The sequence below is a fragment of the Schistocerca serialis genome, chromosome 4 (assembly GCF_023864345.2).
Source record: "Schistocerca serialis cubense isolate TAMUIC-IGC-003099 chromosome 4, iqSchSeri2.2, whole genome shotgun sequence".
Taxonomy (NCBI): Eukaryota; Metazoa; Arthropoda; class Insecta; order Orthoptera; family Acrididae; genus Schistocerca; species Schistocerca serialis.
Window position 1 is genome coordinate 388,178,793 of NC_064641.1, and position 144,179 is coordinate 388,322,971.

The 144,179-nt window shown below is 41.0% G+C and overlaps 1 protein-coding gene and 1 pseudogene across 2 annotated transcripts; one reads left to right on the forward strand and one right to left on the reverse strand.

Annotated features, from left to right (window-relative positions):
- Positions 1-5,105: 5,105 nt before the first annotated feature.
- LOC126474884 (nuclear hormone receptor HR96) lies at positions 5,106-118,492 on the reverse strand. 2 transcript variants are annotated; one of them, XM_050102376.1, is made up of 8 exons: positions 118,406-118,492; positions 51,193-51,373; positions 50,816-50,994; positions 49,690-50,546; positions 49,342-49,579; positions 44,159-44,365; positions 32,233-32,442; positions 5,106-7,974 (listed from the first exon to the last, which is right to left on the reverse strand). In XM_050102376.1, the coding sequence occupies exons 3-8, from the start codon at positions 50,975-50,977 to the stop codon at positions 7,774-7,776; spliced, it is 1,875 nt and encodes a 624-aa protein (XP_049958333.1). In that variant the 5' UTR covers positions 50,978-50,994; positions 51,193-51,373; positions 118,406-118,492; the 3' UTR covers positions 5,106-7,773. The 2 variants fall into 2 exon arrangements, with proteins under 2 accessions (XP_049958333.1, XP_049958334.1); XM_050102377.1 differs by lacking the exon at positions 118,406-118,492 and having other exon boundaries at positions 51,193-51,431.
- On the forward strand, positions 100,443-100,560 carry LOC126476095 (5S ribosomal RNA; annotated as a pseudogene).
- Positions 118,493-144,179: the final 25,687 nt, after the last annotated feature.

Below are 144,179 nucleotides of genomic sequence, written 5' to 3' on the forward strand. Positions count from 1 at the left end.
AAGTTCCACCGGGAAGCCTTTACACAACCCCCGCAGAGTCCCTATCTCTTACCATGCAGTTTCCGTATTTTTTTAGCCCTCATAAATGAAATTTGTGGCCATCAATTTGCTTTGGACGAAGAGGCACACGAGTAGGTACAATCACGGTTACGCAGGAAACCACAAATATTTTTCCCTGAAGCTAATGACCATCTCATCTCACAATGGGATAAATGTATAAACAGTTATGGTGATTACTTCTGAAAGAATAAACAATTTACTTAAACAATGGAAAATTGAGGACAGAATGTAGAAATGTTGTTTTGCACTGCAAGGATTACCTTGCGGAACTCCACCAGCTATCGTCAATTAATTCATATACATGCCCTGCCACAGTGGCCCCATTCCAGAAAGCCAGCAGAATCTCCAGTCTTTACTCAAATCCTTAGGCCTATCCCAAAACCTCTCCCTTGAGTCCATCTCTCTCCTAACTGCTATCACTCCCAGCACTCCTACCTTCTACATGCTTCCTAAGATCCATAAACCCAACCACCCAGGGCACCCCATTGTGGCCAGTTTCTGTGCCCTCACTGAGAGAATCTCTGTTTTCGTAGACCAACATCTTCATCCTATTACCCCAACCTACCCTCCTACATAAAAGATACAACCATTTCATCCATTGACTCTCCACAGCTCCTGTTCCTTTATGACACGGTGCCTTGCTCATCCCTATAGATGCCACCTCCCTTTACACTAACATCCCTAATGCTCATGGTCTTACCGCTATTGAACACTACCTTTCTCAGTGGCCAATGGATTCCAAACCTACAACCTCCTTTCTAGTCACCATGACAACTATATCCTCAATCACAATTACTTCTCCTTTGAAGGCATTGGCTACAAATAGATCCAAGGTACAGCTAATGGGCACCCACATGGCACCATCCTATGCCAACCTATTCATGGGCCATCTAGAGGAATCCTTCCTAAACACCCAGGATTCCAAACCCCCGCATCTGGTTCAGATTCACTGATGATATCTTCATGATCTGGATAGGGGGTTAGGACACACTACCCACATTCCTGGAGAACCTCAACACCTTCTCCCCATTTGCTTCACATGGTCCTGCTCAGCCCAGCAAGCCACCCTCTTTGAAGTTGACATCCACTTCAAAGATGGTTACATCAGTACCTCCAACCATAGCAAACCTACCAGTCGTCAGCAATACCCACACTTTGACAGCTACCATTCATTCCACACCAATAAGTTCCTTCCACACAGCCAAGCCATACATGTCCTTCACATCTGTAGTGACGAGCAGTTCCTCTCGAAATATACCAAGTGTCTCACTGAGGCCTTCACAGACTGTAATTACCTTCCCAATCTTGTACAAAAATAGATCTCCCATGCCTTATCATTCCAGTCACCTACCACCTCCCGAAGTCCCGCCATCTGGCCACAGAGGAGCATTCCCCTAATGATCCAATACCACCCAGAACTGGAGCAACTGATCACATTCTCCACCAGGGCTTTGGCTAGCTCTAATCATGCCCTGAAATGAGGAATGTCCAACCCACTATCCTTCCTAATCCCACGCACTCTGTGGTATTACACTATCCACTGGAACCTACACAATATCCTCCTCCATCCCTACACAACCCCTACTCCCAACCCCTTCTGTCATGGCTCATATCCCCATAATATGACTTAGATGCAAGACCTGTCCCTTACGCCTCTCACCACCACCTACTCTAGTCCGGTCACAAGCGTCACCTACCCTTTCAAAGGCAGAGCTACCTGTTAAACCAATCATATGCTCAAGCTAAGCTGCTACCACTGAGCTTCATTTTACAGGGGCATGGCAACCAACAAGCTGTTTGTCCGCATGAATGGACACCAACAAACTGTAGCCAAAAAACAGATGAACCAAACCATTACTGATCACACCACACTACATGGTGTTCTCCATTTCAATGGCTGCTTCAAAGCCTGTGCCATCCGGATCCTTTCCCCTAACACCAGCTTTTCTGAATTGCACAGGTGGGAACTCTCCCTTCAATATATCCTACGTTTCTATATCGCTCCTGGCCTCAACCTTTGTTACTTCTTATCCTTATCTATCTAGCCCCTTCCCTTTTCCCATTCCAACACTACACAGCCCTCAATCCCACCAACTCTTTTATACTTCTTTTCCACTAACCCCACTCCTCTGCTCTCCGTATAACCTACCAACTGCACCTAGCTGCCCTTCCCTCTATCCACCTCACACACTCCCACAAGCAGCACTTCACCATCGCCCACCCCTATCCTGCTATCCCTAACTCCTCCCCACCCCAGCCTCCTCCTTATCCCCCCTCCTCCTCCTTACCCCCCCCCCCCCCCCCAATCACCCAGTTGCTTCTCCCATCATGCACAGCTGCTCACAGGCTGGCTTCAGCAGAGAGAGACTGTGGTCATGTGTGTACGAGTTGCATTTGCGCGCGCGCGCCGGTGTGTGTGTGTGTGTGTGTGTGTGTGTGTGTGTGTGTGTGTCATCTATATTTCCGATGAAGGACTAGTTGACTGAAAGCTCACTTTCTACATAAACTTTTCTGTGAATTACCTAGTTTGTTATTACCAAATAGAAAGTCACTTCTCCAGTGTACAGCTTGTCAGTTTATAAATCATTTCACATATTCTTTGTGGGCAATATATCATGGTCACAAGAATGTGTGTAGTATAGCAGCGTACAAAGGAAAAACATAGTCTCTACCATAACTATACTATGAATGTATGTATGATTACCAGCAGAAGTAGAATGAAACTATGGATATTCATTTCCGAACTACTGGCAACTGAGTAATTTTAATACAACCTAAACTTAGTGAGAAGTTCTTTCAGTTATTATTTACATTGTGTGACCCAGTAAGCAGCCACACCAACTGCACCAGGAGGTGGCTTGCCGAGTAGTAGAATTGCAGGTGCCTTCATTTATTCTCCTTCCTTAAATAAAATTGTGAATTTAGGACCTCAAATGATTGCAGTGTGAATGTACTGATTTGAAAGTTGTCATCAAGCTAGGTGCAGTTGGGAGGTTAGATGGAGAGCAGAGGAGTGGGGGTAGTGGAAAAGATGTAAAAAAGACTGGGTGAGTTGGTACGATAGAGGGCTGTGTAGTGTTGGAATGGGAAAAGGGAAGGGGCTAGATAGATAAGGATAATAAGTAATAACAGGATGATCTGCAGTATGCTGTTGTATACAGTATGCTGTCCGAGATGTTACTGTGCATCTGTTGAAAACGATCTTAAATTTATCATCTAGAGCTGTCACTAATACACAGGAGGTGACAAAAATTATGAGATAGCAATATGCACATGTGAAGATGGCAATAGTATTGCGCACACAAGGTATAACAAAGGGCAGTGCATTGGCAGAGCTGTCATTTGTATTCAGGGGACTTGTGTCAAAAGGTTTCCAATATGATTATGGTCACATGATGGGAATTAACAGGCTTGGAACTAGACGCATGAGACATTCCATTTTGGAAACCGTTAGGTAATTCATTATTCCCAGATCCACAGTGTCAAGAGTGTGACGCGAGTACCAAATATATGGCATTACCTCTCACCATCAACAACGCAGTGGCCGATAGCCTTCACTTAATTACCGAGAGCAGCAATGTTCGTATAGAATTGTCAGTGCTGACAGACAAGCAACACTGCCTGAAATAAGTGCAGGAATTAACATGGGATATACAACAAACGTTAATCGGAGAAGGAACTTACTCACCAGCAACATCAGTCTGAAAATAAGGAAACGTATCATGAAAGGTTTTGTTTGGTGTGTGGCCATATATGGATGTGAAACTTGGAATGCTAGAGGCCCTGGAGATGTGGTTCTATAGAAGGATGATGAAGATCAGCTGGAGAGACAAAGTAAAAAATGAAGAGGTGCTTAGAAGAGTACAGGATACCTGATCTCTGTGGAGACACATCCAAACAAGAAGAGAGAAGCATGTAGGGCACATCCTATAACACAACATCATTGGAACAATAGCAGAAGGAGATACTAAGGGAAGGAATCGGCGGGGGAGACCAAGGATATCATACACGCAACAAATCATGAATGACGCTGGATGTAACACATACGTGGAAATGAAGAGGAAGGCATACAGGAGAGAGGAATGGCACTCTGCTGCAAACCAACCTCAGGGTTGAACACTAAAAGAAGAAAAGAATACAATAAATGTATCCGTTAGGACAGTGCGGTGAAATTTGGAGTTAAGGTGCTACGGCATCAGACGACTGACACAGGTGCCTTTGCTAACAGAATTACATTAACTTCAGCACCTCTCCTGGGCTCGTGACCACATCAGTTGGATACTGTATGACTGGAAAATTGTGGCCTGATCAGATGAGTCCAAATTTCAGTTGGTAAGAGCTCACAGTAGGTTTCGAGTGTGGTTCAGACCCCACGAAGCCATGGAGCCAAGTTGTCAACAAAGCACTGTGCAAGCTGGTGGTGTCTCCCTAATGGTGTGGACTGTGCTTATATGGAATGAACTGGATCTTCTGGTCCAACTGAACCAGTCACTGACTGGTAACGGTTCAGCTACCTGGAGACCATTTGCTGACAGTCATGAACTTCATGTTCCCAAACACGTCATCGGACCACAACTGTTCGTAATCAGTTTGAAGAACATCTGGACAATTCAAGCGAATGATTTGGCCATCCAGATCTTGTCACATGAATCCCACTGAATACTTATGGGATGAAATCGAGAGGTCAGTTCACACACAAAATCTTGTACCTCTAACACTTACACAATTATGAATGGCTACAGAGGCAGCATGGTTCAGTATTTCTCCAGGGGACTTCCAACGACTTGTAGAGTCCATTCCACAGAGTTGCTGCACTACGTCAGGCAAAAAGAGGTCCGCACAATATTAGGAAGTATCCTGTGGTTTTTGCCACCTCAGTGTACTTTCACTAAAATTCTCTTTCTGAAGACAACAGCACATGAACAAGAAATGTATATTTGTATTTCCATTACTACATGAGCCAGTTTTAACTTCACTAGCATACTTGCAAAATATTTAAAGGCAATATCCATAGTTACACTGATGAATATGATTCAAGCCACAAATATGTAACTGAGACATGTTTAATTAACTCATAAACACAATCTGTGATGATAATGTGGACACACATGCCAGTCATAAAACTGTGAGGATAATCTTCATTTAACATGATCACTTAAACACACAAACTTCAACAATCACACAATATACACTTCATTTATACCTCTTAGATTGTCGTCACCTATAAATCTCATGAATTTTTCTGTAGATATTGTACATGAAACTGTGATACATTAGAGCACCATCAGCACTGTAATGTGATACATTCCCATAGCGAAAAATTGAGAAAATACGAAAGAAAGAACTCATAATGCTATCACTTTCTTTAGTTTTGTGAAATTGCACATTGTAGGTGCTACAAAACTTAACTAGGTAGTCAAAGAAATAATTAAGTGTGTTAACTATGAAAAATTATTTCTCAATTTGCTTCTCAAGGTCTGTGGGACGGTCTGACACATATAAAATGCACTACTTCAAGGTACGTTTCACTATTTTTTCTTTTTAATACAAAGCACAATATGATTCAATAAGAAATAATTGTACTTGCACTGTTGCAGGTTAAGAAGATTGTGGTGGAGGCACAATTGAAACTGAACCACCATAAATTGATGGGAGTCCATAATGTAGTTTAACAGATTAAAAACTGTAGCACTTGTACCTGACAGTAAAAATTTAAATCTTAAAAGGCTATAAAGGCACGGTACACAATGAACAAAATAATCTTTCAAATTATTTATCATTATCAAAATTGTGCCATTGTGAAGTTCTATGCAGTTTTCTAATACCTACGATAGAGATTATTTTCATAAAGAAACAGTAAGCGAGCAGCTAGGAAAGCAACTTCCATGATAATGGAAAAGCTAGAAAGTTTCAACTTATCAAGGAATTCCAAACAAAGAAGCTATAATTCACAATTAGAACAATGTGCTAGGGTTCACACTCTCACCTGTGGAAATCTTTCCACAATTCTGTTCACAAACTAGGTAAATCTATATATACATAGTAAATAACTTTTATAAAAATACCAGGTACAATGAATCAAGAACATTAGAAACATATTACTATTTCTATGTAGATATGTACACAGTCACATGATTGATACATTAGAAAAAACTAGATGGCACATACTGATCACTGATATCTTTCAAAAAGATAACTATCAAAAAGATAACTATCTATTAAATAACAAATATTCATAGCTACCTTTCTAGTAACTGTAAGATGATATACAAACATTGGCATTCTAAGAAAATATTTAGCAAAGCATTCTAAATATTGCTCTTCATATACAAGATCAATTTTTATTCCATAAAAATAGTGCACTCTATAATGTCAGATTTCATGTTTGGCATATGTATAGGCTCCAGGAGAAAAATGCTTTCTTCAAGCCTAAAACCCTTTCAATTACAAAAATGTGTACATTCTTAATGTTTTATCAAAATATGTTACACATCATTTTTAAAACAAGTTCATAAAGTATGTTCTAATGTCAACAGCACAAAAAGCACACACATTCAGTTAAAAAGTGTCAAACTTTCATTTGCAGGTATGTGGAACACCACATACACTGAACAGTTTGTAAAATACCTTTCTACAAAATTGCCAAACTTTATAAAAGAAAAGTATTCTTATACAGCTACAGAGTGAGTATGAATCTGTCCCCTTTAGCCAGAGTCCACAGAAACAGACACTGCAAACCCACAATTGACTCACAGTAATGTTCATGCTGCTCCACATCATGCTAAGATGCTAACACCACTGCCTGCAATGGCTTAACATCCGCAGACAAGGAGTGTCGTCACTTTTACTCACAAAAGCTGTGTGCAATGTCCAATGCAGTAGGGTGATGTGGTTATCGAGTTTCATATGAGAAAGATAGAAAGAGAGAGAGAGAGAGAGAGAGAGAGAGAGAGAAAATCCACTGAAATTGTGGGGGATTGCAACTGACATGAAAATATGAAGGACAGGAGAGATCAATACCAATGACATCAGATGGATGAGGCAGGAATGTGTCACGGAACCATCATCAGGCTGTGGTCCTCACAAGAGTTTCATACATACAATGGATGGTGTAAATCGAACTTTGTTCTGAATTTAGCAATCCTTCAACAGAGTTTGGAGTCCAACAACATCGTCATGTGAGTTGGGCATAAACTTGTCAGGAAAAATCAATACTTTCGAAATGAAGTGATATAATTATTTATATAATTCACACTCTGTTTAGGATCTCTTGTGTTCAGTAATTAAAGCTCGAGTCTTGCCACTTAATCCAGAGTTCGCTAGGAGCTTGGAATGTGGCAAAATGTTCAAGACAGATTATAAATAAAATTTTCATACATACATAACAAAAACAAATACAAACAATATATAACAATTCCACAAAATTCTCTGTACACACATTTTCAAATGTTCAGCTCATACATTTCATTTCATGTGCTAAATCTTTTAATCTATCTTAAGTGAAAGCTAATCACTGAGTAACAATACATGTTTTGACTTCAATATATTAAAAATTGTACTGTATCCACAAAGGCAACATCTATTTATAATATAGGAACTACATAATATTATCATGTGATATTATGTCAATGACATTAGCCTGCAAAATAAAAAAGTGTACCATCTGAGTAGACTATTAGCAGTAACAAGAGGAATCTTCCCAGAAATTTGTATTCAGTGTGGTTTCAGATCAAATATCTCTATCAGCAGTGGCTCAACATCACGTGGATTTACATCCAAGTACACTCTAACTAATTCATCATTTAGTCTATGCAACTCAGCAATCTTTTGTATGAGCTTCAGAAATGTAGATCGGGCTTCACATCCTGGATACTGGCTCTCTAGATACCGCCGCAACAAGTAATAGTATGAATTCTGTAAATAAGAGCAAACAACAGAAATTTTCAACAAACAATATTTTCACATGAAATAAACAAATACAAAGGAGTTAGTTTATAACCACATGTTCCATATAAGATTAATGCCACCTGAAAATTGGAATTATTAGAAGAAGGGCAATAGAACCATCTGTATTCAAAAATCTGATTCAGAATGATTAAAATAGGATTTCAGCCACAATTCTCTCACAATGGAATGGTCCAATTCAACATGTTGAAACCTGCCCTGACATTTTTCACACAGGAAGAATACACCGACAGAAATGCACTGTCAAAATTTTAGTTGCTAAGGTGCACTGCAAGTATTTAAACAATATTTTAATCACTGCAGTTGTGACAATCTGTGAAGTGTGTAGAAAAATTAATGCATTCAGGCACTTCACAGTAATTAACAGTTTTATTTAGACAGAAACAGGATGGATAAGAACTGGTCACAACCATTATTCTGCATTCTGTGCTGCATACCAGGAATACTTGCTCAAATCCACATCACATGATGATGCAAACTGACAATGCACAAATGACTGAAGTTTAACAACACTGTTACGCTGATAAACGTGAAATCACAAAGAGCTATCGGACATTACACCATCCATCAATTTTCTGAAAACTGCTTTATACTGTCAATTGTTTTTTTTTTATTTATTTTTTTTTTTTTTTATTGAGAGGCTGAATCACATTATTAGTCCCACGTGGAACCAATTTTTTTTTATTTTATTTTATTTTATTTTATTTTTTTTTTATTGAGAGGCTGAATCACATTATTAGTCCCACGTGGAACCAAAATTATATTGACTGTCCTTTCATCCTCCTAAAGACAGACAGGTGGTGTTACGTTGAGGACAAGAGTCCAACAAAAGCAATAAATTACTTTCTGCAACTGGTAAGAAGATATTCTGGATGTGGTATTTGGTAATGAAGGTTATTCCATTCCATTTTTTCCAGATTTTGCTACATCAACTGCAAGAATTTTGTAATTAAACAGTGCTTTTTGTAATGTTTTGCCCTAATTTGCCTTGAGGTTTCTGAAGACAGATATAACACTGTGGAAACAGTAATCCACTGATACTTCTCACTAGCACTGTTGTATATGAATGTTTCCTAGCATTCATTGATTGCACAAGCAACTTGTCTTTTCTTCCTCGAAATGATAAAGTGCAATTTGCATGCAATTATTGCATGAAATCTGACTGACTGTCTCTATTCACAGCATTTTAGGGAGGCTTTGAATTTGTCTTTAGTGCTACCTATCAGTGACATCTCCTGTACACATTTACTTGAAGTATACTTCACAGTTTTGCAATTTCCTTTTCCATATAGTTATCTGACTGCTTAATTAGGTCAAGGTAAGCTGGGAATCAGTAATTTTCATCTCACAATTCAGAGGGCCCAATCTCATAGATTTCTCTCAGTAATGGTGCATTGACTCACACAGTTTTCCTACAGTTTTTCCTTCACACTTTTGAGTGTTTAATTTTGGCACATATTTCATACTCCATGTAAATCTTTCTTGCATTTATACAATTCACATTCAGATTTTACAAATAGAAACTAGCATCACAGACACTTTAAATTTAAGAATTTTCTCCCTCCTTTGTTTAGCCAAACATTCACAGCCTTTCTTTGTCACTGAAAGCTATTACCCACCATGTCTTCTTTTGGCTTGGAAGGAACTGTATTTTAGGTCTGGACTTTAATTAGCACAGTAATCATTGTATCATCAGAGTTACTTCCTCTTTTTTCTAACGTTTCCACAATTTCTAACGAAATATTGACACCATTTGAATGAATGTCCAAGAAATTAACTAATAAATTACACTTATGCAGGACTTCAGGAGAAGTAGGTGATTTTGATTGTATACCACATTTTTCGTATTTGATCTTCCCCTGGTTAAAAACATCAACTGGATGTCATATTACTATGAAACTCTGGAACCTGCACCTAGACAGATGCTATTAGCATGAATTTATGAAGAAAACAAAGATAATTAATTTAGTTTCATCTCCACCGTTAACACTTAGCAATATTGCCAGGCAAATGCTAATTATTACAGATATTACATGACTTGCAAATAATACCTGTGAATAATTATGTCAAAGAAACAATCAACAAACACTAAAATTCACTTTACTAATTATGACTGCATTGTGCTGAGTGATCTATTTACAATTTCAGGGTGGATTTAGATGATTCCCTAATCAGTCACGAGATTGCTGTTTGATACAACTGGGAGACTGGAATTCTTTAGCAGAGGAGGAAAGCTACAAAGAATTACTGAAGAATTTCAAAGTGAAAGAAATAAGAATTCTGCAATAGGTTTTAAATGGTTGCAGTGAACACGGTTCTTCAAACTCAAGAAAATGTAAAATAAGACAGCATGTTCTTGCAGTGACATAAATTTATAAAATCTTCCTGGACCTCCATCCACATCGTTGTTAAATTTCCACTTTATTCTGGCAAAACTATCAATAACAACAACAAAATTGGGAAACCCATTAAAGGTGGAAACAGCTAACATGACAGGGCATTTAAGGGTGACTGGGCCATAATGCTGCAATCACAAGTAATAGTGATCATTTACAATGCCAGTCACATAAGGCAAGGGTTACAGATATTCCTGACTTGAGTGTGTTGATTAATTTATCCATTATGTAGTAGTGCTGAAAAATATTTATCAGGCAGTTCAGTATGAAACTAACCAACCAACCAACAGAGAAAGTACTAAATGTAGCTCAGGAATTGAACTTAGAAAATACATTAGTCAGTCATCTGCAACAAAAAATCAAAATTGCAGCAGTGAACTCAGTGAGAACACAATAAGATTTGCTACCATCAGAATCCAGTGAAACTCTGTTAAGATATCTTGCAGCCTCAAAACTATCAATATCAGTGGCCACCACCTTGCCACCAGGGACATATTATGGAAATTGTAAGCCCTCTCGACAGCAATCAACAGACACATTCCACAACTTTAACCATCAAGCAAACATCTGATATCATTCAGCAAGCAAAGCATTGAAATAAAATGCAAGTTTGTTTCCAAAGCAACATACAGATGTATCACACACAATCTCAATCTCAGTAGTGGCACAACTAGCACACAGGACATTTTATCAATCTTCAGATTTAAAATCCAAAATACAATATTTCTGATTTCAACAGCAACACCTTTCAAAACCTTTAGGCAGCTCATGCAGTGAATTTTCCAGACTTTTCACATGGGCCCTGAGATGTACTAACAAGACTGGCACCTGCATGTTTTTAAACCAACAGCAGTACCTAAATTTCACAAAGCCAAACAGATAACACATCTGCATCTATGAATACATCTACCTATATATTCTGAAAGCCAAAGCTACATCATATTCCACAACCATGTAATTGTGTGTGACAGAGGCAGTGCTTTCTGGTACGAACATTCCTCCCGTCCAGTTTCGCTTGTTAATGGTGTGTGGAAAGAATAATTGTCAGTAAGCCTATGTATTGACTCCAATTTCTTGAATTTTCTTGTTGGGGTCATTACGCGATATGTGGGAGGAAGTAATATGTTGTCCATCTCTTCCCAGAAAGTGCTTCCTCGAAATTTCAATAGCAAATCACTCCATGAAGCACACCATCTCTACTGTAAGATTTGTCAATGGAGTTCGCTGGGGATTTCAGTAATGCTCTTGTGCCATCTAGATGATCCCCCGATGAAACAAGTCTCTCTCTCTCTCTCTCTCTCTCTCTCTCTCTCTCCCTCCGACAACAGTCCTACCTTGTAAAGATCCCATTTTGATGTTCACCACTTGCGAATCTATCGAAAAGGCACATTATAAACCACTTCCTTTGTGGATGAATTACATTTCGTTAAGAGTCTTCCAATTAATTGCAGTCTGACCTCTGTTTTTCATACTATTTGTTATATGTGGTCCTTCCACTTAAGGCTGCTCTGGATAGTTTCTCCTACATATTTGACAGTAAATACTGGTTCTAGAAGTTCCTCATCAATAATTTAAATTTGTACAGTGGTGACTTTCTTTTCCTAAGTATGCACAATATTTTATATATATTTACTTTCAGGGTCAACTGGAAGAGCCTGCAACATCAATCCTCTGCAAGTCATTCTGTAAATCAATACTGTCTTCTGGTGTTGCTATTTTGTTAAGACAACCGCATCATCTACAAACAGTCTTAAGAAGCATCCAACTATTTCTAGTAGATCATTCATATACACAGTAACCAATGAAGATTCTACACTCTTCTTTGGGGTACTCCAGAAATTACCTTCACATCTGTCAATTTTGAACTGTTAAGAGAGAAGTGTTGAGCTCTATCTGCAGTAACGTCTATAATTCAGTCGCAAATCTGGTCTCATACACAATACGCTCATATTTTTTCACTAAACGGCAGTGCAAGATGGTGTCAAATGCCTTCCTGAGGTCAAGTAACACGGTATCAATCTGATCACTGTTGTCTACAGCACTAAGGACCCCATGAAGGAAAAGAGCAAGCCAAGTTTCACAAAATCTTTGTTTGCAGAATCCATGTTTGCTTTTATAGAGGAGACTTTTGTTCTTGTACATCATAATTCTTGAGCATAAAACATGTTCCTTGATTCTACAACAGACTGATGAGGCCTGTACTTGGGTTAACCTGTCCTGCGGCCCTTCTAGAAACAAGGGATGACTTGCACTTTTTCCACTTGCTGGATACTCTTTGTTGCTCCAGTGATCTACAATAAACTGCTGTAGAAGGGGACCAAGTTCTTTTGTACAATCTTTGTAAAATCTTATAGCTATTTCATCTAGTCCTGATGCCTTTCCACTACTATGGAAATGTAGTTGTTTTTCAGTTTCATGACGGTTATCTCAATACCTGCCATTTTAACACTTGTGGGATGGTTGAAAGGTGGGACTGAGTTACAATCTTCCGCAGTGAAACAATTCTGGATGACCGAATACAGTATTTCAGCCTTCTCTCTGTTCTCTTCCATTTTGGTGTCAGAATGGTCTCCAAGTGAATGAAAAGATGATTTCGAATCACTTTTTGCTTTACAGTTTTTGCTCAAATCAGTTGGCAATATTTTACTTTCAAAGTCGCTTAATGCTTCTCTCATTGCTCTCTTACTGTTCACTTTCATTTCATTCAGCTTTTGCTTGTCAGCTAAGTTTTGACTTCTCCTGAATCTGACATGAAGCTCTCGCTGTTTATGGAGCAGTTTTCTAACATCCCTACCAAATCACAGTAGGTCTTTCTCACCCTTTAAGACTTTGTTCAGAATATACTTATCTACAGGACGAGGAATTCTGCCTTATGCAAGACACCTTTCCAATTTCATTTTACCCATTGAAAAGGTGTCTTGCATAAGGCGGAATTACTAGTCCTATTTTCATAGGCAGCATGGACAATAGGATCATACTTATCTAATACATACTGAATGATGCTTTTGACCTTTTTTTCATTTGTGCTCATCATCATCATCATTGAATATTTGATGCTGACAACTCAGTCTGCAATTTGTATCCTGTCACTCTTGCAAAGCAAAAAATATCTTCCTACCTTTTTTAACATCCCTTGCAAAACCTGTAGTTTTAGTTGCTATCACAGCCTTATGATCACCGATACCTTCCTCTACATTAACTGATTCAATAAATTCAGCTCTGTTTGCTGCTAGGTAGTCCAAGATATTATCTTTACGAGTTGGCTCTGTATCTGCCCAAAGTTAATTTTCAAACGAGACATTCAGAATAATGTCACACGAATCCCCATCTCTGGCACCAGTTTTGAACGCATGACTCTCCCAATCTATTACTGACAAGTTGAAATCATACTCATGATAACAGCATGAACAGGAAAATTATAACAATGTTCTGTAGGTTCTCCATGAGCCGCTCTACCACTACAGCTCCTGACCCAAGCGATCTAATTACCATTTTTGACCAATTTGATGCTTAACTTCTCCCTGATTAATTCAAATTCAGGATCTGTGATAATATTGCTAAATATTATCAAGTTCTTTATTGCAGCAAATTTGCCATCACCAATGGCAACTAGCCTATCCTTATGACAAATATTCCAAACTGAAAATTCGCTTTTCATTTCAACAGACTTTCTTTCCCTGCTATCATCTCAGCATTATAACCTTCAAAAAGCAATATTAATTCTTGGACCTTCCCTCAGATATTCCTGCTATTTATTAATATCATACTAACCATTTCTACTGCCTATATGCAAAGACAAGTATCACCTTAGAACACTGCGGCTGATGCAACTTTGATTTTGGCAGGTAATTCATCTCTCATTGTAAGTGGGGGGGGGGGGGGGGGGGCGTTCTCTAACCCTAAAATTTTCCACCCGATAGCAGAGGTCAAGAAATTCCTATGTAATGCCATTGCAGAATCGCCTGAGCCTCTGGTTTAGACCATCCACTCTGGTCCAAACCAGATCACAATAAACCCGGAGTTTGATGCTACAAATAGACAGCTTAGCCTGCACCCAATGCTTGTTGCCTTCTCCAAATCAGTCATTCACTAAAATTAGCTGACAATGACATCAGAAGACAAGTGGCAGGCATCATTCATGCTGACATGTGCCATTATTTGCAGCAGTTGCACCCAGCTCTCTCAATAGCTGCAGGCAGAACAGCCTCCAGGTCATGGAGATGACCCCCAGAAATTACCGAGTGCACACTGGCATTCTCTCTTGCCCTGCATGCTATTTCCCTGGGATTCCATCACCCACCTAACAATGTAACTCCCAACGGCTAACATACCCACCCTCTACATTTGTCCAGATTAGATAGGAGAATCAGCCACTGGCCCAACAGGAGAGGGCAACCTATTCTCCCTGTGTCCACTCATTACAAGCACACTCCCTATCCATATCGTACTGTCTAAAAAAATTATATACAATCTCAAAATATACAAACAAAGCAGTAAAGAGTAACTTTGAAATTACTGTCTGACCCTGCAAAAGAGTAAACTACCTGACTGGTGCTACCGAGGTTGAAATGTACAAAAAATCTAATGAGGAGAATAAGCACTAAACTCTGTTCTTCAGGGTTCTCACTATAGCCTGGAACCACAAGATCCGCAAACTCTTAAAACATATAAAAATTTGTCTACTGAAAATGGATGTATCAACAGTTAATTTTTACTAGACACACTGCTTACCTGAAAACTACTGCAGGAACTAAATATATAAACTCCAGTGCACCAATCTAAACTATATGCTTTGTGCTAACATGAGATTTAAACATAGAGACATGACGTAGTGCTTCTGGCAGCACAAAACTGCACAAAGAATCAACTCACACAAAGATATACACCAATACAGGGCTTAACACCTCACTGATTGTGAGCTTAAGCACTCAAGCCCGCTCACATTCTTGCTCGCGAGCAAAGCAGTTGCGGCATGATGGGGAGCGAGGAAAACATGCACAAATCACATGGTCATGACAACACAGCAGCAGCACCAGCTATCGAATAGACGAGGGTCAGTTTTCACAGTGAAGCCATCTAATAAGCAATGGCGAGTTGGCATTGTGTAGCACCGACAATGTCTTCGCACGTCAGTCCACTGTGTGAGGAGTCTTTATGATTTCCCACAAAAAGATGGGTTTGCAAAATTTTTAATGGATCATAAGATGCTGTATACTTTCAGGACGTTCAATTTACAAAGGTGATACATACCTTGGCATGTCACAGAGTACGGAAACAGAAAATGTGAGGGAGCTGAACATGTGTAAGAGATATTGAAACTTAAAAGAAGGCCCTCTGAACAGAGAGAAGAAGAGGAAGAAACTTCAAGTCAGTGTGATGCTCCAATGAGCTACAAAACTGCACTACTTTTAGCAAAGTCCATGCACCCTTTCACAAATGATAATTTAATAAAAGAATACTTTGCTACTGCAGCTGAAGATTTATGTCCATTTCACGCAGAACAATTTCATGTGATGCCATTATTAAACATGACACTCATGCATCCCACACAGATTATGGCAGAAGTTGTTCAGCGCCAGCTTCAAAAATATTTGTAAACGATTTTTTTCTATTATCTTTAGCACTCTATGAAAGTGTAGTTAACACAGACACATAGTTAACATGACACTCTTAGCTGTATTCAAGAAAGCATAGAACATGCAGCTTTGTTATGGAACTTATTAGTTTGATTTGTGTGTGTGTGTGTGTGTGTGTGTGTGTGTGTGTGCACGCACGCGCGCGTGCAGACACATTGCTAGTCTTGTTGTGGGGGTAAAAAAAAAAAAAAAAAAAAAAAAAAAAAAAAAAAAAAAAAAAAAGACACGATCCCCAATGCAGCAGAATGGGAAAATGCAAAGGCTTCCAACACACCATTTCCACTGGTCTGCAGCTTGAAGTAGTTGATCTGTAATATGACAAGGAATATAAATACAATCTATATTTCTTCAGCATTTCCTTCACAGGTCTTCACTTGGCTCCCCACCCCATTCGTTGTGACAATGCAGAGGGCACAGCGCTCAATGCTCACAGGCCTGTGTGCACCATCTGCTCACAGAGCACTGTTTTTCTGAGGTCCTGCACTAAGATTTACGTAAAAACAAAAACCTAAGAGTGATTTGCTAAATGTTATCTAAACACTAAAATACACAGATATAGTTCACTTCTTACCAGAAGCATGTGCAAAAAAAAAAATCACAAACTAAACTAAACTGCTACTGTTGCTGCTACCACCACTCCAGGCACATCCACTTGTCTCAACGTCTCTACTGGACTTACTGTCAGTGCCCTGTAGTCAATGGTCACTCTGCAGTGCATGGTTGAAGATGCTTGATACCTGTATTACATATTTCATGTCCTATTTTATTGGTGCAATGAGTGAGGAAAACCTGACAGTCTATTTGCCTCTGCACGCACCCTTGTCTACTTATTTTCTTCTCATTATCCCTACCTGCTATATACAATGGTGGCAGCATAAGTGCTGCACAGTCTATTTCAAACACAGGTTTAATAATTGCTTCTAACATTAATTAATTTCAAAGAAACTGGACACATTTCCTTCCACAATTCACAAATTCACTCTTGAGCCCAGACTAGGACTTAGATCAATACAGCACAAGAGGTATCATTGCAGAAGAGGGGCAAATCGAAAAATTTTAACTCTGCATTGGTGCCACACAGGAAAAATAATAAGTAATCTGTAAAATAATAAGTGGTGTTCCTAAGATCACCCAGTCATGATATAATGGTCACATTTTATATAGTCTCTGTATTTTCATGTGTTCCCATCAAAGATTAGTCCTTTGACAGAGCAATTCCAGACAGTTAAGCACATACTGACATCACTGTATTTATTATATGACACACAGTATTTTGACAAGATGGACAGTGATATGATGGGAACCTATTTAGTATGTCCATAGGAAACCTTTATAAGAAGAAGATTAAACATGAAACCAGTATAGACTAATTATTTTTATCGTTATATCAATAACATCTTTGTTATCTCGCTCCATGTTTAAAAAAGTGGTTGAGACTTTGTACACCTGAACCACATTCATGAATACTTGTCGAATTCACAACAGAGGGCTAGAGAGAACACATTCTTGTTCCTTGATGTCGTCAGCCACTTGAACATAACTGGTTGTCTCAGACACAGCATTTATAAGTAACTCCCTTCCCAATCACACAAAATATAATCTGCATGTTTTCTGCCATCAGTAACTGGTACAGAAAAGCACTGTTCTGAAGACACTAATGCACCACGAAAAAGCTGTCTCAAATATTAAAAATCTGTGACAAGAAATGAGGCTCCTTTCTGGTTTTCTGTTAGTGGTAGGCCTAAGCTTGACAATTCAAACCACTGATACAGTTTTGGCATGAATAATCCATTTACTTCACACAGCTAGAAGCCCAAGAAGATTTTATAAAGAGAACAGTGTTTGACAAAGAGCCAAACAGTTTCAGTAGACTTCCAAAAAGCCTTGAATAGTGTATAAAGGGGATCAACATGCATAATATCCTGAACTAAAACATGCACATGACCTTCAATAGCTACAAATACAACATTTTAGAAATAAAAATGAAATATCAAGCTATCTTGGTTACAGTGAAGGGAAGTGTAGTAGGCAGTTGCACTATGTTGTCACTGTACTGCAACTTTTATGACATGAAGCAATAACTCAAGTGAAATTGTTGTAGAAAGTAAGGCATGATTACACACAATAAATTTAGCAAAGAAAACAACAGGAGACTAGTCCAAGCAAAATAGAATTTTCTTCAACAAAACAACTCGCACAAAAATGAATAATTTTTCTTAAGCACTTAGTGTGGAACACAATAACGCATAGGAAGTGTAACAAGCAGCATTGGAAGGACCATACGTGTGCTCAACAGTGAGGTTATCAGTGCTGCAGCACGGGATCTCCAGAGAAGCTTACTAGAAGGTGTTCCAGAAGTATAATGAGAATTAAGTTGACAGACAAAGTAGTAAATGTTGGGTTACTGGAAGGAGGAGGCAAAGAACGAAATCTTTGGAAGATCATAACAAGCCGGTTAAATTAACACGACATCTGATAAGTCACCCATGAATATTTATTTTGGCACTGGGAAGAGGAGCAGAATGGTACAGTTGTAGCAGCACAAAAATTAGAGTATGCTAAACAGTTAATTGATGACTCTGGTCATACGATGAATGCCAAGTAAAAATATTACCAGAAGACAACATGACATTATGCTGAAGCAAGCTGAGATCCCTTTTACTTCCCCTCTTCTTTAGCCATCTGCATCCTTAAATTTGTTTTCTTTTTTTTCATTTTTAGCTAATTACCATTAACATATGTGAGTATAATCTGCATTTTCATAAAAGAGAAAGGTTGGCCCTCAGTTTTAAAGAATATAATACCAGATCTAATTTTGTGCTTAGTTTTACGTATGTAATTGATTTACTAATTTATTTTGGCTATTCCTAGTTAGTATCTTTCATTCTAGGATGAAATCAGTAATTGTTTTGTAACTTAAATTCTACTGTTGAATTATAAACAAAATATAAATTCTGTACTAATTATAAACATTTGGAGGAAAAACTAATACCATTCTTTAAGTATTTATTTGGCTCTATTCAAAAACATGTTAGTGAAGCCAGCTCTTAATTAATTCCAAGTAATTACTAGTTTTGTCCAAAGTATTGTTTGCGTATCTATATCTGTTTATTTCACCATTTAAACAAATAATTCAGCCTAATTCTTGAAGCAGAAGAAACTGTTAAAAAGGCGGAATTTTTCGATGTATTCAATTAATTTAATGAGTTAAGTTTTAATTGTGATTTCTGTAAATTATACATCAAACAATGTGTAGTTTCAGTGCCTATTATTGTGATGATATATAAGGGCTCAATTTTTGGTGCTGAGACAAGTCAGTCCACAGCTGAGTTTCAGACGAGGACCCCGTCTTGGTTAGAACAACTACAATGCATCAACTTAACTGTCAAATAAGTGTAAGACAAATAGGCTGTGTGTTAAAACAATGATAGTGTCTGTTCAATATGTATCGTATTATTCTGCAAGAACTGTGAACTGTGTGGTTAGGCTTTTTCTGCTCATGGATATTCCAACAGTAAACTATTGTAGCAGTATGTTGACGTTTGCTTGCAAAGGATGGGGAGGGGGGGTTGTGAACATTGAAAGTAAAGAACTGTGAGACACAAATGTGTACCTGTCGGCTACATCATTTAAAGTAGTCAGTGCTGAACTTCCAAACCCAACCCCCCCCCCCATTTTTCAGCCAGTATAGCAATGCAATACGTCGACACCAAGGACAATCAATGAGGAAATAAAGCAGGCAAATGTCAAAACATGGAGGAGACCATCGAGCTGTAAAAAAAGTAAACCAACAGACTATACGCTATGTTTTGGCTTTCCAAATAACATTGTCCTTCAAAACCAGAGTGGAAAAGAGTTTATCACAAAAAAGTTAGGGAATGTAGTAAGGGAAGCTCTGGCAGAATGTAAATACTTTAACAGTCCTGGAACCCATTCATACATGGCTAGCAAAGTGTTTATTCTTTTCTGTATGCCTGCTGGCAATTCTGTGCTTCAACTATTCAGTGAGTAAATGGTAAAACAGAATAATTTGTCCAAAATAATGTACCAAAATGTACAAAGCATCCATAGAATAAAACAGGGGTCTCCTAATTATTAGACCACGAGGGTCACATATCAAGTTCTGAAACTCAGTGTGACCGGGTAAAACATTTTCTCAGAAGTTCAAGAAGATAATTATAATGAAATTTACCGTAATTAATGCAAACTCACTATTCAGTGAAAATCTCAAGTACACTTTATTACTCTTTAGTAAACTTAATGAGATATATGCAGTTTATCTTTTCAATCCAAAATTTTCTCAGACTGTAGCTCTAACTCACTCTGTTTTGTAAATAAAATAGTCTGTAAATATTCAACGGTATTTAGATTCTGTAAAGTTCAGCAATGAAAATGTTTGTTCACATTTTTAGGTCATGGAAAACCCAGGTAACAAACTTTGTGCAAAGTCTTTGATCTAGGTGTAGTTGTCTTCTAAATTTGTACTTCATTGTGTCATAAGCTTGCACAGCAATGAGTTCCATTTGCTGTACTGCCTGAACATCTACCAGTCCACAAGAAAAGAGGTCCTGGAAAATTTGTAGTTTCTTGGAATTAGTATCTAAATCTGAGAACCATGACAACAACTCTTTCTTCAGATAACCAAGATGTTCCATTGCAAATAAAAGTGGAAAACTTGAACCACACCCACCATTCAGTGACAGACAAATGGTGATGTGTAAGGAAATTTTCTATCTGACATTGTGTCTAAAATGTATCTGTTTCTGTTTGAAAGCTTTAACATATGTGTAAAGATAACAAGTAATACTGTCCTCCCCTTGGAGTTTTTTATTCATTTCAATCAAATGGAAAGCAACATTAGCCAAGAATGCTAATTTCCATAGCCATTCTTTGTCTGACAGGACTTCCATAGGGTTGTTCTTCTCACTTATAAGTATTTCAAACTCTGTTCTCAAAGAAGAGAAGCTTGACAAAGTTTTACCACAGTTAACCACCTTACAGCTGTGTGGTATGAGAGATCAATTGACAAAGATTCTACATCTTCTAGCAAAGACTTGAATTGGATTCCATGACATCGAATGAAATTGACAGCATACATTATGGACTTCATCACCCAGGACATATCCACTGACTTTGCACAGTGTTTCCTGATGAACTACACAGTACATTCTGAAGTGTTTGGTAACATCATTGGCTTCATATTCTGAGTTTAGTCTTCCAGTGAAACCTGAATATTTGCCACACATGTGGCAAATACAAACACAAAAAGAAAACAACACAATGCCATGCCTAATACAATGAAGGAAAACTGTTAGCATTCAAAACAGTTTCCAGTCATCTCAGAATGGATAAATACAGGTCCTGTACAGTTGTCAAGGTTATATTATCCCATTCATCTTACAAAATACTGCCAGTTTCAGGTAAGAGTGATGGAGGTGAATAGCGACCACGCATCTTCTCTCCATAACAGACCACAAAGGCTCAATAATATTGAGATCTTGTGACTGTGGTAAACCACGGAGATGTTCACAAAACCAGTCCTGTACAATGTGAGCTGTCTGAAAAGGGGCCGTGTCATCTTGGAACACAACATCCCCACTGTTGAACAAACACTGTAGCATGCGATGGATCTGAGCAGCCAAAATGCTCACACGATTGTCGGCTGTAATATGACCTTGCAGAGCAATAATGGAGGTCATGAAACACCACAATATGACTGCTCAAATCATCAGCAAACCAAACCCCCACACCCTCACCATGTTTCATTCTTGGTACATAAAATCACCCAGAAATTGGGAACCATGTGAAAGAAGTCACATGCAATCAAATGACTTTGTTCCATTGCACCGCAGTCTAGGGCTTATGGCTTCATTCTCCTGTTACGGGCATTTGCATCATTGATGAGTGATTTTGGAATTCCAGCTTGTCCTACAAGTCTCTGCTTCGGGAGCTCCCTTCATATATATTGGTGTTTTTTTTTTGTTTTTTTTTTTTTTTTTGTGCTGACAGAATGTGCGAGTGCGACATTCAGTTTTCCAGTGACTTGCAGCTGTTGTCTTCTTATTTTTTCGTCACAGTCATCTTCAGTGATCATCTACCATCCTCACTTAACACACACTTCCATCCACATTGTGACTCAGCCTCTTTAATCACCAAACTGTTTGGCTACTTTGATTACATAAGCATCCATCATACGAGCATCAACAATTTTCCCATGTTTGAAATCACGTATCTCTGACATGAGGTGCTCACAACTATGCAAAACAGTTATGATCACAACTGACATAACATACTGAGGACATTGCAAATGTGCCGTTCGTGGTCAAAGAACAGCACAACCTGCACGCTTGGCTAGCAGAAACAATTCTACAGCTGTAATTGAAAGGCAGCTTTTAATCAAACTGTGTAACTTGTGTTTCTTTGTAGTGGTGTTAAGTATTGTATTCCTTCAAAACATCAATAACTTTGTTGTATATAACACATACTGGTTTGTCGTCTTCCTCTATAATGAAATATTAAATGGCCCATGTTGTGTTTAAGATAAGGCCACCACCTATTCATTGTTCTATTTTGAGTTTACACATACTTAAAAGAAAGACAACTAGAAATAAGAAGAGATACAAACGAGCTGGAGGAATTGCATGTTATTTTTTAAAAAAATTTCTGAAGTGTTAATTGGATTAAATTCCTTTGTGAGCCAAATGTGGCCTGCAGGTCATGTTTTGGAGACCCCTGGAAGGAACTACGGATACTATTAACAAGGCAAAATTTTTGTCTCATCTAAATATTCACACTTGAAATGATTGCCCTCTGATAAATTTCAACGTTTCAATTCAATGAACAACAATCACTCATCTGTTAATCAAAATCCCATACTTAAAACAGGAAAAAGGTTATTGACAACCAAAAAAATTGCTTCAAAAGATGTAACTGGGAAATGTATAATGTTAACACTGTTGAAAGTTTTGAAGATCCTATATTATTGTATGCAAAAGAAAAGAATCAATTAAACAGCAAATAGTAGTCAAAGAAAAAACAGTATGTACACACGGTACGGAGGACAAAAAATTATATGATTAAAGTAAATGCATACTGAACAGGGCCAAAAATATACAAAAACAAAAACCTTCACATTTTTCAGTAGCAAAAATGTACTGTTAAAAATGTTGTTTTCAGAACATTTGTCAACTTTGTTAATTTTGACTGAAACATTATAACGTTACTTTTTTCTAGGCATACAGTACAATACTCTGAAATGGTTTCGCACACAGTTTCATTATGAATATTCTACAATGAACCTTGGTTTTAAGAACTTCAGACAAAATCTTGAATTCATCCGATAAACCTGATTGATGATAAACAGAAATAAATGTCACACAGTTGTAGACTCACAGTGTGAGTGACGTAAGACGTAATGCCAGTTTTACTTCGCAAGTGGTTCCAGATATCGAAACAAGGTTTTTGGCACATGATTGTATACTAAGAGGAACAGACTTTTCTTATGCAATAAATAGTTCATTATTGTATCAATCAAATTAGTGAAGCTAGCATGATTTTTTAAAGAGAACAATATACTTTTTAACAGCATCTGAAAGTGCTCAAATAGACAGGTTTACCAATATAATCTTGTTGATTTTGAGGCTGAACTCTTCACAAAAGAATCTGAAAAATATTCTAAAACTGAAAGGCAGGTCAGCCAGAATCACCTATTGTGTTTTAAACATGCTCATGCCATGCTGTGTTGTTGCATCAATCCTTTCGATTGTTTACATGCCTGAACTGCAGAACTAGCAGAAATGGTGTTGTCTAATCAGCAGGTCATTTCTGCTTCAACATTACTTGCATGTCAAAATATACACCAATGACAAGAAGTTAGACATGCTATTTTTATATGATGAATGTCAAAGAAATGCTGTACAAATGGTACAGTGGTAAAGAGACATCTATCCTGAACACTGCTGTCCGTCGCACCAGGCACTTGCATGAATTATTAGGTCACTAGTGCAAACAAGCAGCTTCAATGTCTGACAGAGCAAATGAAGATGCTTTTCTGGCTACATTGCTTACCAATCTGCATGACAGTGAGAGATGTAGTGCCAAGGAATGTGTGATCAGCCAGAGAAGTGTCATTCGCATATTGTGTCGACATAAATTCCATCCTTATAATCTGTCACTACATCAGGCACTCAGAGGATGTGAATTTTGAATGTCCATCTGCTCTGCATCAACTGGGAGATGACACTACATTATTCCAACATGTGCTCTTTACTGGCACAGCTATGTTTACAAATCATGATAACGTAAATTTTCAACAATAGCTTTGTTGAACATCAATGACTATAGAGCAAAAAAATATGGTGCAGCATTATACAAAATTCCATTGTGGGACCTTACTTTAACCCAGAGATTTTAAATGCAAATAAGACTGCACAGTTGCTCATGAGCATTATACTAGTGCTCCTACAAAAGGTACCACTGGAAAAGCAACAGTGTATGTGGTTCCAACACAATGGCTGTCCAGTGCAGTCTTCCTGTGCTACAATGCAAATACTGAATGAAGAGTTTCCTGAATGTTGCTTAGAACAGAAAACAGCAGTACAATAGCCGAGCAGGTGCCCTGATTTGACTCCTCTCTATTTGTTTTTACAGTGAGCGTTGAAAGCTGCAGTCTATCATGAAGCTCCATCTACATTACACAGCATACAGCATGCGCTGTCGAACTGCCACAATATGCAATGGTTTAAGATAAAGAGAGAGATCCACCTGTGAAATCACACATGCCATATACCAGCTGTTAGGTAATCACTGTTCAACCTTTTATATCACGATGAGTACCACCAAGTTATCAGTTAGGATGAATGGATATCCTTTGAGTCAATGTTAAACTGCTTCAGCACAGGTTTAAGTGACTTGTAAAACTATATTTCATAAACAAAAACATTTATTTTGCGGGTAAAACGTCAGTCATTCCGAATAAAATGTATAGTTAAAAAAGTGTATTCCATCTAATTACAATGCAGAGTAGCATCTACAGATATCTGTCTGAAAGCAGGTGTTTTACATTTGAGAAGCACTCAGGCATCTCCACGTAAAGACAGGTGTATTATTATTATTATTATTATTATCATCATCAAATCTAAGGAATTAAAACAGTAATTTCTTTCTATCTGTCTTTCAGTGAATAGCGCCATTTACCATTATGAAGTATGAATAACCGACACGTGTTCCAGCTTTGACAAGTTAGCAGCAAAAGCTGAGGGTTTAAATGGGAAACTACCTGACTAATTGCTTCCACAAAAACCTGAAAACAAACAAACATTTGAAATTGTTTTCCTAAGCCCCATCTGATGCTCCAGAAGCTAGCATATGCTATAGATCATGTAGTTGGATAGGTAATCTACTCACCAAGTGGCAGCAAGGGAACACACATGTAAGAGGTATTAAAGTTTGCAAACTTTCAAAGCCAGTGGCTCTTTCTGCTGACAGAAGGGTTCAAGCATAAGGAAGAAGAGTGAAGGAAAAGAACTGGTGAGGTTTAGGACAAGGATCAGAATTTGGGAAAGTTGCACAGAAACTCAGTTTGGGAAGACTTACCAGACAGGACGAGAAAGAAAGGCTGATTGTTGGGGACTGCACTGGACGAGATTTAAAAACCTTAGAGCTTAAAGGTGGGAGATAGGATAAGATGCAAGATAGAGATTACTGTGTGAACATCATGTGTAAGTTAATAAGAGCCAAAAGCTAAGAGCATTTTATGTACAGAGGTGGGAGATGATGGCGAAAAATAGACAGTCAGAAAATAAAAGATGTAGAAAACTAAAAGGAAGTGAACAAAGGAATCGTTACTGTGAAGAAATGCTAGATGGTAGAAATTAATGTAAATTAAGGCCAGATGGATGGCAAGAACCGAGGAGTTGTAGCACCAGTCCCTACCTGCGGAGTTCTGAGAAACTGGTGTCTGGGGAAAGTATCCAGATGCCAAGTGTGATGAAACAGGTGCCGAGGTCACAACTGTCGCGTGAGAGCACACACTGCAATGGGATATTGTGTGTTGCTTACACCCAATCATCCTTACTGATAACTTGGTGGTAGTCATGCCATTATAAAAGGCTGAACAGTGTTTACCTAACATCTGGTACACAACGCATGTCATTTTACAAGTGAATCTCCCTTTGGTACTATTATGTTTTGGTACTTACAGGGTTGGTATAGGTGGTGGTAGGAGGATGTATAGTGTAAGTCTTACAGCGGGGTTATCATGGGGGTAGGAGCCATAGGATAGGGAGATGGGTGAAGAGGGGCATATGGTCTGACGATGATACTGCAGAGATTGGAAGTGCAATGAGAAGGGAGCTGCAGAGGAGCAGGAAGGGAAACGTCACTGTTGAGTTAGGTTTAGGACAAGGTGGGATAGATTTCAAGGTGAAGCAGTAGTTTAGGAGAAGGTGGGATAGCTAGGTCGTTTATGACAGTGGTGTTTCCCTTCCTGTCCCTCTACAGTTTCCTAAACAGTTTCACCATCAGCCACAACTCCTCTCCTACAACAGAGCTTGGCCAAGCTCCGTAACATCCACCAGCCTTCACCATTGCCTCCCAGACCAATAATAACTCATGATCACAAGAACCAGCCACAACTGTACAGTGTTCTCAACCTCTCATCTAAAGCACTCACCCCTCCTGAATTATCTGTATTATCTGAGGGTCTCACTTTCAGCCCTAAACTTTAATTTAATCATGCTGCTTTGGTGAAGGATCTACTTTCCTTCACACACAATGTCAACAGTAAATATCACTTCACAACTCACTCTCAAAATCATTCCAATGGCAAACCTGACGTTGAACCCTGCCTTTAAACAGTCCCAACCATGATCCGAACTTGATCCATCACCACTACCTCAAAATCGTCCCTTACAAGCCTTCCAATAATTCCTCACATCCATAATTGCTTCACAACCCTTCCTCAGGTTCTTACAAAATGACCCTAACCTGTCCTCTGCAGAACTCCAGGCTCTTTAGTCACTAAAAGCTGATGACTCCATCATTATGCTCCCAGCACCCAAAGTATCTAACACTATAGTGATACTTGACTAATGGGAGTATGTATGTGAAAGCCTACACCAGCTGTCAGACAACTATATGTACAGTATCTGCTATCAAGATCCCATCCCTATGATTCAAACCGACCTGCAGCCACTCATTAAAATCTCAGTCCTTTTGAGGGACCTAACACCTCAGTCCACAGAACTTCTTATCCCACACAAACCATACTCTTCCACCTTTCACCTTCTTCCTAAGATCCAAAAACCCAATCGTCCTAACTATCCCACAGTTGCTGGCTTCAAAGCACTACCAAATGTATATCTGCCTTAGTTGATTAGCACCTGCAACCCTCCTATAATTAAAGACATCAACCATTTCCTAGATCGTCTGAAATCTCTGTCCGTCCCACTCTCGTCACACACTTGCTTGTCACCATTGATGCCACACCACTTACATCTCCGTGTACATGTTCTGTCTCCTGTTGAAAATTTCCTCAATCGGCACGCACCTGATTTGAGTCCTATGACACCCTTCCTGCTCATCTTAATCAACTTTGATGGCTCCTTCCTATGTTAACATTTCCATGGGCTGCAGTGGGGGCTCTACTGGGATCCATAAGCCTTTGGCCTCTGGTTTGGTTTAGATACACTGATGACACCTTTGCTGAAGGGACTCAAGGTGAGGCTGATCTATTAAAATTCTTGGAATCTCTAAATACATTCTCCTAATTAAATTTCACATGGTCGTATTCCAAATCCCATGCCACTTTCCTTGACATTGATCTCATCCTTAATGGAGGTCAAATACACACTTCTGTTCACATTGAACCTACAAAAATATGACAAAACTTACATTTTGACAGTTGCCATCCTTTCCATGTCAAACGTGCCCTCCCATACAGTCTTGGCATTCGAGGCAAATTATCTGTTCAGATGCAGACTCTTTACAGCAATGCAACACCATTCTCACCTCAGCCTTCACTGGACGTAATTGCCCCAGAAGCCTAGTTCAAAAGCAGATTTCCCAGCCCATCACATCCAATCTTGGTACTGCTGAGCCCTTAGGCATACATTTCCTGTCACTCAGTATTATCCTGGCCTTGCAAGTATTAAACAGCTGCTTTGATAAGGCTATGACTTCCTAAAATCATATCTTGAAATGAGGTCCATTCTGTCCCGACATTTTGCCCACTACACCTAGAATACTTTTTTGCCCCCTTCCAATCTTCGCAACATCCTTGTCAAACACTATGCCCCTTCTTCACCCAACTCCATACCTTACCTCTATGATCATCCTACTGTAAGACTTGCCCTATGCCCCCTCTCATCACCAGCTATACCAGCCCTGTAACTGGCAAAACACATGCTATCAAAAGGCGAGCCACCTTGAAATGAAACGTGTCGTATACAGCTGTTGGGTAAACACTGTTCGGCCTTTTACATTCGCAAGACTACCACCAAGTTATCAGTTAGGATGAATGGGTACAGGCAGAGAGTGTATACTGGCAACACACAACATCCTCTTGCAGAGTATGTTCTGCAACATGACCTCATGGCCCATTTCACCACACATGCCATCTGGTTTCTTCCCCCTGGCACTAGTTTCACAGAACTCTGTGGGTGGGAACTAGCAATACAACATATACTTGGTTCTTGCCACCCACCTGGCCTTAATTTATGTTGATTTCTTCAGTCTCAGTATTTTCTCCACACTAACTATTCCTTTCTTCACTCCCATTTAGTTTTCTACAACTTTCATTTTCTTACCTGTCTATTTTTTGCCACTCTCTCCAACCTCTTTTCACATACAATGCACTTAGCTTTTTGCTTTTATTAACTTGTGAACAATATTTTGGCAGTAATCCCTGTCTTGCTTATTAGTGTATCTTCCACCTTTAAGCTTTCAGATTTTCAAATCTCATCCAGAGCAGTTCCCAACAATCAGTCTTTCCTTCTCACTCCATCCGGTTAAGTCTCCCCTGATGCGGGGTTCTGGACGAGTTTTCCAAACTCTAATCCTTTTCCTAAATCTCACCAACCCTTTTCTTTCACCCCTCTTCCTTCCCCATGGACCCTTCTGTCAGACAAAGGAGCCACTGGCTTGAAAAGCTTGCAAACTTTAATACCTTTTATATGTGTGCTTAATGAGTACATTTTCAATCTATCAAATTACATTACATTGTCAAAAACTGATTATTTTCATTGATATATGCCATAGAGCCCTCCACACACATCATCATAGCTAACCCTGTATCCATGTCATACAGGAACTGAGGTTTTATCTATGTAGTGTAGGCCTGGCTTGCTGCCTATAACAATATAGCTTTGCAAAAGAGCTCTGCTTGGAGTGTTTACACTGCAGTGGCTGACTCTGGCCACATCACTTTCCAATTATAGTACATTTCTTGGAGTCTTTCCAAGAGCTATTGAATTGTTCCAATACCTCAGTTGATACAAGAGTTCCAGTCAAAACATTACATGCTCCACAGCAAACTATCAACTGCAGAAAACCTGGAACTATTCTATTCACAAAATGAAAGGGGTGTTATGTCTTACATGATTCACCTGGTATTGTTGCTTTACAGGAAATTATCTTTATTGTGATCTAATAACAAAGCATTGTCTTATTCAAAGCATAATTTTTGCGGCCATTCCAAGTCTCATTGAGGAGCAGAGCTCTTTGGGCAGTATTATCTACAGAGATGAAATGAAATGGAATAATAGTGCCCCCCCCCCAACCCAAAATCCTCCTTTACACACACACACACACACACACACACACACACACACACAGAGTCTCTCCCCAAAACTTGTGAATTAATTAACTCAATGATTTGTTTGTAATCATACAGAAAGAAAGAACAATATTGTTACGTGATAAAGATTATAGGGCTGATGAATGATAGACAAATATTTGAAGTGAGATGTGAATAGAGAAAATTGTCTGTACAGCTGCAAACCATACCACCGCTGTGGATTCCACTCATTCATTCAGGAGAATCAAACCACCCATTAACTAGTAAACAAATAACTTCTAACAATCCTTTCCCTGTGTGTCAACTCTTGTATTCTAATACAACAACTCAGAGTTAATCATGAAACATTAATTTTTCATTTGAATAATAAATAAATAAAGGTAATTTTATGCCTTCTATTCACTGATTAATGTTTTCATCTCAGATCACCCAATATAGACCTACTGATATTCCTTACAATGCTTTCTCTTCAGTGTTCATGACTAATTCTGGAATGTGCTTTTCAAAGAAACTGACCAGAGTCCACTCGTGGGTTTGCTACTAACTGGATTATATCGGGCATTAAGATTTCCTGTATGAATATAAAAAGGTTTAGTTCTCAAATGAGAAGACTTGTAAGAAAATATATCAACATCTAACTGCAAAGGCAAAACTGCCTGAAAATGATAGCATAATAGATTAAAATTGGTACGGGAAATCACAAAAAGTGAATCTGGTAAAGACTTGATGAGAAGGAAATCACATTTACAAATATTGATAACATCAATATTAGCAAAAAAGGCCTACCAAAGTCATAAATGATTATTTTATAAATGCTTCCAAAACACTTATCTCAAATTTTACGAAGTATGATAAACTTAAGCATGAGGTTAGTTTCACCATGAGGTAGTTTTAGTTTCAACATGAGGTAGTAAATGCGATTAAAAGCCACAAATGCAAAATGTTAGAAGGTGTAGATGACATACCAATGACAGCCCTTGGCTCACATTGCAAATTTTTCATTCACTGAGGGTGTTTTCCATCAAAGATCTAAAATTTTGGAAGTGGTGCCTTTATTCAAAAGTGGTAATACGCATAAATTTGAAAATTATTTATCACTTGTTTGACATCCACTTTGGAAGTTAGTGTGATGACTGTGTGACTGTGGATGGCCTGAGGATGCTTAATGTGTACCAAAACTGGCAGCCATTACATAAAATAAATATAATGTGACTAAAGAGTAAAACAAATACTTTTTATCTCACATTCCTAAATTGTTGTGTTGAGTGGCCAAAGAAAAAATTAAGAAATACAAGGGAATGAAAACTTACACCAAATAAAAATACAAGAACATACTATACATGAAGCCTCGTACAATGCTTTACCACAAATATATTACTTCTCCAATTCATGAAAGATGAACTATTAATTTATACAGGCCGACTTTATAATTTGACTCATTATAGAAATATTGCCATAAATTTCTGGAAAATTGTGTTAATTTTAAACTACTACTCTATCTACAAGCTGCAATTTTGTACAAGTGAATTACAGTACTCATTTTCAACATGTCTGTACCTTAAACATGTGATTGAGTGTTGTGTTACGAGCTGAATAAGACACAATTAACTATTCACTCCTTCTATGCCCATCACAGTTTTTTTGTCTTCAAGTCTACCATCTATTGTCGATTATATTAATTTTGTAATTTCCTGCAGGGATCTTGAAGGTGAAAAATGCTGCAGTACATGCAGGATGCTAACATTTTCATGTTTTCTTTGCTGTGTGTATCCTTACAGAGGTGCTAACAACAAAAGTATATGCACTTCAACGAACAGCAATAATCAGCTTTACTCCATCACTCAAAAACTGGTATGATAATACAGAAAAACACATGGTTGCAGCCAGTGGAGACATTAAAAAAAGAAAGTTTGGACAACAGCACACATGTCACAATATCCACTTTACATTTTCACTAGTCTGTTAATAAAAACCATTGAGGATGCCTCAAAAATAAAAGAAACAAAACATGTACAGCAGAAAAAGAGCTTTATATACTTTGAAGATAGTAAAAAAATAGTTTATGAAACTCTATTAGAACCCTTACACCAAAAATTTCAACTTTCAGGAGAATCTGATGGGACATAAGGTAGATTAGGGCTTAATGTCATATAAATGATGAAGTGATTTGTGGTGTACAGAAATATGGATGGAAGTTTGCGACGTCTCTTTCAAAACAATTATCCCAGCATTCACCTTAACTTTTAATTTCCAGAAACCTTGGAAAACTGGGATCTGGTTGAGTTGATATGGATTTGAATCCCTGGTATCCAAAATGCAATACCAGTGTCTTAACCCCTGCATCACCTCATCTGGTCTAAGAAAACAAGTCTTACTATACCTGTTCCAGTCGGATAACATCATCATGAACAACCCTTGGCCGGTCAGGTGTGAACAGTGTAATTGCACTCAAAATAAGCATTATATTTTCATCTGTGCGCCATTCTGGGTCAAATGTTCGAAGAAATCTCTGATGCTCCTCATATATGTTTCCATTTGCTTCTTTCAGCACATCAACTTTAACATTAAAAGCCTCTTTTGAGTGTGGTATCTGCAAACCAAATTAAAATATATCTGTTAAATTAAATTAACTATTTAAATCACATAACTTGTGAAATCCTTTTTACAAATACCTGTCTCACAATATTTCTATTTTCATAACTGCATACAGAGAACATACACAATGGTTCATGAGACATTGAAGATACCGGGTGATCAAAAAGTCAGTATAAATTTGAAAACTTAATAAACCACGGAATAATGTAGACAGAGAGGTAAAAATTGACACACATGCTTGGAATGGCATGGGGTTTTATTAGAACGAACAAAAAAAGTATTGCTAGACGCATGAAAGATCTCTTGCGCACGTCGTTTGGTGATGATCGTGTACTCAAGCCGCCACTTTCGTCATGCTTGGCCTCCCAGGTCCCCAAGACCTCAGTCCGTGCAATTATTGGCTTTGGAGTTACCTGAAGTCACAATGTACATCTAAATCTACATTTATACTCCGCAAGCCACCCAACGGTGTGTGGCGGAGGGCACTTTACGTGCCACTGTCATTACCTCCCTTTCCTGTTCCAGTCGCGTGTGGCTCGCGGGAAGAACGACTGCCTGAAAGCCTCCGTGCGCACTCTAATCTCTCTAATTTTACATTCGTGATCTCCTCGGGAGGTATAAGTAGGGGGAAGCAATATACTCGATACCTCATCCAGAAACGCACCCTCTCGAAACCTGGCGAGCAAGCTACACAGCGATGCAGAGCGCCTCTCTTGCAGAGTCTGCCACTTGAGTTTGTTAAACATCTCCGTAACGCTATCATGGTTACCAAATAACCCTGTGACGAAATGCGCCGCTCTTCTTTGGACCTTCTCTATCTCCTCCGTCAACCCGATCTGGTACGGATCCCACACTGATGAGCAACACTCAAGTATAGGTCGAACGAGTGTTTTGTAAGCCACCTCCTTTGTTGATGGACTACATTTTCTAAGGACTCTCCCAATGAATCTCAACCTGGTACCCGCCTTACCAATAATTAATTTTACATGATCATTCCACTTCAAATCGTTCCGCACGCATACTCCCAGATATTTTACAGAAGTAACTGCTACCAGTGTTTGTTCCGCTACCATATACTCATACAATAAAGGATCCTTCTTTCTATGTATTCGCAATACATTACATTTGTCTATGTTAAAGGTCAGTTGCCACTCCCTGCACCAAGTGCCTATCCGCTGCAGATCTTCCTGCATTTCGCTACAATTTTCTAATGCTGCAACATCTCTGTATACTACAGCATCATCCGCGAAAAGCCGCATGGAACTTCCGACACTATCTACTAGGTCATTTATATATATTGTGAAAAGCATCGGTCCCACAACACTCCCCTGTGGCATGCCAGAGGTTACTTTAACGTCTGTAGACATCTCTCCATTGATAACAACATGCTGTGTTCTGTTTGCTAAAAACTCTTCAATCCAGCCACACAGCTGGTCTGGTATTCCGTAGGCTCTTACTTTGTTTACCAGGCGACAGTGCGGAACTGTATCGAACACCTTCTGGAAGTCAAGAAAAATAGCATCTACCTGGGAGCCTGTATCTAATATTTTCTGGGTCTCCTGAACAAATAAAGCGAGCTGGGTCTCACACGATCGCTGTTTCCGGAATCCATGTTGATTCCTACATAGTAGATTCTGGGTTTCCAAAAACGTCATGATACTCGAGCAAAAAACATGTTCAAAAATTCTACAACAGATCGTCGTCAGAGATATAGGTCTATAGTTTTGCGCATCTGCTCGACGGCCCTTCTTGAAGACTGGGACTACCTGTGCTCTTTTCCAATCATTTGGAACCTTCCGTTCCTCTACAGACTTGCGGTACACGGCTATTAGAAGGGGAGCAAGTTATTTCGCGTACTCTGTGTAGAATCGAATTGGTATCCCGTCAGGTCCAGTGGACTTTCCTCTGTTGAGTGATTCCAGTTGCTTTTCTATTCCTTGGACACTTATTTCGATGTCAGCCATTCTTTCGTTTGTGCGAGGATTTAGAGAAGGAACTGCAGTGCAGTCTTCCTCTGTGAAACAGCTTTGGAAAAAGGTGTTTAGTATTTCAGCTTTACGCGTGTCATCCTCTGTTTCGATGCCATCATCATCCCGGAGTGTCTGGATATGCTGTTTCGAGCCACTTACTGATTTAATGTAAGACCAGAACTTCCTAGGATTTTCTGTCAAGTCAGTACATAGAATTTTACTTTTGAATTCACTGAACGCTTCACACATAGCCCTCCTTACGGTAACTTTGACATCGTTTAGCTTCTGTTTGTCTGAGAGGTTTTGGCTGCGTTTAAACTTGGAGTGAAGCTCTCTTTGCTTTCACAGTAGTTTCCTAACTTTGTTGTTGAACCACGGTGGGTTTTTCCCGTCCCTCACAGTTTTACTCGGCACGTACCTGCCTAAAACGCATTTTACGATTGCCTTGAACTTTTTCCATAAACACTCAACATTGTCAGTGTCGGAACAGAAATTTTCATTTTGATCTGTTAGGTAGTCTGAAATCTGCCTTCTATTACTCTTCGGGTCTGTTTGTTATCAGTAGGTCCAAGATGTTATCTCCACGAGTCAGTTCTCTGTTTAATTACTCGAGGTAATTTTCGGTTAGTGCACTCAGTATAATGTCACTCTATGCTCTGTCCCTACCACCCATCCTAAACATCTGAGTGTCCCAGTCTATATCTGGTAAATTGAAATCTCCACCTAACAGTATAACATGCTGAGAAAATTTATGTGAAATGTATTCCAAATTTTCTCTCAGTTGTTCTGCCACTAATGCTGCTGAGTCGGGAGGTCAGTAAAAGGAGCCAATTATTAACCTAGCTCGGTTGTTGAGTGTAACCTCCACCCATAATAATTCACAGGAACTATCCACTTCTACTTCACTACAGGATAAACTACTACTAACAGCGACGAACACTCCACCACCGGTTGCATGCAATCTATCCTTTCTAAACACCGTCTGTACCTTTGTAAAAATTTCGGCAGAATTTATCTCTGGCTTCAGCCAGCTTTCTGTACCTATAACGATTTCAGCTTTGGTGCTTTCTATCAGCACTTGAAGTTCCGGTACTTTACCAACGCAGCTTCGACAGTTTACAATTACAATACCGATTGCTGCTTGGTCCCCGCATGTCCTGACTTTGCCCCGCGCCCGTTGAGGCTGTTGCCCTTTCTGTACTTGCCCAAGGCAAGTCGTGATCAACCGACATCTCCAGGGATGCTGAAAGACAACATCCGCCAATGCCTCACCATAACTCCGGACATGCTTTACAGTGCTGCTCAAAACATTATTCCTCGACTACAGCTATTGTTGAGGAATGATGGTGGACATATTGAGCATTTCCTGTAAAGAACATCATCTTTGCTTTGTCTTACTTTGTTATGCTAATTATTGCTATTCTGATCAGATGAAGTGCCATCTGTAGGACTTTTTTGAACGTTTGTACTTTTTTTGTTCTAATAAAACCCCATGTCATTCCAAGCATGTGTGTCAATTTCTACCTCTCTATCTACATTATTCCGTGATTTATTCAGTTTTCAAATTTATACTGACTTTTTGATCACCCAGTATATTAAACAGTACATTGTCCGTAACTGAAACAAAAGAATGGTGAAAATATGGCCATCACTGTGTTACTCATGTGTAGATTTCTATTGGTGTATGTCTGAAACTCAAAATTTTGGATGTGATGTTTTGCTACACATGAAATATACAGGTTTCCCAAAAGCACTAACAATGTTTTGCTTCTTGTGGTTGCTTCTGCATAGATTTTTTTTTAATCATCAGTCTTCTCACTGTTCTGATGTGGCCTGCCACAAATTCCTCTCTTGTGCCAACCTCGAGATCTCAGAGTAGCACCTGCAATGAACGTCCTCAACTATTTGATGGATGTATTCCAATCTCTGTCTTCCTCTACAGCTTTTACCCTCCACAGCTCCCTCTATGCTACTGAAGTTATTCTGTGATGTCTTAAAAGATGTCCTATCTTCTGTCCCTTCTTGTTGTCAGTGTTTTCAATATATGAAAATGCATATTACTCACAGATAAGTATCAACTTCTGAACTACAGTGTTTACTAAAATTATAGAAGTTATTGCAAACATCAATATAAAAGAATTAGTAGCAGAAGATGGACTCAGAATTTCCTCATTATAGATTTCAGAGAGAAAAGAAAGAATCTGAAAGATTTGCAAATTTAAAAACTGTGCAAGAAGTATACCAATCTAAAACTATGCGGGTAACTTATTTTCTCCCTTCACAGTATCTTGGGGCTTCCTTTTTTAGCAATGCACAATACTACTTGTAACTTTTCCAATGTGCATCAGCATGTGTACAAGTCTCCATATTTTACTCTGAAATTATCAGCTGTTGTTGCTGTCGCCTTCAGTCCTGAGACTGGTTTGATGCAGCTCTCCATGCTACTCTATCCTGTGCAAGCTCTCCCAGTACTTACTGCAACCTACATCCTTCTGAATCTGCTTAGTGTATTCACCTCTTGGTCTCCCTCTACGATTTTTACCCTCCACTCTGCCCTCCAAAGCTAAATTTGTGATCCTTTGATGCCTCAGAACATGTCCTACCAACCAGTCTCTTCTTCTTGTCAAGTTTTGCCACAAACTCCTCTTCCCCCCATTTCTTATCAATATCTCCTCATTAGTTATGTGATCTACCCATCTAATCTTCAGCATTCTTCTGTAGCACCACATTTCAAAAGCTTCTATTCTCTTCTCGTCCAAACTATTGATCATCCATGTTTCACTTCCATACATGGCTACACTCCATACAAAGACTTTCAGAAACGACTTCCTGACACTTAAATCTATACTCAATGTTAACAAATTTCTCTTCTTCGGAAACGCTTTCCTTGCCATTACCAGTCTACATTTTACATCCTCTCTACTTCAACCATCATCAGTTATTTTGCTCCCCAATATATCAAAACTCCTTTACTACTTTAAGTGCCTCATTTCCTAATCTAATTCCCTCAGCATCACCTGACTTAATTCGACCACATTCCATTATCCTCGTTTTGGTTTTGTCAATGTTCATCTTATATCCTCCTTTCAAGACACTGTCCATTCCGTACAATTGCTCTTCCAAGTCCTTTGCTGTCTCTGACAAAATTACAATGTCATCGATGAACCTCGAAGTTTTTATTTCTTCTCCATGGATTTTAATACCTACTCCAAATTTTTCTTTTGTTTCCTTTACTGCTTGCTCAATATACAGATTGAATAACATCGGGGAGAGGCTACAACCCTATCTCACTCCCTTCCCAACTGCTGCTTCCCTTTCATGCCCCTCGACTATTATAACTGCCATCTGGTTTCTGTACAAATTGTAAATAGCCTTTCGCTCCCTGTATTTTACCCCTGCCACCTTTAGAATTTGAAAGAGAGTTTTCCACTCAACATTGTCAAAAGCTTTCTCTAAGTCTACAAATGCTAGAAAAGTAGGTTTGCCTTTCCTTAATCTATTTTCTAAGATAAGTCATAGGGTCAGTACTGCCTCATGTGTTCCAACATTTCTACGGAATCCAAACTGATCTTCCCGGAGGTCGGCTTCTACCAGTTTTTCCATTCGTCTGTAAAAAATTCGCATTAGTATGTTGCAGCTGTGACTTATTAAACTCATAGTTCGGTAATTTCCACATCTGTCAACACCTGCTTTCTTTGGGATTGGAATTATTATATTCTTCTTGAAGTCTGAGGGTATTTCAGCTGTCTCATACATCTTCCTCACCAGATGGTAGAATTTTGTCAGGACTGGCTCTCCCAAGGCCGTCATTAGTTCCAATGGAATGTTGTCTACTCCCGGGGCCTTGTTTCGACTCAGGTCTTTCAGTGCTCTGTCAAACTCTTCACGCAGTATCGTATCTCCCATTTCATCTTCATCTTCATCTACATCCTCTTCCATTTCCATAATATTGTCCTCAAGTACATCGCCCTTGTATAGACCCTCTATATACTGCTTTCACCTTTCTGCCTTCCCTTCTTTGCTTAGAACTGGGTTCCCATCTGAGCTCTTGATATTCATACAAGTGGTTCTCTTTTCTCCATGGGTCTCTTTAATTTTTCTGTAGGCAGTATCTATCTTACCCCTAGTGAGATAAGCCTCTACATCCTCACATTTGTCCTCTAGCCATCTCTGCTTAGCCGTTTTGCACTACCTGTCGATCTCATTTTTGAGACGTTTGTATTCCTTTTTGCCTGCTTCATTTATTGCATTTTTATATTTTCTCCTTTCATCAATTAAATTCAATATTTCTTCCGTTACCCAAGGATTTCTACTAGCCCTCATCTTTTTACCTTCTTGATCCACTGCTGCCTTCACTACTTCATCCCTCAGAGCTACCCATTCTTCTTCTACTGTATTTCTTTCCCCCATTCCTGTCAAGTGTTCCGTTATGTTCTCCCTGAAACTCTGTATAACCTCTGGTTTAGTCAGTTTATCCAGGTCCCATCTCCTTAAATTCCCACCTTTTAGCAGTTTCTTCAGTTTTAATCTACAGTTCACAACCAATATATTGTGGTCAGAGTCCACATCTGCCGCTGGAAATGTCTTACAATTTAAAACCTGGTTCCTAAATCTCTGTCTTACCATTACATAATCTATCTGAAACCTGTCAGTACCTCCAGGCTTCTTCCATGTATACAGCCTTCTTTTATGATTCTTGAACCAAGTGTTAGCTATGATTAAGTTATGCTCTGTGCAAAATTCTACCAGACGGCTCCCTCTTTCATTTCTTACCCCCAATCCATATTCACCTACTGTGTTTCCTTCTCTACCTTTTCCTACTCTCGAATTCCAGGCACCCATGACTATTAAATTTTCGTCTCCCTTCACTACCTGAATAATTATCAGCTAAAATGTTCTAAATTAGTATTAAGCTGGAAGTCCAGTCCCTTCTAATTGGCTATAACCATGAAAAGTAATAATGTGTATAACAGATCCTATTAATACACAGTTTAGGGTCTTCCATGATAGGTATAAAAATGACTAAGGGATTGGGACCACTGCACAATCGAATAGTGAATGGTGAACATAAAATTTGACTATAGTCAAAAGCTTAGCACATTCACTGCCATTCCTTCACTTTTCTTTCCACTGTTACCTTTCCAAAACCGATCAATTTTTATTTCATAATCAGAACTCACTCACATTATGTCATTGACAAAAATATATTTCATTCATTTTTCAGGACAGGTGAATACAAAAGCATTATCTCTAGAAGATGAATCCAGATAGACACATGTATCAATAAATATGGAGACAATTTCACTTTCCCTACGAAATCTTGATCTCTACCTACTGCTGCCCTCAGTAACATGATGATAATCATTAACGGCATGTGCCTTGAGGTATGATTTTCTTCCTCCTTCCTCATTATTTAATTGACCAAGGAGGAAACATAAAAAGGCAACAAATGAAGCAGACAAATGAGAATAAAGCTATATAAAAAATGAGATAGACAGAAAACGCAGAATGGCTAAGCAGGAATGGTCAAGGACAAATACAAAGCTGTAGAAGCATTCATGACTATGGAAAAGGCACATGCCACCTAGGGGAAAGTAAGGCAGTCTTTGGAGAAAAGAGAAGCAGCTGTATGACTATCAAGAGTTCAGATAGCAAGCCAGTACTAAGCAAATAAGGGTAAGGTGGGAACAATATATAGAAGGGCTATACAGCACACATGAACTTTAAGCCAATATTATAGGAAAGGAACAAAGAGCAACTGAAAGTGAGATGGGAGATATGGTACTGGGATAATAATTTGAAGAGCACTGTAAGGCCTACACAGAAACAAGGTCCCTGGAATAGATGACATTCCCCCAGAATTATTGAGTACCTTGAGAGAGCCAGCCAAGACAAAATTATTCCAACTGTTGTGCAAGATATATGGGACAGGTAAAATACCCTTACACTTCAAGAGTTAGACAGTCTCATGTTTCATGGATCATTTTGCACAATAAATCGTAATGATGTGGAATGAGTCATTTTAAATTCACATTGCAAATTAATTTGTAAATATGGCTACATGTTGAACATTCATAAGATGCTTTTTTATTTTTTTTATTTACAGATGTGAGTTAGTAAATTCTACTCACCATCTTTTACACATTACAATAGCAGAAATTCTCCTTTGCAACAGGAGTTGTCACAGAGAACCTTTGTTTTCAAATTTTACTTGCTGTCTGTCCGACATTTTATATCACTGGGTACGTGATAAAAAATTTTAGCTGCAGCATTGTGCACCTCTTCTTGTGACAACATTAATGTGGAGTAATGAAAGTCATTTTTCCTTCTGGCATTGTAATTATGTACATTACTGTTCATTTTTAACTGTGGTGGATTATTTACAGCAAACTTCAAGATGGAATAAATATACTCTGAAGCACTAGTCAGAAGGCAAAACTCCTTAAACAGTTGTTTACAACATTATCAAGCATGAGCACCACATATTATTTCTTACAGTGCTTTTCTGCACTGTCTTTGAACAGAGTGCTTTCTGATGAATGAGAATTTCTCTGTCAGAGTATCTGTGAATAGGAGATTTTTATAAGAAAGAGGTAGAGCACTGTGAAACAGTTATAACTGGTGCATTCTCACCACATCCACTTGTAGTATTTCATAACCCTTTGATAGCATAATTTACAGGAATAAGTGTTTGAACAAGCTGTGTATGTTACACATATTACTTTGTTTCATTAAAAGTACACAAAAAAACTGTGACATTAAGTTCAAACATAAAGTTCAATAATGGTTCAAATTGCTCTGAGCACTATGGGACTCAACTGCTGAGGTCATTAGTCCCCTAGAACTTAGAACTAGTTAAACCTAACTAACCTAAAGACATCACAAACATCCATGCCCGAGGCAGGATTCGAACCTGCGACCGTAGCGGTCTTGCGGTTCCAGACTGCAGCGCCTTTAACCGCACGGCCAGTTCGGCCGGCTTGTTCAATAATCACGCAGCATAACACATATACGACATTCTCTCTATGTAAATTGTATGCAACACTGCTGGACAGACCAGCAGAAAGTACAGTGTTTGTACAGATACAATCTTCTTTCTTTTGTGTCTTTCATAGCTTAAATACGAGGGCGGTTCAGAAAGTAACCTCCGATTGGTCACAGTGCGGGTTGTGGGGGGAGTAGCGACGCCATCTGTGCGTTCACGCACTCAACAGGTCAGTCGGCATCAAGCCGTGGTCGAGTGAACGTCGTACCTGCGCTAGTTTAGTTTTTGTGGCAGTTTGAAATGTGTGCTGCAATAGAAAACCCCGCCAAATGTGAAGTGCGTGCTGTCATAAGGTTTTTTACAGCCAAAGGATATTCTGCAGCAGCTATTCATCATGAGCTTTGTGCCGTGTACGGACCAAGAGTTATGAGTGAAGGAGTTGTCCGTGAATGGGTACGTTTATTTAAAAGTGGACGAGAAAACGTTCATGATGAAGAGAGGAGTGGTAGACCATCATTGGTGACTGACGAACTGGTTCAGACAGTTGATGCAAAAGTTCGTGAAAATCGACGTTTCTCAATGTCGGAGTTGTCTACTGGTTTTCCACAGATTTCTAAGACTCTCTTGTACGAGATAGTGACAGCACCAAAATTCTTACCGACCACCACAAAACTCAAAGAATGGCCTCTGCATTAGACTTTCTGTCACGTTATGAGGACGAAGGAGAACCATTGTTAAACAGAATCGTGACCGGTGACGAAACCTGGATTAAGTACGTGAACCCTGAGACAAAAGAACAATCAAAGATGTGGGCACATTCAAATTCGCCTACCAAACCAAGAAAAGCCTCGCAAGATTTTTCTGCCAGAAAACTGATGGCAACGGTGTTTTGGGATGCCAAAGGGGTGTTGTTGGTTGCATTCATGGAACGTGGTACGACCATTAATCAAGACGTGTACTGTGAAACAATAAAAAAGTTACGACGGGCTATACAGAACAAACGCCGTGGTATGCTGACTTCCGGTATCGTTTTTTTGCACGATAACGCCTGTCCTCACTCTGCTCGCAGAACAACGGCCCTTCTTGAGTCCTTCAAGTGGGACGTTATCAACCATCCACCTTACAGCCCAGACCTGGCGCCAAGTGATTATCACCTCTTCATGCATTTGAAGAAATGGCTCGGGTCACAGCGGTTTGATGACGACGAAGAGCTCAAAGATGCGGTCACAGGCTGGCTCCAGGCACAAGCGGGTGATTTTTATGCAGAAGGAATTTCAAAGCTTGTGAAGAGATACGATAAGTGCCTCAATCGCTATGGAGACTATGTAGAAAAATAGTGCAAAGATGTAGTTGTAAGATGTATATATTAAAATATTTTTATTTAACTTGGTGTATTTTTTTAAAATCAACCGGAGGTTACTTTCTGAACGGCCCTCGTATGTCATACATTTTATGAATAATGATTCTTGATTTAACAGTGCCTCTCCATTAATCAGTTACAATAAAATCAGTTTATGCATGTCCTACTTAGTTTTCCCACCTTACACTTTGTGCAATTCAGAAAATGTGTTAAATATTTGTTGCCTAAAGTAGTTTAGGGAAAACCAAGAAAAACCTACTTTTGAATGGCTGGATGGGGATTTGAACCAACTGTCTTTTCAAATGTGAGTTCAGTGTCTTTGATGAAGACACTGAACATCTAACTTGCTGTTTCATTCAACAATGAAGTTTCAACAAGATTTTCAATGCAAAGTAGATGTAATAATAACGTTCTGGTATGTTAAACTTCCTGGCAGATTAAAACTATGTGCCAGACCGAGACCCTAACTCAAGAGCTTTGTCCTTCATAGGCCAGTGCTCTACCAACTGAGCTACCCAAATATGATTCATGAACCACCTCACAAGTTTACTTTGCCAGTACTTCAACTCTTACTTTCCAAACTTCACAGAAGTTCTGCAAAACCTGTGGGTCTAGCACCCCTGGAAGAAAGGATATAGCAGAGATATGGCTTAGCCACAGCCTGGGGGATGTTTCCAGATTGAAATGTTCACCCTGCAGCAGACTGTGTGCTGATATGAAACTTCCTGGAAGATTAAAACTGTATGCTGGAACGAGACTCAAACTCAAGACCTTTGCCTTTCATGGGCAAGTGCTCTAGCAACTGCATTACCCAAGTATGACTCACAACCCATCCTCACAATTTTACTTCCATCACTACCTCTGTTGGTAGAGCACTTGCTCATGAAAGGCAAAGGTCCGGAATTCAAGTCTCGGTCCAGCACACAGTTTCAAACTGCCAAGCATAGGTCTGGAATTCAAGTCTCTGTCCAGCACACAGTTTCAATCTGCCAGGAAGTTTCATATCAGTGCACGTGTTTTGGTATGTGTTCTCAAATAACTCTTTTTTCTTTTTTTTTTTTTTTAAAAAAACCACTGCAATAAACCTGTTATCCTGGAGTAAGATGCACTTAAAGAAATTGAAAATATTTAATACTCAAGAAAGGAAGAAGAAGCAATTTATGATCTGCTAAACATACCTGACAGAGGTACCATGCAAGTTGGATAACAAAAGCACATTTGTTTACTTTTGGCACATCTAAATGAAAATGTACCAGTTACATGCTTGTAAATTCAAATTTTAACCTGCGGCCTGTTTAAGATGACTGTCTTTTTGTAATCTAATGCTACAATAGATTTCAAATGTCTATATAAAAATATGTTTTATGGATTCCTACTAACTTAAGAAAGTACTTACCTTCCAAATATGATTGTCTGGATCATAAGACATGGCACTACGTAGCATTAGTATTTCTGTGCAGCCTCCTTTCAGCAGAGCCACTTGATCTTCCTGACACATATTTTTAAATGCATTTATTTTCTTTGCTGTTTTTATCAGTCGACGTATGGCAACAGCAGTTAAATTTATCACATCAAGTAAAACTGGAGCTTCATTCACACTGGCCTTTAAAATAACAGAAAATCTTTAGTTGCACTCTCCCCACATGGCAGTGACTAAATTTCAGCATCTTTGAAATGCCATAATATTAAATACAAGTAAAAATACTGAATTTGATATTCCTAAACCGTTTTAATACAGCAGACCATAATATCATTCCTCCCTCCAATCATTGTACAAATTTCGAAATTGAAAATCGACAATGGTGATAGCAGAATAACAAATCAACTAAAATTTTTCAAAAGTGGAAAAGCATCTGGATCAGATTAAATACCTATATGATCATACAGAGGTTATGTGAAAGAACTTGCTCCCTTTCTAGCAGTAGTTTGTCGTAAGTAGTTGGAATACTAAAGGATACCTAGCAACTGGAAAAAAAATCACATCATTCCCGTTTTCAAGAGGATCATAGGTCATACACATATAGTTAAACACATGTATCACTGAGGTCTGACTTGTTAAATTATGGAACATGTTCTATGCTCACATAATATGACATTTTTGAAGAATGAAAATCTTGTGCAAATCCACATGCATTCTGCAATGGATTCTGCAAACTGTGATACTGTGCAACTTGGCTCAAATTGCTTGTCAATAAGGTCCAAAGTGCCATAGACAATGATGCCCAGGTTGTGTTGTGTTGTGTTGTATTCCTCAAATTGTAAAAGGCATTCAGTATAGTTTTGCGCTGTTGTTTAGTGAACAAAATACAAGCGTACCTAGTATAAACAGACTTGTGATCGATAGATGTAATTTCTGTGGTACCCCAAGGGAAAGTTATAGGACCATTACTGTTTTGAAAATACATAAATGATCTAGTGCATAATTTTGGAAGCTCCATGAGGCTTTTTGTAGATGATCCTGCTGTCTACAGGTAGTGTAAAACATTAGACGACTTTACCAAAATGCAGGAAGATCTTTGGAAGATTGTTCACTGGTGCAGCAACTGGCAGTTAACCCTGAAACATAAATAAATATAACATACTGCACGTAAATAGATGAAGAAATCCACTGTCACTGAATAACATTATTGGCAACAAATCACTGTTAACAGTCATTAACTGTAAAATACATAGACATAACCACCTGGAGTCACCTAAAGTGGAATGACCCTACAAAACAAATTGTAGGAAAAGCAAATACCATGCTCAGATGTAATTCATCCGTGAAAGAAGTGCCATATAAAGCAGTTGCTCAATGTGTTCTTGAGTACTGCTTATCAGTCGGGGACCTTCATCAGGTTAAGTTAACAGAGGAGGCAGAGAAACTCAAACAGAGAATGGTGCAATTTGTCATGGGAACATTTAGTCAGTTTGGGAGCATTGCAGAGAAGATCAACCAACTCCAGTATCAGATGCTACAAGAGAAGCGTTGTGCATCACAGAGAAGAGGTTCATTACTGACATTGCGAGAAAGCATTTTCAAGAAAGAGGCAGGCAACATATCACTTCTGCACACAATTTCTTACAACATGACAACAATGAGAAAAATCAGAGAAATTACAGATCATAGTAATTGTTTTTCCCACACATCATCTGAGAATGGTGTAAGGAAGACGAGCACAGATAGTGGCACCAGAAGTACCTTCCACCACAGACCGTATGGTTGTTTTTGGAGTACAGATGCAGGTGTTTCCTTTTAAATCTATAAATCAGAAGCACTTTCCACAAAATTAAGGAACGGAAAGCACAAAATGGGCAAAGCACAAATTCAATGATGATCCAACATGAAATTGTTTGTGATTTTACACTGACTTCTGTTCCACTTTATCAGTGCTCCATTCTCAAAGAAACTGTTCTCTCATCAGTGATATACACTTAGGAAAACATTTGAAGCAACCTTCTCTTTTATTACATGAGAAAAAAGAAGAAAACTTGCTTCTGGCTCCAGCCACTAGTCACTGTCCATTTGACACTTCAGATTACAAAATATTTCTTTTACACAGGAAAATAAATCAGGCAATTTTATGCAATGATCACTGTTTTGGGTTGCAAGTCCTGTAAAAATCATGTGCAGCCCATTCTTACAGGGTTCCAATTTAGAACTTTCTAAAAGATCAATTCATACTTTGACAGTTTGTGCAACATTTGTGCTATATGCTTGAGGAGGCAGTTAACAGTTTTTCCACTAATAAAGAAGTTGAAAAAATAAATTAATGATAAGAGTGTAAACTAAACTATTTAATTGTCAACCCTGGTTGCACACTCTGTTCTCAAAGTGTGCACAGACAGCATACAAACCCCATTAACAAATATAATAAACAAGATCTTCAATGCATTACTTTTCCAGAGTACCTTACTAAAGAAAGGTAAAGTGAAGAGTACTGAAAACTAACACCAGTTTCACTACTGCTTACATTCTCAAAAACAACTGGATAAGTTGTTGAAGGTAGACTAATGAGTTACACAGATAAACAATCTTTTTAATGAAGCAAAGCTTGGTTCCTGAAGTGGGAGGAATACAATATCACTATTACATAGTTCACAAAAGGTCATAACAACAATGACTATGTGTTACAGTCTTGTTCTTAGACTTGTCCAAGGCTGCTAGGAGTCAGAGGAATAGCAAGCACGTAATTCACACATTTGTTGCTGACAAATTTTTAGTAAATCAACTGTCAGACAATAAACATATAAAAATAGGTCTTCCTCAGGATACTGTTTTTGGTGCAGTTCTGTTTTTAACATACATCACTTATTTTCCAGACAGTAAAAGATATGAAGAAAAAGTTTTCTTTGCTGATGGCAGCAATGTCACATTCATTGATAAAACATCAGAACTCCTGAATGAGATTTCCACTCTGCAGCAGAGTGTGCGCTGATATGAAACTTCCTGGCAGATTAAAACAGTGTGCCGGACCGAGACTCGAACTAGGGACCTTTGCCTTTCGAGGGAAAGTGCTCTACCAACTGAGCTACCCAAGCACGACTCACACCCTGTCCTCACAGCATACACTCCACTGCAGAGTGGAAATCTCATTCTGGAAACATCCCTAAGGCTGTGGCTAAGCCATGTCTCTGCAATATCCTTTCTTTCAGGAGTGCTAGTTCTGCAAGGTTCGCAGGAGAGCTTCTGTTAAGTTTGGAAGGTAGGAGATGAGGTACTGGCAGAATTAAAGCTGTGAGGATGGGGCGTGAGTCGTGCTTGGGTAGCTCAGTTGGTTATCTTTACAGCACTAAGTGAGTTGTACATATCGGGAAAACATTATTAAGTACTTTACTAATAATTCTATACATAATCACTGACTAAAGCCAGTTTGGATTTACAGTTAGCAGGGAAAAACAACCAAAAAGCTCTAAACAGCATTTTCTATGAGGGAACAAAGTTGTATTGTAAATTGCTCGAGAAGATGGAAGAAATTACTCAAACACATCTCTTTAAAAAGGTTACCAAAACATTGCTCACAATTAATGCATACCATGCAATCAAGGACAGCTTAGTGGATTCAGAATAGTGGTTAATAATGTAAGGGGATGACTACAACACCTTGTCACACGACAATAGTGTGGGGCTTTTGCAGGAGTATCATGTCCAAACATCTGGAGTGCATGATAGTAATATCTTATCATTCTTCCGAATTCAACATCTCACTGATCATGAGGGTATGCTAGCTCAGTTTTCCAGGGAGACTGAAACAAGGACATGGTGATGTGCATGACACATGATAGCATGTTGTGATCCTGGAATCAGTTTTCTGATCATATTGAAAGGAGTGCAGCAAAGAGGCATAGCAGCACTTTTGGTCCGGAAGTCAGCAGCAGGTGCCTGCAGTGTGTGCAATGACAGTGTAGCGATTATTTTGTCTCAGGCTTGCAGCATGATGGATGTCTTGTAATGATACTGTAATAATGGTGTTGCACCAAAATGATTTTTGTGAAAGGAAAAATTGTTTAAGGCAGCGAGATCAAGTAAATAAAATACGATAATTTTCCATCCACCATCTCAGATTTGGGTGAAACTTGGCTTATTTATTTTTCCCTACAGATATAAGTAACCATACCGAATTTTAAGATTTTATCCCTCTGCATTTTAATTTTATAATCTGTTAAAGCTTGAAAGTTATGACACTTTTACTGCAATGTTACAAAATGACACTGCTAACATTTTTAAAATAAATTACAGTATTTTGATCGTCCAGTCTCTGGAGTATTTGGGGATTAAGTACCTATTCTGAAATATAATGAATAAACAGATTCATCTAACATCTTTGAGTAAACCCACCAAGGCACAAAAAAACATACTTTCTAATTTGTTATTTATTTTGGGGAAAAAAATAAACAAACATTTTAGCATTACACTGAACGTCATGTAAAGGAAAAGGTTTGGTCCCAGTAATACATTTTTTTTCCAAAATAACTCTCTAAGCTTCGACTATCTCATGGGAAAATAAAATTAGGTCTTTTGGTTCCTTTGGAGTATTTTTCCTGCTACACTGGATATTTTAAATCTTTTTTAGTCATCTCCAAAATCTATTATTGTTCACTCAACTGTAAAATCCAATTTTGGAGAATTTTTAGTAATTTTTTCAGTGTAATTCAAACTTCTACATTTTCTGGTATCCTTTCTTTATGTGGATGAAGATAAAGCAATAATTGTTAACAGCAAATTGTTGCAACAGTATCTGAAGCACTGATTGGTTTACTTTGTAGGCTTTGATATTTAATTTTGATTATCTTATTTCCAAGTGTGCAAAACCCCACCAATAACATACAAACACATAAGTAAAATCTTAATTTTAAGAAGTTAGTCACCTGTTGTGGAACAAGATATTGAACAAATATCAGAATGTTATTGATGTCTGTGAAAAGTCATCTTTAAGTGTAAGTAACAGTTATTAAACAGGTGCTTCCATCTTTTACAGGCAGCAGAAAATTCCATGTGAAATACCAAAGGTACTAACATGCTTGCAGTAATAAAACAACAAAAAATACTTATAGAATTTATGTAAGTTACGTGGTGATACAAAAAAACTTCAAACTAACCTTAAATCTGCAATCATCTCCCACCAGAGCAGAAATATCATCATCCAGTGGATCATGCAGTGCCTTGTTGGCAACTATGAGCTCATTTAGCTTGGCTCTTTCAGCATCATTAAGTTCACGAGAATTTTGGTGGGTCTTTGCCAGTGAACTATAGGCTTCAAATTCCAATTTAATCGCTTCACTGAGTATTGATGCATATGAATTTGATGATGGATAAGAATTTGGGATACCTGGTACTCTGAAATATAGAGTTTTCAACTGAATTACATGACTGCTTAGAACGCTAAAAAGAACTACTTACTTAACACTAAAATTGTAAATATCTGTTTTAGGTATAAGAAATATTACCTCTGTACATCCTGTAAGATTTCTTTAGCAGCTTCTGATATTGATGAGGCTCCACTCGCTTTCCAGATTTTTTCATGTTCATGGTAATGATCTTGTTCTCGATTTCTCCACTCACCCGACTCACGTCTCTTCACATTTTTGTTGTTTGGTGTAACTGTGGATGGAGCGGACGCTGCATATTGTTTTGACAGTAGTTCATCCACCTTGTGGTTATTTATAAGAGAGGATAACAATGGCATTTCCTTATTTCTTCCAATATTTTTCAAAGAGTTTTTGTACACTGCTTGTGATGACGAAAGTCTGTGAGATTGAGGGGACTGATGCACTACACCACTATTGCTATCTGCATGTCTGCTCTCTGAATCACAAAGCATGTCAGGTGTTCTTGAACCATTAATAGTAGTATTTTCTGGAGGTGATGTTGGGCTAGATGCACTTGTTGCTGAACTTGGGGATGGATAAGGTTCAGCTACATGCTGGCTCCTCAAAGGTGAAAGTTGTAGCCTCTCATCAGATGGGCTGCCAATCCACATCTTTGCGGGAGGTGGGCTTCCCTCAGGTCCACCGTCTTTCGAATGCGACGAACTCTCTGGAGACAGCAGTGACACACCATGATCAACATACTCGAACGAGTCTTGAGAAGGTTCTGGTTTGAATTTATTTTGATTTGAAGTGAATGGACGTTTCCGGGCTCTATTTTGTTCTATCTTCTGTCGTTTCATTACTTTATCTTCCTCTGACATTATATAATCTTTCCTCATTCCAACTGCAAAACATTTCTTTAATCTACAGCGCTGACAGAACCTTCTTGTGACTATTGTTATTTCGCAGTTCTCATTAAAAGGGCATCTAAATTCCTGAAAACGAGTGACAATGAAATTTCTATTTATGTAGAATTATAATTTACTATTCTATACATCGAATTTTGCACATACATTGCGTTATTCGCTCTGTTTACATGATAATCACATTACGCTTTGCAACACGGACCTAAGAAGCATTAACTATTTTTTCTGTACTTTCACGTACTTACAGTAGTTTATTATACACGGATACTGACATAGGCTTCATACTGTGTTACAGTAGTTGTACTACATAGCAATAAAGGAATAACTTGCGAATTTACCTTATTTTTCGGAGCGTTTCTCCTGAAAAATGCTTTGCACGATTCACAGGTAACTGCACCAAAATTGTATCCTAAGGCTTTGTCACCACAAACACCGCAAATCTTTGTATCAGACTTCGTTGTAGCATTTTCTGTGGCTACTTCTTTCGGTTCAGTAGCCATTGGGATGGTCTGTAAAACTACATAGACACAGACCACATATCAATTAATGGAACATCAAACAATGTCTGCATCATGGTACATTAAACTGGTTAACAATACATGTACAAATCATCATAGCGGAAATTAACAGTAGGTGATTAGTAACAATTAGCACTGTGTTAGCAAATAAAGTACAAATCTTGGGCAACGCGCTATTTACACTTAAATATACTTACGTGAAACACGGTGGCACAGAAAACCCGCTTCAGTTACGCCCCCGTGACGTAGTGACACATTATTCCATCAACAGAAAGCGAACGCTTCTGGGCCTCTTCACTGTCACTTTATCAGCTGCCTGCGTTCGCCATGTTACTGACGCATAATAAACACAAGCAGGTTCAAGTTCACACACGGATTCTGAAAATAGGAGTGCTCGTTACGTGCAGCATTGGCTGTGGCAGTTCTTACTAACAGTAACATTTATGTGAAATTTGTTTTCACTAGGACATCAGCCTAAAGTCCAATTCATACATTTTACTAGTAAATATCGTGATAACTATTTTTTTCTATGGGTGGCGTAGTTACGTCACACGGTGACTGGAGTTGCCGACTGCCTATTGCTCATTGAATACTGTTGTACGTGATTGGAGTAAAAATGATTAAAGAATGAGTGAACGCCTCCTAAAGTACTTATAAACAGACAGTTACATTCGACTGCCTTTACATTCATTTTAATGACATACTTTAATTGCAAAAGATGAATGAGGCGCATTTCGCGGTGAATGACATAAAGAGTCGAAATCGTTTAATTTACTGATTTTTTCTTACATATATGAAATGGTTCATATTGCAACCATGTGGTTTCGAAGAAAACGTACCGGAGTTGTTTCAAGCCAGTGCGTTAGTGGCAACAACCCTCAATAGAGTATAAAAATAAATTAACATTCATAAAACAATTGTATAGAATAACGTTGGTTTTCTTTCTTTTTTTCCCAGTCACGAATTCCTCTCCTGTGCCAATGTGCCAACCTCTTCATCTCAGAGTAGCACATGTAGCCTACGTTCTCAATTATGTGCTGGGTGTATTCCAATCTCTGTCTTCCTCAACGGTTTTTGCCTTCTACAGCTCTCTCTAGTACCATAGCTGTCTTAACAGATGTCTTATAATCCTTTCCTTTGTCAGTGTTTTCCACATATTCCTTTCCTCTCCAATTCTCTGTAGAACCTCCTCATTCCTTACCTTATCAGTCTACCTAATTTTCAACATTCGTAAGTAGCATCACGTCTCGGATGCTTTGATTCTCTTCTGTTCTGGTTTTTCCATACTCCATATTTCTCTACCATGGACCGCTGTGCTCCAAACTTACTTTCTTAGAAATTTCTTTCTCAGATTAAAGCCTGTGTTTGATACTAATAGACTTCTGCCCCTTTTGCAGTGCTAGTCTGCTTTTGATGTCCTCCTTACCCCATCTGTCATGACAATTAATCCTAATATTAAGTTTCTCACTGTTCTCATTTCTGCTACTTCTCATTACTTTCGCCTTTCTTCAATTTTCTCTCAGCCCATACTGTGTACTCATTATATTACCCATTCCACTCAGCAGATCATGTAATTCTTCTTCACATTCACTCAGGATAGCAATGTCATCAGTAAATCGTAACACTGATTTCCTTTCACCTTGAATTTTAATCCCACTCCTGAACCTTTCTTTTCTTTCCATCATTGCTTCTTCAATGTACAGTTTGAAGAGTAGGGGCGAAAGAGTACATCCCTGTCTTACAACCTTTTTAATCTGAGCACCTCATTCCTGGTCATCCATTCTTATTATTTTCTCTTGGCTCTTGTACATATTGTATATTGCCTGTTTATCCCTGTAGCTTACCCCTAGTTTTCTCAAAATTTATCTTGCTTCATTTTACATTGTCAAACGCTTTTTCCAGGTTGACAAATCTTATTAAAATGTCTTGATTTTTCATTAGCCTTGTTTCCATTATCAAACACAATATCAGAATTGCCTTTACCTTTCCGGGCAAACTGATCGTCATCTAACTGGTAAAGAATTAATTTTACAAAGCTAAGGAATTGGCCTACTATGATGCCAGAGACGTAATAGAGGAGTGTTGTAACAAATAAAGGATGTTGTGTGTGGCCAACAAAATGTGATTTTCAGGAAAACTGCTAAAGTGCAGCCTCATCATATTTACAATTAAACTTTTTCTTGTGTACATAAAAAAAATAAATAAATAAAAAATTTAGAGAAGGTCTCTCTAAAGAAGTATATTTTTGTATCATGTGTTTCCAGTCTGCTTTCATTGCCACTTAATGTACACAGTATACTAAATCTGCATCATTTATCAGTCGCAACTGAATGGAGTGTGTCAAAATTACATAGACACGTGGCCTGTTTACAGTTTTTCATATAACATATAAAAAACTGTATACAATAAGGACAAATGTAACAAATGAAAACAATGTTGTGTTGTCCAGTCACTGTTGAAAAATTCTCCAATAGAGTATAAAGGGTACAATTTCAAGTCCTTTGTAATTTTCCTTTTGAATAATCCTGGCAGCTGACAACATACTTCTCAAGGCAGTGCGTTGAACATTCCAGACTGTTGACTGCTGATACTTCAATGTTCCTCTTGTCCCTTCTGTATTTCCTGCCTCATACTGAAAGCCTCCTATTTGTCTTTGACATTAGTGAGGCATACAAATACATATTGGTTGAAAACTAATTACTCCTAGCCAAGTGAACATGGGCTTGTAGTGCTCCAACCTTTTTCTAGGAGTGATGATCCTGAAAGTGTCTGTTTTGTTTTAGCGTTAACACATACTTGCAACCTGAAGTGTCCCCCCATAAGAGCAGGCTGAAATTAATGTAGCTATGAAATCCTACTACACTGTTATAAGGTATTGGTCAATTAATACACCTTCTAATCTCCTCAGAAGGTGTATTACACATGGGAGCTTGGAGCGTGCGCGCGCGCGCGCCCACACACACACACACACACACACACACACACACACACACACACACACACACACACACACACACACAACAGGTTGTTTTATTTGTTAATTTAGGTTTTATTTTTTATGACCAACTGTGATGTTTTCAGAGAATACATCTGTTGCTTGTACCACAGTTTTCCCTTTGGAGAAAGGATGATGTCATCACCAAACTTTAACATGGGGTTGTTAAAACCTACATCATTGACATAAATAAGGAACATAAAAGGTCTTATGGTAGATCCCTGTGGTACACCATGTTCCAGTGTTTGTTTATGGAAGATTGCTCCAGAGGCTGACACTACTTGCTTTTGAGTCTGAAGATACGATTGAAGAGCTGCCGGAACAACACCTCCAATACCATAAAATTTTAGCTTACCAAGGAGTATCTTGTGTGAGATGCAGCCAAATGCCTTGCTGAGATCACAGAGTGTATGTATCACACTTTCTCTGTCCTGAAACCCATGTCTTTTCTTTATAATTAAGTCCTGTGCTTTTGTAACCACCGACTTTCCTTTGTGAAAGCCATACTGTGTCCTGGAAGAGTTTATTGTCTTCAAAGTAACTTTGTATCTGGTTATCACAGACTCCATAACTTTTAGCCAAAACTGGGATTATTTTTGTAGACTGGTACTGTCCGTGCCAGTTCCAGGAACTCTGGGAAGAGACCAAAGGTGGCCCCCAGCCAACTTCTCCCCCTAAGTATTTCACAGTTGAGGTACAGTTTATGGATGTACACAGTATGCACCAAAATTCTTGTTGAGGATTTTACAAAATGAAAGAACATAGTACCCTATGACTACAATATCAATGAGTCACAGCAGACTGATTCAGTTCATGCAAATATGAGGGTGTAACAGTTTGATGGGATAATGGAATGATCACATAGTTTGTCATAAATCAGGTAGGTGGCAGACTGCAGTTCATTGCAGAGAAAGCAAATGAAGCTCTCAAGGAAGTTTACGATTGGTCAATAACCAATAAAGTGACATTGAACATAAAGAAAACTAATGCCATGAATTTCAGTTTGAAGAGGGAAAATTACAATGTTAAATTAAATGTAGATGGCACCTATACAGACTGTGTAACAAATGCAAAATTTCTAGGAATGAATATTGATTCTCAGTTGAAGTGGTGTGAACACACAAAGGTATTTGCAAACAGAATGTCATCAGCATGTTATGCCCTTAGAATCCTTTCATCAGTGTGTAACATTCAGTATCTTTTAGTTACAGACTATTCATATGTACACTCAGTTTTTAGCTATGACATTCTTTTTGGGGGAACAAATGCACAAAATATGAACACAGTTTTCAAACTCCAGAAAAGAATCATAATCAAAAATGGTATTTGAGCTCATTGTAAAGATCTGTTCAAAAAACTGGGGTTTTAACTGCTCTGTGTGAAGACATTTACCAGTCAATTGTAAACATAAAAAATAACATTGGTAATTACTGTACAAACAGTTCCATGACCATGAAACAAGAGCTAGACTCAACTTGTATTTGCCAAGAAAAAATAAACATAAAACAGCATTTTTTACCAAGGAATAAAACTGTACAATAAATTACCAAAGGCGATTAAAGAAATTGTAAAAATACACTTATTTAAAAAGGTGGCTAAAAATACCTGTTATGCAATACATTTTATACATTGAAGGATTACTTAGATAAAACAGTAGGGGTTGGTAAAAAAAATGTTATACAAATAAATAATAATAATGATTATAAAACATCCAAAATTCCACATAACACCTTCACACTGTTTTCCCCCCTTCTTTTTTCCTTTTCTAGAAAAACTTACCCCCAACCTATGCATTGTACAATACTAACACCTCTTCCTATTTCTGAGCTCAACATCTCACTCATTATAGAGAGATGCTGACTCAGTTTTTCAGGATAGCAAATGGGAAGTTGTGGAAAATGGCCCAGAGATCACCAGTGTGTGTGTGTGTGTGTGTGTGTGTGTGTGTGTGTGTGTGTGTGTAGTGAGTGAAGTGTTATGAAACAATGTGTGTATAGTGTGTGCAGCGAATGATAGTGAGATATGAGTGAACAGTGTGGCATTACATTATTTAATAAGTTATTTGGGGAAAAAGTATACCAGGAGTAAATTAATGATTGTCTCTAACTAGAGGTCTGTAAATGTATGTGTGTATGAATTAGCTTATTTTAAATTGGTCTAAACTTGTAAATACTTTGACATGTTCTACATTCTTGTAAAAAGAGATCTGTGGATGATTAAAGCTACCACTACTACTACTACTACTACTACTACTATATTGGTAGAATACTAGGAAAATGAAATCAGTCTGCAAACGAGACTGCATACAAAACACTTGTCTGACCCATTTTAGAATATTACTCAAAAGTGTGAGATTGGCACCAGATTAGGACTAGCAGGTGGATCTTGACTGGATACAAAAACCGAACTGTAGGCACTCCTAATAATACACTGTTTCTGCTCCATGTACGATGGAATATGATCGCACTTGCGTACATATCGCTGATGTAGCCAACAGCAGGGAATTATTTCAAACAAATTGTGACATTCACAATCGTGACACAGGATAGGTGAAAAATTACCAACAAGGCTCTGCAGCTCTCATGGTAGTCCACAAAGGAGCTAGTGAGTCAGGTATAAAACAATACAATAAGCTATTTGCCAATATAAAAAAGGAAATTAATAATGTGCATATATTTCAAAGGAAATAAAATCATTCATCATAGTCAAATTTCTTATAAAATGAATGAATTTTTAATGTTATTATGCATCCTTTAGTATTAAAACGTAGGAAACCACTTAGGTAAAACACACACTTAAAAGGACAAATGTGATACTTTTACTTATGCCATTATGACAAAATTTTGTATTTCAATTTCACTTATAATGATACAATTTAAATTTATTTATGTCAGTAGGATACAAATGTGTATTTTCAATTATTCTACTATTTCAAGCATTCATTTAAATGTACACCAGTAAATTGCAGGTTGTGGTATTATATGCAAGCAACTGCTTTTTATCACTCACACAATACACAGGGTGTTTCACAGTTCATGTTACACATTTCTAGAGGTTGTGGGGGAGGTGTAATAGATCACATTTTACTTAGGAACCCATTTCTGGAAATGTCGTCCAACAACGCTTCAGTTCGGCAAAGTTATATGCGCTGGTGCCTCTAAATGTATGTACATAAAGTGTGATTCTGTGATGATGTTACAAACTTTCAAGGATGATGGAGAAGGATAAATGTGTCAATTTGAGGTACGTGTCCCTGTACTGGTACTGTTGTTGCTAAGACTGTAGGATAGGCAACTTTCAGAGGTGGTAGTATCGTTGGATGACATTTCCAGATATGAGTTCCTACATAAAACTTTATCTTCTATCTCCCATTCGACAACCACTAGAAGTATGTTACATAAATTATGAAACACCCTGTATAAAACACCCATCTTCACATGTCCTGTATTACTAGTACATTATTTGTATAATATGTAATCAACAAGATCAAATAAAAATCAGTTCAGATAGAATTCCCAGATGCAAGAGGTATTGAGCGTAGAGGCACATACAATAGGTACAAAATGGCTTTCTTTCAGACAAAGAGTGAACACATGCATACAAAGCCAGTGTTGTCTCTGAAAATTTCTGCCAGAGTGCAACTACCTTTACCACATGAACAGTGTCTGGAAATAGCAGCACAGTGAAGCTCATTGTAGTTCGTGGTATTTTATTGTTACACAGCTTATGGGTAAATGTGAATCTATTAACCACAAACTTAATCATTGTAATGATAGGATGATTATGCACAGCATTTTATGCCTACTCACAATTTTAAATACTGTACTTTATTTCATGTTGCACCACTCTACCTTCATCTTTTAAAAATATGAAACACAACTGAAATATCATTGAGAAAACACACTGAAGAGATTAAAAATAAAACTGTTCTTGCAACAAAATTTTCGTAAAGTACATGTAGCATCCATACTACAGTATAAAGACAAGTTGGCGTTTAATTTCTAGACTAAAAATCTCTAAAAGTTCTTGACCAATTTAATTCAATCTAATAGAAGTATGGATGGGCATGGGTCACATACTTTTTAATATATATTATATATGTAAATACATATACAAGTCATCACTTAATGTTGTTACCAAAAATCTGGATAAGTTACTGACCAATTTAGCTCAAATTTTTACATGACACTAATAATAATTTGAACAGACACAGACTATATACTTTTAATATATGTAATACATACATCATACAACAAGGAAAGGTTGTTAGCAAAGACTGCAAAAAGTTCTTGACTGATTTATATCAGATATTTACACAATGCTCTAATAAACATTCTGACAGACATAAGTTCAATATGTTTCCAGTATACATAGTATATAAATTTGTATACAATATATAAAGGGGAGCAGTTGCTGTTTTTTATGTTTCTTGTAATGCTGAACATAACAAATATGTGGTTAGACAAATGAGAAATAGAAAGTTGAGAAAAATGACCTGTCAGAGGACAGAATAAACTACAAAAACAATATCAATTTCGAGATGCTAAAGATGATAGCACAGCACATGACATTTAGACTACATGTAATATGAGCACTAAGATCTTGCACATTAGCAACCAGTGACAGTAAAAATGTCCCTTTTAATGACTGCATGACCTTCACAGCAGAATACGTTGTAATCAGAACAACAGATGCTCAAAGCGACCTCCTGTAAACCCAAACATTGTGCAACCCGCTGGATCATACAGCATTGGACCCTTCACAGCAACGCTGTATCCACAATAACAAGAGTAGCATGAACACTTGCTACCAATTCCTTCAAATTTGTCAGCAGAGTAGAGTACAAGTGTCCCCACAGGAAGAAATCCCGGGATTTACTTCCGGTGAAGCCGGTGGCCATACAACTTGACCTCCACTTCCAAGCCATTTCCCTGGAAATGTTTTGTCTGACCACTGTCGCACATTAAATCGAGAGTGTGAAGGTGTACCATCATGTTGGAACCATATCCTCTGCCAAACATGTTGGAACATCTTCCAGCACATCAGGTAGATAGTTTGAGAGGAACACATGATACCTTTGTGCAGTCAACTGGTCAGGCAACATGTAGGGGCCCAAACACCTGTCATCCAATATTCTGGCCCAGATGTTGATACCAAAGCGAACTTGATATCCACAGTCGCGGGTGACATGCAGGTTAACCTCACACCAATGGTGGGCATTGTGAATTTTGAAGACACCCTCACGAGTGAATGCTGCTTCATCTGACCATATTATGGTGTTCATGAAGTCATCGTTGGCTTCCTGTTGTTGTTGGAACCATTCACAGAATTGCATCCGCTGATGGAAATCTGCAGGATGCAGGTGTTGCATGAAAGCATAATGATATGGTGTAGCCCATGCTCATGCGGCACGTTAATGACCATGCCTTGCCTGACATACAGCTGCCTTGCTACGCTACGTGTACTTCGCTGAGGTTCTTGGCATATGACCTCCAGAATAGCTTCCTCAGTAGCAGGAGTACGGCAAGTCTGTGGACGACCACTGTCACATGATGGTGGAAGGAGAGAACCTGACTCCCAGAGGTGCAGCTCCAGACAACGAAATACATTTTTATCCGGATTACGTCAACGAGGATATTTAGCAGCATATTCTTGAGTGGCAACACCAGCCTGGTTATCAGATACACCAAGGTCCAGAAGCATGTCCACATATTCATCGTTTGTGTATGCCATATATCTACCACACTAGTTTGGAGGTTTACAATGAGAAAATTCGATACATGCACACACGTACACTGGAGACTGTCACAGGCGTGTTACTCCACTTGCAACTAGTCCCTGTCTGATGGACAGTGCATACAGTAAAACCATGCTGTCAGTCCTGCACACTGTTCCACCTAAAGTGCATTACCGTTCTGACAGATATTGCTCTGCTTGATTCATCCCAACACTGCTAATTGTGAAATGTTCGGTTTTGAACTACATGTTTCCCTAATGGTAATAGACATGATGTTTCCACAATCCCATCGATTGAATAATAATAATAATAACAATGCATCGAGATACTTACTAAACAGCATGCAGTTACCAGTTTCAATGTCGAAAGGCATAATTAGTGGGACCATGGTGATAACACATACAAATAGTAACCAAGTTTGGACATTATTCGCAAAGCACATTGCCAGTCCTACTGGTAACGTAAGGCCCTAACGAAATGTAATGGACCTGAACAAGGCAAGAATAATAGTTGGTACTAATCCATGGGACCATTGGAGGAGTGTACAGAGAAAACAGATTTTGCATCTGGTATATGAAGTGGTGTGAATAAATTCACTCCCACAATGTGGAAAGGGCATCTTTCAAAGCTGACCAATCCTCCATTTCTCCGATTGTAGTATGTAAGTGCAAATGTTTTCTAGAAGACCAGCTGCAATCACTGTTGACAATTAAGATGCCACATACCCTACCACCTGGACTACATTTACCAAATAAAAAACATACACCTCAGCCCAGGATCGACCTCCGGCATGCTAACCCAAAACACTATCCACTGCATCAACTGTACAGCACAACTAATATGTACTGACAGAGATAGTTACCATGCATGTGGTTATAGTGTTGCCAGATTTCCACTCTTTAATGTCCTCTTTCTGCTGGATGTACTCACTGGACACAAATTTTTGTGAGAGGTCGATAGACACACAAACATACACACAAAATTCAAGCTTTCGCAACGAACGGTTGCTTCATCAGGAAAGAGGGAAGGAGAGGGAAAGACGAAAGGATGTGGGTTTTAAGGGATATATAGAATGACAATATTAGCAAAAGTCTCAATAAGTTCTTGACCAATTTATTTCAGAATTTTACTTGATAGTCTATTACATAGGCTGAAAAATTTTTAATATATACAAAACAAACAACATATCAGAGCGTGGAATGTTAGATCTATTTATCAGACAGGGAGGTTAGAAAATTTAAAAAGGAAAATGGATACATTAAAGTTAAATATAGTGGGAATTAGTGAAGTTGGGTGGAGGTGCACCTTACTTCTAGTAAGATGAATACAGGATTATAAATCCAAAATAAAATAGGGGTAAGGCAGGAGTAGGTTTAATAATGAACAAGAAAGTAGGAATGTGGGTAAGTTACTGGAGTGAACACATTATCGTAGCCAAGAGAGGCATGGGGCCCACAGCTACCACAGTAGTACCAGTTTATATGACAACTAGTTCTGCAGATGGTGAAGTGACTGGAGAAATGTATGATGAGATAAAAGAAATTATTCAGATGTTAAGGGAGATGAACATTTAATAGTGATGGTGGACTGGAATTCAATAGTAGCAAAAGGAAATGAAGGAAAAGTAGTGGTGAATATGGACTGGGGGAAAGTGGAAGCCACCTGGTAGAATTTTGCACAAAGCATAGCATTGCTAACACTTTGTTTAAGAATCATGAAAGAAGGCTGTATACTCTAAGATACCTGGAGACACTGGAAGGTTTCAGATTGTTTACACAAGGTATCTACACCAAAATTCCCTATTTTGTGAGGTAATTTGAAAATAGTAAATCTTTCTTCATTTCAGGTCTGACTTGTCCTTTGGGTGCAGAAGAAATTAAAGTTGCTGCCTAAATTTTTCAATATCTGGTGCAGAAGTGGAAATGGTGTCAGTTCAGGAGAAGGCACAAACAGTGCTTTGGTATGAAGAATTTAAATCCCTTGTGATGGTGCAAAGGCAGTTTCTTGGCGTTTACAGGAAAGCAGCACCAGATGCCAAGGGCACAAAAGCATGACACAGTTGGTTTCTGAAATCTGGCAGCATTGCAAAGGGACATGGAGGAGGTTGGCGGGTCTCTGAAGAATAAGCTGAGAATATCTGCCAAACATTCTTGCGAACTTCATGAAAATCAGGTTGTCAAGCTTCATAAGAACTTCAGATGCCTCATGCAACTGTTCATAAAATCCTCAGAAAGCTGTTGTGTCTGTATTCATATGAGGTGCAGATAGAGCAGGCCATAAAAGCCTGATAACAAGCAATGATGATACAAATTTGCATGTGAAATGCTTAACCGAATCAGCCAGAATCATGTGTTCCTGTCAAGTGTAATGTTTTCTGATGATGCCACATTCCATGTCTCTAGACTGTGAACAAGCATAACACTCGAATTTGGGGGTTGCAGAATCCACACAGTGTCAAGGAAAAGCTACGAGATAGCCCAAAAGTGAATGTTTGGTATGGCCTCATGTGTGACAAGATAATTGGACCATTCTTCTTTGCTGAAACAACTGTCACAGGAATGATATACCTACAGATGCTAGAGATCATTGTCTTTCTCCAGGTTGAAGACTTGCAACCAAACGTTTGGTTTCAGCAAGATGGTGCTCCACCTCACTGGTCGCTGGATGTTCGAAAAACTCTAAATACAACATTTCCAGTTTTCTGGATTGGATGAAGTGCACCTATGAATTGGTCTCCACATTCCCCTGACATCACATCATTGGATATTTTCTATGGGGTAACATCAAGGACAGGGTAGCCGTTAGAATAGAAAATGAAGTCTGCTATTTGGCAGCAAAATAGAGAAAATATAAAATGTAGTCTGGCAATGCAGGAAAAACGTTTCTGAAGAAAAGAAATCTGTTAACACAGAATATGCAGGGTGTCAGTTATTGAATTATATGAAAAGACATAAATTAGTTACAAATTATGACAGGCACACACTTTATCCAGCATGTAAACATCACTATAGAGACTCAGATTTAATTTATGACATGTTCAATATGCTTGCCATCATTGGAAATGATGTGACGCAGACAAGTAGTGAAATTCTGCATGAACAACTGAAGTTTTTGAACATTGATGCTATCAGTGACCTCCTGAATGGCTGTTTTCATCTCAGCAATGGTTTTAGGGTTGTTTCTGTACACCTTGTCTTTGACACTGCTCCACAAAAAGGAGACACAGGTTTTCAGATCCGGAGAATATTGTGCCAATCAAGGCTCATGCCAGTGGTGTCTGGGTCCATGAAGTGCTCCCCCAGGATATCAAACATTCTCCTGCTTTGATGGGGTCAAGCTCCATCTTGCATGATTCACATCTTGTCGAAATCATGGTTACTTTGGATAACGGGGATGAAATCATCTCTCAAACCTTCACGTACCATTCAGTAGTCACCGTGCCATCAAGGAATATTGCACCGAATATTCTGTGACAGGACATTGCACACCACACAGTCACCCGTTGAGGGTGAAGAGACTTCCCAATCATGAAATGTGGATTATCAGTCCCCCAAATGTGACAGTTTTGCTCATTGACAAACCTATCCAAACGAAAGAGGGCTTCATTGCTGAATTAAACCAAACCATGTGCATACTAATTGCCATCATGCCCTGCAGCCAACCATGCAGCTTGAACATCCGAACACAAACTCTTCAGAAGTCATGATGATTTTATTTCTTATAGTTCAATAACTGTCACCCTGTAGATTTAAGAGTTAGGAAATCTTGTCTGAAACTATTTGTATAGAATATAGCCATGTCTGGAAGTGAAACATAGGCAATAAACAGTATTGGAGGGAAGTGTGGATGGGTAGGGGGGAAGGAGGGGGAGGTGGGGAATCATAGAGGTAGACCAATAAATGAGTACAGCAAGAGTAGTTTCAGAAGAATGTTGGTTGCAGTAGTTACTTGGAGATGAAGAGGATTGCACAGGATAGAGTAGCATGGATAACTGCATCAAACCAGTCTTTGGGCTAAAGACTACAACAAAAACATGGTATATAAATGTATATACCCACACTACTATATACAAGTACAGAAAGGACAGTGTGTAATGTTGTTCACAACCGCTTTTCGTTAGATATTTACACAGTGCTCTAATAAACATTCAGACAGGCATAGGCTCTATATATTTTTAATTTTATAAGATATAAGTGTATAATATATAAGGAGGAAACATTGTTTCCAAAAATCTTGTAAACTGCTTGACTAATTCATTTCAAACTTTTACACATTACTCTAATAAACATTTGGACAGACATAAACTACATATTTCTTCATAAATGAAATTATAAATCCATAGATGTTATAAAAATAATTGTATGTTCCACAACTCTGCAAAGATATCTGTACTCTGCAAACCACCCATGAGGTGTATGACAGAGAGTATGCTGCACTTACCAGTTACTAGTATTTCTTCTCCATTCCATTCAAGTATAGAGCACAGAATGAATGATTGCTTGAATGCATCTGTGCATGCAGTAATTATTCTAACCTTATCCTCACAATCCCTATGTGAGCAATGTGTAGGGCATTGTATTATATCTCTAGAATCATCATTTAAAGCTGGTTCTTGAAACTTTGTTAGTAGACTTTCTCAGGATAGTTTACTTATATCTCCAAGAGTCTTCCAGTTCATTTCCTTCAATGCATCTGTGACACTCTCCCATGGATCAAACAAACCTGTGACCAATCATGCTGCCATTTTCTGTATACGTTCAATATCCTCTGTTACTTCTGTTTGGTACAGGTCCCACACATTTGAGCAATATTCTAGAATAGGTCACATAATTAATTTGTAAGCAATCTCCTTTGTAGAGTAATTGCACTTCCCCAGTATACTATCAATAAATGAAAGTCTAACACCTGCTTTATGCACAACTGAGCCTATGTGATCAATCCATTTCATATCCCTACAAAGTGATACAGCCAGGTATTTGAATGAGTTGTCCAATTCCAATAGCGTCTCATTGATATTACAGCCATAGGACACTACGTTTTTTTCATTTTGTGAAGGGCACAATTTTATGTTTCCTAACATTTAAAGCAAATTACCAATCTTTGCACCACTTTGAAATCTTATTAAGATCTGACTGAATATTTATGCAGTTTCTTTCAGATAGTACTTCATCATAGATAACTGCATGTTCTGCACCGAGTGAGGTGGCGCAGTGGTTAGACACTGGTCTCGCATTCGGGAGGACGACGGTTCAATCCTGCCTCCGGCCATCCTGATTTAGGTTTTCCGTGATTTCCCTAAATCGCTCCAGGCAAATGCCGGGATGGTTCCTTTCAAAGGGCACGGCCGACTTCCTTCCCCATCCTTCCCTAATCTGATGAGACCGATGACCTCGCTGTCTGGTCTCCTTCCCCCAACAAAGCAACCAACCATGTTCTGCAAAAAGTCTGCAAGGTCATTAATATACAACATGAACAGCAAGGGTCCCTACACACTTCCATGTGGCACACCTGAACTTACTTCTACATCTGATGACGACTCTCCATCCAAGATAACATGCTGTGTCCTCCCTACCAAAAAGTCCTCAGTCCAGTCACAAATTTAACTTGACAGCCCATGTGATCGAACTTTTGACAATAGGCGTAGGTGTGGCTCTGAGTCAAACGCTTTTCAGAAATCAAAACATACTGTATCTACCTGACTGCCTTGATACAAAGTTTTCAGTACATCATGTCAGAAAAAGTGTGAGTTGGGTTTCAAATGATTGACATTTTTTAAATCCATGCTAGTTGGGATTGAGGAGGTAATTTTTTCAATACTATGTTTGAGATCAGAATTTGTTCTAAGATTCTACAACAAATCAGTTTCAAGGATATTGGACAGTAGTTTTGTGGACCACTTCTACTACCCTTTCTTGTAGATGGGTGTGACCTCTTGTAAATAAAAATAATTAATATAGAATAATGAAGGTTTGGGATTAAATTTTCTGGGTAACATATTCAAGTGAGCAACATTGCAGTGTAATGTAAGCACGATATAAGCCATTGCAAATGTGAAATGCTGGTACATTAATGACCAGTGTAACTGCCAGAATGTTGAATGCTAGTGCAAAAACGTGCATGCATTATGTCTTAGAGGTGCTGGATGTCATTTTGTGGGATGGAGTTTAAAGCCTGTTGCACTTGGTTGTTCAAGGAATACTACTGCTGCTTGGGAGTTTTTATGTGCCAAGCAAGATCGTAAGAGATGGAAAAGAGCCGCCGTGGAACAACAACCGAGTTATAAAACTGCAGAGGAAACTTCGCAGCAAACATAAACATAGCCAAAGCGTAGCAGACAAACAAAAATTACACGAAGCGAAATGTAGTGTGAGGAGGGCTATGCGAGAGGCGTTCAATGAATTCGAAAGTAAAGTTCTATGTACTGACTTGGCAGAAAATCCTAATAAATTTTGGTCTTATGTCAAAGCTGTAGGTGGATTAAAACAAAATGTCCAGACACTCTGTGACCAAAATGGTACTAAACAGAGGATGACAGACTAAAGGCCGAACTACTAAACGTCTTTTTCCAAAGCTGCTTCACAGAGGAAGACTGCACTGTAGTTCCTTCTCTAGATTGTCGCACAGATGAAAAAAAGGTAGATATCGAAATAGATGACAGAGGGATAGAAAAACAAAATCGCTCAAAAGAGGAATGCCATCTGGATCTGATGGGATACCAGTTCGATTTTACACAGAGTGCTCGAAGGAACTTGCCCCCTTCTTCCAGCAGTGTACTGTAGGTCTCTAGAAGAGCGTAGCGTTCCAAAAGATTGCAAAAGGGGACACATCATCCCCGTTTTCAAGAAGGGACGGCGAACAGATGTGCAGAACTATAGACCTATATCTCTAACATCGATCAGTTGTAGAATTGTGGAACACGTATTATGTTCTAGGATAATGACTTTTCTGGAGACTAGAAATCTACTCTGTAGGAATCTGTATGGGTTTTGAAAAAAAGACGATCATGTGAAACCCTGCTCGCACTATTCGTCTACGAGACTCAGAGGGCCATAGACACGGGTTCCCAGGTAGATGCCGTGTTTCTTGACGGCCACAAGGCGTTTGATACAGTTCCCCCCCCATGAACCATGGACCTTGCCGTTGGTGGGGAGGCTTGCGTGCCTCAGCGATACAGATGGCCGTACCGTAGGTGTAACCACAATGGAGGGGTATCTGTTGAGAGGCCAGACAAACATGTGGTTCCTGAAGAGGGGCAGCAGCCTTTTCAGTAGTTGCAGGGGCAACAGTTTGGATGATTGACTGATCTGGCCTTGTAACATTAACCAAAACGGCCTTGCTGTGCTGGTACTGCGAACGGCTGAAAGCAAGGGGAAACTACAGCCGTAATTTCTCCCGAGGACATGCAGCTTTACTGTATGATTAAATGATGATGGCGTCCTCTTGGGTAAAATATTCCGGAGGTAAAATAGTCTCCCATTCGGATCTCCGGGCGGGGACTACTCAAGAGGACGTCGTTATCAGGAGAAAGAAAACTGGCATTCTACGGATCGGAGCGTGGAATGTCAGATCCCTTAATCGGGCAGGTAGGTTAGAATATTTAAAAAGGGAAATGGATAGGTTAAAGTTAGATATAGTGGGAATTAGTGGCGTTCGGTGGCAGGAGGAACAAGACTTTTGGTCAGGTGATTACAGGGTTATAAACACAAAATCAAATAGGGGTAATGCAGGAGTAGGTTTAATAATGAATAAAAAAATAGGAGTGCGGGTTAGCTACTACAAACAGCATAGTGAACGCATTATTGTGGCCAAGACAGACACAAAGCCCATGCCTACTACAGTAGTACAAGTTTATATGCCAACTAGCTCTGCAGATGATGAAGAAATTGATGAAATGTATGATGAGATAAAAGAAATTATTCAGGTAGTGAAGGGAGACGAAAATTTAATAGTCATGGGTGACTGGAATTCGTCAGTAGGAAAAGGGAGAGAAGGAAACATAGTAGGTGAATATGGATTGCGGGGAAGAAATGAAAGAGGAAGCCGCCTTGTAGAATTTTGCACAGAGCATAATTTAATCATAACTAACACTTGGTTCAAGAATCATGAAAGAAGGTTGTATACCGGGAATATTCCTGGAGATATTAAAAGGTATCAGATAGATTACATAATGGTAAGACAGAGATATAGGAACCAGGTTTTAAATTGTAAGACATTTCCAGGGGCAGATGTGGAGTCTGACCACAATCTATTGGTTATGAACTGCAGATTGAAACTGAAGAAACTGCAAAAAGGTGGGAATTTAAGGAGATGGGACCTGGATAAACTGAAAGAACCAGAGGTTGTACAGAGTTTCAGGGAGAGCATAAGGGAACAATTGACAGGAATGGGGGAAAGAAATACAGTAGAAGAAGAATGGGTAGCTCTGAGGGATGAAGTAGTGAAGGCAGCAGAGGATCAAGTAGGTAAAAAGACGAGGGCTAATAGAAATCCTTGGGTAACAGAAGAAATATTGAATTTAATTGATGAAAGGAGAAAATATAAAAATGCAGTAAATGAAGCAGGCAAAAAGGAATACAAACGTCTCAAAAATGAGATCGACAGGAAGTGCAAAATGGCTAAGCAGGGATGGCTAGAGGACAAATGTAAGGATGTAGAGGCTTGTCTCACTAGGGGTAAGATAGATACTGCCTATAGGAAAATTAAAGAGACCTTTGGAGAGAAGAGAACCACTTGTATGAATATCAAGAGCTCAGATGGCAACCCAGTTCTAAGCAAAGAAGGGAAGGCAGAAAGGTGGAAGGAGTATATAGAGGGTTTATACAAGGGCGATGTACTTGAGGACAATATTATGGAAATGGAAGAGAATGTAGATGAAGATGAAATGGGAGATACGATACTGCGTGAAGAGTTTGACAGAGCACTGAAAGATCAGAGTCGAAACAAGGCCCCGGGAGTAGACAACATTCCATTAGAACTACTGATGGCCTTGGGAGAGCCAGTCATGACAAAACTCTACCATCTGGTGAGCAAGATGTATGAGACAGGCGAAATACCCACAGACTTCAAGAAGAATATAATAATTCCAATCCCAAAGAAAGCAGGTGTTGACAGATGTGAAAATTACCGAACTCTCAGTTTAATAAGTCACAGCTGCAAAATACTAACGCGAATTCTTCACAGACGAATGGAAAAACTGGTAGAAGGGGACCTCGGGGAAGATCAGTTTGGATTCCGTAGAAATGTTGGAACACGTGAGGCAATACTAACCTTATGACTTATCTTAGAAGAAAGATTAAGAAAAGGCAAACCTACGTTTCTAGCATTTGTAGACTTAGAGAAAGCTTTTGACAACGTTAACTGGAATACTCTCTTTCAAATTCTGAAGGGGGAAGGGGTAAAATACAGGGAGCGAAAGGCTATTTACAATTTGTACAGAAACCAGATGGCAGTTATAAGAGTCGAGGGGCATGAAAGGGAAGCAGTGGTTGGGAAAGGAGTGAGACAGGGTTGTAGCCCCTCCCCCATGTTATTCAATCTGTATATTGAGCAAGCAGTAAAGGAAACAAAAGAAAAATTCGGAGTAGGTATTAAAATTCATGGAGAAGAAGTAAAAACTTTGAGGTTCGCCGATGACATTGTAATTCTGTCAGAGACAGCAAAGGACTTGGAAGAGCAGTTGAACGGAATGGACAGTGTCTTGAAAGGAGGATATAAGATGAACATCAACAAAAGCAAAACGAGGATAATGGAATGTAGTCAAATTAAATCGGGTGATGCTGAGGGTATTAGATTAGGAAATGAGACACTTAAAGTAGTAAAGGAGTTTTGCTATTTAGGGAGTAATATAACTGATGATGGTCGAAGTAGAGAGGATATAAAACGTAGACTGGCAATGGCAAGGAAATCGTTTCTGAAGAAGAGGAATTTGTTAACATCGAGTATAGATTTAAGTGTCAGGAAGTCGTTTCTGAAAGTATTTGTATGGAGTGTAGCCATGTATGGAAGTGAAACATGGACGATAACCAGTTTGGACAAGAAGAGAATAGAAGCTTTCGAAATGTGGTGCTACAGAAGAATGCTGAAGATAAGATGGGTAGATCACGTAACTAATGAGGAGGTATTGAATAGGATTGGGGAGAAGAGAAGTTTGTGGCACAACTTGACTAGAAGAAGGGATCGGTTGGTAGGACATGTTTTGAGGCATCAAGGGATCACAAATTTAGCATTGGAGGGCAGCGTGGAGGGTAAAAATCGTAGAGGGAGACCAAGAGATGAATACACTAAGCAGATTCAGAAGGATGTAGGTTGTAGGTACTGGTAGAAGCTTGCACAGGATAGAGTAGCATGGAGAGCTGCATCAAACCAGTCTCAGGACTGAAGACCACAACAACAACAACAACAACAACAACACTCGTTTAATGAACAAAGTAAGAGCACATGGACTATCAGACTAATTGCGTGATTGGATTGAAGAGTTCATAGATAACAGAACGCAGCATGTCATTCTCAATGGAGAGAAGTCTTCTGCAGTAAGAGTGATTTCAAGTGTGCCTCGGGGGAGTGTCGTAGGACATTCACAGCATATATAAATGACCTGTGGATAACATCAGAGGTTCACTTTTTGCGGATGCTGCTGCAGTATATCGAGAGGTTGTAACAGTGGAAAATTGTACTGAAATGCCAGACTGAGATTCATTGGAAGAATCCTAAGGAAATGCAATCTGAAAACGAAGGAAGTAGGTTACAGTACGCTTGCTCGCCCACTTCTTGAATACTGCTCAGCAGTGTGGGATCCATACCAGATAGGGTTGGTAGAAGATATAGAGAAGATCCAACGGAAAGCAGTGCACTTCATTACAGGATCATTTAGTAATCGCCAAAGTGTTACGGAGATGATAAACTCAAGTGGAAGACTGTGAGAGAGACGCTCAGTATCTCGGTACGGGCTTTTATTTAAGTTTTGAGAACATACCTTCACTGAGGAGTCAAGCAGTATATTGCTCCCTCCTACGTACATCTCGCGAAGAAACCATGAGGATAAAATCAGAGAGATTTGAGCCCACGCAGAGGCTTACCGACAATCTTTCTTTCCCCGAACAATAATAGACTGGAATAAAATGGAGAACTGATAGAGGTACTCAAGGTACCCTCCGCCACACACCGTCAGGTGGCTTGCGGGGTATGGATGTAGATGTAGATGAATACCGGGGCAATTTATGTTGTATTGTGGATGATGAATAGTTGTTGTCTGATGATGTCCCATATGTGCTCGATTGGAGGCATATCTGGTAATTGAGCAGGCCAAGGCAACATGTCGACACACTGCAGAGAACGTTGGGTTACAACAGAGGTATGTGGGCAAGTGTCGTCCTGTTGTAAAACTTCACCTGGAATGCTGTTCATGAATGGCAGCATAACAGCTCAAATCACCAGACTGGTGTACAAATCTGCAGTCAAGGGAGTATGGGATATCCATGAAAGTGCTCCTGCTTTCATACAAAATCACATCCGAGATCATAGCTCCAAGAGTAAGTCCAGTTTGTCTAGCACCCAGACAAGTTGTTTGCAGGCCTTCGACTGGCCTCTACCTAACCGACAGATGGCTGTCACTGGCACTGAAGCAGAACCAGCTTTCCTCAGAAAAAAACATCAGATCTCCACTCTGCCCTCCACTGACCTCTCAATTGACATCACTGAAGTCGCAAATGGTCATTGTTTGGTGTCAATGGAATGCATGATACAGGGAATCTGGTTCAGTGCTGACCTTGACGTAACCGATTTCTAACAGCTCGTTGTGTCACTGTGATGCAAACGTATGCTCAAATTGCTGCTGCAAAAGCAGTACGATATGCCAAAGCCATATGACAAACACGATGGTCTTTGTTCTCAGCAGTGCCACATGGCTGTCCAGAGCTTGGTCTTGTCGTGACCATCGCCGCCAGCAATAATGTACAGTGGCTACATTCCTGCCTAGTCGTTCTGCAATTACACAACCTCGTTCAAACTCAGATGGGTGTTGATAATTACGTCTTTGTTGCCTTAAAGGCATTCTTGACTAACTTCAACTCACCACTTCCAAGCTCAAAGGCAACTAACGCTCACAACCACTACAGTGCGTGTTTAAAGCAAACCTAGTCTACATCCTCATACTGGCAGTACTAGCGCCACTCATATGAGACTCGTGCGAAATCTGAATAGACATCATCTTTCAGATGTAGAAACATGCCTACCACTTTTCGTTTATGTCACACAACTCCTCCTCGGTTTTTTGATTTTTTTTCCCATCAGTGTATTAGTTGACTTCAAGCATACTTTCAGAAGAGATTGAAGACGTTGGCTCCACCCAGCACCTGAAAAAAATCCATCAATAGTCCCAAGCAGTAGGAATGTTCCTGGGGCTCTCAAAAGCTTTTCATAGAGTACATCATGACGTGCTCTTATCAAAAATTGAGATGAGTGTTGTCACAGGAAAACTCGTGCAATTGCTGGAAGTATATTTGAAAGGTAGACAAGGGTGTAGAGAAATTATGTATAGTAATGGAGAAATATGGAGAAGAGACAGTCAAGAATAAGAAATATACATTTTGGTGTTCCTCAGGTCTCAATTTTAGGTCCATTCCTATGGGTGTGGACGCAGTGAGTTCTTGCAAAGCTGGAATCACTTGTTGCACAAGGTGACCCCTATAATGTGCATATGGCAATTCACACCTATCAGGCTGACAAGGTGCCATCTCCTCAAAGAAAAACAGACTGATAATGAAGGAGCTTGTGAAACCACAACACAAAATCACGTACATTGAGTGTAGTGGATGATCCTGCATAGCATGTAGTGGAATAAAACCCCTTATGCAACAGTTCTGTGTAGACATGGCACTGTACAGAGTAAAATGTGCCTTGTCTGTTCAGAGAACGTTCCCCGGCCACACTTCATCCTTTTCCATGTGTGCCAAATAAGGAAGGGCAAAGTCAAAGTGTTGTATCTTGGGGCTTCTTTTGGTGCACATTCTCAATTTTGTAGGGATACCAGTGTAAAATGTGCCGCAAAATCTTTTGAACTATTGACCAGGGGAGAGACAATTGCTGTGACAGCTCAAGTACTGATGCAGAGTTTGAGGCATGTGCTGCATGGCCAGACCTAGCTACAGAAACTTCATCAACAACTGCCATGGAAATGGGCCGCCTTCCTCTCCCTGCTGCACCATCTAATTCACCTGTTTCTTCAAATTTCTTGATCATATTCTTTAGCCCATTTGTTAAAATGCGGCCTCTTCACAGCTGTTTCTGTCGGCGATATTACTGTTCTCATAAAACAACTTTACCAGCAGTAAAAGGTCTTTCTCTCAATAGCCATTGCGTTTTGTAAGGAAAACTTCAACCTTCCTAACCCTCTACAACAAAACAGTCACTTCACAAACGAAATCGACATGCAATGCCAACTGTCAAACAGCATACTGACATCAAAACAGGTAACATTTCACATTCTGACTGCTTTCAGCACTATGTTTTCACCTGGTGGCAGAAAGTGGAACTACGTTTTTAGCACACTCCACATACCTACTATGTTTCAGCGTCCTGCGATGTATAAAGTTAGAACACCATCAGTTTACTTATAACCACACAGCAAATTTCTCAACAACAATAAAAAAATCCTGCAGCAAAATAATGAACAACCACTTTATTATCCGGAGACTTTTATGAGCTACACAATCAAACAACTTGGCAATATTACAGAAAATTCCCAACTCCATAAAATATTTTTACTGCACTATAGAACAAATAATTGTTGACTTCAGCAATGCAAGTGATCAGACAGGATGCTTACGTATGTTTCACCTGTCAGATTCGTATCTAGATGTATCAGGGGTCCCATATCACTCCAACTGCACATGCCCCTCACCATTACAGAGACTTCACCAGCTTGAACAGTCCACTGCTGACATGCAGGGTTCATTGATTCATGAGGTTGTCTCCATACACGTACACGTCCATCTGTTCGACACAATTTGAAACAAGACTCGTCCGACGAGGCAACATGTTTCCTGTTATCAAGAGCACAATGTCGGTGTTGATGGGCCCAGGTGAGGCGTAAAGCTTTGTGTCGTGCAGTCATCAAGGGTACATGTGTGGGCCTTCAGCTCTGAATGCCCATATCAATGATGTTTCATTGAACGATTCACAAGCTTGTTGATGGCCCAACATTGCAATATGCATCAATTTGTTGAAGGGTTGCAATTCTGGCACGTTGAACGATTCTCTTCAGTCGTCTTCCTTGCAGGACTTTTTCCAGCCGCGGAGATGTCAGATGCTTTACTGGATTCCTGATATTCACGGTACAATCATGAAATGGTCGTATGGGAAAATCCTCTCTTCATGGCTACTTCGGAGATGCTGCGTTCCATCGCTCGTGTGCCGGTGATAACGCCACGTTCAAACTCACTTAAATCGTGATGACCTGCCATTATAGCAGCAGTAACCGATCCAAAAACTGCGTCAGACACTTGTCTTCGATAGGCGCTGCCGACTGCGGCGCCGTATTCTGTCTTTTTACGTATCTCTGTATTTGGTTACGCATACTTTACCAGTTTCTTTGGCGCCTCAGTGTATATCACACAACAGGAAACAACGCCCGTGTGTTCAAATTTCCCAAACATTATGTAATGAGGCACAAATAGCACCATTCAATTCCAAGGCAGGATTTCCCATGTACTAATTATTCAGTGGTAAGTTTTGTTTTCGACGTAATTTAGTAATGCACTTATCAGATTATGGTGTATTATTGTTTGCCGGATCACTTGGCTTGAATATATTACATTTAATGTATTTCACTGCTCATTTTTGAAGGGTGTCACAGGAATTTTAAAGCCTGCAACATTATCTGGGAAGTGTTGCCACAAATGGAGAAACCCTAACTGTTGTATTTTCAAAACTGCGGCTTGATTCAAATGCAAAGTATTTTTCTAATTTGTCCAGCCTATCTATTTTCAGGTGTACGACCATCCAAGAAAGGAGCAGAAGAGAAAGTTCGTTGGAAGCAGCAGCATTGCAGGAAAGCTTCAAGATTAGTGTAGCCAGCCATAGTGAGTATTTTAGAAGGATTGCATGTAACAGCCATCAAGAACTGAAAGATAAAGTTGCCCAACATCCCAGGTGCCATTTAGATGCGAGGAAGCAGTGTTACTTGGGACAGTAGCTTCTAATTGACGACCAATAAAAACTGAATATTCTGATCAATAATGTGAATTCATGTCTCACCTAGTCTTCTGATGTTCTTCATAAAAGTGACAAATGAGAGAACAGCATGGCAAAGGTAAACACAGTTACCATGACAAATGACACATATCGCTTTGGTTGCAACAGTTCGATACGAATGAAATGTCGATTTTTTGCTAAGGTGATCACACACACAGAAATTTACTGGAACTGGCTTCCATTGCATAAAACCTACACTAGAATATGCTTCTCTACAAAGTTCTGTTATATTCACCATCGGCACTGTTGAATATTGTACCACTAGAATCAAGGGAAAGGATGTTGTTTGGTGGCCAGTATCCTCCTCCTTGATTCCAGTGGTACAAGACTCAACACTGGCTACGATAATACAACAACGGTGGCGAAAACAGAACAGAGGCTACGAGAATACAACAGTGTCGATGAGGATAATTCAGCGCAGATCGAATTTAATCAACTTCGCCAAAGATTTTGCTTGCTTCTCTTGTATTTTAGCTTGCAGGAGTGCTCATTTTTATTTGCTCAATTGTTGTTGTGTTCTTGCATGTACACCAGGAGGAGTGCCGCAAAGCTAATCAAATTTCTCTTTTCAGAGGCTTTGCTTGCTTTTTGCTATAACGCATAGCCCCCTCCACTCCCTGCCCCGCACCACAGCCAGAAACGCCCGATGTGATGGATCTAACACAAGTTTTTCAGTTTCAGAACCAACAAATTGCTGCCCTACTGGCTGCACAATCTGCGCCGGCCGCACAACCGTCCAACCAACCAGCCCAAGTGCCACCCACCAGCATACTACCGTTCCGGCAATTTAATGACACAGAAGAGGAATGGCTCGAATGCCTAACTGAGTTGCAAGAGCATTGTCGAGTTCATCATGTTCAAGGTACTGTAAACCTACAATACTTTCTTTTGATTGTGGGGCCCCAGTGTTCAGGTTAACACAAAAACTATTCCGAACCGCACCTCCTGATGAAATCGCCTATGACCGACACCTGCATTAACTCAGTACTGTGACCGGCAAGTCCAAGTAGCTGCTACCAAATATCAGTTCTTTCGTTTGCAGAAAAAACCGGAACAGATGTACCATCAGTGATACACAGAAGTAATGGGCATGACTCTGAAGTGTAAATTTAAGTGTAGCTGTGCCATCTTTTACAGTGATTTAATGATTTGGGATGCTATGACATTCAACGTCCTAAATTGTAGAATTAGGGAACAGATATTAAAGTACTCCAATCCATCACTTCCCCAAGTGTTGCAAACTTAGAGAAATATGATTCAGAAGCCAAAGCAGCCGATAAGTTTGACCAGGACCCAATTTGCCGGGTCGAGTCGCCCCTTGTTCGCAACTGCCCCAAGCAGCCACAACAAAGAGCCGCGTGGACAGTCACGTAGACATGTGAATTTAGTGAACTCTTGCCCTAGATTTTTTGCTCGCCATAAAGGACAGCATTGCCCACCATGTAATGCAACGTGTTATACAAGGGGAAAAAGAGGCCATGCCCAAGCAGTTTGTTTGCAATGGCACAAAAACGCCAATTTTGCCCGCTCCCAGAGAAAACAGGTTCGTGCACATGCAGTGTATGCTGTATTCTCTAAACCTACAATAGGTTCTGACAAAAGTAAAATTAAGGTTGTGTCTCCTTCTCGCCCTAGTGCTGTGCAACAACGTTCTAATAAACTATTTGTCGCATTACGAATTGCTGGCCGTCGTGTGAACTTTCAGTTAGACACAGGTGCACGTGCCATGTATGAACAGTCAGGTTCACCACACCTTCTAAAGCTAGCAAGCACCTCATTGCTTACAACGGACAGGAGATTCCAGTGCTTGGACAATGTAGTTTGTGTAATCTGACCCTACTACACATCACCATTAAAATTCTCATTCTCGTTCTTTGCACAAATTTCGAAAACTTCGAGAGCAGTAAGATTACAAAAGAAGAAATTTTTATTTATCTTGGTTGTGTTGTTGTTGTTGCTGGCTCAAAATCTTGTTGTATCTAGACAGGAGTACGTTCTTGCTGCTGGAAAATTTTGATTTGACATTGACGTTGGTGTTGTTGAAGTGTTGCCTGGTGCTATGAATATCTTTTTATTCTATCGCATTCTTCTAAAGCACACCGACTTTATAATTTCCACATTCAAACAACCAATAATTACATTGTTGGTGACAAACTTATAAAGAGTCTTCTTCCATCTGAGGCATGCCCACTACTACTTACATTCTGCAGTACTCACAATTTCCAAAGAGTTTACAAAGCTAAAGAGTTTACAAACTTTTTCAACAGGAGAGGGATCTTTACCAAATTATAGCATTATTTCGTAAGTAAATCGAGCAACAAATTTAATAATCAGTGTTTGATTGCACAATTAATAATATGAATTTTAGGTATACCAGAAATTTTGTAATTTCAGTTATTCTTAAAGGAAGAGTAATTTTAACTGTTAGAACATATCGATTGTAACACATTAATTTCTTTTTTTAGATACATTTTAGCTTGAAATATTTTAGTGAAACAGCTGAGATAATTTTAACCTGTGCAAGAATCGATAGTATTCATAGTATCGGTTATTTCTATAAAAAAAGGGTACTGTTAGAGGAGGATAATTCATTATACCTGCCAGTAACAAATCTCACAGTCGAACAGTGAATTTTACTGTGTTTAAATGAAGAGACAGTGAGAACAGTTTCAGTTTAGATGCTTTGATTTGTTTGGAGAATGTGCTTTCCATATCAGCTTTTGCACCAAAAAACAGTGTCGCTAGCTTGCTTAAAGAATTTCCTGAACTATTTTCAGAAGGAATGGGAAAAGCTAATAACTTAGTAGCGCATATTACATTGAAAGACAATCACGGCGTAAGTTTTTTCGAGTGAATTCCAACGAGTGCACATTGACTTTGCAGGACCGTTTTGGAACACTCGTTGGCTCGTAGTGGTAGACTCTTTAAGCAGGTTGTCATTTGCGGTGCCTATAGCTTCTACCACATTACGTAGCACCATTCAAACGTTGCCCATATTTTTCATAGAAGGTTTGCAAGAAGTACTTGTGTCGGACAAAGGAACACAGTTCACTTCAGTTTTGTGAACAAAATCGCATTCTTCATCTAACAAGTGTTCCGTTTCACCCCCAGTCCGATGGAGAAACATAATTCTTCGTATGCACTTTTAAGCAACAGATGGCCAAGCTTCATACCACCCACACGCAGGAACAGGCGCTGCAACTCTTTCTCGCCTCCCATCGCCCCCCCCACGAGACGGACCATCGCCGGCGGAACTTCTGCACGGCTTCTGCCGTCGGATGCTGCTACACTTGCTACACCCACCGCAGTGTTCCGCAAGTATCGCTCTGCGCCACGCGATCTGGTTCTTTTCAGGGTTTATGGCAACCGCAGGCGGTGGGAAAGATGTATCATCCAGAAACGCATTGGCTCTTTTATGTACTTGATTGCAGGTGCCGATGGTTGCAGCGCCACCACCAGAACCAAATTCGTGCATGTCATTTGCCTTGTGATTCTGCTGCATTTTTCCTCCCAGATCCACAGCCTCACAGCACTGCGCGGCCTTCGCAGAGACCCACTGGTGCCACCAGGGCACCCCAGGAGGAGCGGATGGATGAGGTGCCCTCGCCCCACCGCCCCCACTCGGTGACCCAATGTATCTGGACTCGCCATCACCGTCACTGTCACCATGATTGCCCCAGGACATGCCCCCAGTCCTGGATGTACGTCCTGGCAGCAGTTTTCCACAGGATGTTCCTGTTGCCTGACAAGCTAGATGGCAGGGCATGGTTGGGAGTACGCCGTCCTCCACAGCCACGGCTCAAAGCTCATCTCTATGTCCAGCATCCTACCTCCCTCCCCATTGTCATTCGCAACCTCCCTACACTACTTCTTTCTTCTTTTCATGGGAGGGGAGAGGGGGGGGGGAGCAGTGTGCTGGTGTAAGCTGTCGCCAGCACACCGGTCGGAAAAGATGTAGCAAGAAGAATGATAGTACGTGCTGGATCAAGCGCAGGAGAGAGGCCAAAGACAGACTCGCTATAACACGCCACCAACGCCCTCTCAACCGAAAGTATTCAGATCGCCACCACTGACTGGATGGCTCGGTCTCAGCCCCAGTCTCAGTCTCAGTGACTAGTGCAGTCACTCAGTCACTAGCTCAGTCACTGATGCACCAACTCACACTCCAGTTTGGCGTCTGTCATTCATTGCATAGCAGGACTTGTATTTCACCAGCAGTGAGGCTAATGTGGACTAATATTGACGAGCTTGTACCACAATGCATGGACTCCATAAAAGTTAAGTAGCAGCTATCTGTTTAAATAAATAAAGATCCCTGTTAATACATGTGTGCAGTTGTGTTGTAGATAGAGGATACCGGCCACCAAACAAGATCCTCTCCCTTGATTCCTATGTTACAAGACTCCGCAAGTTCAATAGTATATCGTTGTTGACTGGGAGACCCTAAAGAACACTTTAGTACAAAACTGAAGAGGAATCCTTGTGGTTGGGAAGAGTATGTATACAGTTTAGTATAATTTTTGTTGTTTATTTACTTGTATTATATTTACTGCAATAGGTCACCTTTCACCCAACGCAGAGCCATAGTGAGCTGATCCATTACCAGTGACTGAACTGCCAAAGCTGCGACCTCTCCCATCCACCTGTTTTAAAAACACCTTTCTGCAGATTTTACTACACGTATTTAGCAAATATTGATAATATGAATTAATAAAAATAAAGTATTATTGAAAAATAGTACTTAAATGAACTATATTGGTGAAATATGAGCTGTGATAAAAAATAGGGTGAATAACGTCATTACAAGCAAATCGATAAACAAGTGGAATCTCCTCCAAAGTACTGTCCTTCGATAGCACTGCACCTATCACAACGTTGAATCCAAGACTGGAAGAATTTCTGGAAAGCTTCTTTTGGAAGGGCGTTCAGCTTCTCTGTTGTGGCCCTCTCAGTGACAGGAATGGTGCCAAAACGTGTTCGTTTAAGGTCAGTTTTAATTTTTGGGAAGAGCCAGGGGTCGCATGGTGTTATCTGGTGAGTAAGGCGGATGTGGACAGACAGGAACACTTTTTCCGGCCAAACCCCCGTGAATCAAAAGCGAGGTGTGACATGGCACACTGTTGTGGTGAAGAAGGAAGCCATTGGCTCCTTTTTCTGGTCTCTTTCTTCGTACATCGTTTCGCGAACATTGCAGCTCGCCCTAGTAAAATTCAGTATTTGAAGCTGTTCCCCTTGGAACGAACTCTGATCGTATTGTGCCCTCAATATAAAAAATGGACATGACTTTGATATTCGATTTCGACTGACGTGCCTTTTTAGGCCGAGCAGAGTCACTGGTTTTCCCTTGGGAACTCTGAATTTTCGTCTCCGAGTCATACCTATAGACCAACCTCCAGTTACAATTTTCGTCATGAAGTCCTGATCGTAATGAAAACGATCGTTCAGCTCCGTGCAAACTGACACGATATTCCTACTGTTCATCACTCAAGAGTCTGGGAAAAAATTTTGCATTCATTCGTCCCAGTTGAAAATTATCGGTTAAAATACTTTGTACAGATCCTTACGAGATGCTACGTTCTTTGGTAACCTCTCTAATAGTTACTGACCTGCTTGAACCAACAACTTTTGTCATTTTTTGCATGTTTTCTTCTGTTTTTGAGGTTAATGGACGTCCCGAGCTTTGCTTGTCGTACACTTACGACTTAATGGATGTTTTGAGGGGAATAAGCTGCCAATGAAAACTAAAAAACAACATTTCTAAATTTATATTAAAAAGGTTATGCATGCAGCACCAGTGTGACATTCAAAGTCAACAAAAAAATGGGCTCTGAGCACTATGGGACTTAACATCTGTGGTCATCAGTCCCCTAGAACTTAGAACTACTTAAACCTAACTAACCTAAGGACATCACACACATCCATGCCCGAGGCAGGATTCGAACCTGCGACCGTAGCAGTCGCGCGTTTCCGGACTGCGCGCCTAGAACCGCTCAAAATCAACAAAATTACATAATTTTTGGAAACAAAGGTTTTAGGTATATAGTTTCAAGATGACTTCAAATTGCATACACATGTAAGCAAAATAAATGGAACCCTAAGTAATATATGTTGTAGTTTACGTTTACTATCTGTTAAAACAAGTTTTTGCACTGTCCGAATTGTCTTCTTTGCCCAATTCCACAACATCCTATTGTATGGAATTATATTCTGAGGCCTAGTTGAGTCACTTTCTTCACTGAGAAAAGAATTGTAAGAGCAGTGCACCATGTCCAACGAACACATTCTTGCAAACCCCTCTTTGAAAAGTTGTCAATCCTCCCACTTCCCTGTATGTATACAGAAAAAATTTGTAAATAAGAAAGAATTTAGAAGGCACAAATAAAAGCTGTAGCATCAATGACCATGATAGAAGAGAAAAGGGAAAGCTTTATGCCAAGCCAGTAAAAACGTCCCCTTTTAGGAAAAATAAATAAACACTATAAATGTCTATCTCCACAATCGTTATCACATCAGGGAGTCCTCACAGTCATTCAGTGGCACCCTGGTCTACAGCTGCAGGCTAACGGCTCCGTGAGAACTGCATAGGACGTTAGGAAATAAATCTGATTCTTCGTCTACATCAGTATGGATAGCACACTTAAGAAGATCCTATTTCTGAATTGTTTTCAGTCTTTGTCCAACTCTCCTATGAGATTCTGATCTTGGTAACAGTTATTTCTCTCCAACCGTAAAACGAATGCTTTCTTTCGTATTTGTAGGACAAGTGAACAAATTCCATGCACCACTTGAAGTACCCCCACAGATACGGTGCCGGAAGGCCCTGACAAAGTAGTCCTCTTTTGTAATCTGGTTATTGCTTATGCTAGCAGCATATGAGCTCAGAAACTTGCACAGTAGCTCACAATAGTAGTTAAAATAGCTTTGTGATACAAAAGTATTAAAATGTGGCCTTTTAACAAAATATTTATCTTTTGGAGGTCCCACTGTTAACTGAACTACTTTTTAGCAATCACGAACCTACTTAAGAACTGCGTAACAACTGTTTCCAGATTGCTTCCGGAGCTACCATTCTTAAAGATCATAAAACAACATTTGCCATTAGACCTCTGACTGACATACATTACTTCTAACTTTCCTAGAAACGGACCCAACATCATATCGCAGAGAAAAGGACAACAGATGGATGCCTGTGATAGCCTTCAGAAATATTTTGATTTAAGTGTTGACGTAGACATGTAAGTGTTTCCTCCCAGACCTGATCAGAGTATTTCAGTCAATTAAATAGTGGCTAAATACTATCCAACTACCTCAACTGGAAGATAGCTGTGGCCACCAAAATTTTATCAACGCCTCAGCAACATCTGTCATTATGACCGCTACATATTTGAATGGAAATTTGTCGCTACAGCTGTTGCCTCACTTTCAGACTCGTGTGTTTACTTCCCTTTTCTAAAAATGAACTACCGAGAGGGGTGGCGAAATGGTGAGACTCTGGATTTGTATTCGAGAGGACAACCATCCAGCCATCCAGATTTACTGTTTCCCTGAGTTCCCCAAATCGCTTAACGTGAATACAGGGGCGTTTCCTTTAAAGGGCGTGGCATATTTCCTTTCCTAATTTAAACTTGTGTTCTATCTCTAATGACTTCGTCGTCGTCTACATGTTAAACTGTACTCTTGCTTCCTTTCTTCATTATAAAACGAAATTGGTGAGACCTGATTCCATACAGCAGTCTTTGTTCCTGCAGTCTCCTAATAACAGTTTTTCCATAAGTTTTCCTAAAGTGTCTAGCAAACAGCTGGGACTTCAGAGGTGAAGGAGATCTACCTTTACATGTAATCGCGTATGCTTTCTGATACGGTTTTCACTTGACATCTCTTTATCTAACTTCTTTTAGATATTTCGTTTTCAATAATTTATTTGCCTAGGAAACCCATTATTCCAGCACTAGATAACTCGTTCTATTCATTCTATGACTGTGTTCTATTTATTGTATGACTGCATCATTTCGTGACTACTTTTATGATGCAGTGTGACATCGTCGACTTTTGATGCTGACAAGTAATTATTCTGAATCGTTTTTGTGTTGTTGACGGTGGGAGGGAAGGGATAGGGTGAAATCGATTGGCGGCAGATAGCTAAATTCTCTGGAATAGCCCCAGTGGGGTGATCGAGCTTAGCATCTCCATCAGGTGGGTAGGTCACCACAATGGTGCCACATCCATGAGACATTGCAGAGATGTTTAAAAATGAAACCCAGGTCACCAAAGAGGAGTCCCTTGATTAGGAACTGTACAGCTACTAATCTTCCCCGGTTTCCGGCCTAAGTCTGACAACGAAAATTTAACTCACCAGCAGGATTTGAACTGACTACTTGACTTGTTGGTAATAATTTTAATTATACCTCAGCATGAGACGGTATTTGAAGATGACACATTTGAGTTATAACATTACGATTTATCATATGGAGCACCTCTGTCTTATACATCTCAAGTTCTCAGTTGGTGACAGATTTGCACCGGAAAATATTCTATACTGCTGTGCCGTATTTTCGTAGTTAACGATCCTGCACTATTTTACGTCATATCGTACCTGCAGGTACATTTAAGATAACAGCTGTTTTTCCTCGTCTTCTTGTGAGATTTCGCACTCTTTCCGAGCTTATATTGTCAACAACGCTGTGAAGTTCCACCTATGTTTCCATTTTAGTTATCATTATCCAATCACTTAGTGAGGTGAAATCACTTTTTTTCCAACGTTTCTTTTAGCCGGCACATCTGCTCGTTATAGCTATGGTATTCTACGGATGCCAACGCAATTGTTGTGTCTGTCTGTTCTCCATAAATATTGTGACGTTCTCGACAGTTCCTAAATGTATATTTTCCCTGTGTATTTTCGATCGGAAATACTTCGTAGGGTCATTCACTCATTGCTTTATTGCATCTTTTTAATTTACACAATTTTTACATGATTTTTTCTTTCAAAAAATGCATTCAGAGACATTATTGATCATCTAAAGCGGTACTGGTTCTTTTAAAATAAACACATGCTGTAAATAACTAAAACATACAGAAGTGACAGTGTGAACATCAACGGTTCTATTACAGAGTCCTACTATTCTCTCTGTGTGAATGGCTCGTCGTTCACTGCGAAGTGCTGCTTACCGCCTTGCTTAAGCTCTCAATGATCTGACCAATATGATAATGTGACAATGCTTTGAAAAAACAAATTAGGTAACAGATGCTGTACCGCCTTTTCGCCAGTTTCGTGAACAAGAAGAGGAATAGCTCGAGTGGCTGAAACAGCTTGAAGCCCACGTAATTGCTCACAAGGTACCAGGTACAGTGAAACTCCCCTATTTATTGTCCACGGTGGGAAGTGCAGTGTTTAGACTCGTTCAGAAGTTATTCCCTAACGCCACTCTGAGTGAAATTTTCTATGAAAAGGTTGTAGATTCGCGAAATAACGATTATGACCAACAAGTGAATGTGGTAGCAGCTAGGTATTAATTCTTTAATTGCAAGAAACAGACAGAACAAACTTACCACGAGTGGGTAACAAATTTGCAGGGCTGACGAGGAAATGCAAGTTCAAATGTGCTTGTGGTGCTTTGTTTTCAGATGTTATGTTGCATGATGCGATCGTGTTCAGTGTAACTGACGTCAAACTTAAAGAACGGATTTTGAGACAGTCCGATCCATCATTTCAGCACGTAGTGAAAATACTAGATCAATACTATTCAGGTGCTGTGTGGACCGATAAGTTTGGGCAGCCAACAATTTGTCGGGTCGCGTCGCCCCTTGCTCCCGATTGGTCCATTAGGCAGCGACAGCTTGCGCGCGACAGGCCACGTAAACAAGTCTCCACGCCGCTTAACAGCTCTCTACACAGGCGAACAGAATTAAGTCATGCCCTCGGTGCTATTCACGGAACAAACGCCAACACTGCCCACCCAGGCAAGCACAGTGTTAACGTTTGTCGTAATAAATGGTATGTATAATCCATATGTTTACAACAGAACAAACATAGGAATTCTGCCCGCCGGCCGTAGTGGCCGTGCGGTTCTCGGCGCTACAGTCTGGAACCGCGTGACCGCTACGGTCGCAGGTTCGAATCCTGCCTCGGGCATGGATGTGTGTGATGTCCTTAGGTTAGTTAGGTTTAAGTAGTTCTAGGTTCTAGGGGACTGATGACCATAGCAGTTAAGTCCCATAGTGCTCAGAGCCATTTAGCCAATTCTTCCCACTCCCAAAAATCGAGTCACAAGGCCCATGTGATCAATGCATTGTATTCCAAGACTGTTGCAGGCATTAGCAAAACTAGCAAGTGACCAGTTTCTTCAGTGCTACTCCTATCAAACAAACTTTTTGTTCATTTGCTTCTTTGTGGAAAACGTGTGAAATTTCAGTTGTACACGGGTGCCTCTGTAATGTTGCTGAATCGTAACACAAATGAATTGTTAGGCTCCTCACACATGTCGAACTAGCACGCACCTGAGGGCTTATAATGGACAAGACATTCCCATTCTCGGAAAATGTACTTTGCCTGCCATGTATCGCTCGCATACGCGAGCAGTGACTTTTATGTTGCTACAGTCACTTGATTCATTTGATTTGTTTGGCTTCAACATTCAGGACAATGTGTTGTCAGTGTCTGCATTCAATGCAAAAGACCGTGTAGCTAGCTCGCTGAAAGAGTTCCCGGAAGGTTTAGGCAAAGCTAACAATATTGTCGCGCATATTACTATGAAAGAAAACGCTCAGCCGAAATTTTGCCCGGCCAGAACTGTTCCCATTGCATTACGGGACAAAGTGGCGGCTGAACTTAAAGAATTGCAAGATAGCGGAGCTATTGTGCCCATACAAGCTAGTCAACGGGCAAATCCACTGGTTTTGCTCCCCAAACCTTCAAGTCGCATTTGCCTAGTGTTGACTCTTAAGTTTACAGTCAACCCACAAACCGTGATTGATACTTACCCATTGCCACGCCCAGAGGATCACATGGACAGATTAGGCGCTGGTCGCTACTTTTCTAAAACTGATTTGCGCGACGCTTATCTTCAAATACCACTAGATGAAGAATCTCAAAAAGTGTGTGCTGTGAACACCCATTTGGGCCTGTTTAAATATTTGCATTTGCCTTTTGGCTGTGCTTCCGCACCCGCCATTTTCCAATGGTATTTGGAACAGCTGACTGCTCAAGTACCAAACTGTTCAAACTATTTGGACGACATTATCGTAGCAGGTCGTATACCTGAAGAAAACATTGCAAATTTGAGTGCTTTGTTTCGTGTGTTATCTGATGCAGGACTGAAGTGTAGACTGGACAAGTGCGATTTTTTTTTAAACATGAGTTGCAGTATCTTGGTCATGTCAATAAACAGTCAAGGTGTACTTCCTCTTCAGTCGCATTCGTTAGCCGTACTAGACTTGCAGTATCTTGGTCATGTCAATAGACAGTCAAGGTGTACTTCCTCTTCAGTCGCATTTGTTAGCCGTACTAGACTTGCCAGTTCCTCGCAATATCACAGAATTGCAGTCAGTTTTAGGGAAAATGAACTATTATATTCGTTTCATACCGAATGCTGCACAAATCGCAGCTCCCTTGGATCGCTTTCGTCGCAAGTGTGTCCCCTTTATTTGGACAGCTGAGTGCCAAGAAGCTTTTCAAAAACTTAAAGATGCATAGTTCTGTGATGGCTGCTTAGTTCACTCTGATCCTGACAAATCGATTATGTTCCAATTTGACGCTTCCTCTTACAGAAGCGGTGCAGTGCTGTAGCATAGAACTGGTGATAAAGACAGGCCTATGCTTTCGCATCAAACATGTTGTCCAAAGCTCACAAGGGGAGGCCGCCAATTGTGAAATTCAGATTCGATTCATACTGCGCATAATAAAAGCTCATGGCCAGAGGTGTAATGTGGCAAAGCACCAAGATGCACTTCTCAGCCGTTGTCGAGAAAATCGAGTTAAAAGATACCGTTGTGGTGAAATACTCTCTACGATTAATGATTTTCAACAGCGTCGTGGCGCAGCGGTAAGCGCTCGGGTTCGTAATGAGAAGGTCGCCGGATCGAATCTCGCACCATGCAATTTTTTTTTATTAGTTTTTTGTAATTCAAATATATATATATATATATATATATATATATATATACTATTAATGAATTGCTTATGCATGTTGGTGAAGGCGGATCGCTCTCCAATTGCACCACCTCCATTTTTCCGTTTGTTTAACAGGGTGTACCAAAGTTTTCACGTCCGCACTGATTTTCGACGATGTTATAAGTTGCGCTAGGGACCGCATCTACCTTCTTTCGAAGTTAGCAGGCTACTACGCTGTTATGCGGCGGCTCGTTTCGGCCCATTCAACATCTGTCCTTCAAGTGTAACGAGCGAGTAACAGAGTTTATATTTCATACCTGCCACAGCAAATTTGTGTTCGTGGGGTCTCTATTCTAATTGGAACGTTTGACTTACGCTATACGTATTCGTTTCGGAATATCGTTTCTACGTCTTCCGTTTATTATACGTGGTTAACATTATGAAGACAATTAATAACATTTGTGAAATACAACTTTGTTTGCGGAAAACATAATGATGTTCGAAGTCGTCAGTTTTTCCACGACAAACGACTTTCAACAACTTATAATATGCATAATTGTTGCAACTGATTGCTGGGAATTATATATATATATATATATATATATATATATATATATATACATTTGAATTACAAAAACAAATACTAAAAAAAAAAAAAAGTTGCATGGCGCGAGATTCGATCCGGCGACCTTTGGATTACGAACCCGAGCGCTTACCACTGCGCCACGACGCTGTAGAAAACTGTTAATCGAAGAAAGTATTTCACCGCAACGGTTTCTTTTAACTGTCGATTTTCTCGACAACGGCTGAGAAGTGCATCTTGGTGCTTTGCCACATTACACCTCTGGTCATGAGCTTTTATTATGCGCAGTATGAATCGAATCTGAATTTCACAATTGGCGGCCTCCCCTTGTCAGTGTAACTACTCATAAATAGAGAAAGAAGCATTGGCTACTATGTATGGTGTCATCAAATTCCACCACTATTTGTATTGCAGAAAATTCCATCTAGTAACGGATCACAACCATTGCAGTCCTTGTTACATCCGACGAAGCTGGTTCCTGTACGTACCGCCCAAAAGTTGCAACGATGGGCTTTGTTGTTGTCTTAAAACCAGTACGAGATTGTGTATCGTCCGAAAGCTAAACATGGTAATGCGGACGCACTTTCATGTCTTCCGATTGGCCCTGATGAAGACTTTGACGTTTCTCTTACATCTTGTTGTCACATCGATGATCGATGCTCAGGATTCTGAATTGCTTCAGTCCTTTCCTCTGAACTATAGGAAAATTGTACAGGCCATGGAAGCTGATTCAGATTTGAACTTTTTGCTACAATACATCCCTACATCTTGCCCTCGCTCATTGCATAGCATAAAGGACACTATAGTGCGCTGATACTTCGCACGTCGTCATAGACTCGCTATACGGCAAGGTGTGATTCTTGTTCCAAATGAGAGTGGACAGTCACGTGTGTGAATCCCCGAAGCTTTGCAAAAGAAGTATTGCAGTTACTTCACCAAGGACGCTGGGGGATTGTTCGTATGGAACAGCCGGCGAAGCGACACTGTACTTGGCAGGGCGTGGACACCCAATTATATGGTTCAAATGGCTCTGAGCACTATGGGACTTAACTTCTTAGGTCATCAGTCCCCTAGAACTTAGAAATACTTAAACCTAACTAACCTAAGGACATCACGCACATCCATACCCGAGGCAGGATTCGAACCTGCGACCGTAGCGCTCGCGCGGTTCCAGACTGTAGCGCCTAGAACCGCTCGGCCACTTCGGCCGGCACCCAATTATAACAGATGACGTCACAGTCAGCTCCGCCACAAAAATTCTCTGCTTGGCCTAAGTCGCAATCGCCGTTGCAACGTGTGCACATAGGCTTTGAGGAATCTTTTTGGAACACTCGTTGGTTGATTATGGTAGACACTTAAAGGAAGTTTCCTTTTGCTGTGCCAGTGAACACGACAACATCACGTAGCACAATTCAGGTGTTGTCCTCTATTTTTTGCCCCGAAGGTTTACCTGAAGTAATTGTGTCGGACAACGGCCCTCAGTTCACGTCACATAGGTTTGAAACATTCTGTGCACCGTTCCAACCACAGTCAAACGGCGAAGCGGAACGTTTTGTCAGAACCTTCAAGCAGCAGAAGGCCAAACTTCGCACCGCACACACCAGGGATGAAGAAGCACTGCAACTGTTTCTCGCCTCCTATCGTTCGCATCCACTAGATGGACCATCGCCGGCGGAATTGCTCCACGGCCGCCGCCATCGGACACTGCTCCACCTGCCCCACCTTCCTCAGCATCCGGCGCCGAAGGAAGGACGCAAGTATCGCTTCACGCTGCTTGATGTGTTTTTGAGGGTTTTTAGCGGCAGCAGACGGTGGGCGCGAGGCGAGATCCTTCGTCGACTTGGCGCATGCATGTATCTCGTTTCAGTGCCAACATCACAATCAAATTCGCCACTCTCATGCGCACGGTGACCCTTCCGTGTCTCTTCCCCCAGATGCACGGATCCCGAGGACAGCGGCCACAGCAGCCATCAGAGGGTGTCATCACGACACCACGGGACGTCCCCATGTAGACGGAGACTTCGTCTCCTCCGCCTCCTCTCGTCCTACCTATGGAGCTGGATCCGCCCATTCCGCAGCAGCCGACGCCTTCTACATCTTATAATGGGCCTCAGGAGGTGGACGCATACCGTTCTGGTCGTTTTCCGGGGGACGTTTCCGCCAGAGGGAAGACTGGATGGCGGGGTACGACCGAAAGCCTGGCGTCCCTTGCAGCCGCAGCTTCCGGTCCAGCGCAGCACCCACATTCCTGCATCCCCGCCGTGGTCGAGCCCCCTAGATGACGACGGTCCGAGCCTTTGCGGGGAGGGGGGGGGGGGGGGGGGAGGAAGGTTCCGGCGTAACGTCAAGCGCCGGCTCGCCGGCCAGGTATATTACAGCAGAGAGGTCTGTGAAGAAAACGTCAGCCAATAGTACGCTGCCCGACCCCTCTCTAGGACGACAATGAGACAGCAGCGGCATCTACACCAAGAGAACATAAGCGCCGCGCCCGCAGGTCGCGACCCAGTTGAAGACTAGCCGTTCTACGGGCACTACATCAGCGATTTAGGAACTGTATTGTTTCACTTGTATTAGGAGTTGTGTATTTTGTCTGTCGTTCTTTGCTTGCGACACATCGTTGTAAACTCTCAAATTTAAGTATTGTCATTTACCTTACTGTATTAAAAATTCATTAATACGGTTTGCTTGAATTGTTGTCTAGCGATCCGAGAAAACAGGTTTCCTACGCACCCCATGTTCGACGAGTAGTCAGGACACAACAACAGATCTCCATGTATTCGGTCAGAAGATCTGGCAACGTATCTATATCGTTCGTAAAGGGTGTCGTATAAATATAAAAATTTTCATTGTTCTTTCGAAAACCCTGAAATTGATTTTCAGATTTCTGCATCATATCGAAAAGTATGGCTGAGTGTTCCATTCAGTCTTTAGGATTATGGTCGGCCAATATACTGAAATGAGAAAAAAAAAAAGTTTGCATTTGCTTGTGCTTGCCACAAAGTCAGTTTCATTTGTAATGCGTTTATTATTTGAAACATTGCACTGATAAGGTGGTTTCTACCGTGAAGACACCAGTTTGAGCCACCTAAATGAGCAGTCAAATCTACCAAAAATACTGAATCTGCCACCCAGCTGGCACTGTTAAATTCCGGCACAGATTTTGCTTTTGATATTATGAACGATTGATTTCATTACATCTACATCTACATGGTTACTCTGGAATTCACACTTAAGTGCCTGGCAGAGGGCTCATTGAACCATTTTCATACTACTTCTCTACCATTCCACTCTCGAATGGCGCTTGGGAAAAAGGAACAAAAATCAAATGGCTCTGAGCAGTGTGGGACTTAACATCTGAGGTTATCAGTCCCTTAGAACTACTTAAACCTAACTAACCTAAGTACATCACACACATACATGCCCGAAGCAGGATTCGAACCTGCGACCGTAGCGGTCGCGCGGTTCGAGACCGAAGCTAGGCGCTCGGCCACACCGGCCGGCGGAAAAAGGAACACCTAAATATTTCCGTTCGAGCTCTGATTTCTCCTATTTTAATTATGCTATAAAATCTTTTTAACATCTGGCCTCGACTGAGCTACCTTACTTCTGTAAAACATACGATATTACCATCCTGAGCATCCTAATTTGCGATGAATTCCTGGAACTGGTGATTTTTTGATCTCTCATAAAATTCACAGTCTTGACGACGATTTGTATAACGTGATACTTTTTAAAGCTTTTGCGCATAAATTTTTTTGGTGTATTATGCAATGTTATTTCATGAGATAAGTTTCCGCCATTAATAGCATCATCTTCTATTAATTTTACAAGCTCTTCTTTTCTAGCTATCATAGCTGGGGCACAATCCCTAACTACGGCAGATATATTGGCAAGAGACAATGAAAACCGCTTTTTCTCCACCTCTTCATATAAATCTACACTCCTGGAAATGGAAAAAAGAACACATTGACACCGGTGTGTCAGACCCACCATACTTGCTCCGGACACTGCGAGAGGGCTGTACAAGCAATGATCACACGCACGGCACAGCGGACACACCAGGAACCGCGGTGTTGGCCGTCGAATGGCGCTAGCTGCGCAGCATTTGTGCACCGCCGCCGTCAGTGTCAGCCAGTTTGCCGTGGCATACGGAGCTCCATCGCAGTCTTTAACACTGGTAGCATGCCGCGACAGCGTGGACGTGAACCGTATGTGCAGTTGACGGACTTTGAGCGACGGCGTATAGTGGGCATGCGGGAGGCCGGGTGGACGTACCGCCGAATTGCTCAACACGTGGGGCGTGAGGTCTCTACAGTACATCGATGTTGTCGCCAGTGGTCGGCGGAAGGTGCACGTGCCTGTCGACCTGGGACCGGACCGCAGCGACGCACGGATGCACGCCAAGACCGTAGGATCCTACGCAGTGCCGTAGGGGACCGCACCGCCACTTACCAGCAAATTAGGGACACTGTTGCTCCTGCGGTATCGGCGAGGTCCATTCGCAACCGTCTCCATGAAGCTGGGCTACGGTCCCGCACACCGTTAGGCCGTCTTCCGCTCACGCCCCAACATCGTGCAGCCCGCCTCCAGTGGTGTCGCGACAGGCGTGAATGGAGGGACGAATGGAGACGTGTCGTCTTCAGCGATGAGAGTCGCTTCTGCCTTGGTGCCAATGATGGTCGTATGCGTGTGTGGCGCCGTGCAGGTGAGCGCCACAATCAGGACTGCATACGACCGAGGCACACAGAACATCATGGTGTGGGGAGCGATCTCCTACACTGGCCGTACACCACTGGTGATCGTCGAGGGGACACTGAATAGTGCACGGTACATCCAAACCGTCATCGAACCCATCGTTCTACCATTCCTAGACCGGCAAGGGAACTTGCTGTTCCAACAGGATAATGCACGTCCGCATGTATCCCATGCCACCCAACGTGCTTTAGAAGGTGTAAGTCAACTACCCTGGCCAGCAAGATCTCCGGATCTGTCCCCCATTGAGCATGTTTGGGACTGGATGAAGCGTCGTCTCACGCGGTCTGCACGTCCAGCACGAACGCTGGTCCAACTGAGGCGCCAGGTGGAAATGGCATGGCAAGCCGTTCCACAGGACTACATCCAGCATCTTTACGATCGTCTCCATGGGAGAATAGCAGCCTGCATTGCTGCGAAAGGTGGATATACACTGTACTAGTGCCGACATTGTGCATGCTCTGTTGCCTGTGTCTATGTGCCTGTGGTTCTGTCAGTGTGATCATGTGATGTATCTGACCCCAGGAATGTGTCAATAAAGTTTCCCCTTCCTGGGACAATGAATTCACGGCGTTCTTATTTCAATTTCCAGGAGTGTATTAGTGTTGTCATGTCTTTCTAATGGTATTAATAAAGCTATTTCTTCATAAACACAATATTAGTCGTTAATAACTCTAATAAACATGCAAATTGGGCCGTATCAGTAGCATCAAATTGCTTCTGAATAAAATCTGAAACTTCAAGTTTTACTTTTCATATTTTTTTCAATAGATTTCTCAAGTTCATCAGTTCTCCTGACAAGTTTGATGAGATATTCCAAATTTGAAAAATATCTCCTTTCTCGTCAGGGGAATTGTATCTTCCACTCTGTCTAAGCGTTCTTTAATAAATTCGCGTCAGATTTCCGACAGTTACCGACCACTTTATAAAAAATTGTCTCCACTGTGGGTGGGTTATTAAAGGAATGGGCATGATGACAGCTGCAGGGCGGCAAATGGCAAGGGAAGCAGCTCCTGCCATCACGACACATTTTGATTTGTACCGAACATCTCCTTTGTTAGAAATTTCACAAGAAAGTAAAAATATATCGTGAAACCCCAGTATAGAGACGATCATGTTCTAATGTGCCCCTTTTTGTAGCAACGAAAACGATATATCACATTAAACCTGTTGTAACACATTTACGGTCCTGTTACATACCAAACATTGGCAGTAATTGCAATACACGTGAAGGCTACCAATGTCTACCGACTTGTAGTGATCAGAACTACGATGAAAAAGGTTCCTTACCTGAGTACTAGAAGGTATCAGATAGATTATATAATGGTAAGACAGAGATTTAGGAACCAAGTTTTAAATTGTAAGACATTTCCAGGGGTAGATGTGGACTTTGACCACAATCTATTGGTTATGAACTGTAGATTAAAACTGAAGAAACTGCAAAAAGGTGGGAATTTAAGGACATGGGACCTGGATAAACTGAAAGAACCAGTGGTTCTAGAGAGTTTGAGGGTGAGCGTAAGCGAACAATTGACAGGAATGGGAGAAAGAAATACGGTAGAAGAAGAATGGGTAGCTTTGAGGGATGAAATAGTGAAGGTAGCAGAGGATCGAGTAGGTAAAAAGACGAGGGCTAGTAGAAATCCTTGGGTAACAGAAGAAATATTGAATTTAATCGATGAAAGGAGAAAATATAAAAACTCAGTAAACGAAGCAGGCAAAAAGGAATACAAACGTCTCAGAAATGAGATCGACAGGAAGTGCAGAATGGCTAAGCAGGGATGGCTAGAGGACAAATGTAAGGATGTAGAGACTTATCTCACTAGGGGTAAGATAGATACTGCCTACAGGAAAATTAAAGAGACCTTTGGAGAAAAGAGAGCCACTTCTATGAATATCAAGAGCTCAGATGGAAACCCAGTTCTAAGCAAAGAGGGGAAAGCAGAAAGGTGGAAGGAGTATATAGAGGGTCTATACTAGGGCGATGTACTTGAGGACAATATTATGGAAATGGAAGAGGATGTAGATGAAGATGAAATGGGAGATACGATACTGCGTGAAGAGTTTGACAGAGCACTGAAAGACCTGAGTCGAAACAAAGGCCCCGGGAGTAGACAACATTCCATTGGAACTACTGACGGCCTTGGGAGAGCCAGTCCTGACAGAACTCTACCATCTGGTGAGCAAGATGTATGAGACAGGCGAAATACCCTCAGACTTCAAGAAGAATGTAATAATTCCAATCTCAAAGAAAGCAGGTGTTGACAGATGTGAAAATTACCGAACTATCAGTTTAATAAGTCACAGCTGCAAAATACTAACGCGAATTCTCTACAGACGAATGGAAAAACTGGTAGAAGCCGACCTCGGCGAAGATCAGTTTGGATTCCGCAGAAATGTTGGAACACGTGAGGCAATACTGACCCTGCGAATTATCTTAGAAAATAGATTAAGGAAAGGTAAACCTACATTTCTAGCATTTGTAGACTTAGAGAAAGCTTTTGACAATGTTGACTGGAATACTCTCTTTCAAATTCTAAAGGTGGCAGGGGTAAAATACAGAGAGCGAAAGGCTATTTATAATTTGTACAGGAACCAGATGGCAGTTATAAGAGTCGAGAGGCATGAAAGGGAAGCAGCGGTTGGGAAGGGAGTGAGACAGGGCTGTAGCCTGTCCCTGATGTTATTCAATCTGTATATTGAGCAAGCAGTAAAGGAAACAAAAGAAAGATTCGGAGTAGGTATTAAAATCCATGGAAAAGAAATAAAAACTTTGAGGTTCGCCGATGACATTGTAATTCTGTCAGAGACAGCAAAGGACTTGGAAGAGCAGTTGAACGGAATGGACAGTGTCTTGAAAGGAGGATATAAGATGAACATCAACAAAAGCAAAACGAGGATAATGGAATGTAGTCGAATTAAGTCGGGTAATGCTGAGGGAATTAGATTAGGAAATGAGGCACTTAAAGAAGTAAAGGAGTTTTGCTATTTGGGGAGCAAAATAACTGATGATGGTCGAAGTAGAGAGGATATAAAATGTAGACTGGCAATGGCAAGGAAAGCGTTTCTGAAGAAGAGAAATTTGTTAACATCGAGTATAGATTTAAGTGTCAGGAAGTCGTTTCTGAAAGTATTTGTATGGATTGTAGCCATGTATGGAAGTGAAACGTGGACGATAAATAGTTTGGACAAGAAGAGAATAGAAACTTACGAAATGTGGTGCTACAGAAGAATGCTGAAGATTAGATGGATAGATCACATAACTAATGAGGAGGTAATGAATAGAATTGGGGAGAATAGTAGTTTGTGGCACAACTTGACAAGAAGAAGGGACCGGTTGGTAGGACATGTTCTGAGGCATCAAGGGATCACAAATTTAGCATTGGAGGGCAGCGTGGAGGGTAAAAATCGTAGAGGGAAACCAAGAGATGAATACACTAAGCAGATTCAGAAGGATGTAGGTTGCAGTAAGTACTTGGAGATGAAGAGGCTTGCACATGATAGAGTAGCATGGAGAGCTGCATCAAACCAATCTCAGGACTGAAGACAACAACAACAACAACAACCTGAGTTCTACAGAAGTACCACAGAATTTCCTTGTATTTACAGAAATTGGTTACATTATGCGTCTCTAAGTCTCTGATTTCGCAGTTGCAACTAAAGAGCCGTAAGATAACAGACCAGTGCTTCTGACGGATTGGTTGGTTAATAAGAACGAGGAGGTTTGTGTAATACACGCTCATTTCTTGGGCTGCATTGATAATTGCTTTGGGCCGAACGCCGCCCGCTGGCCGCGGGTTGGAAAACAATGCTCTAGCTACTAATTCAGATTCGCAGCCTTGGCTTTCACTTCTTTAGGTCTTGTTAAGTTCGTCAGAGACGATTTGAAGTCACTCAGAGAGTTTCACAAACATGTACATCTACATCCTCTGCAAACCACGGTAAGTACACAGCAGGGGGTGCTTCTCATAGTATCACTTATTAGCGTTTCTTCCGGCTCCAGTCAGTTACAGAAAAATTAACACCTATTGTATTGTATTGTATGTTAACCGGGGGCCTAGAAACGACGGAGAGGCTCCGTCTCCGCCGCAGCCGCAGTGGTCCACAACCCCACGACGACTACCGCAGTCCACTTCACCCCTCCGCCTCCCCACACCGAAGCCAGGGTTATTAACACCTAAATGCTTCTGCGCATGCTGTACTGTTAGTCTAATCTTGCTTCGCAGCTGTGTGGAAGCGATGTGATAATTTTTCTCTGTGATGCCCTGCAGGTGCAGGTGTTTACTCAGCTGTGTGAAATATCAAATTACGTGACTCAGTCAGTCGTAACCCTTTATCGCTACCACAAGAAAGTGTGAAATATCAAATTATGTGACTCAGTCAGTCGTAACCCTTTATCACTACCATAAGAAAGTGTGAAATATCAAATTATGTGACTCAGTCAGTCGTAACCCTTTATCGCTACCAAATCTTATACCGAGTACACTAAGAGCGGAGTAGGGAAAAAGTCTGTCATTTCCACGTCGGATTCAGTTGCCGGCGTGTGCACATATATTTTCTGGATAGCTGACTGTCCGTATCACAAGGCCAAAATCGTCCTGCAACGGTTTGAGGAGCATGATAGTGCACTCATGCTGATGTTTTGGCCATAAAATTCGGCTTATCTGAATCCAATGAAACCCAACTGCGACGCTATCGGGCGCCAGCTTCGCGCCCACAAAGAAACCGCCCGTAAATTACGGAAGGTGTGTGACCTGTGCGTTGGCATCTGCTGCCACACACCTCTGGAAACCTGTCAAGTACTCGTCGAATCCACGGCACGCAGAATCATTGCTGAACTGCGTTCCAGAAGTGGACCAAAACGCTTTTAACTAGGATGTCATAAAGTTTTGGCTCACCAGTGTATCAGTAAACGGCTGATGCGGGGCACAGTCTGAGTTCCAGGTTACCTTTCTAAAAGCGTCCAGGGCAACAAAAATTTGGTTTCTAATATCTAATACAGTTATTGACAGATCTTAAGGCAGTGTAAATGATGGCGCGCAAATTACCAAGATTATGTTCACCCCGTACATCCACATTTACATCTACATGGTTACTCTGCAATGTACACTTAAGTGCCTGACTGAGCATTCATCGAACCATTTTCATACCAATTCTCTATCATTCCATTCTCGAATGGCGTGTGGGAAAAAGGAACACTTAAATCTTTCCGTTCGAGCTCTGATTTCTCTTATTTTATTATGATGATCATTTCTCCCTACATAGGTGGTTGTCAACAAAATATTTTCGCATTCAGAAGAGAACGTTGGCGATTGAAATTTCGTAAATAGATCTCGCCGCAAAGAAAACCGCCTTTGTTTCCAGTGACTGTCACCCCAACTCGCGTATCATATCATATTGCGCGATAACACGAAACGAGCTGCCCTTCTTTGCACTTTTTCGATGTCCTCCGTCAATCCTACCTGCTAAGGATCCCATACCGAGCAGCAATATCCCAGCAGAGGACGGACAAGTGTAATGTAGGCTGTCTCTTTAGTGGGTTTGTCGCATCTTCTAAGCTTTCTGCCAACAAAGCGTAGCCTTTGTTTCACCTTCCCCACAATATTATCTATGCGGTCTTTCCAATTTAAGTTGCTCGTAATTGTAATTCCTACGTATTTAGTCGAATTGACAACCCTTAGATTTGTGCGATTCATAGTATACCCAAAATTTATCGGATTTCTTTTGGTACCCATGTGGATGACCTCGCACTTTTCTTTGTTTAGTGCCAATTGCCACTTTTCACACCATACAGAAATTCTCTCTAGATCATTTTGTACTTGGAATTGATCGTCTGATGATTGTACTAGACGGAAAATTACAGTGTCATCTGCAAAAACTAAGGGGGCTGCTCAGAATATCGCCTACATCATTTACGTAAATCAGGAACAGCAGAGGGACTATGACACTATCTTGCGGAACGCCAGCTATCACCTCCGTTCTACTCGATGATTTACCGTCTATCACTACGAACGGTGACCTCTCTGAGAGGAAATCACGAATCCATTCACACAACTGAGACGAGACTCCATATGCACGTAATTAGATTAATAGCCGCCTGTGAGGAACGGTATCAAAAAGTATTTGACAATGCAACCACTTAGCGACTTCCAACAAACGTTACACGTAATTTCAAATCTTTATGAAACATTTTCTCGCTGACAGCCCCACAAAATGATAAAAGGAGAAAGTTTGTCGTTTATTAAATTATTATTGCCTCTCTGCAGCAGTTCTGGACTTCGGAATGCACAATGGACATGAATGGATGCAGGTGATCAGACAGGATGCTCACGCACGTGTCACCTGTCAGAGTCGTATCTAGACGTTTCATTCGTCCCATATCGCTCCAACTTCACACGCCCTACACCATTTCAGAGCCTCCTCCAGCCTGAACAGTCCCGTGCTGACATGCAACGCCCATGGATTCATGAGACTGTTCCATAGCCATATACGTCCATCCGCTCAAAACAATTTGAAGCAAGACTTGTCTGACCAGGCAATGTGTTTCCAGTCATCAACAGTCCAATGTCGGTTTTGACGGGCCCGCGCTAGGCGTAAAGCTTTGTGTCGTGCAGTCATCAAGAGTACACGAGTGGGCTCCGACAGCCCATATCGATTATGTTTCGTTGAATGGTTGGCACGCTGACGCTTTTTGATGACCCAGCATTGAAATCTGCAGCAATTTGCGGAAGGGTTGCACTTCTGTCACGTTGAACGGTTCTCTTCAGTCGTCGTTGTTCCCGTTCTTGCAGGATATTCTTCTGGCCACAGCGATGTCGGAGATTTGATGTTTTACCGGATTCCTGATATTCACGGTACACTCGTGAAATGGACGTATGGGAAAATCCCCACTTCATCGCTACCTCGGAGGTGCTATGTCCCATCGCTCGAGCGCCGACTATAACACTACGTTCAAACTCCCTTAAATCTTGATGAACTGCCATTGTAGCAGCAGTAACCGATGTAACAACTGCACCAGACATTTGTTGTCCTGTAAAGGCGTTGCCGATCCCAGCCGTATTCTGCCTGTTTGCATCTCTCTGTGTTTGAAACGTGCCTATACCAGTCTCTTTGGGGCTTCAGTGTATTATTTATTATTCATGTCTTGTTTTGCCAGTGATGTATAATTCTTAGTATATAAATGTTTTTTTAAATATATATTTGAATGTAGGAGGTTGATTACCTCTGTACACGGCATACGACAAATAAAATAAAAACGCTACATATACACAAGCAGAGCAAGGAATTGTTTTAAATTACAACACAACTCGATGTTCTATCGAATTAAGGATAACAAAGCTACTTGTGTAGTCGCCTTTAGTCACAAGCTAAAACAGTGAAGTACCACGGAACTCAAAAGTCGAACACAGGCGGTACGTGCACGTCACACTAACTGTCGGGAAACTTCATCCTCTGATGTTCTTCGGCCTTGTTGGCTAAACAACCTACAGTATAATAGTTTTAATGTGTTGTGGATACACAGAACAGAAAACACACACCTGTAGTTACAGGAGTTTGAATAATGGATAAGGCCGTCAATTTTTAGAGTTCCGTACCTCGATCTGTAAAAGCGGAACTCTTATACTTATAGGATCACTTTGTTGTCCGTCAGTCTAACTGTTAAGACACCTTATCTCGGGAACGGGTAGACACATCAAGTTGACACTCATGTCACATACTAAGGTCTAATGTATCTTGGTACTGTAATAAATGTAAGTTCCTAAGTCAATGCAATCGAAAGATACGGTCATTTATGTCACATACTTTGCTATTCAAACTCACTCATCGAAACCCTGTTGACCTAGAACCATGAAATTTGGCAAGAATCAAGAACATAGGGAACAAGTAAAGGAAAAAAAATCCGAAAACTGTTAATCTGTAATTATCTCACACGAAAAATTTTTTTAGTCATTCGTCATCTGTCTGTAACTATGTCTCTGTAATTATCTCGCATGGAAAAAATTGTTTTGTCATTTGTTATCTGATGGCAACGGCCTTGCCGCAGTGGATACACCAGTTCCCGTGAGATCACCGAAGTTAAGCGCTGTCGGGCGTGGTCGGCACTTGGATGGGTGACCATCCAGGCCGCCATGCGCTGTTGCCATTTTTCGGGGTGCACTCAGCCTCGTGATGCCAATTGAGGAGCTACTCGACCGAGTAGTAGGGCTTCGGTCAAGAATACCATCTTACGACCGGGAGAGCGGTGTGCTGACCCCACGCCCCTCCTATACGCATCCTCCACCGAGGATGACACGGCAGTCGGATGGTTCCAGGAGGCCACCCTTGGCCTGAAGACGTAGTGCTTACATTTGTTATCTGATTGTCTGTCCGTTCATCTGTTACGTCCCCTTTTTCCTAGGAACGGATAGAGATATCAGGTTGAGGTTTATGTCACACACAAAGGCCTATAATCTCTTGACAGTGTAATAAATGTAAGCTTCTTAGTCCATGCAGTCAAAAGATACGGCCATTTATGTTACATATTTTGATATTCGCAAACTGTCTCATCAAACCGTATAGGATGCTTCCCGTTTACCCAGTAGCATGAAAATTGGCGAACAGCAAGCTTTGACAGTAGCAATAAGGAGAGAAATACTAGAATTGTTAATTTGTAAATATATAATACCAAAGAAATATTTTTATCATACTTTATCCGACCGACTGTCTGTCTGTTCACGTGTTAACATGTCTTTTTTTCTCAAGAACGGATAGGCATATCAAGTTGAAATTTATGTCACATACTAAGATCTATAGTACATTCATGCTGCAGAAATGTCAAGATTCTAAACCAATGCAGTCAAAAGATGTGGCCATTTATGTAAACTCACTCATCAAAACCTGTAGGGTACTTCCCGTTCCCTAGAATCATGCAATTTGCCAAGAAGCGAGATTCCACAGTACAAGTAAAGGAAAAATCCGTAAATTGTTAATCTGTAATTATATCACACAAAAATATTTCTTTTTTCATTTGTTGTCAGACTTCCAACTTAAAATTGCAACATTCTCGACAGCCTTGGAATTCCTGGGATCGATATTTTGCCAGTCTCAATCTCGATAGCAGGTAAAAATCGTCGAGACTCTCGATTCCCTGGATCGATGAATTGTCTGTACATATGGCTAATGAAGTTTACCCTCACAACGCGAGTCCCACTCGCGCCTGGCCAATTTGTTTCATTTAGACCTCTTCTTAGACTTCTTCTGAAACTCCGCCAGAGCCGGTCCCAAGTGATTGAGAAAGCAGGAGGGGGAGCGGTAACACCTCGTTAAAAAACCTTGATTCACCTGACTCCGGGTGACTGTACCTAGTAATGGCCCCTTGTGAGGGTTACAACGAAGACCTCAGTAGCTGTGACGGCGGAAGAGGCAATCCTACTTAGTTGATGAAGGGGATTAAATCCGGGACAGATGAGAGTCGGAGACTGTCAAGAAAGCAACTCTTCTAGAAAAAGAAAGTCTAAAATAAAACTAGACAGATCTTGAGGCCTCAAAGTGGCAGCTCTATCACATACCCACAAGACTTGCTTTGCTAAAGGCTAGTAACCTAATCAGAGGGCACCTATAATTGCTTGTAAAATTTTCTTCCTTTTCTTCTTCTCTGGAACAGTATAGTATCATCTTTTCTTGTCTGGTCTGACAGTTCAGTATTTCTGTGTCAAACCATTCAAAATGGCTCTGAGCACTATGGGACTTAACATCTGAGGTCATCAGTCCCTTAGAACTTAGAACTACTTAAACCTAACTAACCTAAGGACATCACACACATCCATGCCTGAGGCGGGATTCGAACCTGCGACCGTAGCGGTCGCGCGGTTCCGGACCGAAGCGCCTAGAACCGCTCGGCCACTCCGGCCGGCGTCAAACCATTAATCGTGACAATAATGTACAGGGTCAGGCATAATAAAGCTGTGAGGACGGGGTGTGAGTCGTGTTAGTTCAGTTGGGGCCGGCACGGTAGCTCAGCGTGTTCGGTCGGAGAGTTAACAGCCCTCTGTAATAAAAAAAACTGAGTTAATCGATCAACCACTAACTTAAACGGATGTCTTACGACGTCCGCCCCGACCAGATACAACGAACAAAAGCGAACAAAATGAGATCTAAAAAAAAAAAAAAAAAAAAAAAAAATCTCATTCTGGAAACATCCCCCAGGCTGTGGCAAAGCCATGTCTCCACAATATCCTTTCTTTCAGGAGTGCTAGTTATGCATGGTTTGAAGGCTAGCTTCTCTAAAGTTTGGAAGGTAGGAGACGAGGTACTGGCAGAAGTAAAGCTGTGAGGACGAGGCGTGAGTCGTGCTTGAGTAGCTCAGCTCAGCTTGCCCTCGAAAGGCAAAGGTCCCGAGTTCGAGTCTCGGTCCGGCACACAGTTTTAATCTGCCAGGAAGTTTCATATCAGCGTACACTCCGCTGCAGAGTGAAAATCTCATTATGATAATAAAGAGCGATTTTTAAAAGGCTGTTAAGTAAAAATAGTTCGTTAAATTTATTTATTTCATTATCTTGAAATACATGTGAAAAAAGCAGTTTTTGTAATAGTAAAACATCGGTTAATTTTTGAAGATAACTCCGATAAGATGGCGTCCGCTTAGACGCACACATTCCTCCAGCCGGACCTTGAAGTGACTCATCACACTGCGCAGTACTGATGGTGTAGTCGGATCCTCTCTTCCACGGATTCAATTGTCCGAGGAGGGTTACCTTGGTAAACTTTGCTTTTCAGATAACCGCACAAGAAAAGGTCACCCATTGTGAGGTTCAGTGAACGAGAGGCATGAAATATCCCCATTTCGGGAGATATATGATTTGGAAACAAAAGATTGACAATATTCATGCTTACTCGAGCAATGTGGGAAGTTGCTCCGTCCTGCTGGAAAAACTCTCATCGTTCACTTCGTAGTGTGCAAGTTATGGAGTAAAAAAGTTTTCCAACATATCTACGTATCTCTGCGAAGTCACTGTTACAGCATTGCCACGGCCATCTTCAAGAAAAGTAGGCCCTATGATCCCTAATGAAGACGTGGCGCACCACACACTGACATTTGCGGATTGCAGTGGTGGCTGATGCATTGCTTTAGGAATTACGTCACTCTAAAATCGAGATTTCTGCTTGTTCACATAACCGGAGAGATGGAAGTGAGCTTCATCACTCATCCACAAACGGGTTACCATGTCGTCGTCTTGATTTATCATGTCCAAAAATTCTACGCAGAACTGGCATTGGGTCCCTAAGGGCCTGAACCATTTGGATTTTGTACGGGTGAAAGTGCACAACTTGGTGTAGAATTCTTCTTCTGTTCTATTTGAAATCCCAAATGTAGCGCTGCGTCGGCGAGCCGAGCGACGAAGGCTTCTTGCAGTGGCAAATCTTAACACATTACATGTTTTCAGGTGTGCGCACAGTTTTTGGTCTCCCGGTTATCTTCTTTGTCGTTGACGCCGTCTCCTCAAAGTTCTCAACCAACTTTTTAATCGCACAGGCAGATGGCACCAACCGATTGCGATTAATACTGAATTGATTGCGGAATGCACGACGTGCGAGCTGGTACGAACTACCGTTTTGATAAAATGCTTTGACAGCGTACGCACGATGGTGTGGGGTCCAGAGCTCCATTATCACTAAATGCTATTTCGCGCCAAACGTAACTGACGCTATCCCCTCGACCTCTCTCAAACACAGCTTGATTCGCGCGCTTTTTAAAGTCGCTCAGTATTATGCCTCACCCTGTATATTGGCAGTACGCCACTGTTTGACCAACTATTATATGAGTATCATAACGTAACTACACATATCAAAAAAAGTTTTGCACCACCTCGGTTCCGAGAGATCCGGAATTTGTGTAGAAAATTGGAGTAGAGTCAACATAAACATCATTTCCGCCCTTTCTATTGCTAACGAAAACCACACATTGCATGTTGTACCACCATACAGCGAGACCTTCAGAGGTGGTGGTCCAGATTTCTGTACACACCGGTACCTCTAATACCCAGTAGTACGTCCTCTTGCATTGATACGTGACTGTATTCGTCATGGCATACTATCCACAAGTTCGTCAAGGCACTGTTGGTTCAGATTGTCCCACTCCTCAACGGCGATTCGGCGTAGATACCTCAGAGTGACTGATATGTCATGTCGACCGTAAACAGCCCTTTTCAATCTATCCCAGGCATGTCCGATAGGGTTCATGTCTGGAGAACATACTGGCCACTACAGTCGGGCGATGTCGTTATCCTGAATGAAGTCATTCATAAGACGTGCACGATAGGGACGCGAATTGCCGTCCATGAAGAATGCCTCGCCAATATGCTGCCGATATGGTTGCACTATTGGTCGGAGGATGGCATTCAGGTATCGTACAGCCGTTACGGCGCCTTCCATGACCACCAGCGGCGTACGTCGGCCCCACATAATACCACCCCAAAACAGCAGGGAACCTCCACCTTGCTGAACTCGCTGGACAGTGTGTCTAAGGCATTCAGCCTGACCAGGTTGCCTCCAAACACGTCTCCGACGATTGTCTGGTTGAAGGCATATGCGACACTCATCGGTGAAGAGAACTTGATGTCAGTCCTGAGCGGTCCGTTGGGCATGTTGTTGTGCCTATCTGTGCCGCGCTGCATGGTGTCGCGATTGCAAAGATGGACCTCGCCACGGACGTCGGGAGTGAAGTTGCGCATCATGCAGCATACTGTGCACAGTTTGAGTCGTAACACGACGTCTTGTTGCAGCACGAAAAGCATTATTCAACATGGTGGCGTTGCTGTAAGGGTTCCTCCGAGCCGTAATCCGTAGGAAGTGGTCATCCACTGCAGTAGTAGCCCTTGGGCGGCCTGAGCGAGGCCTGTCATCGACAGTTCCTGTCTCTCTGTATCTCCTCCATGTCCGAACAACATCGCTTTGGTTCACTCCGAGACGCGTTGACACTTCCCTTGTTGAGAACCCTTCCTGGCACAAAGTAACAATGTGGACGCTATCGAACCGATTGAACCACAGACAACACGAGCCATGCACCTCCTCCTGGTGGAACGACTGGAACTGATCGTCTGTCGGACCTCCTCCGTATAATAGGCGCTGCTCATGCATGGTTGTTTACATCTTTGGGTGGGTTTAGTGACATCCCTGAACAGTCAAAGGAACTGTGTCTCTGATACAATATCCACAGACAGCTTCTATCTTCAACAGTTCTGGGAACCGGAGTGATGCAAAAATTTTTTTTGATGTGTGTATAAATGCGATCTGCGTGCTGGTTATTCTTTGGTATTAATTATTATGACATATCCAGGTGTCGAACAGAGTTGTGGGTTTTCTCTCTTGTCAGTGCGGATAAGTTGTGAAGAGAGTTGATAACGAGCGATTAATAGTCTTTTACCATTACATTTTAATTGAGTGGAAATGAATTGTCAAGAGGACGGAGTCCAATAAAAGGCTGCTGGTGAGACTCAAATTACATCGGGTACTTTTTTATGAATCAGTGATCAAGGTTTCAGTTACGATGGCACGGGCTTAATAGGAATATCGGACGCTGCGAACGAGCCTGCTACAGGGTCAACACTAGTTCACGCCTCCGCTACGAGAGCTTCAGTACTCAGGCCGGTATAGCAGACTGAGGAGTCCCTCTAATCTGTGTTCACAGGAGCTGCTACCTCACCTGGATCTTCTGTATAGATTTGTGAGCTAAATCACAGACTAATTCTGAAAATTTAACTTTAATACTGAAACTGATTAATAACCAGAGTAGCAAAAAAAAAAAAAAAAAAAAAAAAAAATATCGTAAGAAATAATTCAACAGGCATTTTGCCTAAATGATGAAGTGCAGAAGAGGAAAGACTTCTTTTGGTAATCCGTATGTTGTGACAGTATCGCTTACGACAGGCCGATACGATCGATTGTGTGATTGGATTGAAGAGTTCCTGGATAACAGAACGCAGCATGTCATTCTCAATGGAGAGAAGTCTTCCGAAGTAAGAGTGATTTCAGGTGTGCCGCAGGGGAGTGTCGTAGGACCGTTGCTATTCACAGTATACATAAATGACCTTGTGGAAAACATCGGAAGTTCACTGAGCTTTTTACGGATGATGCTGTGGTATATCGAGAGGTTTTAACAATGGAAAATTGTACTGAAATGCAGGAGGATCTGCAGCGAATTGACGCATGGTGCAGGGAATGGCAATTGAATCTCAATGTAGACAAGTGTAATGTGCTGCGAATACATAGAAAGAAAGATCTCATATTATTTAGCTACAATATAGCAGGTCAGCAACTGGAAGCAGTTAATTCCATAAATTATCTGGGAGTACGCATTAGGAGTGATTTAAAATGGAATGACCATATAAAATTAATCGCCAGTAAAGCAGATGCCTGACTGAGATTCATTGGAAGAATCCTAAGGAAATGCAGTCTGAAAACAAAGGAAGTAGGTTACAGTACACTTGCTCGCCCACTTCTTGAATACTGCTCAGCAGTGTGGTATCCGTACCAGATAGGGTTGATAGAAGATATAGAGAAGATCCAACGGAGAGCAGCGCGCTTCGTTACAGGATCATTTAGTAATCGCGAAAGCGTTACGGAGATGATAGATAAACTCCAGCGGAAGACTTTGCAGGAGAGACGCTCAGTAGCTCGGTACGGGCTTTTGTAGAAGTTTCGAGAACATACCTTCACCGAGGAGTATATTGCTCCCTCCTACGTACATCTCGCGAAGAGACCATGAGGATAAAATCAGAGAGATTAGAGCCCACACAGAGGCATACCGACAATCCTCCTTTCCACGAACAATACGAGACTGGAATAGAAGGGAGAACCGACAGAGGTACTCAAGGTACCCTCCTCCACACACCTTCATGTGGCTTGCGGAGTATGGATGTAGATATAGATGTAGACGGAATACACTATGAAATAACTGTTTCTACACACAGTTTTTTGCACACAGTCTCAAAGATTGTTGCGTTACGGCAGTCAATATTTACTCGTTGGTAAAGAGTGTGTGTGTGTTGTTTGAGGTTTTCGGGCGCTAAACAGCGTGGTCATCAGCGCCCAAACGCATAGAAACAGGAACACATGCGGTGAAGGGACGAAGACGGACAGCGAACAAGGAGAACGGCTAAAAGACACCGACCTGACGCAGTTACAAATCCTCACACACAGAGGCAAAACAAGAGGAGAAGAAGCGCACTAAAAAAGGAAAGGAGACACAAGGAAAAGAGAACAGAAATCGAAGTGAAACAAGTAAGTAATCGTGACTGGCGGACCTCTTACCTAACCCTGGGTGAGCCAGTCACCCAGCAGCACATTAAAATCCTCTCCCTAAAATCCGAGGCAACAAATTGGACAGGACACAAAACCATAAGATCTTAACCACAGTCGTTGCGTCGTCTTGCAAAATAGAGAGCAAATCCGGTGGCAAGGAAACCACCGCCCTCTGGTCGGAGAATAAAGGACAGTCAAGTAAAATGTGGCGGACAGTAATCTGGACGCCACAAGCACTGCAGATTGGGGGGTCCTCCCGCCGGAGTAAAAAACCGTGCGTTAAGGGACTGTGCCCGATGCGGAGGCGAGTGAGGAGAACCTCATCCCGCCTGCATGACTGGTAGGACGTACGCCATGGCCGCGTGGTGGCCTTGACCAGACGCAGCTTATTTTTACCGACTGCCAGCCACTCCTCTTCCCATTGACGCATAACACGAAAACGCAGGAGGGAGGTAACAGCATGGAGAGGGACGGCACATTCAACAACGTGAGGGAGGGAACATGCATCTTTGGCAGCCACATCCGCCAGTTCGTTTCCCCTAATACCCACGTGCCCCGGCACCCAGCAGAAAGAAACTTCCTTCCCCTGCCGTTGCAGGTGGAGTAAGGCATCATGGATGTTCTGGACGACCGTATCCGCTGGGTACAAGTGTTTCATGGTCTGAAGGGCACTCAGGGAGTCAGAACAGATGATAAACTTGAAACTGGGAGCACATCTCATCTGCTCCAATGACCGCAAGATCGCAAACAATTCGGCATCAAAGATGGTAAACGCCGCAGGAAGCCGTAACTTGACGACTCGATCAGGGAAAACAACAGCACAACTGACAGAGTCCCCCTGTTTAGAGCCATCCGTAAATACTGGTACATGGTCGGCATGCTGGTTTAAAATATCGTAAAATAAGGAGGTAAAAACAAACGCATGAGTGCATCTCCTCCGGTACTCTGACAAGTCTAAAAGGACGCTGGGCCTCTGGAGCAACCAGGGAGGCAGGCGGGTAAAACCCTGGAGTTGGGGTGGCAAACGCTCCACACCAAGGGACTCAAGCAAATGCTTGGCACGAATCCCAAATGGTCTCGTTGCCCTTGGACGACTGGAAAAGAGACGTTCCATAGGCGGTCGGGCAACAGTTAGGTATGCAGGGGAGGTAGGACAGGCAAGGAATTGACACACCCGTCGCACCATGAGCAGTTTCCGCCGGATGGCGAGCGGCGGTTCCCCTGCCTCAGCACACAGGCTGGGGATGGGACTGGTACTGAAGGCACCAGTGGCCAGCCTGATACCCTCATGGTGTACTGCGTCAAGAATCTTCAGATACGAAGGCCTCGCTGACCCATACACAGTGCATCCATAGTCAAGACGCGACCGGACGAAAGCCCTATAAAACTGCAGCAGACGCGCCCGATCTGCTCCCCAGGACCGATGGCTCAGACACTTCAAAATATTCAGCGCCTTCAGGGCCCGCACCTTGAGGTCTTTAAGGTGCGGCAACCACGACAACTTGGAATCAAAAGTGAGGCCCAGGAACCTCACAGTGTCTCTAAAAGGAAGAATGGTGTCCCTCAGACGCAATTCAGGGGAGGTAAAAGCACGTCGAGAACGATTAAAATGGACACACACACATTTGTCTGCAGAAAAGGTAAAACCCGTCTTCGCAGTCCATGCCTCTAATCGTTTTATCGTAAGCTGCAGCTGCCGACTAGCAGTGACAAGACTGGAGGAAGAACAGAAAACAGCAAAATCGTCCACAAACAAGGCGCACTGGGCAGGACTCCGGATAGTGGACGTGACACTGTTAATGGCGATGGCAAATAGGGTGACACTTAAAACGCTTCCCTGAGGAACACCATTCTCCTGCACGTACAAATCAGATAGCACATTACCAATCCGATATCGAAAGAGGCGGCGGGAAAGAAAGGACCGAATGAAGATGGGGAGACGGCCACGGAAGCCCCACTGATGGAGTTGATTGAGGATAAGGCGGCGCCAAGTAGTGTCATACGCCTTATTAATGTCAAAGAATACACCTAGACAATGCTGGTTACGTAGGAAGGCCTGCTGGATGGCCGCCTCAAGCAGGGTCAAGTTGTCTATAGTTGAACGACATCTCCGAAAGCCACACTGAGAGTGGCTAAGGAGCTGCCTGGTCTCGAGCAGCCAAACCAGGCGACGGTTGACCATGCGTTCCAATGTCTTCCCAACACAGCTCGTCAAAGCAATACTCCGATAACTACTGGGATGCATTCGGTCCTTCCCCGGTTTGAGGAGGGGAACCAAAATCGCCTCCCTCCACGAGTCAGGGAACGTGCCGGATGACCAAAGAAAGCCATAAAGTGACAAAGGTTAGAGCTTATAAACCGCCACGACGTAAATGTCCCAACATTTTGTTGAAATGATTTTGGAGAAACGTCATGAAACATAAGTTTTGGAAGGCTGCCAACGACTTTTACCTGCTCATTACGAATAGGAGTCGCTACCAAGTGCGTAGGGCACACTAAATCAGAAGCGTACTGTTACGTGCGACTGTGTCGAGGATTCCAGTTCGGCCAAACTCGTGCGTGTTTACTGTGATTTATCTCTTAGTCATTCCGATGGAATGCCGTGCGCTTATCTCGAAGAAGGCACCAGTGGTTCCCTCCGATGCTGAAACTAGCGTCCCGCCTGTAATAACATCCACGCAGACAGGATGTTCGACGGAACTGAGCGCTGGCGTGACGGATGAGACGAATGCGCTGTGTGTCAGAGAGTTGCAAGAACAGCTGCTGTTGCGACAAGCTACGTGTCCGTTCCTGATAGCCACGCCCATTGAAACTGGCTCACTGCCAGAAGACTGATATCTGCGGCCTATTACGTGTCGGGTGTTCAAGACACTCGCGCACAAGCGTGCATCGAGGCGGAAGAGCAGATATCCTCGCTGTCAACACAAATGTATTCAGGCTTCTACGGTGAGCAAATGAACTGTTATCGACAGGGCAAAATGAATTCCGCTCGTGACACATTTTGAAGAAACTGGATACGCCATAATTCATAAAATCACTGGGATATTACTAGATTATGTCTCAAAAGGATACTGCACGTACCCATAATTTTAACATTCATTTGTAAATGTCTTGATGTATTATTGCCCGGAAGACAAAGGATCCATTAAATCAGTGTTTGCTCTAAAATTTTACAGATAACATTTTAAGTTAAGCTACGAACATGTAATGTTAAAATGTAATGAAATATGTTAAAGAAAGAAAGAAATAACAATAGCAACGCAAATCGATATGAAGCTAACGTTAAAAGGCAAGAAATGACTAAAATATGTGAATGGTTTGCCACTACAGAAAATAAAAGACAGGGCATACACGCCGAACGTACATTAAAAACCGTTCCAATCACTTTCTATATTTGCCTAAAACACAGTCGACTTTCTACTTTTTTTACGTACAAACACATGTTCTCTAACTGACTCATGATAGCGGTGCATAACAGTACAAAGTGTTCCTTTGCAATCGATCGTCCCTTGATGCAGTGTCTTTCCCTCATTTATCTGGCCTCTAATTGCACCTCAAGGTTCAACAGAACAACACTACCTTTCCTGGCGTTGTAATGCGTTTAGAGTGTCTTGTATCCAAACATTGAAATTGTGGAGAATTTACGTTTGCTGGATTGCCTCAAGTGTGCATAGGAATTCAGAGAAAATTCTTCCATTGACTATATTAGCATCAACGCATCTAGGATCGGAAGAGATATACGGTCAAGACTGTAAATTCGTCTGAAAAGCTAATCCAAAAATCAGTATCAAGGAAAACTGTTGAGCAGTTTACTGCGTTACTTTGCTCGGACCCACCAGCGTAAATAATTACAAAGTCAAAATGCTCGTTGAAAATTGCAGAAAACGTGAAACATCTAGGTTTAAAAATAGAGTGCGCTTCGTTAGTTATCAACTTGGATATTTACTCTAACACTCAGTTGAAACCTCCAGATCCTTTACTCGGACGCCAAAAACTCCATGTAGTCTTTTGTAATTTAGCAACATACGATCTTCTGATGGTCGAGGTACCAGACCTAACTCTGGTGACTCCAGGATCGACCGAAAATAATACGCATGTCAAACAACGAGAATCTACAGAGCGGCGGGTCTGGCTTCTCGGTCTCTGCGCGGAGGCTGCTGTAGTGCCTGACATAAAGCCCCTTGGGGCCAATCTAATGCCTTCGCTGTCGACATAATGATCATGGAAAACTATATATAGTACAGCTGTAGTCCAGTCATCAATCAAGACCACGTAAATCAACAAATCGGTCAAGCACTTAAGCTTTCAGGGCCTACAGATATCCTTCAAGTTCTGAGTGAGTTTACCATGAAGATGAGACCAGCTTAGTTTAGCGATTTTTTTAAAACTAAGAGTCTAATTTTTGTATTTATTAAAAATATGACGTGCACTATTAAAATTGAAACACTAAACGCACAATTTCAATCTGTGGCATCCACTCGCAATTCTACCTGACGTCAGCTGCGGCTGTCGAGCTGTGGTAGCAAGATTAGATAATGAGCAAGATGTCGCAAAATCGACCCTGAAGAGAACAAGTTCATGTCTATGGAGCTATATTGATAATTACAAGCAATTACTCTTCTTCTCTTTTTACCTCTCTCTCGATTCACCCTATCTCCTCCTCTTTTTTATTTTTCTTCGTAAAATAGCATAATGCTGGAATATACTTCTACCTTTAAAACTTTTTGTGGATACAGTTTTGCGTGCAACATAGTATTTGTTTTAGAATCTAGGTGCAGATTAAAAGAAAACAGCAAATGAATAAATGCATAATAACAAATTTGTAACGACAGCTATTGCAAAAACGATAACAGAGAACTACAATGAGAACAGCGTTTATGTGAGAACGCTGGTCGAAGAGCGAACTGCCAAATATAAACGCAAAATTTTCTTCAGAATTGTAGCGCGAGATCTTTTCCTTGGGAAATCTGACTGCATGCGCAAACCGGCTTTCTGGTTTCTGGGGAGTCAGGTTATGGACGATGGGGTGAACCTACCGAAACCACACTGCGGGCGACACAGAAGCACTTTGGGTTCTTGGTCACTGATCATCCCTTCTCAGATCTTCTCAGGTAACTAATGAGTGCAACGCTGTGATAATTAGTTGGTACGATACTTTTCTGATTTTAGATAGGGAATCTTGATTGATTCCTTTCAGAACTTAGATACTGTCTGTGATCAAAATTCTGATAAAAATGCGAGATGGTCCTTGTATGTCAGGTTCAAGTGAAACATGTCTTAGACCACTACTTTTGATCCTCGTGCCGTATTGCAAACCACCTGCATGCTATACTCCATTTCCCTCATACATTCTGGTAAAGCACAAGGTGTTTCAAAAGGAATATACGTATTGAAAAGTATTATGTTGTCAAAACTGCCGATAGCTGCGATGCGGCTCGGTTATTAGAGTAACGAATATGTTGTCTAGTTTATATTGACTACCGCTAGATGGCGGTTGTCTTCTGTTTGGTTGATTACCGCCATATGCTGCAAAATGACTGCTCCGCATGAGAAATAATTTTGTATTCTCGAGATTTCGAAATATAATGCCGCGAATAGAGTACAAAGATCTTCAGGTTGAGGTACCAAACTGATCCTCCGAATGGATGGACAGTTTGTAGACACGGGATGTGTATTTAAAGGAAAGAGTGCTGGCCATCCTCTTGCTTCCGACGATAATATCGCAAGAATTCAAATCTCTTTCCAACGCACTCCTACAAAATCAACTCGTCATGGCGGTCGGAAGTTACAGCTGCGTACAACAACAGTCGTGTTTTGAGGCGTCGGTTGGTTATGAAGCCGTACAAGGTACAACTGTTACAGACTCTACGTCTTGACGACAAACACAAACGTGTGGCATTTTATGACGAGCTTCAGAATGTTACTGACAATGACAACCCTTTTTAACAACACAATGTGTTCAGCGATGAAGCAACTTTCCACCTTAGTGGGAAAATAAACAAACACAATGTTAAAATTTGAGACCTACAGAACGAACATGCACACTCTGAATATGTACGAGATTCACCAAAGTCAATGAGTTGGGTGCGATATCCCACTCACCTGTTTGTGGCCCTTTCTTCTGTGATGGAAATTGGCTAACAGTCAGCAGCATCTTGCTATGTTACGAAATTGGTTGTTTCCGAGGCTGAACGGGTCGCTGGAGTCGCCGAGTGTGTGAACATCTGAATGAAACCTAACCGAGCAAACAGCCGGCGTATTAGCTCTTCTCATCTGGCATTCACTGTCACCGGATATGAAGTCCTGTGACTTCTTGCTTTGGGATTTCATTAAGGACAACGTTTATGCATCAACACTACCACAGAACCTAGAAGAGTTGAAAAATCCGAGCCTGCCGCGGTAGCCGAGCGGTTGTAGGCGCTTCAGTGTGGAATCGCGCGACTGCTACGGTCTCAGGTTCGAATCCTGCCTCGGGCATGGATATGTGTGATATTCATAGGTTAGTTAGGTTTAAGTAGTTCTAAGTTCTAGGGGACTGATGACCTCAGATGTTAAGTCACATAGTGCTCAGAGATATTTGAACCATTTGAAAAATCCGATCCGTACCCTCATAGCATCAGTGACGATGGACATGCTTATCCGAGTATGGGAGGAATTCGAGTATCGATGTGATATTGTTCGTGTCGCTGGTGGAGGACATATTGAAGACCTGTAATCTCAACTTGAGAGATTCGTATGTATGTGCCCCAAGATTCATAGTTTAATAGGTATATGCTTTCGAAATACGTATATTCTTTTTAAAACACCCTATATTTCAACAGTGCATAGGATACTGTTTTGAATTAATTACTTAGAACTACTTAAGTTATAAGCCATTGCAGTGCGTATGATATTGTTTCCTGAATACGACTCCCGTGTCTCGACCAAAGTAGCAGGTTGCTAGGTCTAGTGGCAATGTATCAGTACCGAGAAAGGCATCTATGTCCTCAACACATGGAAGGCGACTTTTGCCACCTCGTAGTAAAGTAAGACGGGTATCCCGAAACAACACGCTTTGTAATCTCCGGGTAACATCAAGCTTTGAGAACTCCGAAGAAGGCTATTTTATTTCATCGTCGTATTCACCATAGATATTTTTCATTTTATCGTTGTCCTTTCGCACAACTGTGGTTGTTTTCAGCGAATGCCACTGATGTATCGTGGTATATCATTCAGGGTGGGAATGGAATATCTGATGAGACATCTACCGACTTGTGTAACGTCTACAATGAAATCTGCAGGTGTGGCATCACACTGTCTCTTTACCTTTTAACGATTGTTAATGGCACAGAGTGAAAAACAATATTCTGCCGGAAAACAAACAGTGGCACGAACACGGCAGTACGAGGCTAATAGTACCCGGACCCCCACTGAAATCACAGTCCAGATTCTCTCAGTGGACCTTCTCATACAGCCGCGCCTGGTCTGCGGTTCGGTAGTTCTTAAGAGGACCACCACCCTGCCTATCTAACCCATGTTAATTTAGGCAAGTATTTCACCCTTTTCTGAAGAAAATTATTTGATGCAGAACCTTAATATTTTTGCTGTATGTTACATGATGCCAATAGAGTCAACTGTACTAAAACCGACTTTATCCATTTTATAGTTTTTAAGAAATAATTTTTTAAATTTATTAACAAAAAATATTAAGTTTTTCTGCAGAAAATATTTTTTGTGAACTTCCTAATGGGGGAATATTTATGAATGTAGTACCAGAGGTGGCTTTTTATGTTATGCAGAGTCTCTGAAAATTTCATTCATTTATCTATGATAGTTTCTGATGTAATGGGGCATATGTACTGAAAATTTTAGTTTGCGGGAAATTGACTTTAAAGAAAAAACTTTTGAAATTTGTTACTTACAGTTAATTAAAACTGTCCAGCTACATATAATGGCCCTTCTTTGGCCTCTAGCAGGTTTTCCAGCTTCTTTTTCACCTTCCTGGATGTTTGTCTTGCATTCTTGGCCATATTTGCTGCAGACCTATCTGCATTGGCTATCCTCATTTTATCACAATGTTGCAGCCCAGTGATCATATTTTCACCAGGATTAATTCCCAGCTTTTTTAGTACTCAATACTTTCCAATATTACCACAATTGAATGTAATAACAGCACCATGAACTCCTAGTTTCATTGTATGCATGCCTACAAATGCTGTTTTAGGAAGGCGGTTCCAAATTATGCTGTTGAACATTCATTTGGGTTCTGTTTCTGCCCATGCAGACATTTCCTTAGAAGGTCAGGATGAGCTAAGTCTCTGAAAATAGGTTTAATTGCTGTAATAACAACAGCAAGAAGAGAATGCTGGTGAGATTAAGATGTTCCAGTTGCATGAGCCCTATTGTATTTGCACCACGAATTCTCTCCTGATGGACACAATCCTGACATGGCTTATCATCAGTAGAGGACGTTAGGTATAGGCTTACTTGCAGGAGCTTCTATATAAATAGCTGTGAAAGAGGTCAGTACATTTGTAAACAAGCACTGCAAACGTAAGTATAACAACTACTCGCAAACACACTTGAACATAACTAACCGCGTGTTTGAAAGCGTGTTGTTTACAAACAGCAGAAACAAAAGAATACCGACCGTTGCATTCCAAGAATAGCCAACACACTCGGGAGTAAAAAAAAATCCCTAACGTGCAATGTAGGGGATATATAGATCTAAAATATATGCAGAAAAGTGGGCATGGCACATAAACAAACGTGGTAGGAAAAAGCTCTTTAAATGCTCGAAAAATTTTTTTTCAGCAAAATCCCTTTCAGAGCACTTAAATAAAACCTTAATCTATCGAAATATGATGAAAATATAAAATCGATTTTTTTCGACCTGAAGCACGGTGTGGTCCCCTTAAAGCTTTTGTGAGGCCTCGGTATCGGATGGTGACATATTCAGTCCGAGGACTTGTCGCAGCGCTTGAGACATCAATTTAATGCAGCTTCTGAGGTGAAAGCACTTCATCAAATTTTGCCCGGTTACTAAGCAATCTTTCATCTCCACTCATCTAACGACAACGTGGGTATCTCGGCCACACAGAATGAATCGAGTTATCGGCGCTGATAAGCGCTCGAGCTATAAGAATTCGTGAGAAACCGGCTGGGTTCGTCTAAAGCAATAAAACAGTACGCTGCAGTGGCGGCTTGTGTTGGAGCTTTCCCAGGATCATAAATTTTTTATCGTTGCTCAGCGATGATCGACCGTTTGAATTTAATTGGTCTTGTTTTGTACCTCAGCATTCGCTCTTAGAATTGCTGGGTGAAATGAGTCCATTCCTAATTCATTCCTTGTGTTAGAAACTGATGATACATTTCTCATTTCGAAGTATTTACTACAACTTTTTCCACCTTATTTTGGTCCCCAGAAAAGATTATAAAAGGATATAAAATTGAAAGGAAAGATAACTCAGTCCGCAACGCAGAGAGAATTTTTTGGTAGGGTCAAAAAATCTGGTATAACTTTAATGAGGTACAATTATTATACCTTTACTATTGAACGCAATGGAAAGCGTTATGGTATCCTGTTCAAAAATTTTTGCCATATCTTACATTACAGTTGGCAACGGCCTTGCCTCAGTGGCTACACCGGTGCCCGTGAGATCACCGAAGTTAAGCGCTGTCGGGCGTGGTCGGCACTTGAATGGGTGACCAACCAGGCCGCCATACGCTGTTGTCATTTTTCGGGGTGCACTCAGCCTCGTGATGCGAATTGAGGAGCTGCACGACATAACGGTAGCGCTCCGATCAAAGAAAACCACCATGACGACTGGGAGAGCGGTGTGCTGACCCCTCGCCCCTCCTATACGCATCCTCCATTGAGGATGACACGGCGGTCGGATGGTCCCGGTAGGCCACTCGTGGCCTGAAGACGGAGTTACATTACAGTTAACAAGCTCCAATGTGAGAGTTGGTTTTCAGCCTTGAATACGTCCCTGCAAACTCTGATATGAACTCTAGAGCGTATTTCGTGAAGATAACCCGAGAAAGGGATGTGCTGTCCAGATGGCAGCACACGTTAGCACGCCACTTCCAAGATTCGGGGAAGCGCGCCGGCCCCGGATCCGATCCGACCGGCGGATGAACGACGGCGGTCGGTGTGCTGGCCAGACTGGATGTGGCCTTTAGTCGTTTTCCCACAACCGAATACGTGAGTACCAGGCTGGTATCCATGTCCCGCTTCAGTTATACGATTCGCAAACACATCGAAAATTTTCGTACAATTCCACATGAACAACAGTAAACGCTGACGGGTGTAGACACGAGGGTGGCGACGCGATCATCAGAATGTGTGATAATACACACAAAATATGCCATGCAATCACAAAATTAGTTGGCACACTACACGGACTAAGAGTTCAGTGCTAGATATACCTCTTCGTCAAAGCGGGAAACCCAACAGAGAGTAGAACTATTTATATTCGTGAATTCTACTTTCCCCCGTCAAGTCCCTCTGTCGCGAATAGTACGCACTGAAGAGATACAGTTCTTACAAAATTGTACTTCAAAGCATCGTAAGCGTCAAACACACGGTTACTTAGCATTTTGGTCAAAAAGTGACCAATGTCTGGTTGGGTAGCTGTGGTGTCTGCCACAGTACAATATAAGGCGCTTCTGGGGCGCCCTCACGAGAGTTGGCGGTGGACATTAAGGCAAAAATAGTGGCGACATACCTGTGTATACGTAACTCGCCGGTCTGATCCGTGCGGCCGCTTCCACTCCACGACGCGACGCTACACGGCACACAGTGTTCCTCGCCCAACTGCTGTGCTACTGCCAACAGGGTCGTGGTGCGCATGCGCCGGGTTTCATTCCCCGTTATCGGGAAGCCGACAGCTGACAAACGCCGAACCGCAGCTCTGTGACCGAGGCAACATAGGGGACACAGATTATAGCTCAGCTGAGCTCGACAGTTATCTGGATACTGTCCGATTCGCGTGAAGACGTTCCGCCATTTTATTTCCTAAACCAGTGGTTCCCATCCTTTCTGAGACCATTAGCTATTAATCCCGCCTCTCCTCCCACCGTCATCACCGCCTAACTAAATTTTAAACTGAGAAAGAATTTTTTTTGAACAATTTAATTTTAAAGTGACGAATAATAAACGACATTTAGTAAAATTGGAAATTTGTGCTAAGGTCTTATGGGACCAAACTCTGAGGTCATCGGTCCCTAAGCCTACACACTTCTTAATCTAACTTAAACTAACTTACGCTATTGACAACACTCTCTCTCTCTCTCACACACACACACACACACACAGACACACACACACACCCATGCCCTCCAACGGGGGGAGCCGCAAGGACCGTGACAGGGCTCCCAGACTCCGGCGGCTACTCCGCGCGGCCGACATTTAGTGTTTTCAGCTGTTTCGTTAAGCTACGAACTGTCGAGTCAATGTGACAACTGGTACAGCTTGCTTCTATCTTTTTTTTTATAGAATGATGAAGCAATTTTCAGGGCATGGCGAGTGCTACCGACAACTCCTTCTCAGAAAAGAAAGCTAACTAACCATATTGAGGGCCGACCGGAGTGGCCGCGCGGTTCTAGGCGCTACAGTCTGGAGCCGCGTGACCGCTACGGTCGCAGGTTCGAATCCTGCCTCGGGCATGGATGTGTGTGATGTCCTTAGGTTAGTTAGGTTTAAGTAGTTCTAAGTTCTAGGGGACTGATGACCACAGCAGTTAAGTCCCATAGTGCTCAGAGCCATTCGATTTGAACCACATTGAGGACAAACACTTGCTACAAAGCAAGTTTTTTCTGCACCACTCCTCTCCTTAGCAGAACTTGCTTCATCCACACGCTGCACCCCTATGCCCACTATATTTATGGCCACTGTTTGTAAATCACATAACTGTTGGTCTCCTTACTTCCATCTGGCAGAAACTGGAAGAATTCTAGCTGCCAGTGCTTTGTGTCTCACCACTGCCAGTAAATATAATAACAACTAGCTGTCAAACCGGACATTGCCCGGATATTCATTTTGCCACTGTTCTATTACAAACAAAAACAAAAAAATGAGCTGTTTTTGTACTATAATATCGAAAACATTTCATTTTCATGTATTCGTGAAAACATCATTCAAATTATGAAACAATGGTTCAAATGGCTCTGAGCACTATGGGACTTAACTGCTGTGGTCATCAGTCCCCTAGAACTTAGAACTACTTAAACCTAACTAACCTAAGGACATCACACACATCCATGCCCGAGGCAGGATTCGAACCTGCGACCGTAGCGGTTGCGCGGTTCCAGACTGTAGCGCCTAGAACCGCTCGGCCACTTCGGCCGGCCTATGAAACAATTTCTGTATTTTGGATGCAGCGTCTTCGCGTATCTACAATGCGATTCTGTAAACGTCTCTTTGGTAATGCCTCCTGACAGCTCTACAGACGGCTTTTGTTTTGGACTACAACAATTGCGCTTCGCAGTTGAACGCTGTCAAAAGCGCTGCCAGGTGTCAGGGTTTTCCTTAAGTTGCCGCGACTGTAGACGTGTATTAATAGTACTGGATAAATGTATTAAAGCGTCACGAATGATGCTGTATTTTTTCATGTATGTCAGTGTTTGTGACCTTGTAAGTAGGCTGCTTAGGTTTTTATGTTGGTAATGCCATGTAGCGCTCTATATGAAAATCACTGGCTGTGCTGCGTGCAATCTGTGGCTGGTTGGCATTGTTGGAATATTCGCTATTGTAGTGGTGGGCAGTTGGATGCGAACAGCGCGTAGCGTTGGGCAGTTGGAGGTGAGCCGCCAGCAGTGGTGATTGCGGGGAGAGAGATGGCAGAGTTTTGAGAGCGGATGATCTGGACGTGTGTCCATCAGAGACAGTAAATTTGTAAGACTGGACGTCATGAACTTATATAAAGGTAAATACATTGTTTGTTCTCTATCAAAATCTTTCATTTGCTAACTATGCCTATCAGTAGTTTGCGCCTTCAGTAGCTAGAATCTTTTATTTAGCTGGCTGTATTGGCGCTCGCTGTATTGCAGTAGTTCGAGTAACGAAGATTTTTGTGAGGTAAGTGACTTATGAAAGGTATAGGTTATTGTTAGTCAGGGCCATTCTTTTGTAGGGATTATTGAGAGTCAGATTGCGTTGTGCTAAAAATATTGTGTGTCAGTTTCGTGTTGATCAGAATAAGTAAAGAGAGAAATGTCTGAGTACGTTCAGTTCTGCTCAGCTGTTTGAAAATCAAATAACGTAAGATGTTTATCAGCACATTAATTCATTAATTTTTCTAAGGGGACGTTTCATAACCTTATACTCCTGAACTATGGGTAGTACTATGATATAATTGTGTGGGCGAATTTAGCACCGTGTGTGGATACTGTCTGCCAAATTTATTGCGAATAGAATTAGTAGCATAGAAATAATAAATTTAAACATCACGCATGATGCGGTAATTTTTTATGCTTCTCATTATTTATGACGCCATATCTCTTGAACTACGAAGGGTAGGTAGGTATCAGCCCCACAGTGATTGCTGTGTGACAGTAAGGGATGTGTGTACCAAGTTTGGTTGCAATCGGTCCAGTGGTTTAGCATTTTTGTAATATTGTGGGCCGCGTGGGACTAGCCGAGCGGTCTCAGGCGCTGCAGTCATGGACTGTGCGGCTGGTCCCGGCGGAGGTTCGAGCCCTCCCTCGGGCATGGGTGTGTGTGTTTGTTCTTCGGATAATTCAGGTTAAGTAGTGTGTAAGCTTAGAGACTGATGACCTTAGTAGTTAAGTCCCATAAGGTTTCACACACATTTGAACATTTAATATTGTGGGGAAAACTTTTCATAAGATATTTAAGCACATGTGATGTGTGTGAGTCAATTTTACTGTCACAGAAGCAGGGTGCAAAGAATGAAGGATGTGTGTAATGGGTGGACTATGCGAGGGAGATATTCATACAGTAGTTTCGCACGTTGTAACAGCACCTACAGAGGTGCCTCAATATCAGGCAGACAGTTCACAGAGACACGCGTCATGATGGAAGAGTATTGTACAGATGAAAAATGGCACTGCGATACTGTCTCATGCGAGATAACACATGATGACGCAGGATGTACGTGATATACTGACAGTCGTGACCTGAAGTCATACCCCATGGCTCCCCACATCATGACTCCAGGAATAACGCTGTTGCAAATGGCGAAAAACATGCAAGAATGGGACCTCTGCACAGGATGCCTCCACACTCGCCAACGATGATAATCACGGGCTGTGCAGAAACTCAGTTCATCGCTGGACACAATGAGACGCAATTCTTTAACAGTCCATGCTTCGAGGTCACGGCACCCTCCAAAACATCTACATCTACATAGATATTCCGCAAGCCACCGTACGGTGCTTGGCAGAGGGTACCCTGTATCACTACTTGTTATTTCCTTTCCTGTTCCACTCGCAAATAGAACGAGGGAGAAACGACTGTCTGTATGCCTCCATAGCAGCCCTAATTTCTCGTATCTTATCTTCGTGGTCCTTACGCTCAATGTATGTTGGCGGCAGTCAGCTTCAAATGCGGGTTCTCTACATTTTCTCAATAGCGTTACTCGAAAAGAACGTGGCCTTCTCTCCAGGGATTCCCGTTGCAGTTGCCGAAGCGTCTCCGTAACACTTACATGTTGTTCGAACCTACCGTTAACAAATCTTGCAGCCCTCCTCTGAATTGCTTCGATGTCTTTCTTCAATCCGACCTGGTAGGGATCCTAAACATTCGAGCAGTGCTCAAGAATACATAATGTGATGAAAAGTATCCAGACACTTGGCTGAAAATGAACTACAAGTTCGTGGCGCCCTGCATCGATAATGCTATAATTCAATATGGTCTTGCCCCACCCTTAGCCTCGATGACAGCTTCCACTCTCGCAGGCATACGTTCAATCAGCTGCTGGAAGGTTCCTTGGGGAATGGCAGCCCTTCCTTTACGGAGTGCTGCACTGAGGAGAGGTATCGATGTCGGTCGGTGAGGCCTGGCACGAATCGGCGTTCCAAAACATCCCAGAGGTGTTCTGTAGGGTTCAGGTCAGGACTCTGTGCAGGTCAGTCCATTACAGGGATGTTATTGTCGTGTAACCACTCCACCACAGGCCGTGCATTATGAACAGGTGCTCGATCGTGTTGAAAGATGCTGTTGCCATCCCCGAACTGCTCTTCAACAGTGGGAAGCAAGAAGGTGCTTAAAACATCAATGTAGACCTGTGCTTTGATAGTGCCACGCAAAACAACAGGGGATGCAAGCCCCCTCCATGAAAAACGCGATCACACCATAACACCACCGCCACCGAATTTTACTGTTTTCACTACACACGGTGGCAGATGACGTTCACCGAGCATTCGCCGTAGCCACACCATGCCATCGGATCGCTACATTGTGCACCGTGATTCGTCACTCCACACTATTTTTTCCACTGTTCGATCGTGCAATGTTTACGCTTCTTACACCAAACGAGGCGTCGTTTGGCATTTACTGGAGTGATGCGTGGCTTATGTGCAGTGCTCGACCATGAAATCCAAGTTTTCTCATCTCCCGTCTAACTGTCACAATATTTGCAGTGGAACCTGACGCACTTTGTAATTTGTGTGTGATAGTGTCTGCCTATTACACATTATGATCCTCTTCAACTGTCGGCGGTCTCTGTCACTCAACAGATGAGATCGCCTGTACACTTTTGTGCTGTTCGTGTTCCTTCACGTTTCCACTTCACTATCACATCGGAAACAGTGGATCTAGGGATGTTTAGGAGTGTGGAAATTTCGCGTACAGACGTATGATGCGAGTGGCACCCAATCACCTGACCACGTTCGAAGTCCGTGAGTGCAGCGGAGCGCCCCATTCTGCTCTCTCATGATGTCTAATGACTAATGAGGTCGCTGAAATGGAGTACCTGGCAGTATGTGACAGCAAAATGCACCTTATATAAAAAACGTATGTATTTGGGGGTGTCCGTATGCCTTTGATCACGTAGTGTAGGTCGCAAGTGCGTCCTACATGCGCTCTCCGTTTGTGCTGCGGTGATAATGGCAATCTACGCATGGGACGACAATTCTCTACTCTGGCTCGTGCTAACATCCGCCAACTGTACAGGATGACACAGAAAATTGCAGGGAGTCCTCTACTTGTTCTCGGATGGTAAGCAAATTTGGGAAATTTGTGGTAAGGTACTATGAGACCAAACTGCTGAGGTCATCGATCCGTAGGCTTACTCACTACTTAATCTAAATTACACTAAGGACAACACTCACACCCATGACCGAGGGAGGACTTGAACCTCCGACGGGGGAAACCGTGCGAACCGTTACAAGATGCCTGAGACCACGCGGCTACCCCGCGCGGCGATGGTAGGCGCAACTGCGAAACGTTGCACTGTGGTTGATGCACAAGACGGCGATCCTGCCTTGTTGCGATCGGACGTGGTCGATCGGAACCCCGACGACGGATATGGCTACCTTCGCGTTCTCATGCAATCCAATATCGGGCCACTGCCACATCCGAGTGCCCCAAAAACCTTGTAATGCACACTTGACCAACCGTCCGAATGTAGACCCGCAATGAGACCCCTTTAATTCTCTGCCAGGTATTGATAACGCTCTCTCACACGAGTACGAGGCCTTTCCATGTCCTTCACAGTGATCACTCCGTACCTGACATACATATCCTACTAGGCCTGGTAACAACAGTAATGCACTCTGTGGCTTTTCACCCTGTCATAGGGAATTGCAACTCGAATAATTTAGATACCCGCCGGTGGCGTGCACGTGTGAAAAGTTTCATTGACAACCGACCATGTGTTCCAGGTGCCTGATTTTTTTCGTCGTCCAGTGTAGATATAGCGTGAGTTATGATTGGAACCATATCCTGATGTCCAGTCTACCACGAGGGGTATAGGAAAACTATTTCAAATGAGTGTAAGTACTCAAGTTTAAGTGAATAGCTTCTGTGTAAACAAACAATCGAGAGGCTTCATACGATGACGAGGTCTGGCAAGAGCGCCCCACTTCACGGAGTTTACATCACTATAGCCGATTGCGGCAGTGTTGCCTTTCATTTTCTGCTCTATTCTAGGATGTTACAGTTAATAGTTTTAAAGCCTACATTAACAAGCGCTATATCACTGTACTCGTGTCTTCAAGATCTTTCGAATGCCGTTAGAAAAGTATACCGTTCCATAAAAATTCGTGTAAGCGCGAGGATTCTGTACAAAGTTAATTATGTATACAGATAGTTCATCCATCTCGGAAGTCGAGAATTTCGACCATTTTGCCTGTTGTCGATATCGATAGTGGCAAGATATCAAAATATGTGACGTAATGACGTATCTTTTGATTGCATTGAGCAGAAGCTTAAATGTTTTACAACAATAGGGGACCGTAGACTTTGCCATGTGACATAAATTTCAGCTTGATACGTCAACCCGTTCCTGAGGAAAAGGGGTCTTACAGACGGACAGTCGCATTAGATGACATATTCTTTTTTTTTTTATGATGTTGTTGTTGTGGTCTTCTGTCCGAAGACTGGTTCGATGCAGCTCTCCATGCTACTGTATTCTGTTCAAGCCTCTTCATCTCTGGGTAACTACTGCAGCCTACATCCTTCTGAATCTGCTTACTGTATTCATCTCTTAGTCTCCATCTACGATTCTTACCCCAAACGCTTCCCTCCAGTACTAAATTGGTGATCCCTTGACGTCTCATAATTTGCCCTATCAAACGACTCCTTCTCCTATTCAGATTGTGCCACAAATTTCTTTTCTCCCTAATTCTATCCAGTACCTCCCCGTTAGTTAAGTGATGTACCCATCTAATCTTCAGCATTCTTCTGTAACACCATACTTCAGAAGCTTCTATTCTCTTCTTGTCTAAACTGTTTACCATCGATACGTGGCTATAACTCCATTCAAATACTTCCAGGAAAAACTTCTTGACTCTTAAATCTATACTCGATATTAGCAAACTTCTCTTCTTTACAAAAGCTGTCCTTGCCATTGCCAGTCTACATTTTATATTCTCTCTACTTCGACCATCATCTGATATTTTGCTCCCGAAATAGCAGACCTCATCTACTGTTCTAAGTGTCTCACTTCCTAATCTAATTCCTTCAGCATGACCTGATTTAATTCCACTACATTCCATTGTCCTCGTTTTGCTTTTGTTGATGTTCGTCTGATATCCTCCTTTCAAGACACTGTCCATTCCGTTCAACTGCTCTTCCATGTCGTGTGTCTGTGTGTGTGTGTGGTTTGAGGTTTTCGGGCGCTAAACAGCATGGTCATCAGCGCCCAAACGCATAGAAACAGGAACACATGCGGTGAAGGGACAAAGACGGACAGCGAACAAGGAGAACGGCTAAAAGACACAAACCTGACGCAGTTACAAATCCTCACATACAGAGGCAAAACAAGAGGAGAAGAAACGCACTAAAAAAGGAAAGGAAACACAAGGAAAAGAGAACAGAAATCGAAGGGAAACAAGTAGGTAATCGTGGCTGGCGGACCTCTTACCTAAAACCTGGGTGAGCCAGTCACCCAGCAGCACTTTAAAATCTTCTCCCTAAAATCCGAGGCAACAAATTGGACAGGACACAAAACCATAAGACCTTAACCACAGTCGTTGCGTCGTCTTGTAAAATAGAGGGCAAATCCGGTGGCAAGGAAACCACCGCCCTCTGGTCAGAGAATAAAGGACAGTCAAGTAAAATGTGGCGGATAGTAATCTGGACGCCACAAGCACTGCAGATTGGGGGGGTCCTCCCGTTGGATCGAGTTCCGTTCGTCAGTTTTTTTTTATTTTCAACACAGTCATTTTCTTTACTATTTATTTTACAATTGATATAATGGGGAAAATGGTGTAATCGGATGAATTTTTATTAAATTTACAATGTTATTTGGCAATCAGATAATTTTTATGATCACAAATAATATAATATTCATAACTGTCGACTAGTAAACGATCAAACGCATAAAGTGATACTCAAAATGTATGCTTGTCCGTGATTTGAGAAATCCCTTATACGTGGAAGGAGCCGCTTCATGGTAAAAATGGCCACGCACATATTTGACGACCGAAATTATCTTACGATTTTCTCAGTAACGCTTGGGAAGTACGCACTACTGCTTACACGTTTTGGTGTCCTTATGGAGTACTACGAGTGTACGAAGTTTGCAGTAAATCCGCGTTCCAAACATCGTGGCCTCCCCTTGTCAATAAAAGCAACAAACTAGGATTAAATAACAGCTCCGTGAACAGATTGTTGTTATAGTGATTACTAGTCACACATCAGACGGCAGTAGCAGATTTACGCTGATGAAACTTTCATTGGATTATTGCACCACGATTAACAGTAGAATGACAGGCATCAATCGTTACAGATCAAACGGCAGAAACCAATTTACGTTAACGCAAATTTCATGGGATTATAGTAACGCGATTACAATAAAATACTTTATTGTCAAGCATCTTGAGTACTAGGCTGAAGAGACAGACAATAAATGACACACTTGGCAAATGCATTCGTAACTGAATAAATAGAATAAGTAACTTTCATCTCAAACACAACTTAGCTAACGCCTGGAAAGGAGAGACAATAATTACATACACAGAAATTCATTTAAGTTTGTGAACCTCGAATAGTAGACGACACTTACCTTATAAATGTAACTGATCTGCAGGCGCCAACCAGGTGCGGACACGAACGTCGTCCACAACAGATAGCGTGGACAACGGCCAGATGGGCTGTTCAACCAACAATTGTCGGCCCGATCAATAGTGGAAGGTATACAAGTCCCAGACGACTTTGTATCACATATACTACCTCAAACAGTACTAACTTTAAAACAGGCAACTGGTACTGGCTATACCTGGAGTATAAACGGAACGTTGAGTCTACTAAATAAGAAAGACACACAACGGCCCGAAGACGAATGTCAAACCCACAACCAGGCTCAGAGATAATACACTACTGGTCATTAAAATTACTGCACCAAAAAGAAAGGCAGATGATAAACGGGTATTCATTGGACAAATATATTATACTAGAACTGACATGGGATTACATTTTCACGCAGTTCGGGTGCATAGATCCTGAGAAATTTGTGACCAGAACAACCACCTCTGGGCGTAATAACGGCCTTGATACGCCTGGCCATTGAGTCAAACAGAGCTTGGATGGCGTGTACAGGTACAGCTGCCCATGCAGCTTCAACACGATACCACAGTTCATCAAGAGTAGTGACTGGCGTATTGTGTCGAGCCAGTTGCTCGGCCACCATTGACCAGACGTTTTCAATTGGTGAGAGATCTGGAGAATGTGCTGGCCAGGGCAGCAGTCCAACATTTTCCGTATCCAGAAAGGCCCGTACAGGACCTGCAACATGCGGTCGTGCATTATCCTGCTGAACTGTACGGCAGGGATCGAATGAAGGGTAGAGCCACGAGTCGTTACACATCTGAAATGTAACGTCCACTGTTCAAAGTGCCGTGAATGCGAACAAGAGGTGACCGAGACGTGTAACCAATGGCACCCCATACCATCACGCCGGGTGATACGCCAATATGGTGATGACGAATACACGCTTCTAATGTGCGTTCACCGCGATGTCGCCGAACACGGATGCGAACATCATGATGCTGTAAACAGAATCTGGCTTCGTCCCAAAAAATGACGTTTTGCCATTTGTGCACCCAGGTTCGTCGTTGAGTACACCATCGCAGGCGCTCCTGTCTGTGATGCAGCGTCAAGGGTAATCGCAGCCATGGTCTCCGAGCTGATAGTCCATCCTGCTGCAATCGTCGTCGAACTGTTCGTGCAGATGGTTGTTGTCTTGCAAACGTCCCTATTGTTGACTCAGGGATCGAGACGTGGCTGCACGATCCGTTACAGCCATGGGGATAAGGTGCCTGTCATCTCGACTGCTAGTGATACGAGGCCGTCGGGATCCAGCACGGCGTCCCGTATTACCCTCCTGAACCCACCGATTCCATATTCTGCTAACAGTCATTGGATCTCGACCAAGGCGAGCTGCAATGTCGCGATACGATAAACCGCAATCGCGATAGGCTACAATCCGACCTTTATCAAAGTCGGAAACGAGATAGTACGCATTTCTCCTCCTTGCACTAGGCATCACAACAACGTTTCACCAGGCAACGCCGGTCAACTGCTGTTTGTGTAAGAGAAATCGGTTGGAAACTTTCCTCATGTCAGCACGTTGTAGGTGTCGCCACCGGCGCCAACCTAGTGTGAATGCTCTGAAAAGCTAATCATCTACATATCACAGCATCTGCTTCCTGTCGGTTAAATTTCGCGTCTGTAGCACGTCATCTTCGTGGTGTAGCAACTTCAATGGCCAGTAGTGTACAAATAATAAGAAATTACGATCCAATAAATCGCGCGTCCCAATACGACAACGAACACGCTACAGCTTAAACTCCTTAAACAAACATTCCTATCCTAATAAACCCAAGGAAATGCACTTACAACAATATTAGATAAAGCAACATCAAGTTAGTACCAAAACACGTTAAACGAATTGTCAGTGCCTCCTAGCAGTAACCAAATCCACTCAGAACCGAGTGAGATGGCGCAGTGGTTAGCACACTGGACCCGCATTCGGGAGGACCATGGTTCAAACCCGCGTCCGGCCATCCTGATTTAGGTTTTCCGTGATTTCCCTAAATCTCTCGAGGAAAATGCTGGGATGGTTCCTTTGAAAGGCCACTGCGACTTCCTTCCCCATCCTTCCCTAATCCGATGGGGCCGATGACCACGCTGTTTGGTGCCCTCCCTCGAATCATCCATCAATCCATCCATCACACTCAAACCCCAAGTACTTTAAACAAGCAATTCAAATCACACCAACATAATTTCATCTCAAGGAAATGCATAAAATGAGAAATTAGCCTTACGATAATGATGGATCCAAACATTCAAGATTCAGTAAAAGATCAGGTGGAAAGACCGTACATTGGTGCATCAGTCTGTTCAATGATACACGGTGATTTCTGAAACAGCCTAAACACTAATATTAATAAATAATACACAGTAAGCCCCAAGGTTTAAATGGTAAATCAGAATATCGACGCAATCAGACGCCAGCACGAATTACTACAATCAGAATGGCACAGCAAGTTTACTAGCGGCGAACCACAAGATAAACAGTGCATAGAGTTTCGTGACCGGGAATCAACCAGTAATCTGTCTAAGGTTCATCGCTCTTACAACACGGAGTGCAGAAAATGTGACTCCAACGAATGTTGTAAACACAATGATACACCTTATTACGTAAGTTGAAGTCCGTTTCCAAGAGTAACGGAAGGTATGTCATAAGTCAAAAACTAATTCAGATGTGGTTTAAATATACAGAAATATAACATTATAAATGTTTATGTAAGGAGGTATCTGGCAGAACTATGAGGAAAGACTTAACACTAAGACTAAACAATGTGGCGGCTAACCTGCTATTACGTATGGAAGTGTAAACTGGATTCTAATAAAAAGAGAGGAACAAAGAACTGAGGCAGTTGAGATGAGGTTTCTGGGGTCACTTCTTGTACTGACACTAAGAGACAGAGTGCGAAGTGTAGATGTAAGACAACAACTATACGTAAAAATAAAACGAAAGAAGAAATCAGAGACTACAAAAAAAAAAAAAAATGGTTTGACTGCATCAAAAGGATGTCCCCTGAGCTGCTACTATGACAAGCATACATTTTAATAAAACTGGAAGATAGGATATATGCTGGCCAACGAAGAGGTGGAGGCAATATTTTGTTAAATTCCGTTGTTTTACGAACGGTCAACACCCATCTTTGAAATGGAAGAAGAAGAAATACAAATACGACCGATCGGAAAAATGTAGAAGACAGTCACAGCACGAGAAAATTGCATGCAACTGTTGGACGACGAAGGTGAGTAACTGGAACACCTAGTTAGAACTAGTACGCATGGCAGGTAATCGTTCCGTAATCATGCGTTTCGCAAGACTAGATTAGTTCTGGTGTCCGAGAGATAGTGCGCTATCTGCCAATGACTTGAGACGCTTTCATTCTGAATGCTAGTTACAACGCTCTCATAACGTCCGGTGTAAATTATCATAGCTTAGGGATGCCCCCTGCCCCCCCCCCTCTCCCACTCCCCCCCTCTCTCTCTCTTTCCTTCTCTGTCTCACTCTGACAGTTTCCGATTCCCCCCACGAGACAGCGCTGTGTCGAGTGGTTACTTATTTCGACGAGTTATCAAGCTGATAACCTTGAGACACGCCAGCCTCTCTCGTTGCCTTCCATACGCTCTCTCTGAGACCAACGACAGCTCTTCCAGATACGTTAAGCAGGTGAAGACAACTAACTGTCTGCTCCCATCTACTGTTACCCTGTGCTAATCTCCTCAAGTCAAGTTGTGTAGATGGTACTTTCTACTACAGTACATGTATTGAGGTATCTATTTTTTGATAGAACATGGAAAATTAGAACACTGTTACACCTGTTCCTCGTTTAATAATATTATCATTGCGAGGGAGAGAAAGTGGCACTGAAAAATATTCAAAACCTACTCCCATAAAAATGTTTCTTATTATTCTCTAGGTAGGTGTTATTATATCTAACGAGACATTATGCGTCCTTCCTCCGGTGCCCGCCAATTCAATGTTTTTAGTATCAAGCCTCTGTATAATTTCATTTTTGACAGCGTTCTCTAAAATTTTTAAATGTAATGCACTAATGGTTTGCTACCTACTTGAATACAAATAATGTGTTAACAGAGTCACAGTTTGGATTTCTAAAGGGTTCAAATATTGAAAAGGCTATCTACAGATACAGCAAGAATGTACTTTATTACTTAGGCAATAAATTACAAATTAATGGAATGATCTGTCGTCTGTCAAAGGTACTTGACTGTAACTCACAATATCTTTTTACGTAAATTAGAATATTTTGGCGTAACAAGAGATACCGCAAAATGATTCCCATCAGACGTCGCTGACAGGAAGCAAGTGGTGTCAACAATAATGCGTCTTTTACTAAACTGTCGGTCGTCATACTAGTGGGAACTAATAGCTAAGGCTGTTCAATAAAAAATGCAGAGTTGGTCGTTGCACCATGAGGGAGAACGTCAAACAGAATAACCATTTCTGCGTTTCAGAACACCGTCGCCATGACGTTACTGGCTGAGGGTATGGCTTTGAACTTTTTCTTCGAATGGGAGATGATATGACGCGACTCCCTGGATTGCCGTTTTGTTTCGCTTCGAAGTGATGTACTCATGTTTCATCGCCTATGACTATGATCGATAAAAATTGTCAGTCAACTCGTAACGCGTAAGCAGTTCCTCATGATGGTCCTTCGTTGCTCAAATGCACCTGTGTTAGGCGGTGAAGAACTCAGCGGGCACACACCTTTGAGGACGCCAGCTAGTGGAGCAGTTCCAGCGGAGCAGTCCAGATGAGCAGCGAGATTTTGGATTGTGATCCGTCGATGACCAGGAATGAGGGTGTCCGGACGTTCTAACAAGGCAGGCCGACCGGCTTGCGGGAGCAGGACAGATCTTCGCGACCTTGTTGCAATGATGACAGACCCCTCGCCCAACGACGCACCGTGCTTTTGTTCACTGCTAGATCCCCGTAAACATTCTACAAGAGCCTATAGATATCTGCGATGCCTTGGTTTTCTGCGAAAATAAACTCAGTGTAAGCTTTCTGCTTGGAGCGTACCTCCGTTACTGGCGCCATATTGAAGACTACGTTTAACGCTGCTACCCATCGAGACTTCATAAAATTACAGTGGCTGATGCGGGAATATTCCACGAGGTCACAAAACTTGAATTAGCCGAGAAGAAAAGTGTTGCATTAGTTGTTGAGTTCCCTCCGTATATGTTGTTTCTCATAAGGTTCAGTCTTAGAGCCCTCACATTAATTATGGCCCCTAGCCAATTCTTTATCGCCAGTCTTCGAAATGACAAATTATATGCCATTCAGAACTTGTATGTTAGACTTTTCCTCCCAGTATATGTCAGAAATATAACGGCCAAGCTCATACAAGAATTTACAGCATTTTTTTTTTTTGGATTTATGGCTTGCCGATAAATTTAACTGCTAGGGAAGTTCAAGAGCCTTAACAAATCTTTATCTGCAATGTGGATTTTCTATGACGTAGGTGACATAAAAAAGAAACTGTACGTGCTTCGCTTACTTTCGTTTCGTAATGTTACACGAGGTCATTCTTTAGGGAAGCTAATCGATTCAAGATTTTCCGAGTCCCAAATCGTGTAACATCACTTATTTGTGGTGAGAACTCAAGAACGTCCTGTACAGGTCTGTTCAAAGAACTAGGGATGCTAACTACAGCTTCACAACGTATTCATCAAATGGTTCAAATGGCTCTGAGCACTATGGGACTTAACTTCTGAGGTCATCAGTCCCCTAGAACTTAGAACTAATTAAACCTAACTAACCTAAGGACATCACATCCATCCATGCCCGAGACAGGATTCGAACCTGCGACTGTAGCGCCTAGAACCGCTCGGCCACCCTTGCCGGCCGTATTCATCCTTTAACAAAATTTGTCATAAATAATATATCTCTCACCTCCATGAACCGTGGACCATGCCGTTGGTGGGCCTCACCGATACAGATACACCGTAGGTGCACCCACAATGGAGGGGTAACAGTTGAGAGGCCAGACAAACGTGTGGTTCCCGAAGAAATGCAGCAGCCTTTTCAGTTGTTGCAGGGGCAACAATTTGGATGGTTGACTGACGTGGCCTTGTAAAATCAACCAAAACGGTCATGTTCTGTTGGTACTGCGAACAGCTGAAAGCAAGGAGAAACTACAGCCGTAATTTTTCACGAGGGCATACATCTCTGCTGTATGGTTAAATGATGATTCCGTCCTGAAATATTACTGAGGCAAAATAGTCTCCCGTTCGGATATCTGGGCGAGGACTACTCTGGAGGATGTCGTTATCAGGAGTTACAAAATTGGTATTGTAAGGATCGGAGCGTGGAATGTCAGATCTCTTAATCTACATGGATACTCTGCAAATCACATTTAAGTGCGTGGTAGAGGGTTCATCAAACCACCTTCACAATTCTCTATTATTCCAATCTCGTATAGCGCAAGGCAAGAATGAACACCTATATCTTTCCGTACGAGCTCTGATTTCGCTATTTTATCGTGGTGATCTTTCCTCCCTATGTAGGTCGGTGTCAACAAAATATTTTCGCATTCGGAGGAGAAAGTTGGTGATCGGAATTTCGTGAGAAGATTCCGTCGCAACGAAAAACGCCTTTCTTTTAATGATGTCCAACCCAAATCCTCTATCATTTCAGTGACACTCTCTCCCATATTTCGCGGTAATAAAAAGCGTGCAGCCTTTCTTTGAACTTTTTCGATGTACTCCGTCGCTCCTATCTGGTAAGGATCCCACACCGCGCAGCAGTATTCTAAAAGATGACGGACAAGCGTAGTGTAGGCAGTCTCCTTAGTAGGTCTGTTACATTTTCTAAGTTTCCTGCCAATAAAACGCAGTCTTTGGTTAGCCTTCCCCACAACATTTTATATGTGTTCTTTCCAATTTAAGTTGTTCGTAATTGTAATACGTAGGTATTTAGTTGAATTTACGGGTTTTAGATTAGACTGCTTTATCGTGTAACCGAAGTTTGACGAGTTCCTTTTAGCACTCATGTGGATGACCTCACACTTTTCGTTAATTAGGGTCAACTGTCACTTTTCACACCAATCAGATATTTTTTCTAAATCTTTTGCAGTTTATTTTGATCTTCTGATGACTTTATTAGTCGATAAACGACAGCGTCATCTGCAAACAACCGAAACGGTTGCTCAGATTGTCTCCCAAATCTTTTATATAGATATGAAACAGCAAAGGGGCTATAACACTACCTTGGGGAACGCCAGAAATGACTTCTGTTTTACTCGATGACTTTCCGACAGTTACTACGAACTGTGACCTCTCTGACAGGAAATCGCAAGTCCAGTCACATAACTGAGACGATATTCCACAAACACGCAATTTCTCTACGAGCCGCTTGTGTGGTACAGTGTCAAAAGCCTTCCGGTAATCCAGAAATGCGGAATCGATCTGAAGTTCCTTGTCAATAGCACTCAACACTTCATGTGAATAAAGAGCTAGTTGTGTTTCATAGGAACGATGTTTTCTAAACCCATGTTGACTGTGTGTCAGTAGACCGTTTTCTTCGAGGTAATTTATAACGTTCGAACACAATATATGTTCCAAAATCCTGCTGCATGTCGACGTTAACGATATGGGCCTGTAATTTAGTGGATTACTCCTACAACCTTTCTTGAATATTGGTGTGACCTGTGCAACTTTCCATTCTTTGGGTACAGATTTTTCGTCGAGCGAACGATTGTATATGATTGTTAAGTATGGAGCTAATGCAGCCTTTGAAAGGAACCTATTTGGTATACAGTCTGGACCAGAAGTTTTGCTTTTATTAAGTGATTAAAGTTGCTTCACTACTCCGAGGATATTTACCTCTACGTTACTCATGTTGGCAGCTGTTCTCGATTCGAATTCTGGAATATTTACTTCGTCTTCTGTTGTGAAGGCATTTCGGAAGCCTGTGTTTAGTTACTCTGCTTTGGCGGCACCATCTCCATTGCTATCGCGCAGAGAAGGCATTGATTGTTTCTTGCCGCTAACATGCTTCACATACGACCAGAATCTCTTTGGATTTTCTGCCAGGTTTCGATACAAAGTTTCGTTGTGGAATCTGTTATAAGCATCTCGCATTGAAGTCCGCAATAAATTTCGAGCTTATGTAAAAAATCGCCAACCTTGGGGATTTTGCGTCTGCTTAAATTTTGCATGTTTGTTTCGTTGTTTCTGCAACAGTGTTCTAACCCGTTTTGTGTACCAAGGAGGATCAGCTCCGTCATTTGTTAATTTATTTGGAATAAATCTCTCAATTGCTGCCGATACTATTTCTTTGAATGTATACCACATCTGGTCTACTCTTACATTATTAATTTGGAATGATTACAGATTGTCTCTCAGGAAGCCGTCAAGTGAATTTTTATCTGCTTTTTTGAATAGGTATTTTTTTCGTTTATTTTTAGAGTATTTGGGGATTACAATATTCAATCTCGCTACGACAACCCTGTGTTCACTAATCCCTGAATCGGTTTGATGCTCGTTATTAACTCAAGATTATTTGTTGCTAAGAGGTAAAGTGCGTTTTCACAACCTTTGGAGAAAAGAGAACCATCTGTATGAATATCAGGAGCTCAGATGGATAACCAGTCCTAAGAAAAGAAGGGAAAGCAGAAAGGTGGAATGAGTATATAGAGGGTCTATGTAGTTGAGGGCAATATTATGGAAATGGAAGAGGACGTAGATGAAGTGAAATGGGGGATATGATACTGAATGGGGAATTTGACAGAGCACCGAAAAACCAAAGTCAAAACAAGGCCCCGGGTGTTAGAACTGCGGATGTCCTTGGCAGAGCCAGCCATGACAAAACTCTACCATATGAGGAGCAAGATGCATGAGAAAGACGAAATACGCTCAGACTTCGATAACAATATAATAATTCCAATCCCAAGGAAAGCGGGTGTTGAAAGGTGTGAAAATTACCGAACTATCAGTTTAGTAAGTCACGGCTGCAAAATACTAACACTAATTCTTTACAGACGAATGGAAAAACTGGTACAACCCCCCCCCCCCCCCCCTGGAGGAAGATCAGCTCGGATTCCGTAGAAATGTTGCAACACGCGGGCAATACTGACCCTACGACTTATCTTAGAAGAAAGATTACGGAAAGGCAAACCTACATTTCTAGCATTTGTAGACGTAGAGAAAGCTTTTGACAATGTTGATTGGAATACTCTATTTCAAATTCTGAAGGTGGCAGCGGTAAAATACAGGGAGCGAAAGGCTATCTACAATTTGTACCGAAACCAGATGGCAGTTATAAGAGTCGAGGGACATGAATGGAAAGTAGTGGTTGAGAAAGGAGTGAGACAGGGTGGTAGGCTATTCCAGATGTCATTCAACATGTGTATTGAACAAGCAGTAAAGGAAACAAAACAAAAAGTTGGAGTAGGAATTGAAATCCATAGAGAAGAAATAAAAACATTGAGGTTTTCCGATGACATTATAATTCTGTCAGGGCCAGCAAATGACCTTGAAGAACACTGAACAGGATGGACAGTGTCTTGAAAGGAGGATATAAGATGAACATCAACAAAAGTAATACGAGGATAATGGAATGTAGTCGAATTATATCGGGTGATGCTGCGGGAATTAGAATAGGAAATGAGACGCTTAAAGTAGTAGATGAGTTTTGCTATTTGGGGAGCAAAATAACTGATGATGGTCGAAGTAGAGGGGATTTAAAATGTAGAGTGGCAATGGCAAGAAAAGCGTTTCTGAAGAAGAGACATTTGGTAACATCGAGTATAGATTTAAGTGTCAGGAAGTCGTTTCGGTAAGTATTTGTATGGAGTGTAGCCATGTATGGAAGTGAAACTTGGACGATAAATAGTTTAGACGGGAAGAGAATAGAAGCTTTAGAAATGTGGTGCAACAGAAGATTGCTGAATATTAGCTGTAGATGGATAGATCACGTAACTATTGAGGGCGTACTAAATGGAATTGGGGAGAAGAATAATTTGTGACACAACTTGACTAGAAGAAGGGATCGGTTGGTAGGTCACGTTCTGAGACATCAAGGGATCACCAACTTAGTATTGGAGGGAAGCGTGGAGGATAAGAATCGTAGAGAGAGACCAAGAGATGTATACATTAAGCAGATTAAGAAGGATGTAGGTTGCAGTAGTTACTGCAAGATGAAGAAGCTTGCACAGGATAGAGTAGCATGGAGAGGTGCATCAAACTAGTCTCTGGACTGAAGAGCACAACACCACAACGCACAAAATGTATCTCTTTTTCATACCAACAACTCAGCTCGTGGAAAAAATACTACTAATAAAAATAACCTTCATGAAGGTTTGAAGTCATTTATTTCGGTCTGCAAAGCTGTCCATTATCAAGGAACACACATTTTCAATAAAATTCTAGCAGCCATATGAAGTTTAGTTATTAATAAATCTCAGTTTAAGATGTTGCTAAATGACTTATTGGTGACCAACTTCGTTTACTTCATTGACGAATTTCTTAGTATAACTGATTGATGTATATATTACTAACAATGTCAAAAAACGTGAATTTTATGTAAAATCTGACTCCTTCAGTGCATTAATGTGATCAATGTAAACTACCCACCAACCGATTTTCTATTTGATGACACATTTCTGCAATAGCCTGAGAATATCATATACCCTTCAGTGTATTGTATTGGGTTGGTGCATAGGTTCGTAGCGTTTTTCTGTAAGTTTAACAGATACCAAAATAGGGACTTTAGTCACCAATAATGTATTCTCCTTCATTATTTACAACAATCTGGCAATGCTGGGGTAACTTTTCGATTCCGCCACTGTAGAAAGCACTTGGTTTTGAGGCGAAGAACACTTCGGAGCGCCTTTTCACGCGGAAAGGAAGTTCCTTGAAGGTTGTTCGATAGAGATCGGAAGAGGCAAAAATCTGAGGGCACAAGATCAGTTGAATAAGGTGGGTGCGGAATAACTTCCTATCAATTCACTTGGCACACCATTTTCTAGCGTCAACCACTCCACTCACAAACTCCAAATGACAAAATAACAACATGTAAACTCAAATAGCAAAAGTGAACTACGACTAAAAAATGACACTCGATAAGTAAACCCATTGCAATCGAAATACCATCATGCAAAAGAGAAACGCTACGAACTTATGCCAAAACTAATAGATTTATATGTTTTATGACAAGCTTGTTATCACCACTTATCACTACATTTCTCGTATTCATGAGCACTATTTCACTGAAAAATCAGTGGGACACAGGTTGGGTAACCTCTTTCTTTTTTTAATTTTTCTTTTTGTAAATGTGTACTATACATTCTTGTTTTATGAAATGTTTGTCATCTTTGAGGATCTTCCCACCATAGATCTATCCAACAGAAAATGCATCTAATCTGACTTCGTCCTTGTGGCTTGCGGCGATTACTGCAGCTCTTCTTTGGATATGCTCGGTGTCCTCTCTCGGAGAGAATTTCTTGGATGATCCACGAACAGCAAATTTGTACATTTCTCTACATTTGGAGCCAGTTCTTCGTCACCTCAATAAATTAATGTTTTGTTAGGATGTATCTCGAAATATGTAGCCTACAATTTTTGTAGTATAACACTTCATCAAAAACGACTTCTTCGTCTATGACAAACAATGCGTTTAATATGTAGAATGTGTACAGTAGTCGCCCTGTCACACCACCGTTGGGTTCACTCCAAATCAGCTCTGTGGCTACGAGTCCCTGGCAACCTGCTTCCGTCTGACAATGAACCTCGCAGCAAGTAGCGAGTCTGGCTCTATACCTCATGCAAATGAATGCTCTTTAATATGCGTTACTGCGGTACAAAATGAAAAAAAATTCGAAAGGCCAAGATTCTACTTGTTTCATTTTTGACGGAAATCCGTTTCCTCATAACTACAATTTTCTTCAGAACACTTTAAATACTTTATTTCAAAAATGCCTCTGAGCACTATGGGACTTAACATCTATGGTCATCAGTCCCCTAGAACTTAGAACTACTTAAACCTAACTAAACTAAGGACAGCACACAACACCCAGTCATCACGAGGCAGAGAAAACCCCTGACCTCGCCGGGAATCGAACCCGGGAACCCGGGCGCGGGAAGCGAGAACGCTACCGCACGACCACGAGCTGCGGACTACATTATTTCATCTTATGATTAGTTTTCAGTTTAAATTATGCAGTGGCTGACTATTTCTACACACAAGAAATTTCTGCAGTAATAGCTACAGAATGTCTTGAATTTCACTCACAGCAGACATTTGTTTTTCTTGCTCCCTACCCAGCTTTTGCGGTTTCCTTTCAAGGACTGTTTGTTCGAACATGTATAGTTCTTGCCGCTGTCTACTCAAGTTGAATAACGGTTGGAATACATTTTGTTATCATTATTATTATATTTTCTCACATATCAGTAGTCTTGTTACGACGAGTGATGGTACTGTAAGTAAGACAACGCACAATGACGCGGCATGCGCAGTGTCACTACGAAGCGGTGGGTGTTGAGAGGAATCAGTGCACCTATGCACCGTGCTATGCATGAAACATTATTCTCATATTTTAATTTTTTCTTTCAGTTTTCCATCGTTCTCTCTGTGTATGTATATATATACATAAAGTGCCAGTGGAAGGCTGCATCCCAGACGTAATCGTCTTGTTGACGGACTTTAAATTCAGGTGAGAGGAGCTTGGCATTTTGATGCTTGCTGTAGCGTTTTCATAAAGGTTCTGAATTGGTTTAATTATGACAGGATTAATATTGTATGATTTTAAAGCTTTTCACAAACTGCGTAAATGATACTGTCATAGGATTCCCCTACGTCTACAAATACTAATTGAAGGGCCTGGTTTCGAATATTTTGTTTTCTAGTATTTGTTGCAAAGAAAATGTATATGATGTACAATGAATCTTCGTACTCGGAAGCCAGCTTGTTCTTCGGCCTCCATTTTCTTAAATTATGCCTCTAAAAATGTTAATAAACCTTCCATGGAGTCTACAATATATATTAGTCACAGTTCCTCCTTTAGAATTGTTAAACTCATCTTTTTTTTTCTTTCGCACGATCTGTTGTTATAAATCCTACTTTCCAGTCTTCTGAGATGACTTCTCTATTTAAAAATTTTTCAAAAAGGTTTCTAAAAAGTTCACATAATTTATGTGTACCATATTTCAACCGTTTCCTCTGATTCCTGTAGCTGTCCCATTATTTCAAATTTTGATTGAAGATTTTCCTATTTCTGTGTCCAAAGAAATGCCTCCATTATTTTCTTTTAATTCTGATTCGTTATTAATTGTATCCAAAAGTTCTTCCCTATTTTCTGTCAACGATTCTTTAAAATAATTTACGCAAATTTGTTGCGTTTCTTTAGATTTTCTCTTTAATATTTTCTATGTCCTCCATGCTTCTGAAGGCGTTTTCCTCTAGTGAAATCTTCACCTTTACTACAAGTCTTTTCCCAAGCCTTGTTTTTTTGCTTCTGTCCCCTTTTTTATAATTTTTGTTTCTTGCAGTCTTACTTCTATCTTCGGCTGAATATTTTATGTAATTAGCCATTTTAAATATTTCTTTTTTCTTTACTTATACCTCTTTCTCTACATCTGAATCAGAATAATGTAATTACTTTGTCCCTTTTCATTTAAGTTCGATATCTAGAGCTTTTTTGTTTGACTCAGGTGACGTATTAAGGCTAATTTATTCTGTAATTTCTGTATTAGCAAATTCTGTATCAGTTAATTTTTCATCCAACCTTTTTCTGTATAAATACAATGTACTCTCATTTTGTAGACTATTTACGTTGTACTTTGGAATCTTAATTTCAGTTTTAAAGCCTTCCTCATTGTTAACAATTTTTTATTCGCTTGTTATATCTACAGATGTAAATACAATTTTGGGGTTAACCAGATGATGGTCACCACAGGTCGCTCCTCTGTACACTCTGGCGTTTTGTGTTTCTATAGTTCTTTCTTGGTTAGTTGTCATGAAATCAGCTACTGATTTTAATTGATGCATATCCTTGTACCACAAACATTTATATTTTTCTTTATGTAGATAAAAAAATCCTTGTACTATCTCCAGCAACAATGCTTTCTCTTATGTCTTACCTCTTGTACTATATCATTCAATTTGTTGAAGAAGGTATCTCTGATATGATCTGGTTGACCTTCACTTATTGTATAGGCTCTTTTTAGTAGTTTTGAGTTCACATACAGTTATGTTTGCTTTAATCAAATTTTCAACAATAAGTTTTTAATTTATAGCACACTTCTGTAATTTTTTCCTTTTCATTGTTACCACTCCTTGTCTTTGATGGTTTTGCACCTCACTGTGCAAATACACATGTGATTCTTGAGCTTATATATTATTTCATTTGTTTTTTGCTTCTGACAACAGAATGTTGTCTTGTCTTCTGATTTCCAGTTCTCTAATCATTTCTCCTTCTTTATGCCTTGCTTCCCGAATATTCCATATACTAACTGTCATGTCCATTTTGTAGTTTTCTTCATTTATCATTTAACCAGTCTTGCTTTTTTCCTATGAATGGGAGTTTGTCCATTGCATCGACCCACAACCTGGAAGACCAGGTAATTTTTTATTCAAGATTGTCTTCTTTTAGCCTTTGATAGGCAAGGACAAGTTCTACCAACTCTATTACACAGTGAGAACATATATGGAAATACAGAAACTGGCAGTTAAACATTAAAATATTCATAGCGCCACAAATCCATCTGGTATCATACAAAAATAACACGTAAATCACTTATTGTCATAATACTTGATTGATGATGGGTTGGGTTGGGTTGTTTGGGGGAAGAGACCAAACAGCGAGGTCATCGGTCTCATCGGATTAGGGAAGGATGGGGAAGGAAGTCGGCCGTGCCCTTTCAAAGGAACCATCCCGGCATTTGCCTGGAGCGATTTATGTAAATCACGGGAAACCTAAATCAGGATGGCCGGACGCGGGATTGAACCGTCGTCATCCCGAATGGGAGTCCAGAGTGCTAACCACTGCGCCACCTCGCTCGGTGATTGATGATGACATTATGACAGTAACTGACAAAATTTATGATAACGTACAATTTCAGTCATGATTCTCTGCAACTGTGTCATAGAATCATAAAAAAAATCAAGAGAAAGACTGCTTATCGTAAATTGAGACTTTTGTCTCACTTTAGCATCCATACGATATATATTACGTTTCACACCACTGATGGCGAATTTCTGAATTTCATGTCCCCTTGCAGTTATAAATACAATTATACATCTAATTTCAAGATTGGCGTCAGTAGTTATTACCACACTCACTTTTTTTTCGAAGACAGACAATATTTAACAAATAGATCTACGTAATTTAAATTTCTAACATACCAGGTTCCGCTAAAACTCATGTATCAACCAACCAGTAACTGCCAATCTCTTTTATGGGCTATTGTTCCTTTATTTTTATCCATAAATCTTAATACAATAGTCGATCTGAATACTGGTAACAAATCAATAGCATTCAATTCCATTTTACTGAAAAATGTGATATGTATGCGTTAGCACAAAATATACATCATAAATGTTTTTGTTCTACAAAATCCTTGTGAAGTCAACAATGGTGATTTTGAACTGCTTTGACAATACTGGTAGCCTACAAGCTCATTAAATGTCAGAACGCTTGACTAAAAACATAATGGCCACGATGAAGTATCCATGTCCCTTATGATGTTCGCGTGATTGGTAGATCACGTATCGTGCCACGCCATCAGTTAGTCATCCGAAATTGCGACAGAAACCGAGATGAACTTCCTGTAAGATACCGATCTGTGGCAATTCTCACCGAGGTAGGCGTGGCGCCCTTCATATCGTGACAAAATACAGAGAGCCAGGTGTGAAGCAAGATTAGACTGAGTTTCATCTCAAAACAATGCCTCAGCACCGCTTCATCGTTAATGTACATAATTAAGTTCCCGCTCCCATGATACGCTACACAGTAGTCAGTAAAGCTGACGTCGACAAGAAGCTTGGTTTAAACACTGCACTGTTTTGTTAGGAGGTGGTAATCCGTCAGTCCGAACAGTTTCGAGATAACACCAAGACTCGTCACCGAAGATGATTCTTTTCAGAAAAAAGTTATCCTCGTTTTTCGTTTCAGTCAAGCCGGGTCAGGTGCCCATGCGTCATTCTTTTTTTTTTTGGGAGGCTAGCTGTGTGGGACAAACTTTGCGTACACTTTTCTTTTATTTGTCTTGAATTGATATTGAGATGTTCAGTTCGACGCTCCACTGCAATTAGCGACACTACACTTCTTCTAAGCGCTATGCTACAAAGTTTGACACACTACACTCGCAGGTCCATTGCTTAATGCCTGTTCACTCCAGACGTATTGAATTCACATATGTACTTTATAGTTGTCATTCCAAGCCGCCACCGTGTTTCTGACGTGACTCATACGCCTCACACTCTGGGAATGAAATTAGTCTCGAAATTTCTTGGGCGGACGCTGTATATAAAGAACGTAGATGGCGTTACTCCTTCCTGCTGCGCTGAGACGCTACTCACATACAAGTATGCCATACACTTCATGCAAATTTGACGTTTGATGTATGCCACCATCGTAGTGTTGCAGTTTCAGTGGCCACACGTGTGCAGAAGAGTTGCCCCGCAGCAAACAGGGCGAATTTTGATGTGTTGTCTTGTGATACTCATCAGCGCCCACACAAATTTTTCCGAAAGGGAGCAAACTTCGGTGAATTTGAAAAGGTGTGGTTCCCCAATAACTAATATTGACAAGATGTACACAAATCTTATTGTA

Excerpts from the sequence above, each read along its gene's own strand:
- LOC126474884 (XM_050102376.1), bottom strand. The coding sequence starts at position 50,977 with ATGGCTACTGAACCGAAAGAAGTAGCCACAGAAAATGCTACAACGAAG. Across the intron at positions 50,547-50,815 it reads GAAACGCTCCGAAAAATAAG|GAATTTAGATGCCCTTTTAA; the intron begins GTAAATTCGCAA and ends ACTCGTTTTCAG. Across the intron at positions 49,580-49,689 it reads ATCTTACAGGATGTACAGAG|AGTACCAGGTATCCCAAATT; the intron begins GTAATATTTCTT and ends TCTATATTTCAG.